The sequence below is a fragment of the Pantherophis guttatus genome, chromosome 4, assembly GCF_059756535.1.
Source record: "Pantherophis guttatus breed Tessera chromosome 4, ASM5975653v1, whole genome shotgun sequence".
Taxonomy (NCBI): domain Eukaryota; kingdom Metazoa; phylum Chordata; class Lepidosauria; order Squamata; family Colubridae; genus Pantherophis; species Pantherophis guttatus.
In genome coordinates this window covers 60,636,697-60,778,350 of record NC_142066.1, presented here as the reverse complement: position 1 = coordinate 60,778,350, position 141,654 = coordinate 60,636,697, and the positions used below count along the sequence as shown (strand labels likewise).

At 39.2% G+C, this 141,654-nt stretch overlaps 4 protein-coding genes and 2 long non-coding RNA genes across 9 annotated transcripts; 3 read left to right on the top strand and 3 right to left on the bottom strand.

Annotated features, from left to right (window-relative positions):
* The first annotated feature begins 21,070 nt into the window (after nt 1-21,070).
* On the top strand, nt 21,071-32,502 carry CCR10 (C-C motif chemokine receptor 10). 2 transcript variants are annotated; one of them, XR_009622589.2, is made up of 2 exons: nt 21,071-21,190; nt 30,953-32,502. XR_009622589.2 is itself a non-coding variant. In XM_034416573.3 (2 exons), exons 1-2 carry the CDS (start codon nt 21,146-21,148, stop codon nt 24,143-24,145), a joined length of 1,110 nt encoding a protein of 369 aa, XP_034272464.1. In that variant the 5' UTR covers nt 21,071-21,145; the 3' UTR covers nt 24,146-24,280. The 2 variants fall into 2 exon arrangements, 1 of the variants encoding a protein (XP_034272464.1); XM_034416573.3 differs by lacking the exon at nt 30,953-32,502 and adding an exon at nt 23,081-24,280.
* LOC117664834 (uncharacterized) lies at nt 31,708-48,352 on the bottom strand. 2 transcript variants are annotated; one of them, XR_009622590.2, is made up of 4 exons: nt 48,291-48,352; nt 38,970-39,050; nt 36,674-36,875; nt 31,708-31,872 (listed from the first exon to the last, which is right to left on the bottom strand). It is a non-coding gene; the product is annotated as an uncharacterized LOC117664834 (long non-coding RNA). The 2 variants fall into 2 exon arrangements; XR_004591183.2 differs by lacking the exon at nt 48,291-48,352 and adding an exon at nt 42,363-42,645.
* Nucleotides 48,353-65,817: 17,465 nt separating this feature from the next.
* PLEKHH3 (pleckstrin homology, MyTH4 and FERM domain containing H3) lies at nt 65,818-84,628 on the top strand. Its single transcript, XM_034416187.3, has 11 exons — nt 65,818-66,589; nt 73,547-73,605; nt 75,214-75,299; nt 75,406-75,600; nt 75,918-76,075; nt 77,686-77,794; nt 78,179-78,476; nt 80,921-81,128; nt 81,374-81,589; nt 82,922-83,148; nt 84,351-84,628. The coding sequence occupies exons 1-9, from the start codon at nt 66,443-66,445 to the stop codon at nt 81,380-81,382; spliced, it is 1,269 nt and encodes a 422-aa protein (XP_034272078.1). The 5' UTR covers nt 65,818-66,442; the 3' UTR covers nt 81,383-81,589; nt 82,922-83,148; nt 84,351-84,628.
* Nucleotides 84,629-88,126: 3,498 nt separating this feature from the next.
* TUBG1 (tubulin gamma 1) lies at nt 88,127-123,908 on the bottom strand. The gene is made up of 11 exons (XM_034416186.3): nt 123,738-123,908; nt 123,148-123,260; nt 114,622-114,789; nt 113,478-113,546; nt 102,772-102,851; nt 96,743-96,869; nt 95,830-95,916; nt 94,921-95,070; nt 93,228-93,380; nt 92,738-92,899; nt 88,127-88,394 (listed from the first exon to the last, which is right to left on the bottom strand). The coding sequence occupies exons 1-11, from the start codon at nt 123,784-123,786 to the stop codon at nt 88,197-88,199; spliced, it is 1,356 nt and encodes a 451-aa protein (XP_034272077.1). The 5' UTR covers nt 123,787-123,908; the 3' UTR covers nt 88,127-88,196.
* Nucleotides 123,909-123,919: 11 nt separating this feature from the next.
* Nucleotides 123,920-138,026, top strand: RETREG3 (reticulophagy regulator family member 3). 2 transcript variants are annotated; one of them, XM_034416185.3, is made up of 9 exons: nt 123,920-124,411; nt 127,345-127,451; nt 128,921-128,948; nt 130,144-130,270; nt 134,338-134,422; nt 134,659-134,796; nt 135,101-135,183; nt 136,114-136,246; nt 136,563-138,026. In XM_034416185.3, the coding sequence occupies exons 1-9, from the start codon at nt 124,137-124,139 to the stop codon at nt 137,012-137,014; spliced, it is 1,428 nt and encodes a 475-aa protein (XP_034272076.1). In that variant the 5' UTR covers nt 123,920-124,136; the 3' UTR covers nt 137,015-138,026. The 2 variants fall into 2 exon arrangements, with proteins under 2 accessions (XP_034272076.1, XP_034272075.1); XM_034416184.3 differs by having other exon boundaries at nt 123,925-124,411; nt 128,918-128,948.
* On the bottom strand, nt 137,636-139,483 carry LOC148114125 (uncharacterized). The gene is made up of 2 exons (XR_015733871.1): nt 138,381-139,483; nt 137,636-138,344 (listed from the first exon to the last, which is right to left on the bottom strand). It is a non-coding gene; the product is annotated as an uncharacterized LOC148114125 (long non-coding RNA).
* Nucleotides 139,484-141,654: the final 2,171 nt, after the last annotated feature.

Genomic DNA, 141,654 nt, shown 5'->3' with positions numbered 1-141,654 from the left:
CAAACTTTCCCAGCTTCTTTGTAAGGTGCTGAGCTTAATGCCCTCCCAGTAAATTGCATTTCAACTGTCCAATCAATACAGTATTATATTTGGAAGCAGAGTATTATGTGGAAAACTGGAAACCTATATATTTTTGTCCCTGCCTTTCATAGAATTGCTCAAGATGGTATAGAGAGTTAGTCTGGTCTAGTGGTTAAAGCATCAGGCTAGAAAGCAGGAGTCTACCAGTTGAAATCCCACCTTAGACGTCAAAAGTCAGCTGGGTGACTCTGGAAAAATCACTCTCTTAGCCCAACCTACCTCACAGGATTGTTGTGGGAACAATATGAAGAGGCAGGTGTGTGGGGAAAGTTCACCACCTTTTGAGTTTATTTGTAAAAATAATAAAGGTGGGGTACAAATTAAATAAAATAAGTTGTGTGTCTGCCTCTCATTTGTCTCACAATCCCTGCAGGAGAGAATGAGAGTGATCCAAAATCACTTGGTGAACTCCTATGGATGCATTAGGACGTGATGCCAGTCCAAAAGCTCAACTATTATCTGGTGTACCTTCACCTGTCAACTTAACTCATTATTAATTCATTAAAAATGATAATATAAACATGGAACATCCCTCCTGACATGAATAGTTTAAGCCAAATAAAGGATCCAATCATATCCTAGTTTCATCAAGTTTTTTTTAAAACCTTCTTTTCTCTCTGGAAAGAGAACATATCTTGGGAGGGTATTTCAAAGACTAACAAAGCGTGTCCATTCCACCTGGGCATTTTGAAAACATACTGATATCCCTTCATTATTTCACATGTAATTATTCATATTAGAGACTATCTAAAAAGGAAGGTGGGGAAAATCATACATAAATCAAACTTTTAGGTATTAAATTAACGGATTCCTCTATCTATTCCATTGATGTTATTCTTTTCCATCATATTCCAGGTCTTATCCTTTATAATTTTTTTATTTTGGCTGTTCACTGCCCTGAGTCCGAAAGGAGAAGAGCAGTATAGAAATTCGAAAAATAAATAATAAATAAATAATGAAATAAGGTCCAAATTGTAATGCAAGTGTGTCACATTAATACTTTTAAGAGGCCAACATTAATGGGGAAATATATTCTTCATAAATCCAGAGGTGCTTTCTCATAGATTTCCTACAATGATCAAAACTTGTAGTCCTGGCCAACTCATTTGAATTTTTAGCATCTTTAATGTCTCTTACTTACTTATTCATCCATGACAAATACTCTTTCCAGGTAGAAAGAACTATGTCCCAAAGGTGCTTTTCCAAAAGGCAACCAGACTTTCTTGGTTTTTTCTTTGAAAACATTTCACTTTTTATCCAAGAAGCTTCTTCATTTCATTTCAAGAAAAAAGTCCTGTTGCCTTTTTGAAAGCACCTTTGGGAAAACCATGACCTGGATGATTGAAAATCTCCACAGTCAGACAAAGTCTACAAAGATGTTCTATCTGGCTGTGTACACTTGAGTCACCATGGTTTGTTGAGTTAATCCAGTTTTCTAGGTTTATACAACACAAAGGATCATTATCTAAATATAAAAGTTCATGTAGCAGGCTAGATTAAAATATGTTCACTAGTGTTGAATACGTCATGGAAGTCCAGTCATATTGATAGACATCAATATACAATATACAGTCATATTGATATATATTTCAAACATGATCCAGAAATGTTCTCAGAAGTAAATGGCATTTACTTCTGAGAACATTTTTGGATCATGTTTGAAAGTTACTAGTATATCAAGTAAATGCCACTGAAATGGATTGGATTTATGACAATTGAAGGGATTGCAGCCTTCAGTTGGTTTTACACACTGTGCTAAACCATGTTTTGTTTGCATGCATGATCCAAATTGAAAGTTTATTCAATATAGGCAGTCCTCAGCTTACAATTGCCCCCAAAATTTCCATTCTTAATCAAGGCAGTTGTTAAGTGAGTTTTGCTCATTTTGCAACCTTTTTGACATAGCTGTTCAGCAAATCATTGCCATTGTTAAGTGAATCATATGGTCATTAAAAATTAAATCTGGCTTCCCCCATTGGTTTTGCTTGTTGGAAGCTGTCTGGAAAGATTAAAATGGTGATCACATGACTCCAGGACAGTACAACTATCATAAATGCATGCCAGATGCCAACACCCAAATTTTGATCACATGACCATGGGGATGTCACAATGGTTGTAAGTGTGAAAATCAGTCACTTTTTTCAGTGCCGTTGTAACTTTGAACAGTCACTAAATGAATGGTTATAAATTGAGAACTACCTGCAAACCACATTTATGGTGAATCACAGTGGACATTTATATCATGATAAGCTAAAACTCAAAGTCTATTTATGTGCAACATGTGAACCCAATATTAGACTCTGACATACTCACATTTTCCCTTCATCTTTTCATCAGTCTTTTCTGTCTGCAAATTGAAGGATTAGGGCATAAACATGTATTATAGTTGGATCGGTTTTTTCTTCTTTTTGACTGAGATAAAATTATACCAGCTAGCTTGAGAAGGTAGATGATGCATAAGGGACTCAAGATTGGAGAGATAAGTGATTCTTGACACAAAGATAGTGAAAGGAAGGAAAAGATGTCCTGCAATTATAATTGGCTTTCACTATTGTCTGCCTTTGTAAATTAGTTTTAAGCAGAGAACATCCTCCAGTTTTCTACGCAATATTGTACCCTGCAACATAGAGTTAGATATTCAAAAGTTACTTATCAAATTAGGATATCTACAGTATGTTATTAGGAATTATGTCTGAGTTGCTAACCCTAGAGTTTACACTATTCCTCCAACCTGCAGAAGAATATTGGTTCCCAAAGGCTCAAGGGTTTATGGAAGTTAGAGCCTTGGTGGCGCAGCAGACTAAAGTGCTGTTAAGTAGCACCAGCTGCCTGCAATTACTGCAAGTTCAAATCTCACCAGGCTCAAGGTTGACTCAGCCTTCCATCCTTTCGAGGTAGGTAAAATGATGACTAGGATTGTGGGGGCAATAAACTGACTTTGTATAAAAAAAGAACACCGCTTAGAGGGGCCCAAAAGCCCTACCAAGCAGGTATATACAAAAGTATGAAGGCTATTGCTTAACGCATTGTAAGCCGCCCTTAATCTCCGGAGAAGGGCAGCATATAAATCGAACCAATAAATAAATAAATAAATAAATAAATAAATAAATAAATAAATAAATAAATAAAGTTAAGTTGTTAAGTAAGCAGGGTGGCTAAAATCAAACCTGGACTTTATGATAAAGGAAGCATGTACTGTAGTAAATGTGCCGAAAATCCATTATAAAAGCTTCAGACACAGAACAAGTTAAAGAAAAGGGATGACATATTCATCTAAGCAACAGGCAATAAAAAGGGTAAATCAAATGCTAAGGATTGCAAGGGTGGAGTTCCAATCAAGCACGAGGGCCAAGCCCTCTTCACCCTTCATCTTTTGTTGGCTGGAAGTTTAGCCAAGTCAGATTGAAGCACCAGCCAGCAGCATCAGGAATTCATTAGTGCAACAGCACATTAGGGTCAGTGAAGCTAGTTGCAGTATAGATTATTTTAATTTAATGTGTTATTGTTTTTTAATAGTTTTATTGTTATATCATAATTGCAGTATAGATTTTGCTTTATTTTTATGGAGTGAGAGCTTGGTCATGTAAGTTTATTCTGGGATGAGTGCTTCTTATATAAGATCCTGGGCTGGAGGGAACAGACAATGGAGATCAACTCCTCCAGAAAAGTGTTTTTCAACCCTTCTTCCTTTTTTGCCTCTTCAACTTTCTTCTATGTTTTTGACTTTGCTACCTAAGATAAAGGCCTAACGCAGTGGTGAAATCTGAAACAGTTTGCTACCTGTGCATGCGCGCACACGGAACAGCAAGGGGGGGATCAGCTGTGCCGCGCGATTTAGCTTCACTAGAAAGCAGGATTTCTAGTGAAATCCCGACAGCTTTTATCACTACCGGTTCATCTGAACCAGAGTGAACCGGTAGCATCTCACCCCCGGCCTAACACTTTTCACGAAGCAGCACAAAAGCAAAACAGCCTTTCCCAAAGATCTACCTCTTAGCATATGTCCTCCTGCCAGATTTAGCTATCCAGAACAGAGGAATTGCTCCTTCCTTTCCTAGTAAACCAATTTCATAGAGAGGATTTCTCTGGAATAAGGTAGCTAGGTAGACCCAGACCTAGTCTGCTTTTCCCAGGAGGTGTGGACAGAGTACAACAATGTCATGGGGAAAAGCTGGTATGGTGTTTCCTGCCTAAGTTGGAGGTTCAACTAGAAGACCTCCAACATCCCTTCCAACTCTGTTATTCTGAATCACTGGTGCCCAAGGTACTATATCATATGCAAACTTACATCATGCCCCATTTCATGGCAGCAGGGACAGGGTGGATTAGAACAGCCCCATGTTATGGGGAACAGCAGCTGGTACTTACTCAAGCTAACTCAAGATTTTTTTTAATCCATTAATTTATTTGAAGTTAGAAAGTTTGGCGGAATCCATCCTATTCTCAAACTTAAGTGAAAAAGAAAAACACAAAGAATCATAATCAGGTTTATGGCTTTTTCTTTCCTAAAATCTGGTGAATGATGAATATTTATAACAGAGTTAGAGAAGTAATCATCTACATTATATATTTTCAAGGAGGGATAAAAGTACATAGAATGCCAGCCCTAAAAATGTGAGGACATGAAGATTAGAATGTTTGACCCAAGGGAAAATTTCAACAAAATCCAACTGCAGTTGCCTGAGAATTTGGAGAGTGACAGGTAATGGAGGGTGGAGAAAGAGCTGCAGAAGCTTGAATTTAAACAAAAATGTGCAGCTTGACCAGTAGAGAGAAATTGCATTACTGCAAGGGAAGACTTCACCATGGATCTTATGGAAGGAAAGATGTCCAAGGAAACGGAAATGATGTGGATAGAAAAAAGATTGGCTCTATTTCAGTTTCTTCCTTTAATACAACACAAAGATAAGAAGGCCTGCCTAGTCAACTCTGAATAAACATGTTGGGGACATAACATTTCCCAAGCGCAATATGCGAATTGCACCTGAAATTGGCATCAGCCATGGAAATTAGGGCCTTTAGCCAGCCTAAGATGACAATATCAACTGAGCCATAGAAAGTAAGAACAACTTTTAAAATGTCAGAATACTAGATAGTAAGAAAATCTTCAAAGAAGAAGCCATTTGAAACAAGAAATAAATATCTACCATAATAAACATTTCAAAATGTTTTTAACAATAGCTATACAAATTAAATTAACTTCAGTATTTCCATATCAACAAGAAGGTTATTATTTGATGGTACCTTGCAAATCTTACATACTGCTGCCCCAAACTTGGCCAACAGTTAAAAGGAGTTGCCATCAGCCAATAGCATTGAGTTGAGCAATCTGACATCCTGACATCAGAGACATCCTGACATCCTGACATCAGAGATAGAAAATAAGAAAATATAAAAATGACAATATAGAAAAAACATGTTAAATTGACTCAGTTTATCCATTATTACAGGGAGTACTAAAATATCTTTATTGTGTCTTTCTTCCAATATAGCTGAGGGAAGAGTACCACCCTGAGCTAAAGCAAAGGCTCTTCTCTAGGCCAGGACTGTTAGTTTTATAAGATATGTACTGCTTCAAAAGTGATCATCATGTTAAGAGATTTGTTTATTCATGTCAGAAGCATCACAATTCAAATAAGGTATGCTATATGACATAAAATTTAAAATATAAAACACATGATTAAAATAATGTACAAGTTAAACAGATCCTGTCCAGAAACTAGCAACACTAAGTGTGTTCTGTCATGCTGCCATGACAGGTCCTCAAATGTACACAGATCAGGACACAAAAGGACAGGTATACAGATGTGGTATGGTCTGCACTAAATCAAGCCAGAATAAATCACCTCCCAGGAGCTTTTTCTGATCTCAGATGAGAAATCAGACCCATAATTTTAGAGGTTTTTACTGTTGGCCATTGAGGGAGAGCCTTCGTATTTTAATTGATTAGATGTATCGTTGTTAAAAAGACCATCCTGGTTCCCTAAATGGAGAACTACCTGAATAAACCATTAGATTTCAAGAAATTTGGACACTGAGAGAGTTAAAACAAAGTGGTGACCTGGTAATCCAAGTAATGGATGAAAAAAAATAGAAGCTCAACAAAATCAGATCCTGAGGAGTCATTCAGGAGAGTAAGTTTACCCTGCCAGATGGACTTTTAAAAGGAGTTAGGCCTTGTTCTTTCTGGCATTTGTTTATCTTCTCCACGATTGTCTGGAAATCACATACTGTAAAAGTAAAACCCCCAATAATGCTGAGGGTTCAGTAACTCAGTTGATTTATGGGGGGGGGGGTGTCCATCTATGTCCCTCCCATTGATCTTTCTTTCCTTCCAAGCTATAAAAAGATAGGGACATCTTTGAATCAAACTTTATTTCTTATCACTGCATCCATGAAATAATCTTTGATAAGGTTATGGCAGTTTGCCATTATTTTCCTTTTTTTCCTCCTAATTAACAGTTCTGAAAACCATAGAGAAGTTCATGTGGGTACAACAGGGACATACATAGCTTCTAAGATCAGCCCATTTCAGCTAGTCCTACCATCTACAAATATTACTTTCAGATTTAACCTGATGAAATTAATTTGATGCAAATTCAAGTCCTAGGTCAGTTTTCAAGAATAAAATCCATAATGGAAGGACACTTCGATTCCTACTATGGACGAATGGTTACAGAACTTGATGGAGTTGGCTGAAATGGCAAAATTGACTACTTTGATTAAACATAAGTACTTTTGTTTCCACTTGGATATTTCTTCAGAACTTCGTGCTTGAACTGGAAAAGAATGAAACTTTGATTTTGGGTTTTACCAAGTAAATTGGTAGATCTTTACAGAAATGGTTGGTTCATATTATTATGAAAAGGCAAAAAGTTGTGATTTGATGTTAATGCCTTATTTTACTGCAACAGAGAGTCAGAAGTCAATGTTTCTTTTTCTTTTCTTTTTCTTATCCTTCCTCACTTCTCTTCCCCATCTCCTTCCCCATTATTTTTCTATTTACTTTTGTATTTTGTATTTTACAATATCCTATAACTCAATAAAAATGTTAAACCTAAAAAAAAAATAATAAAATCCATAAGAATGATTCTGGGAAGGCATCTTTCAGAGTGACAAAGAATTTGCTCTGCAAAACGGAATCCTGAAACAAAATACTAAATCACACAAGGTGTTAAGCCATAGCTTGTTTAATCATATTTTTTAATAAACTGTAATTGGCTACATTTTGAAAATATGTTATGTCAAAAATAGACAAACTACATTTTTATGTAAATTGAAAAATTTGCTAGTCTTCTCTATCAGACTCTATATGATTAAACTTTTTTTCTATCTTTGGTAACATTTGGTGGAGCAGATTCATTATCAAGACCGTAGTGAAATATGAAATAACATTTATCCCAAATATTTGAGATCCTTTCAAACGCATTAAAACACATATGCTTTAGAACATTCTTTTCATTCCAGTACAAAATGAAAGGTCGTCTCTAAGGAGTCGTTTGGAATGGAGCACTTTTCCCGAATGTTCCCCAGGAAATCAGTAGACCAAAGAAATGACTTGCCCATATATTTTACTTCTAGATGTACTAAACTCCATGCATAGGTAGCCAATGCTATAAAATGCCTAAAAAGTTATATGAAAATGATTTATTCTGAAGAATGTGGGGGGGACGAAAATGGGAACAGTTTGTCTTTGAAACACCACCTGTTCCCATTCCCAACTCTTAACTTTCTTATATAAAAAACACACCCAAAAAATGGATCTTCCGGTTGGCGCCACAGCGACACAGAGGGGGAAATGGTGAGCTCCGCGGAGCCCTGCCAAATCCCCTCTGCTAAGCTGCCGCCAATAGGCCTGCGGACCTCCCCTGTCTTGAAGGGACAGGGGGACAAGAAGGATCACCTTGGGTGGCCGAGAGGAATGGGCAGGTTTCTCCTTCACGTCGGCAGCAGCGGAACGGCAGCCATGGCGGCTGCCCTGATACTGTGGCAACCAGGAACAAGGATTGTGCTGGAGGAAGAAGATGAAGAAAGAGCAAAAATCAAGAAGCCGAGTGAGTGACCCAACCCAGGCAAAATAATGTACCTATTTGGAATTATTGAAAAATAAGACCCCAAAATTAAAAGCGGCTGCTTGACTGCGGGGCTTAAAGATTGAAAAGAAAAAAAAATGGGTAAAAGACCCGAATTGAATTTTGTTGCAGTAAACTTAAATTGGATGATTTGGCACTAATAAATTTCCGAAATTTGACTGTGCCTTTAACTGGAGTGGAGAGGAGAAATGGATATTCCTGAGAATTAATGCCTCTAAAAGAAAATGAAGCTAATGAAGATAGACAGATGAATGGCTACAAAATAGCCATGGAGTCTGCAGTGATTAAGCAGGGAAGTGGATTGAAGAGATTTCCCTTTCTGGATGGAAAAGAAACATGTTAATTGGCTTTTTACCTTGGATTATCTGAAATTAATATTGGATATAGAGATTTTGAAGATTCCTACTCTGTCCCAGATGATTTTAAGAAAGAAGAAAGAAAGAACATTTTGGATTTTAACAATGGAGACTGACAAAACTAGGTGTGGCGTAGTTAACAAAGACAGGAAGCTGATGCACTACGCCTGGAACAGACATTGTAAAAGTTTTAAAGGGACATACAGAAATTCTTTACTTTGAACTGATGAACCTTGAAATAGAGCACTTTGGACAGAGAGGAAAAGGAAGAAAAGGAAGAATTAAAGTGGATAAATTTAAATGTGACTAACTGAAATGTAAAGTTTAAAAGCCTATGTATATATGATAAAGTTTAAAAGCCTAGGTATATATGATTTTTGGATAAAAACAGGAAGGGTTGTGAAATAATAAAAATAGAAAATAAGAAGTGGCTAGTAAAATAGTGGATGATATCAAGGGGATAAAAATAATAAAGAAGAATATATTTTGAGGCAGGAAAACCTTAAGAAAATGTATTGTTTGATGTAATACGTTTTAACTTTAATTTGCAAACAAATGTTAAACTGATGAATAAGGATTGATTGAACAAAATACAAGATACACAGATGCTAGTGATTAGTCTTGAATTAAGGTAATATAAGTTGGAAATGATGACTATTATGAAATATACTGAGATTTAAATTGAAAGAGCAGGATGGAAAAATGATATAAAACAGATAATTACATTACAGTTAAAATGTGTGGGATGGATACCAACTAGATAAGAGTTTGACAGTTGGGATGTATATTGGGATATATCTTTGCTAGTCTGGCCGGGGCTAGGTACCATCTATGCAACATTTTGTAATGGTTTTCCTTATATGCCACCGCTCTAGTGAGTTTAAGATTTCTGTTCCATGCCTCCTCCCATTCCCCAAAATTTATATCGCGCCCTATATTTTTCTCCCATGCAATTATTTGGTTCTTTGTGACATCTTCGAACTTATCGTCGCCTAATAAATAATTGTATAGTTTTGCCAGAATCTTTTTATTTGTTTCCATCAGGACTTTATCCAATCCATTTAGTCCAAGTTCTAAACCGTATTGTTCTTTGTCTCTCTGATATCTGGATTTTACTTGTGAGTAGGTCCACCAATCTAAAATTATTCCTTGCTCTCGTAAGGTGTCATTTGGTTTAAGCCTCCCTCCTTCATCTAAAATATCTTTGTATCTGCCCATTTTCTCCCTCTCCCACCTATTTGGGTGGGTCAGGGCCTCCATCGTTGAGAGCCAATTTGGAATTTTTTTGTAATATTTCTGCCTAATCTGAGTCCATGTTTGTATCAAGGAGTCTCTAATTTTATGTCTATGGAAATGTGTCTTCCTTTTCTTCTCCGTGTCCCAAATGCGGGCGTGCCAGCCTTTTTGCAAGTCATGGCCTTCTAAAGTGAGAATCCTCTCATTTTCCAGGGTGATCCAGTCTCTTAACCAAACTAGCTTAGCTGCCCTGTAGTATGTTTCCCAATCTAAATCCGCCTATATCTCTTTTGCCCCTTAAAATTTTAATGGAAAATCTCGGTTTTTTCCCCTCCCATATAAATTCTCTGATGATTTTGTCTAATTCTAAAAAAAAAATTTTATCTAAATTTATCAGTATATTTTGGAATAAGAATAATATTCTGGGGAGGATGTTCATCTTAATTGTGGCTATCTTGCCCAAAAGTGATAGTCTTATTTTTTTCCAGCTATCTAGGTCTTGTTTCATTTTTCTAATTAGGGGAATATAATTATAGTCTTTCAGGGTCGAACATCTTGATGTAATCCAAATTCCTAGGTATTTAATTTTTTTGGCAACCTGTAATCCTAATACTTCTTCTATCTCGTTCTTCTGGCTCTCAGTTGTGTTCTTGATCAATACTTTGGTTTTAGTTTTGTTCAGTATAAAGCCTGCCACCTCTCCATATCTACTTAATTCCTCTAATAATTTAGGTCCCGATTCTATGGGGTCTTCAAGGATTAGAGCTACGTCGTCCGCAAATGCTTGTGTCTTGTAGGTCTCCTTCCTGATCTTCAATCCTTTTATTTCCTCGTTAGTTCTAATTTTCCGGAGAAGAACTTCTAGGGCCAAAATAAACAATAAGGGGGATAGGGGACAACCTTGCCTTACTCCCTTACTAATTTGGAATGTTTTGGTCCTATCCCCATTCACCAGGATGCTCGCCTTTTGGTTATTATAAATAGATTTAATCATCATTTCAAAATTTGTTCCGAATTTCATAATCTCGATTTGTTTAATCATAAATTTCCAATTTAGGTTGTCAAATGCTTTTTGAGCATCGACAAAGATCAGAGCCATCTGTTTTCCGGGGTGTTCTTCATAATACTCTAGTGTGTCTAGCACGATTCTCAAATAATCCCTAATTTGTCTCCCCGGTAAAAATCCGTTCTGGTCTTTGTATATCCAATTATTTAAAATCTTTTTCATTCTTTCTGCCATTATACCCATGAATAATTTGTAGTCAGTATTTAGGAGCGAAATTGGTCTGTAATTTTGGATTTGTTTTAGGTCGGCACCTTCTTTCGGCACAAGTGTAACATGCGCCTCTTTCCATGACTCTGGAATTTTATGGTCTAACAATGCATCATTAAAAATTTCTACTAATTTCGGTTGGAGTGTTTCTTCTAATTTTTTATATATTTCCCCTGGGAATCCGTCAGGTCCTGGTGCTTTATTGTTTTTCAATTTGGAGAGGGCTGTTTTTAATTCTTCAATTGTAATCTTTCTGTTGAGCATTTCTTTCTCATCATCAGTTATTTGTGGGAGCTCTGCTTTTATCAAATATTGTTCTATTTTGTCATCCGGTATCTCCTCTTCTTTGTATAGGGATCCCAACTGTTGGAAATGTGGCTATGGTCAAGGCACCTTCTTTCACATGTGGTGGACATGCCCGGAAGCGAAAGAATACTGGAATAAAATTAGGAGGTGGTTACAAGAAATAATTGAAGAAGATATTGAACTAACACCAGAGATTTTCCTCCTGGGAATAATAAAGAAGCCATATAGAAAGGAAATGACACATTTAATGATCCACATAATTACAGCCGCTAGATTGGCATACGCACAGTACTAGAAAGAGAAAACTCAACCACCAGAAGAGCTTACAATTAAGAAAATACTCGAGTGCGCAGAGATGACTAAATTAACTTATGAATTAAATGATGAGAAGTCAGTTTACTATATGGTGTGGGAAAGGTGGTACAAGTGGTTGCATGATAAAATGAAAGAAAGATCTAAAGGTGTGTTAAATATTGGTTAAAAGTGAGTTGAAATGTCACCAAGTACTATTTATGTAAATAGTTAAAACACTGCACATCCGATACTAATTGAAAATGTTATTATACTTATGTGTTTTATGAAAAAAAAAAAAAGAGTTTGCCACTCGGTGGAAATACGTTGGAAATTATTTCAAAATGCTGGAAACAGCCAAACAAAGAGGAGGAGAGTTGGAGGAGACTATGCTGAAAATCAGCCAAACAAAGGAGGGAGTTAAGGAGGAGACTATGCTGGAAATCAGCCCATAAAATGCTGGAAACAGCCAAACAAATAGGAGGAGAGTTGGAGGGGACTATGCTGGAAATCAGCCAAACAATGGAGGGAGTTAAGGAGGAGATTATGCTGGAAATCAGCTCATAAAATGCTGGAAACAGTCAAACAAATAGGAGGAGAGTTGGAGGAGATTGAGGAACTATTCTGAAATCAACTAAATAGTTGGTGTTTTGAAGGGGATCAAGCTGAGAATTAATCAAATAGAATAAGCTGGAAGATAGTTAAATATTAGAGGGAAAATATATTAGAAATTGGAGTAAATAAAATATGCCTTTGTGAGAAATCTGTGTAATATGTAAACTGGGAGAAAAAAAACCTTAGGTAAACTGATTTGAGGATAAGGGTCAAAGGATTAAAATTAGACAAAATATTGTTTTATAAAATATAATAAAAATGGAGTGGTATTGAATTGAAACTAAGAATAAATGGTGATAAAATTGTAAGGTAAACACTTAACAAGAGGTTAGAATATTGTAAAAATTATTTTGATATGATTTGTATAAGATATAAGGTAAAGAAGAATAAAGATATGTTTAGAATTGTTATGAAGATGTAAAAATGAGTGAAAGTGAATTTGAAACTAATTTTGGATAGATATAATGGATTTATATAGATGAAAATGTTAAAATTGAGGTAAAATTGGTTTTTTCTTAAGTTTTGAATTTCTTTTTTATCTTCTTTTTTTGTTTGTTTGTTTATTTATAAAAGATGTAATGGAAATTGTGAATTGAGCTTGTGAAAGGAATGTAAGCGTGGTAACCATCTATGACCGGATCGAGATTTTTGCTCTTGAAAGTTATGTTTTTATGTTTAAATTTGAAAAAAAAAAATATTTACAAAAAAAAAAAAAACACCCAAAAAATGGACTCATTTGGTCCAGTTAGTGCCACCAAGTTGCCAGATGAATTCTTGTGACTCCCTGATATGGTCCCAACCCCTTGGATCCTTCCCACCCCTGCTGTAGGTAAAGGAAATCTTATCTACTTACTGATAAGTAGGTTGTAACCATTTCCTGACATTTTATCTTAGAACAGGCAAAATTATAGTCATGACATTAATGTACCCGTCATGTGCTTCAAGAAAGTAGTGACTGATCAGCTCTAGCATTAGTTATTCAACAGAATCCTAGTTTCAGCTTATCCTCATTTTGTAATGTATGTTACTTGTCCCAGAAATAGTGTCTTCTGTGAAGGTTTTGAGAGGAAATTCTACTGAGATTAGAAAGTCTTGATTGATATTGATTGATTGGATTATATGCCATCAATTGTTAAAACTAATTTAACTGGGTTTTGTTTTTTTTTAATCTGAATTTGAGGAGAACAATTCCCACAGTTAAAAATACTGTTCAGTTAGTCCTCTCTTAGTTTTTTAAATATATTTCTTAGTTTAGATTTAGGGAATAGTGTTTTAATTGCCAAAGTTCCTTACATTAGTGTCTAGTTTTGTTGAATCTGGGGCTGAAGAGTGATGAGGATGCATGCTGAGACAAGGGATCAGTCCCTCAATACCCTGGTATTGTATGCATTTCTGCCTTCTATAATGATAGAACAAACCTTTTACTTAAAAACATGAGAAACTAGTTAGGGCTACAGTATCTGTACCACAAAAATCCACATGATTCTAGATGGCAGCAAAGCAAAACAGAAAAAACTTCATTTAGAGTTCATCTGATTCTTATAGCCCAGAAGTGGCGGACTTAAACTAGTTAGTTAACTATTTCATCTAGCACAGAGAGATTAAAAATAGTTCAGTATTATTCTTGCAACTGAAACAGAATATAGGAGTTGGAAGGGGCCTTGGAGGTCTTCTAGCCCAACCATCTGTTCAGACAGGAGACCTTACACCAGTGATGACAAACCTTTTCGGGGCCTAAAAGGAAGCACACACATGCGCTAGTCTAGGTCGCAACCCAGAAGAGGAACTGCTCAAAATCAACTTCTGGTTTCCGGCACGCACATGCGCGCCGACCAGCTAGTCTTCTGGGTTTCCAGCGCACATGCGCATACAACGATCAGCTGGCCAGCATGCATGATCACGCAGAAAAACGGAAGACCAGCTCTTCCAGTTTCCAGCACTGCCACACGCACAAAGGCCAGCTGATGGTCACACGCGCATGCGTGCCAGAAACCCAGAAGAGGAACAAACCAAGCTGTGCGTACCAGGCAACATGGCTCCATGTGCCACTTTGGGCACACGTGCCATAGGTTCACCATCACGGCCTTATACCATTTCAGACAAATGGCTGTTTAATCTCTTCTTAAAACATCTTTTTTGTATCATGGTTACCAGAATTGATGCACTATTCCACGTGCGGTCCTACCAAAGCAGTATATACTTATGATCTTAATACTATTTCTCTGTTGATGCAACTGCATTGGCTTTTTTGGCAGCTACAGAACACTGCTGGCTCCTACATAAGTGATTATCCACTGTGACTCCTAGATCCCTCTCACAGTTACTACTGTTGAGCCAGTCCTGTTCTATACCTATGCATTTGGTTTTTCTTGCTTTTCTTGTCACAAATTTCTTGTCAGAATTGCATTTTGTTGGATAGGACCTGGAGTTCAAGTCTGCCGAGATCTTTCTGGATCTTGAGCCTGTCTTCTAAAGTATTGGCTTTTCTTCCTAGTTTGATGTCATCTGCAAATTTGATCAGTTCCCCTTCTATCCCCTCATTTAAATCATGAGAAAGAACCCTGGGGTTCTTTCCACTGCATATTTCCCTCTATGTAGATGTAATTCTATTGAGGACTGTATCTTGAGTGTGTTTCATCAGGAAAGTCAGCCAGAAACATATCAGTTACTTTTATTTCTTGCTCTTAGGTGTAGCTGACTCGAATTTTATATTGATATATGTCAGGAAATACAACCCTCCAACATATTAATCATTATCAACAAATAGGTTTTCTTGAAGATGTCCTCACTTTATTTGTTCACTTGCCAAGTGACTCTGAGGATCCTGTGCATTGATGTGTGGGTTAACTGATAGACTTTGAGGATGAAAGTGAGAATAAAAAGTTCCAGGTGTTGTTAAATGAAACCAAAAGTTGTTAGTAAAATAATAACTTTTATTAAAAGACCGTTACTGAACTTCCTACTACTTAAGAGTAGTGCTTCAGTTGTTGAATGTTAACCAGCTTTGAAATTGCTAAAGATATAAGAACCATATCAGGAAATATTTAATTTTACACTGGCAATCAGTGTGAATTAACATAGTAAATTAATCGATAATCATTGACTATTGAAGATTCTAGAATAGGTGAGTTTATATACTAAGCCCGTGATGGCGAACCTATGGCACGCGTGCCACAGGTGGCACGCGGAGTCATATCAGTGGGCACGGCAGCTCAGCTCTGGGGTGCATGCGCACACTGGCCAGTGACATTTTTTCCTGTCCCCAGCCTCCAGAGACTCCTAGAGAGGCTCCTACAGACTCCTAGAGAGGCTCCTACAGACTCCTAGAGAGGTTCTGGAGGCTGGGGACAGCAAAAAATGTCACTTCCTGTCCCACCGGGAGTTGGGAAATGGGCCCTTTCAGCCTCCGTAGGGCCTCCAAGGGAGTGGGAAAGGCTGTTTTCGCCGTTCCCAGATACACAGAAAGGATCTGGAGCCAGGTAAGAAAGAAAAACGGGCCTACCAGGCCATCCTGTGCCAGGAGCGGGGGGGGGAGGGGGAGGGGGTTGCGCACATATGCGCGTGGGCACGTGCGTGCGCAACCCTCCCCCGCCCCCCCTCTCCTGGCACGCGATGGCAAAAAGGTTAGCCATCACTGTACTAGGCTAAACTACAATTTTGATTTACAGACCATAGTTGGCTGCATTCCATTGATAGTACTTTTAATGTACTGTTGTCCTTCAGCCTTAATGATGATACAAATTAAGTCAGCATATGATTATAATTGCCAATCTGCAGTTCTCAACAATGAAGCCAGTGAGTGAGTAGCATGAATACTGTGATTTATTACTGTTATGGGACAAAAAATGGTAGGGTTATATGTGGATTTCTCTGACAATGGCAAGAACATCTACAAGCTGCTCTTGTTACATGGGCCAACAGCAATGCAAATTTAGATAATGACTAAAGCAGTGGATTTAGATATCTTCAAAACCTAATTGGGGGTGGAGAGTCCTAGTACAATAAAAGCCAAAGAGGATCTCCTCACCTGTTTTACCAGGAGGCCCTTATTTACCCCTAGATCCTCTATAGTGCCTGATCCATGTTGGTGGGTGATATAGAGCAGTGGTGGAATTCAATTTTTTTTACTATCTGTTCTGTGGGCATGGTTGGTGGGCATGGTAGGGGAAGGATACTGCAAAATCTCCATTCCCATCCCATTCTGGGGCCAGCCAGAGGTGACATTTGCCGGTTCTCTGAACTACTCAAAATTTCTGCTACTAGTTCTCCAGAACCTGTCAGAACCTGCTGAATTTCACACCTGATATAGTCTAGACCAGTGATGGTTAACCTTTTTGCCATCGCATGCCAAAAGCTGGGGGGGAGCAGGGGGTGTCACGCACGTGCATGCCCACACCCATAATTCTATGTGCCATGCTCCCCGTGCATGAGCGCGCAACCCCCCCCTCACGCGACCCCCGCTTTTGGCACGCGATGGCACAGTGGGCCAAGTAGGCCCGTTTTTCGCCCTCCCCAGATCCTAGAGGGTTTCTAGGAGCCTGGGGAGGGCAAAAATGGCCTTCTCCACCCTTCCCGGAGGCCCTCCGGAGGCTGGAAATGGCCTGTTTGCCAACTTCTGGTGGGACTGGAAGGCCCGAAAATCAGCTGGCAGGCACATGCATGTGTGCCGGAGCTGAGCTCATGTACCCACCAATATGGCTCCATGTACCACCTGTGGCATGTGTGCCATAGGTTCGCCATCACAGGTCTAGACCCTCTGTCCTCCCACATTGTTGAATCAGGACCTGAGAGTGGGTCCTAATAAAGCAGAAGCTTCATCTTGTCTCAAAATCATCTAGTTTCCATAACAGTTGTATATTGTCCCTCATATTCAAAACAAAGAAATTTTAAACACAGTAGGGTTTTTATTGTTGTTACGTAATGTAGAAAACAGGTACAGAACATTACCCACCTTCTTTTTCTTCTCCAAAAAATAAGGGACAAAAGATTTAATTTGTAAAGCTAAATGAGGAATATTTGTGGAGCCAGAAAAAGGGGAAGATATTCCAGGATTATATATGCTGAAATCCAAAAACGTATTAAGACTAAAGCCAAATTGTTTTTTTAGCTGAGATGAAGAATGTTTTCGTCCCCACCCTCTTTTATAGTAATTTGTTAATGAGGAAATGACTCTAATTTTACTAAAAAATAAAATAAAAAATAAAGCTTGGTTCATGCAGACTAGAAGAGATTGGAAATGAAATCTTAAGAGGCAGGCCTTACGTTCCCCCTCACTCTAAAAGCTGGGAAAATATGTGATGCTTCTTCACTGCCGTCACCTCTTTCATGCTGCATATTCGTATATTCTGGAGTCAAGATTTAGCCTACAGATAAGCTGCTTTCTGTATTTAGGTCAAATTAAGAAAGAGGGCAAGTAAACATCTGCCACCAACATTAAGAAATATTGCATATCCCAATAGCTTAATGCAGAAGAGTTGTACTGCTGCTTGGAGTTTAGAGAATACCTTTTTAAATTTTCACTTATTCTAGGCTATATATTTAATCCCCTGAGTTCCCATATTAATGAGAATAAATATAATGACCAATAAACCCTGGCAGGATATTCCCTTTCTTAAGACTAGCACTCCAGCCAGCCACTGGCAAAAGGGTCTGTTTAGGTCTCTTCAGATCTAAACACATAAAAATGTTCCCCCCCCCCCTTTATGTATCCAAATGCTTCCAACTGTGCACTAGAGTTGAGGATTTGTGGATGTCCAGATGTTGTTGAGCTACAATCCCCAGCATTCTTTTTTATTATTTAAAAAAAGAACAAAAGTAAAACACAACAGAGTTATAATGTAAATACATACAAAAACTATACGTAAAAAGGGCTTTAAATTGAAAGCATACAACAACAAAAAGAAAATAAAAAATATAATTTATTATTACAGCAACTGCAGTCCTATATATAATTATCTAAATGTATATACCGTATTATTCAAGTACATATATTGATATACATAGTAATATACATAGTATATTAATTTATAATACTCATTATTTAACCTACTGTATTTTTTTATAAATGAATTCCATGTTTCATTATACTTGTGTATACAAAATCTATAGGTAATTCACTCATAGAAGGCAAGCATAATCAGATCGTTAATCCTTTGTGTGAATGGATTATATATTTATCTTTCCATTGTTGCAAGATCAATTTTTAAACCATAGTAACAACATGGGGAATCCATTTACATTGTCCAGCTGTTATATAGTTCAAGAGAATTTTATCTTCTGAAAAAATTACAGTAGCTTTTGCTGCAGTCATGTTTATAGTCCACTATTTTCTCTCCAAACCTTTTCAGTATAGGACATTGTAAAAACATGAGTTTTAAAGAAGCATTGTCTTTGTTACAACTACAGTAAAATGCTTTCTTACAAATGTAATGGTGAAAAAGCCTTCGGCAGAATATATATATATATAAACAATAAACATTGGCTGTATTAAATAGGTTCAGATTTCCTTTGGAATTCATAAAATGGATCAAGATATTACATGAGTCGCCTCTGTCTAAAGTAAGGGTTAATGGCATTTTTTTTTCTTGTATTTCCACTATTTAGATAAACTAGACAAGAATGTCCACTTTTGTAATGAAACGTCTTCACCTTGTCTTTTTAATATCTGCGCGGAACCCTTGGCCTGTGCTATTAGACAATGTAGAGAGATCTCTAGAGTACAGACAGTCCTTGAGTTATGATCACAATTGAGGCTAACATTTCTGTTGTTAAGTGAGTTTTGCATCATTTTTTGACTTTTCTTGCCAGTTGTTAAGTGAATCACTGCAGTTGATAAGTTAGTAACCCAGTTGTTAAGTGAATCTGGTTCCTCATTGACTTTGCTTGTCAGAAGGTCACAAAAGGGGATCACATGACCCTGGGACACTGCAACCATCATAAATACATGCCAGTTGCCAAGTATTTGAGTTTTGATCATGTGAGCATGCAAAAGTCATAACTCAAAAATGGTCATCATTGTAACTTTGAATGGTCACTAAATGAGCTGTTGTAAGTTGAGGACTACCTGTTGTACATAACCCAACTGAACATAAACTGCTTCTTTTTTTTTTTTGCAGGCAACATGTTTTGTTTATTTATAAACCTCACACTACTATTCCAGGGTTGATGCGAATGATAAATGCATTTAGAAAAATAGCAAGATACTCTACTCAATTGGAATTGATGCCAATCAATGAAAATTTGGTTACCCATACATTTAAATATCAATTCCATATTTATACTGCATCTATTAAATATTTAGGCATGTATATACTAAAATATATCTCAATTAGTGACATATAATACAAATAAAATATAGAGAGAGGGTTGTTTTTTTTCAGATACTAACTCCCAGGATTAGCTATGCTGACTGTGATTTCAGCTCAGTAAATGGCCACAAATTCACCTTCTCCCTAGAGGATAATAGCATTTGGCAGTTAATTTAGAATAGAATCGGTATAGGAATTGGGAGTGGAAATGGCAAACTGTATTCTCTATCGGGATGGTATATGCACTGCAGTCTGCCTCCCCTTAAGCTTTCAGATCAGAGAGATTTTGCTGCTGTACTACGTTGTGCTTCCATATTCAAGGTTTTATATAACTTGAAATGAAGGATATCTCTTTCTACCTCCCTCCCTCCCTTCCTCCCTCCCTCTCTCTCTCAGTGCATATTCTGTACTAAGGTTATTACCTAGTCTGTAATGAAACATCTGCAAGCAAACAACCAAGTTCAGTGAGCACCAAGGAATCCATGATATATATATTCTGTTTTCAGTTTTCACCAGAAAGCACCATGTTACAGTAGCAATTTTATCCTTACTAGGAATCTTGAGACATACAGGACCTGGGTAGTTAAGCTAATGTCCTTTATATAGTCATCTAAAGTGCAAAAGTCCATGACTTCAATTCCTGGCAAAGAATTTGAACTCCATAGAATAACAAAACCTGGCTACCAGCATCTGAAGTAATACAATGCATTCTAGTGGTCACTTAACTGATATTCCATGCTGGCTTTGGGTGGTGCCCAAAGACAGAAGAATATTCCTCATTCTGTTAAGGAAGGTTATGTAAGAATAGTTGCACTTGCCTGAATTCCAGCTATATTTACAAAAATATTTTATTTCTCCAGTGATGGGCTTCTCTTCTGGTTTTAGATAGATAATAGGTTTTTTTTAAAAAAATTTCACTCTACTACACTGGACATGGTCCTTCTTAACCATTAGCTCCCACATTTTCTTTTCTTACACCTACTTTTAATTCCCCACTAATCCCCTCCTCAGTTCCTCCAATTGTCACAAGTGAAAGAGCAAACCTTGTCTGTGCTACTATCTCTTGTGCATGAGCAGTGCTGTTTTGAGAAAACATGAAAGGACTGTAGAAAAATGGTGGTGATTGCTGTCCAAAATACTTGCTTTAGAGCAGTAGCTTCTGTAAATCTGACATTTACAGCTAGAGGTGGAAATAAGGGCCTTCTAGGTCTTGCTTGATGTCAGCTCCCGTCAAAATCAACTAGCATAGTCAGGGATCAGAAGGGTTGGAGTTATATATTGAACTTGAAGTATCTTCAAGTTCAAAAATCACATCAAAGATTCCATCTCCTTGTGTTTAGAATTACCTTATGTATAAGATTGCACTCAATTTTTATACATTGTGCTATCCATCAAATTTTATAAAACTATGTAACACCTATGGTTCATAATCTCAATGCAATAGCTACAAATAATTTGTCTAAGAATAACACAGCCCAGCTCTTTCACTATCAAACAGGGGAACTGTCCTCTCAGTATCAGCCACATCAGTCAACAGAATTGCCAACTTATAACAAGCCTTAAATAATATTTGTAGACAGCAACCTGATGAGGGACAATAATTTGACGATGGATGAGCAGCTCCAATTTCAAGTAAGTAGGAATATACTTGTTATTAAGAACGGCCAAGAAAACTCAATTCTTTGGATTCCCAGGTCTTGCCTTCAGTACGATGCAAAAGAAGATCAGAATAACCATTTTTTTATACCTTTGGGAATCTCAGGCATCAAGTTCAACACCTTGAACTGTTTTTGCATTGAGTTGTTGGCAGCATACAGGTTTAATTAAATGTGAACTCCCCAATCTCTTCTGATTTAAGTGAATTTGGAATACCTGCCATTCAGTTTGTATTTGACTTTTGTATTTGTTATTATTTACTGTAAGAAATGGGCATTAAGATTCAACCAGTTTTATAAATAGATCTCTATGTGTGGTTGGTAGTAGATAAGGATTTAAACAAAATATTCAAAACTTGAAGTTTAACAATATGCTTTATTTTACTTTATTCTGATTAAGTGAAAAATTAGAATAATAAGGGTTTTTGTATGAAAGAACTATAAACTGTATTTCATTTTAATTCTGTTTGCACCAAATTTACAAGTTCGTAGAACTATAACAGTTGAATGAAAAGCAATGTTTCCATTTTCATAAGTTTATTTTAAATAAAGATATGTTCATTAATGAAATGGGAAAATAACCCTCAAAATGAGTTCTATTGTTAACTATATTTAGCTTTCTACACAAACTATCGTTCACTATGTACCTCTGTCAATAATGGGCAAGCTTCCTAAAACCATCACAAAGGAAGTCAACATTTTATCTCTTCAACCAGGTCCAGATTTCACCCCTTCAAGGCAAACAGAAGCCCATGATGGTGTTGGTTCACTTTTAAGAAAAGGTGTAAATTATATGCAATGTAGCATTTTGAATTGATAATAATGCCAAATTTTAAAATAATCCCTGGGTGTAACACTATCTGCATCACAGAAATTGGCAATTTGGTATTTTCTTGCCAAAGCCTGACTTTTGAATTTGAATGATTGTCCTTAATCAGATCATTAGCCCTTTCTATGTAAAACCTGATCGTTGCTTTCACAGATCTTCATTTTTGATCATACAAATCAGCTGTTCCTAGTTCATTATTTTTTTTACATTTTACATATGCCAGCAATGCATAGTGTATCAACTTAGTCTTCACCATAGATAATCTGCATTGAGCAAACAAACCTCATTTAGCAATAGAGCACTGATGAGTAAACACTGCAGGCTTTTGTTTCATGAACAGGACAAACTTTTCTTGCAGCAATTTCCAGCAATGGAATGTTCACAGCAATGAAAGAACAACAAATGCTAGAGAACAGATCAGAGTTGTTTAGCACTTCAGTACATCAGTACTGCCAGCTATTGGCCACTTAAAACGTTGGCTGCATTGCTTCTCATTCCACCATTGTAATTAATGCCATTAAAATGCATGTGTGTGTGTGTGTGTGTGTGTGTGTGTGTGTGTGTGTGTAATGAAAAATAATCAAAAGCAATGTTAAAATAATATCAAAAATAATTTGTAGGCTTTTGATGCACAAGAATTGATTACAAGACAAGAGGAAAAACAAGCAACAATGACTAAGTGACAAGAGCCAGGCATTCTGTATAAGCCAGAATTAAAATCTGGTCTGAAAATTACACTTTACAATCTGCACCCTGATAGTTTTTTGCTCAAATTGAGCCTTGCTCATTTTTTAAAGGTAAGAGAACTATTGTTCAAGGATGGGAAGTATACATTTCTCTTAGAGAACTCCTGTTGGGAACTCCTTCACAGGGGTAATATTTGCAGGGAAAAAAGCTTTGTAATAGTGGCAACAAACTGAAAGACATACCAATGCCTGGGCCTCACATCACTGAGGAGTCTATGTCACTACCTGTATTTTGTTTTAACATGTATTGAAGAGCAGCACAGAGATGCTTATTTCCTCCCCTGATTTGCAGGAACAAGCTCCTTGGACCGGTGAGCCTCCAGTCAGCACAGAATGGTATCAATGGGACTTTGAGACATTCCCATCAGACCTGCCAGAGTTATGTGAAAAGGCGGCTATCCGCATGGTGGCACGTATCTATCTTCCAGTCATGGTCATCCTGTTCTGTGTTCTGGGCTTCCTTGGCAATGGGATTTTGCTGTTAGTTCGTGCCCGTTACCATCGAGTCCAGTTCCTTGGCGACATCCTCCTCTTACATCTGGCTATCTCGGACTTACTACTGCTCTTGACTCTACCAGTGGGTGTGGCTGGGATGATGGGCACTTGGTACCTGGGCATGACTGCGTGCCAGGTTCTGCAAGGGTTTCATGCCCTGACCTTTTACAGTGGCTTTCTTTTCCTCATGAGTCTTACCTTGGACCGCTACATAGCCATAGTGTGGGTTCCTATTGCCCGCCGCATGCGCCCCACTGCCAGTTTCTGGGGAAAGCTTTGCTCGGGGCTGATGTGGCTATTCTCAGCAGCTCTAGCAGTGCCCAATGTCATGTATGCTCATGTGGAAGACTACAAAGGCTTTCAGCTTTGCAGGGTGACTGTTGTCAGAACTACTGTTTGCTTAGTGCAGGTGGGCTTTGGTTTTGTGCTACCATTCGCTATCATGGTAATCTGCTATGCAGCCATCATACGTACTATTTGGTCCTCTCCTTATGCCCAGTCACACAAGGCCTTGTGGCTCATTTTGGCCCTGGTTTTGCTGTTTTTGGTTTTGCAACTCCCTTATGCCCTGCTCACCTTATTAGATGCAGCAGATTTAATAGGCCAGCAGGCATCAAGCTGCACGGTAAGCCTTCAGCGTGATCTTGCCCTCCTCATTACCAGTGGCTTGGTTTTTGCTCGCTGCTGCCTAAATCCTGTGCTTCATACTTTTCTGGGGGTGCGGTTCCGTAAGGACTTGCAAAGATTAAGTAGAGAGATTGGCTGCCTGGGGTATTGGGCATGCTGTAATGATAGACCCAGGAGTGGCAGCCATCGTGCTTCATTTACTACCCATCTGGAAGGACTATCAAGAACCCCATGAAAACATAGGCACTGCCCACCTCAGAAGAGTCTTCGAATTCTGGAATCCTGGCTTTTGCATTCAGGGAAGTGTGCAACTTTAACATGGTCTCTGCAACTTTTGACAATAAAGCTTCAACTTTGGATAATGCTAAAACATGTGTTTTGTTTGTTTTTACATTTACCACTACTTCTGTACTGGGCAGGTTATTTTGTCTGTGTGTCTGGCTGTGTGGAATGGGAATAATCCACAATTGAAACAATTAATGGTTCTGCCCAAATCTAGACCCAGATTGGAGAGTATCTTCGGTAGCTCAAGTCCATGTAGTTAGTACCAATGGATCTGGGAAGGAGGAAGAAGATTATGTTCTATTGAACATGTAAAGGCTCAAAAGTGGGCTTCTGAGAGATTTATAGAACTACAGTATGTATTAGACAATGAAATTAGTTCTTGGACCCAGGTTCAATTCTGCCTTCAGCAATGGAGATTCACAGGATTAAGTTTGGGCCAGCTACTCTCTCTCGGTAAAACCTACTTCATGGGATTTTTGTGGGGAGAAATAGAATGGGGGGTGGGTGGGTTGTATGAAATAAACAAATAAATACATCCTAATCTTCCTCCATTGACCATATTCCATTATTTCCCTCTTAAAGAGAACTCAAATGACTTTGATTTTTTTATTCAATGGCAAATCAGTATAGCAATTAAATAATACATATTCTATTTAAATTTTAAACTCATTCTAGCTCTTGTTAAAGAGCAAATTTAATATGATAAACATCTCTACTAGGTTAATGGTTTTGTATCAGTGGTGGGTTTCAAAACTTTTTACTACTGGTTCTGTGGGCGTGGCTTGGTGGGTGTGGCATGGCTTGGTGGCAGGGGAAGGATATTATAAAATCTCCATTCCCATACCACTCCAGGGGAAGGATACTGAAAAATCTCCATCCCCTCCCCACTACAGGGGAAGGTTACTGCAAAATTCCCATTTCCTCCCTATCAGCTGGGATTTGGGAGGCAGAGAATAGATGGGGGCGGGGCCAGTAAGAATTTTTACTACCGGTTCTCTGAACTACTCAAAATTTCCGCTACCGGTTCTCCAGAACTGGTCAGAACCTGCTGAAACCCACCTCTGTTTTGTATGTACCATCATCTGATTCTGACCCTTTGTACTGCTCAGCCCTTTCTATTTGTTCTTGTGCTATAAATGTCTTAAAAATGGCTCACTTGCTTTTGTTGATTTAAGAAAGAAAGTTTACAATATTTATAGTTTCTTAAATCAGGAAAGTAATGGACAAGGAGCTATGTATATTCTGCAAAAAATTAGTAGAGGACATGAATGATAGGAATTTCCGGTTGGAGAATGTGCTGTTATAATTAATTTAGGCAGTTTTCCAAGGACACAGTACAATTCATGGAAAATAGGACTATGAGATTAATGATCTCTGGTATTACCATGAGCTTATTTTCCAATTAGCTACAAGTAACAGAGCAAGAGGCTGCTCCTGCACTTACGTCCAGATTTTGGACTTTGCTTGGGCATCTGATGACTACTGAGGGGATAATGTTACATTTTGTTAGACAGAGCACAGCTCTTCTTAGGTTTTGCTTGTTTTCTTTAATTCTTTAACAGATAAAATGTTTTTTTATTAAAAATCTATAAAGTAATCAATAAAGGGTTTAATTTCTCTATATTTCTTTTCAGTTGGCAGTGGTAGATTTTCCACACTTCAGTTTTTGTTTATTTTGGCAAAATATGGGATATGATCTTGGTCAGAAATGTGCTTAGGTTTGCTTGGCATGTATGCTTTCAGGCCCATATCAGAGCACAAATGCTACCTAAGTCTTTAAAATATTCCTTTTTGAAACCATGGATTATTCTTGTCTCATCATAGTTTAGGATGTCTTCCACACACAGATTATTAGTTTATGGTTAGCTAGATGTTTTCTGGAAAAATAAGGCAAGATGTAAGAGCATCTGCACAGCAGATGCGATTCCTTCTGAAAAAAAGAAAAGGAGCTGAGAAGTTTAAGCTCGAGCCTACCCAGAAATGCTGTGAGCCCCACAGAACCAGTATGCATCTGGGGTTTTGATATCTCTTTTTGCAGTGTACTTATAAACAGTCAGTCACAAGTCCCCACAAAGTCAGTAGAATTCAGCCTGGCAGCAAAAGAAGCCATAAACTGAAGAAGCCACAGCACCTTCAACTCATAGTTCAAGTAAACATGTTCACTTGAGGTAAAAAGACAGAAAAGGTCTCCTCTCAGAAGCAGAGTGTCAACTTCAAACTGAACCTGGCCTGTTTCATTGCCCACTGTGTAACAGCCTATAATACATAGGCCCTATGTAATGAAAAGTGATAGATGTGTACCAAAATAGCACAGTTCTGCTGCCTGCATCACAGTATTTAGTCATTTTTGCTCTGCTCTTGGATATTAACAATGGGTCTTATTATGTGGTGAAAGTTTTCCTGTTATGACTTATTCTGTGCACCAAAAAGCATGCTAACGCATAGAAATGACTGGTTAGTTTCAGTCTCAGCTCTGCTTATCTTTATTTTTCTCTTCTTTTGCCCTACCTACATGAGCCAAATGACTCTCTTAATTACATCAACTTCAGAAAAACTAAGATATAATTTACTTTCTGTTCAAATAATATTCATCAAGAGCTAGGGCAAAAGACCTTATTCTAACCATACCATGAAGGGGGGGGGGGAATCAGTAACAGGGGGAACAAACAGGGAAAGGTTAAAAGACTCATCCAGAACCTCAACCATCACAGTGTATAACTTATGTGAACACCGTACTGTTGCAATTAACCCTTCTGCGTGCAAGGGATTGTTTAGTCCAACAAAAACCACTGATGGGATTTGCCAGATGAGCTGTTGAGGAGGGAACACAACTGAGCCAATATGCACAGGTAATGGATCCAGGCACTATCGTAATTCGTTTTCTCTCTGGAGTCTGCAGAGTATTCTCTTGGGACCCTCTCCATTCCTTTGGTATTATGTGATCATTACTGTGTAGCGTTGTTGTGTAAATGGTATTAGTCAGGTCTGGGAAGCTACGAAATGAGAGTCGTATGCAGATTTAATTAATTTTCTGGGCCTACTTGATGTGGACTGAGCTTCTTGCAATTACTGCAGAAGCATCATCACTGTCATCCACAATAGAAAGTTTTCTTTCTCTAGATAGAATAAGGAAATTTGGTTTAGGGGTATGCAAAGACTTCCGAGGAAAATATTCAATGTTCTGGAATTTAATGCCAAACTTAAAACAAAATATTTTGTGTTTGTCCAGATCTTACGACTAAATGGTACATTTCATTTCATATTGTTTTGATTATTCTAACTTCCTATGATTCCTTTCTTTTTAATTCTTCCCTGGAGATTCATTAAGCAAAAGAAGAACAGGCAGGATTCCAAACTCACGGACGTTGGCTTGAACTAATGAAGGGGAGAAGTCAATGACAACCAAACTACATTTTAAATACTAAAAAGCATTATACCGTAAACAGTTTGACAACTGTTTGTAGACAGAAGGTTGTTGCTTGCTGCTTAAGTGAATGTATTTATTTTACTATGTGAAAGTTACAAGTTTAAGCGTTAAAGTGTATGCATTGCATTACAAGTATGAAATGACTTGCATTATAGGCATTACACTGTTGAACTTTCAGATTGCAAATGGTGAAGTTACGTTGCTTTGTTGAGCTTTGCAGATAATTTGTCAAATGGAAATTGTGCTTTTTAATGCATATGCATTAAAGATATTGCTGTGCAGTTGAACTTCACATTGATAAAGAAATAAATTTGCTTCTTTGTTGGTTCTTGTAGGCTGAGATACTAGTTTTGCTGTTGTAGTAATTGTTCATGGTGTTGACACAATCAACATGGATTGTATTTTTTTATATAATTTATTACTAATTCAAGTTAAAAAAAAACAATGGACATGTTTAACGTCTCTGGTCTGCACCATTATCGTCAAATTTAAGCTAATACATAACATACTTCTTTATCTTTGTACAAATTTACATTACTTCTTGCATGTCAAGTATATAAATTAATTCCTCCTAAACAGCTACATCTATACTCAATATAATCATATCTTACATACAGATTTAACATACATTGACATGCCCATTTCTAGACATTCACCACACCTTCATCTTGGCATTCCTCCTCCTGTCCAACCATTCATAAAATTTAGTTCAGATTTCGTAGTATGCTGATTCAATTTTATCCTTGCCTCCAAGGTAAGTCTGTCAATTTCTGCACAATTGAGAATTTTGATTAGCACTTCTTCTTCCACGGGGATTTCTTTACTCTTCCATTTTTGGGCAAAGACTATTCTTGCTGCTGTTAATATATGTAATATTAGGTAGGTTGTGTTCTTGTTATATTTACCCTCTATAATACCTAATAGGAAGAATTCCAATTTAACCTCTATTTTTAATATTAGAATCTCTTCTAGCCAACACCTTATCTGATGCCAAAATTGTTTGGCCTTTGAGCATTCCCACCACATGTGGTAGAAGGTACCTGGGATCACCTCACATTTCCCACATATTGGAGAGTATTTTTTACTTATTCTTGCTAGTCTTGTAGGTGGGAGAGTCTACCTTTAAAACATCTTATATAAATTTTCTGATGTTGCTAAAGTTTTTTTCACACAGGTTCTGCCAATTATCCAAATCAATACTATAGCCAAAATATTTGCTCCAAATTATCATGGTCTCCTTTACTTGCTCTTCTAACATATCTTGTTCTAATAAATAGTGATATAGCTTCCTTATGGCCTTTCCCCCAGTATTTAGTAAAATTTTATCCAGTTCTGTTGATTCTGGTTTTATACCCCATTCCTTCTTGTTCTTCATATATTTAGATTGTATTTGTAGATAAGCCCACCTGTTCAACATTTATGTGAAGCCACTGGGTGAGATCATCCGTGGTTTTGGGGTGAAGTGCCATCTGTACGCTGATGATACTCAGCTGTACATCTCCACCCCAGACCACCCCAACGATGCCCTTGATGTGATGTCTCGCTGCCTGGAGGCCGTGCGGGTCTGGATGGGGAGGAACAGGCTCAGACTCAACCCCTCCAAGACTGAGTGGCTGTGGCTTCCGGCGCCCCGATATAGTCAGCAGGTGCCATCGCTGACTATTGGGGGTGAATCTTTGCCCCCCACGGAGAGAGCTTGCAATCTGGGTGTCCTCCTGGATGCGCGGCTGTCTTTAGAAGAGCATATGACGGCCGTGGCCAGGGGGGCCTTTTATCAGGTTCGCCTGATTCGCCAGTTACAGCCCTTTCTGGATCGGAACGCCCTGCGCACGGTCACTCATGCCCTTGTTACTTCCCGGTTGGACTATTGTAATGCTCTCTACATGGGACTCCCCTTGAAGAGCACTCGGAGGCTCCAACTGATCCAGAATGCGGCCGTGCAGGTGGTTATGGGCGCAACCCGTTGTGCCCACGTGACACCCCTCCTGCGCGAGCTGCACTGGCTCCCAGTGGTCTTCCGGGTGCGATTCAAGGTGTTGGTTACCACCTTTAAAATGCTCCATGGCATAGGACCCGGGTACCTCCGAGACCGTCTTCTGCCACCAATAGCCTCCCACCGACCAGTTCGCTCCCACAGAGAGGGTCTCCTCCGGGTGCCATCGGCCAAGTTATGTCGGCTGGCGACACCCAGGGGGAGGGCCTTCTCTGTGGGAGCCCCAGCCCTGTGGAATGAACTGCCCCCGGAAATTCGTAAGATCTCCGACCTCCGGGTGTTTCGCTGCGCACTGAAGACCCTGTTGTTCCGCCAGGCCGGACTATCAACATAATAGTTTTAAATTGGGGTATTTAAATTTTTTGGGGTTTTAAATCTGAGCCAATTTATTTAATTATTTTAAATTTTACATTGCTGTTTTGTCTGTGTTTTTAAATAGGCTGTACACCGCCCTGAGTCCTTCGGGAGAAGGGCGGTATAGAAATAAAATTATTATTATTATTATTATTATTATTATTATTATTATTATTATTATTATTATTATTATAGTTCAATTCCTTCTTCTTTTAAGTTATTCCTAGACTTCAAATCTCTTATCATTTAACACATCTTTATATGTGACAATCTCTCCTAATTTAATACAATTTGGATGTGTAAGCATCTCTAATGTTGATATCCAGTTAGGAACTTCCATATAATTACCTTTTAGCCTTAATCCAAGTGTCCAAGAGTGCCTGTCTGATGTACTGCCTCTGGAAGTACTGGTGAACTTTACACTTCTCCTCCCAGAGAATAGCGTGCCATCCTATTTGTAAATCGTGGCCTTCCAGGGTCAGCAGTCTTCTATTTTTGAGATGTATGCAATCACTTACCCACACCAAGGTTGCTGCTTGGTAATATTTTTCCCAATTTGGAAGGCTGAATCCCCCTCATTCTTTGGCATCCTGTAATAATTTTATTTTAATTCTAGGTTTTTTTGCCCTGCCAAATAAATTTTGATATCATTCTGTTCAAATTTATAAAGAATTCCTTTTTTAGCCAAATTGGTATACATTGGAATAGTATAATACTTTAGGTAAAACATTTATCTTAATAGTGGCAATCCTCTCCATGAAGGAGAGCTGTAACTTTTCCCACCTTTCTAAATCGATTTTAATTTGTTCAATTAATTTATCATAATTGTCTCCTTTAAGTGTAAAGCATCTTGAGGTCAATTGAATTCCTAGGTATCTACTTTTTTTTTTTATCTGAATGTTTATTTTCTCTTCCAATTCTTTTTTTTGCACTTTGGTCATATTTTTAACTAACATTTTCATTTTGTCTTTATTTATCTTTAGGCCTGCTACTTCCCCATATTCTTCCAGTACTTCCATCAGCCTTACACCAGATTGCATGGGCTCTTCAATAATAAAGACAAGGTCATCCGTGAAAGCCTGTACCTTGAAAGTTTCTTTCCTAATTTTTAAGCCTCTAATTTGTTTGTCCTCTCGTATTATTCTGGTCAAGATCTCTAATAATAATATAAACAATAGCGGCGATAGTGGACAACCTTGTCTTGTACCTTTTTGGATTTGAAAATTCTTTAATTACAACTTTAGCCTCGTTTGGCATAAATTGCTCTGCACCTATAAATTTTTCCCCAAATTCCATATAACTTAATTGGTTTAATATAAATTTCCATTTGATGTTATCAAAGGCTTTCTGCGCATCAGCAAATATTAATACCATCTGCTTTTCATTATGTATCACATAATATTCTATAATGTCAAGTATAGTCCTAATATTATTCCTTATATACCTTCTGGGCAAGAAGCCATTTTGATCAGTATGGATAAAGTTCTCCAGGAATTTCTTTCAGCCATAATTGTCATAAATATTTTATAGTCTGAATTCAATAGTGATATTGGCCTATAATTTTTAATAAAAGCCAAATCAGCATTTTCCTTGGGAACCAATGTAGTTGTTGCTTCCATCCACGAGGCTGGGATCTTTGCTTCATTCAAAACTTCGTTATATATCTCTAACAATATGGGACTTAATATCTCTTGGTGGTTTTTGAAAATTTCTGACGGCAATCCATCAGGGCCTGGTGTTTTATTATTTTTTTGTTTTTTGGTTGCCTCCAATAATTCTAATGGTGTTATATCATTGTTCAGCATATCTTTACATTCCACCGAGACTTTTGGCAATCCTGCTTTCTGAATCAACTGCTGCAGAAGCATCATCACTGACATCCACAATAGAAGGTTTTCTTTCTCTAGATAGAATAAGGAAATTTGGTTTAGGGGTATGCAAAGACTTCTGAGGAAAACATTCAATGTTCTGGAATTTAATGCCAAACTTAAAACAAAGTATTTTGTGTTTGTCCAGATCTTACGACCAAATGGTACATTTCATTTCATATTGTTTTGATTATTCTAACTTCCTATGATTCCTTTCTTTTCAATTTTTCCTTGGAGATTCATTAAGCAAAAGAAGAACAGGCAGGATTCCAATCTCACGGACATTGACTTGAACTAATGAAGGGAAGAAGTCAACGACAACCAAACTACATTTTAAATACTAAAAAGCATTATACTGTAAACAGTTGTAGACAAAAGGTTGTTGCTTGCCGCTTAAGTGAATGTATTTGTTTTACTATGTGAAAGTTACAAGTTTAAGTGTTAAAGTGTATGCACTGCACTACGAGAATGAAATGACTTGCATTATAGGTATTACACTGTTGAACTTTCAGATTGCAAATGGTGAAGTTACGTTGCTTTGTTGAGCTTTGCAGCTAATTTGTCAAGTGGAAATTGTGCTTTTTAATGCATATGTATTAATGACATTGCTGTGCAGTTGAACTTCACATTGATAAAGAAATAAATTTGCTTCTTTGTTGGTTCTTCTTCTTAGTTGGAGATACTAGTTTTGCTGTTGTAGTAATTGTTCATGGTGTCGACACAATCAACATGGATTGTGTTGACATGGAACAATCCATTGGTGTTATTTATTTGTTAGATTTTTATCCTGCCATTATTACTTTATGCCTCTATTACTTTATACAGATAATCCTCAATTTAGAACCATTCATTTAGCAACCAACCAGAATTACAGAGCATTGAAAAAAGTGACTTACAACTAGTCTCACACTTACAACTGTTTTAGCATCCCTATGGTCACATGATCAAAATTCAGATGTTGGCCACTGGCATGTATTTACAAAAGCTGCAATGTCTTGGGGTCTGGTGATCACAATTTACAAAGTTCCAAGTCTGCTTCCCACAAGCAAAGTCAATGGGGGAGGCTGAATTGGCTTAACAACCCCATGATTACTCAACAACTGCAATGATTTGGTTAACAACCATGGCAAAAGTTTTAAAATCGGGTGCAACTCATTTAACAACTGCCTTGTTTAGCACCAGAAATTGTGGTTCCAACTATAGTCGTAAGTTGAGGACTACCTATAAGTAACTCAAGGTGGCAAACCCTACATAATAAACCCTTCTCCTTCTATATTCCGCATAACAGCAGCCCTGTGAATAGATTGGAAGGCAAGAGAGTGACTAGCCCAAATTCATGCAGCTAGCTTTCATGACTAAGGTGGGACTAGAACTCACAGCCTTCTTATTGCTAGACCAGCATCTTAACTATTACACCAATTTAGCTCTCAGGGTTGCTTGTTCTTTGCTGGGCTCACTTCTATGACTGCTTATACAGGCAAATTAAACCATAAAAGATGCTCTTAGATCTTGTTTTAATTGTTTGGTATGGGAATTTTTTTAATAAAAAATTACCCATGTCGCAAATTTTTAGGCTGAGTGATAGATGGCATTCATCAAGGATTGCTACCTTAGCTAACTTTATGGCCATAATGTAAAAAACAAACTGTTTTTTGTTTGTTTTTTTAATTTTCACTGCTTTCTAAGAGGAAAATAGTCAAGCTTGTTGTAGTTTTGTTCTATTGGAACACAGGACATATTACAACATCTAAAGCAATTTTCTAAAGAGGGGCATTTTTTTCAAGGTTTCACACATTTGTTCTATTTCATACATATGTCTGATTCAATTCAATTCCATGCATGCAGGGAATTGTGCATTCTTCCTGTGCATACTTCAAATGGTAAATCTGAAAGTATTGTAATTTGTATTGTAAGATGGATGTGCATAAAATACATGCTCTATATTACACTACCCATTGATCTTTTCCATCAAACACATCTTAGGCAGAATATGATTGAAGATCAACATGCCAGATTGTAAACTGGAAATGATCCAACTGTATTTTGTATAATTACAAAAACAATTTAGAATCTTCAAGTATTTTCTGTCTTCTATTGATACATCAAATATATAAGCAGTGGGGTGGATTCATTTCTTTGATCCTTATGTTTTGAAATAGAGGCAATTCATTTGTTTAATTAGTAGTTTTAAACTAATTTTCTTTTTAAAATTGATTTTTAATTATCCTCCTTCCTGAATCCTTAAAACTGTTGTAGTAGAGTAAAATGTCAAATACATGCAAGTTATGTCTGGAATGTAGAAGAATTGTTGTTTTCTAAAATCACCTGCAGGAGGCAGCAAATTATAAATCATGCCAATTATTTCTGCTTTCCTATCTGAAACCAAAAGGCTACATGTAATTTGTATACAGTATTTTTCAGACTATAAAACACACCAAGATTTCGAAGAGGAAAACAAGAAAAAAAAAAGTTCGTGGCCTCTGCGCGTCTGGTTTTTGCCCTCCCTGGCCCTCAGGAGCATTCTTCACGTCTCCCAAACCCTCTGCGTGTTTTGCAAAAAACGCGAAGCGTAGCGGGTTTGGGAGGCCAAAAATGGCTGTATTCAGTGTATAAGATGCACCTCTTTTTGGGGCGGGGGAGTGCGTCTTATACTCTGAAAAGTAGGGTAATTATTCTTTTAATATTTTACATAGTGATTCTTTTAATGTTTTTCAAGACATGAAACTCGAACACTGTTTTTTGTGTTTTGTTAGGAATTTTGACAATTTGCTTTATCCCTCTGCAATACTGTTGTGCTACATTAATGCATAATAAATATATATACAGTATAGCAGTCCGCTTGTCTGAATTATAGCTCATTTCATCAGGCCTATAAAATATCCTATTATATACATGCAATTTCACATAGTTTGCAGGGAAGAGAAGAATAAAATATACATTCCAAATAAGTGATAAATGCCTATATAAATGGGACATTCACAAGAAAGATGTTACATGTAACAAATATTCTTGTACTAAATATAGTGTCTCTGTGTGCTTTTAATAAGATATACTATTCGCTATTTAATCTATGAAAAACAGTGCTACATTTTCTTATGAAATCCAATTCAGCTGTTTCATGATTAAAGTGATACCTGCTTTCCTGTCTCAAATCTCTATCGCCCTGATATTTTTGTTTACAAACTTTGTGATTATCTGAAATACAGTATGTGCAAGATCTTGATTGCTTATTTCCTGGGCCCATTCATCAGTCAATGGGGTTACCCATTATCCTGTTTGAACAAGCAAGATAGATTGGTCTTCATGACTCCCCTTTTTCCTTTGCTGCTCCAATCACTCAGTTGTGCTCTTAATTAAAATTATTACTAAAGTAAGGTATTTCCTCTGTATGCCACAGGAATAAAGTACTATTAATTGCTAGACTAAATAATCCAGCAAATTAATATTTAATGAGCAAATGTAATTTTAAGTTTTTTTTTAAAAAAAACCTTGTGATCTATTATTCTAAGATATTGCTTTGAGTAGGATATTAATGTCTATTACTTTCCTGCACTAGTTAGAATACAAATCGTTGCTGTATTTTTCAAATATTTCCTGCCAAGATTTCTATGGTCATTAACAGCTGCAATTCAAGTGACACATCATTCCCTGATCGTTTAGATTTTTTAAGTTATATGCAGTTTAAAACACATAAGGCTGGTCGCTCTGGGAAAGCGAAAAGAGCTGCACTCCTGTTTGCCAGGCCCTGCCAGAAGATAAAAATGCCATTGAGTTGCTCACAACCATTGTGCTGCTGTGCCTCTGTCCCTTCTTTGGCTGAATGAGCACTCCAGGCCAAAAAGCAGAGATAGCAAACCACAGAGCCAGTTTGGCTGCTCCTGCCACCAGAAGCCAGAGCAGGCCTGGATTCGTCCTACACCAGGCCCAGACTGCAAGGGTTTCTCTTTCTTTCCACAAAGTCACAAAAATCCAACGGGGAGGGGCAGTGGTGAAATCTAAAATTTGTTACTACCGGTTCTGTGGGCTTGGCTTGGTGGGGGAGTAATGTGACTGGGTGGGCGTGGCCAATGTTTTGTTTTTTTTTTACTTTTAAAACCATTTTTTCGGCCGAAGAGGTTGTAGAAAAAATGCTTGTAAAAGTAAAAAAAAAAAAAAAGCCTCTGATGATTGTGCAGCTCAGCTGGGTAGGGGGGGGGAGCAGGGATTTTTGCTACCGGTTCTCCGAACCACCTGCCCCCCCATTGCTACCGGATCAGGTGATCCAGTCCGAACCGGGAGCATTTCACCCCTGGGGAGGGGGATCTTCACCCAGGCTTTAAAAGAGTACAATTGAAAGGGAACATGTCTTGAAGAGGAAAGGCTAAGACCAAAAGTGGTGTTGAACCTCCCTAGTGCTGTAGAAAAAGAAGGCCAGAGCAGGCACCTCCTCACTCAGCACCACATTGATGGGGCTGAAACTTCTACAGATACAAGGGTCACAGCTCTGCCTACTGGAAGTTCTTCTTAGCTCTTTTATGTCAGCTGACAATAGTTATTCACTAGAAGAGAATATATGTAACTCCGAATTGAACTGAGAAGTCCTTGAAGGCTTATGAACTTGATTGGGGTACAGTGATATGTTATCTTTTGGGATGATGGAACGTCTGCAAGCAAAAGCCAAGCTCAGAGAGCACCAGGGACTCCAATAGTTATTCAGTGGTGAGGGAAAGCCCTCCTCCACACTGCCAAAACTATTCTTTGATCTACATATACATTGTACCATAATTGGAAAAGGGAAATCCTGAGGTAGAAGAAGGCAAAGTAACATCTCCAGGAGTTCTCTTCTGGCTCTCTCACCTGAAAGTTTCTTGGAACGTTGCCATTCCCCATAGCTGGCACTTAAGCGGCAATATTTGCATGATGCTGAATGCCTTGGTTTATGTTCTCCCAAAATACAAGAGAACACTTGTAGGCAGGCAGACACACAGCCAGCCTGGACCACCTTGTTCGTGGGACACTTTGCAGCATTTTTCTTTCAGGCCATAAATCATGCCAGGTTCTGAAGCAAAGTAACAGCAAGTTGTTAGATTGTGTGCTAGATCGTCTCCTATGTTCCCATTATAAATTCAAATATAGTGAAGGATCTAATCTTCTCCCAAGTAAATTCAACTTCCTGAGCAGTTGATCTCTAATTGTAGCCACAGAGTGGAGATGGATATGATCATATCCTTCATGTAGAGTAAGCAAAATATTTTCAATCAGTTCTGGCATTTAAGACAAGTCTTAGAAGAGGGCAAAGTTTTCAGAAAATTCCTATCAAGTCAATTGTAGAAAAACTCTCTAGAAGGAACTTTTTTTAAAATAATTGTGTGGCAGACCATCTCAAGCCTTCTTACGGCCATTTTCCCACTTCATTGCAGTGACAAATCCAATCAATCAGAATAGAGATGGAAAGGAACTTGGAGGTCTCCTACTTCAACCCCTTGATCAAGCAGGAGACTTTATACCAGGGGTGTCAAACTCAAGGCCCCTGGGGTGCTTAGATCTGGCCCACAGGGCTGCCTTGGAAACAGTGAAGGACCAGCCCACAGTGCCTCTGCCAGTGAAAATGGAGCTCGGGAGGGCTACGCACAGCCCTCCTGAGCTCTGTTTTTGGCTGCAATGGCCTCCTGCAACCCTCGTTTTGCCAGCGAAAACAGAGCTCAGGATGACCGAAAGCACTCAGGCCACCACAAGGGCCCCTGACACAGTGGTGGGATTCAAACTTTTTAACAACCAGTTCTGTGGGCGTGGCTTGGTAGGTGAGGCTTGGTGGGCATGGCTTGGTGATCCTGTGACTGGGTGGGCGTGGCCAGGTGGTCATGTGACTGGGTGGGCGTGGCCAACTCGACATCACTCATGTCAAGGAGTGCTTTGCCCAGCCCCTCCCCTTTCAGTCACTCCTTGTCACCCCCAGCCTCAACGTATCTATAGTTCTGTAAAATGTTCACTTTTTTCGACTTTATTATCTGCATCTACATACTATAGATGTACTTTCATGGACCACTGAAAGGAGCAAATGGCTCACATGCTTTGTCCAAGAGTGTGATAGGCAACAGGCTTTTAAGGGGCTGCCAGAAAGAAGGGAGGCAATGTATTTCCCAAATACATTTTAGCAGAAGCCAAAACAGGAAGCAATGGATAGAAACTGAACAAAGAGAGAAGCAACCTAAAACTAAGGAGAAATTTCCTGACACTGAGAACAATTAACCAATGGAACTGCTTGTTTTCAGAAGTTCTGGGCGCTCCAACGCTGGAGGTTTTCAAGAAGAGACTGGACAGCCATTTCTCTGAAATGGTATAGGGTCCCCTCCAAGGTCCCTTCTAAGTATTATTCTGACACTTTTCCCAGGTCCTCCACTCAGATTTGGAATCCTCAGTTTTCCTGCATGAACAGGGGGTTTGGACTAGAACAGAGGTCTTCAAACTTGGCAGCTTTAAGACTTGTAGACTTCGACTCCCAGAATTCTCCAGCCAGCTATGCTGGCTAAAAAATTGGAAGTTGGATTGGATATCTCTCCCCCCACCCTCCTTCCCTCTCTGCTTTAGGCTTAGAAAATTCCCCACTGCCTTCCCCAAACACCTCCCCCCATTGCAAATGTGGCGTGCCATTCAGGTGGGAAATCCTGGAACGCAATAAAGCCCACCAATTCACCTCCTGCTGGCAGGCTGGCTAATGGGGTGAGAGAAGAGGCGGAGGAGCCGATCGGAGTTCTCCGAAAGAAGGGGGCTGAGGGAAAGTGCATGTGCTACAGCATGCTGCGGATGCCCTCGCTCGCCCTTTGCCTGGCTTCCCTCCTCCCACAGTCTCCTCAGTGCTCGCTTGTGTTCCCCCTCCCCACTCTAGCTTGATTGCCTTTTGCAAGCCTGCTGTCGGAGAAGCTGGCTTTTTACCTAACTTTGTCCAGCTGTCGGGGGGGCATGGCTTCTGTAATGTATTGAGTCTGCTCCTAGAGCAAACCCCCTAGGGGCCATTAATGAAACGTTCTGTTCACGGATTGGTTAGCAGTTTGACAGCTGCATATATAAAAGCTGTCAAACAGAGTTCAGTCCTTTTTTTCCTTACCTCAGTTATGCGTGTTGTCAGTTATGATTTGAGCTATTAAACAGTTACCTGAGAAGAATACTCGCCAGTTGCCATTCTTCAGATGACCATACAGTATTTATTAGTGGCGACGAAGGTGGGATCGCCGATCTGAGGAGATACGATATAATAATAAGGACTTAAGAGCGGTTGCCAGCAGAAGCAGGCACGTTTGAGGCGGCTGGAGATGGCATCCCCAGAGTTTCCCCCCGTTTAACCCCGCGACCAAAACGTGGGACACTTATATGGCCCGATTTGACTGTTTCCTTATTGCTCATGATTATACAAACTTGTCTAGTGAGCGCAAAAGGGCATATATTTTAAGCTTCTGTGGTACCGAAATGTTTGACACGGCCATGACGTTGATGGCACCAGAATTGATCCACTCCGGGACTTGGGAGGAGTTCATTAAAAAGCTTAAGAAGCATTACGCCCCAGCCCCCTTGAGAATTGCCCGCCGCCAGCACTTTTATCATCGAGACCAGGGCCCTGGCGAGACTATAAATCAGTATGTTGCAGCCCTGAGACGAGTGGCGCGGCACTGCAAATTCGTAAATCTCGAGGATTACCTTCTTGACAAGCTCATGGCTGGTGTTAGGGACCAAGAGCTTAAGAAACGTCTGATAGCCAACCACGAGCTGACATTCCAAGCGGCACTGGATGAGGCATGTGCCACTGAATTGGCTGCGCTCTCTATAGCCGAATTGCCCCAGGGGCGCAACCCACCTAAGGCGGGGGAGTCTGCCGCCGTGAATGAGATCGAGTTTCCTGATTCAGAGGCTGAGGATGAAGCCAGTGTATGTCGCCTAAGCGAAGCCAGTAGTAAATCATCGAGACTGCAGAAGGCGGCGAGTTACCGAACTGAATGTTTAAGCTGTGGGGGAAAACATCAAAGGGCCTCTTGTAAATTTAGAGATGCAGTTTGCCATCGTTGCAGGCATCAGGGCCACATTGAGAGAGTGTGCCGGTTGGCACAACCACAACCGGCATCATATTCTCAGCATAGCAGTGGGGGAAGGCAGCCGCCAACGCAACAGAAGAATCGGTTCCAAGATTACCGAGGGTCGGATGTCCATATGGTGGGACACACCAGCAAATTAATGAGGCAAAAAATTCACCTCAATATCCATCTTGAAGGCAAATTATGTCAAATGGAGGTGGATACTAGATCAGCGTCATCCCTAGTATCCTGGAGCACCATTAAGCAACTAGTGCCCAGGCTGTCAAAAAAGGGGCTTGATCCTTGTAACCTCCTCTTAAAGGATTACCAGGGTACTCCAATTCCCATTGTTGGTACTGGGAATTTCAGGGTCAGTTTCAAGAATTTCAGTGGCCAGTTGCCTTTAGTAATCGTGGACGGTCCTTTGCCCAGTCTCTTGGGCCTTAATTGGTTTGATGCCCTTGGGTTAACAATTCATGGGGTCAATGCAATACGATCATCAGACTTAGAGATGCTGTGTAACGAATTTCCTTCAGTTTTTGATGGCAAATTGGGCAAATATAGGGGCACTCCAGTGTCTTTTAGCCTGGACCCCCAGGTGCAACTTAAAAGACTTAAGCCCGCAGAGTGCCCTTTGCATTGTGGCCCCGGGTTGATGCTGAACTCGACAAGCTAATAGAGCAGGGCATTTTGGAACCAGTAGACCACGCCCGATGGGAGACGCCTATCGTAACAGCTATGAAGGCGGACGGGTCTATCCGTATCTGCGCGGATTACCGGGCCACCATTAATCAGGAGTTAACAACCCATGCATACCCTGATCCGGGGATGCAGCACCTGCTGCACTCACTAGGAAATGGATCTGTCTTTGCCAAACTAGATTTAGCCCAGGCTTATCAACAGTTGCCTGTGGATACCCAAACAGCAGAGGCTCAGATGATTGTCACCCATCGTGGGGCATTTAGATGTCACCGCCTGCAATTCGGTGTCAGTGTGGCCCCGGGAATTTTCCAGAGTTTGATGGAACGATTGCTCCATGGAATTCCCGGGGTCGTTCCGTATTTTGACGATGTGCTGGTCTCAGCAACCAGCATATCCGAACTGATGGACAGGCTACGAATAGTACTCTGCCAATTCCAGACTGTTGGACTCAAAGTCAAAAAATCCAAATGTTACATCGCTGATCCCAAAGTTGAATTTCTGGGATTTTTAATAGATAAAAATGGCATCCACCCCATGGCAGCGAAAACCAAGGCGATACTAGAAGCACCCACTCCTACAAGCAAGGCAGAACTCCACGCTTTCCTGGGCCTCCTCAATTTCTATGCCGTCTTCCTTCCCCACAAAGCGTCCTTCGCTGAGCCTCTGCACAGGCTCCTGGACCGCGGGGCGCCTTGGGTATGGACTGCCATGGCAGCTGCTGCATTCTCCACTGTTAAACGCCTTTTGACATCAAATTCCGTGCTCGCACAATATTGTGATAACATGCCTCTGGTCTTAGCATGCGACGCCTCACCATTTGGGGTGGGCGCTGTTTTGAGCCATAAGTTTCCGAATGGGTCCGAGGCCCCAGTGGCATTCTTCTCCCAGACCTTGGCACCAGCTGAGAGAAACTACTCTCAATTGGACAAGGAGGCCTTAGCCCTAGTAGCAGGTGTGAAAAAAATTCATGATTATCTCTACGGCCGCCATTTTTTCCTCATAACAGATCACAAGCCATTGCTTGGACTTTTGGTGGGGGACCAGCAAACTCTGCAAATTATGTCACCCAGGATGACTAGATGGTCCGTGTTCCTATCCGCCTATACCTACACATTGCTCCATGTTCCAGGAAAGAATTTGGCTCATGCGGATGCTCTCAGCCGTTGCCCCCTACCTACACTGCTGTGCAACCTGGCTCCGGTCTCATCTGTATGCTTAATTGACAGTTCACCATTTCCGTTGATTGCCATAGACATTGCTCGGGCCTCTGCAAGAGACCCTGACATTTCACAGATCATTGACTGGGTGACTAGGGGTTGTGTACGGCCTGCGTTGCAACCTTATGTTTGAGGAAACTGGAGTTGTCGACCTAAGGTGGTTGCTTATTGTGGGGCACCGGGTAGTAATTTCCTCATCATTGAGAAACTCAGTCCTCGAAACCCTGCATGCAATCCATTCCGGGATAATGGGTATGAAGACCCTGGGGAGGAGTTATCTGTGGTGGCCTAGCCAGGATAGTTGCATCACGGAGTGGGTGGCCACCTGTAGTGTGTGTCAGGAACCACGGCCTATGCCCCCTAGAGAAAAGGCCCAAATTTGGGAAGACCCACAGGGACCATGGTCCTGCCTTCATATTGATTTTGCAGGACCATTCCATGGTCAGATATTCCTCATATTAGCAGATGCCTACTCGAAGTGGGTGGAGGTTGTACTGATGCACTCCACCACTTCGGACGCATTGATCAGGGCACTCCGCAGGGTATTCACCACTCATGGCCTACCTGATCTGCTGGTATTGGATAATGGACCCCAAGTAACATCCTCCACATTCAAAGTGTTTTTAGCGAGCTTGGGTATCCGACATTGCCTGATCTCCCCGTTCCATCCTTCGAGTAATGGTTTTGCGGAACGAGCTGTAAGATCTGCCAAAGAGGTGTTAGGAAGGATGGGGTCCAGGGACTGGCATGAGCGAATTGCAGAGTATTTGCTGGTACAACACACCACCCCGTGCCAATCAACGAATCGAAGCCCGGCAGAACTCCTTATGGGCCGCCGTTTAAGGACCACCTTGGACAGGCTCCACCCCCAATATGCCCCTAGCACTCCACTAGACTCTACTAAAATGCATCAGGCGTTCAAGGTAGGGGACGCTGTAAACTATGGAGGTCAACCTTTATGGTTGCCAGGTACCATAGCAAATGTCACGGGACCCTGCTCATACAGGGTAGATTTGGGACACGGCCACGTGTGGCGCCGCCACAGCAACCAATTAAGGGCCAGGTGGTCTGTGCCAGTCCATGTTCCAGAGGGTGATGAGTTGGCGTTGGAAACGAGTTTACGAGAAAATATATGTCCAGGGGTGGGGGAAAATTGCTGGGTTAATGAAAAGGAACTGGTGAACTTACCTAACGAAGTCATCGTGGATCCAAGTTCAGGTGGGAAGTCCGCGCAGGAGCCAGCTGAGCAATGCCCGAAAGAAAACAACATTCCGGATCAGCTGGAGTCATTGCAGAGCAAGAGCCCCCGGCGGTTGGGCCGCATACGACAGCGACCAGGACTGCAGGACTACGCATGTGCAGTCCAAGAGGAAAGGGGTGTAATGTATTGAGTCTGCTCCTAGAGCAGGCCCCCTAGGGGCCGTTGATGAAACGTTCTGTTCATGGATTGGTTAGCCGTTTGACAGCTGCATATATAAGAGCTGTCAAACAGAGTTCGCGGCCTTTTTTTCCTTACCTCAGTTATGCACGTTGTCAGTTACGATGTGAGTTATTAAACAGTTACCTGAGAAGAATACTCACCAGTTGCCATTCTTCAGATGACCATACAGTATTTATTAGCTTCCTCCCCAGGCCCCTGTCCATTCCCCCCCCCCACAGTCAGACAAAGCTAAGCAAAAAGCCAGCCCTCACCAGCACCCAGCTTCACTGACAGCAGGCTTGGAAAGGGCAATGTGAGCTTCTACCTACGTCAACCTAGACTGGGGAGGGAGGGAGGGAGCACAAGCGAGCCAGAGGCCCTTCCCTCCAACATTTTCCCAAAGCCCCACGCCGCACCAGGAGGCTGAAGTTTGAATTTCTTCCCCCCTCCGACCCACACGTACCTTGGCAATGGGACTGTTTCTCTCCACCCCCTTTTCCAGCTGCTGAATCAAAGGGATGAACCTAGCTTTGCTGCCCATTGCAGTTAGGAATCTCAAAGCCCAGAATGAATGTTTGTGCTACAACCAGCCCCTAGATCAGCCTCCTGCAAACCCTGTCTCTCGAGGAGCCCGGCCGAACTTTTGTGCGCCACTCGCTGAGGCGGAGGAAGGTAGGTAGGTAGCCAAACTAAGTGCTCAAAGGACCCCATCCCGTTATAAGGAGTCCTGGTGCCTCAGCGAGTGAAACTTCGGCCAGGCGGCCTGCAAACCACAGAGTTTGCAGGCCGCCTGCCTAGCTAGTGCCCAGATTGGCTGCAACACAAGCATTCATTCTATTATTTGAGATTCCTAGCTGCGATGGATAGCAAGGCTAGGACTGACCCCGGCCAGCTTTTTCATTTAGGGAGCCTCTGCTGATTGGGAGGGCCGCGCAGCAAGAGAAAAGGCATTACATATCAGCCTCATCCGAGGCGAGTGGCTGGGAGGGGCAAGGGGTGTGGCCGGGTGTGGTTAGCTACCAGTTCTGGTGAACCGGTGTGAACCAGCTGAATCCCACCACTGCCCTGACACGAGTGACTTTGAGCTGGCCATGCCCAGCCTGGCCATGCCCCGCCGAGGTCAAACACAACCCTGATGTGGCCCTCAATGAAATTGAGTTTGACACCCCTGCTCTATACCATTTCAGACAGGTGGCTGTCCAGTCTTTTCATGAGAACCTCCAGTGATGAAGCACCTACAACTTCTGAAGGCAAGCTATTCCAATTGTTCTCACTGTTAGGAAGTTTCTCCTTAATTCCAAGTTGCTTTTCTCCTTGATTAGTTTCAATCCATTGTTTTTTAGCTTGCCTGCTGGTGGTTTGGAAAATAAATTGCCCCCCCCTTCTTTGTGGCAGCCCCTCAAATACTGGAATACTGCTATCATGCCATCCCCTAATCCTTATTTTTTCTAGCCTAGCCAAACCCAATTCTTGCAACCGTTCTTCAGATGTTTTTGTCTCCAGGCCTTTAATCGTCTTAGTTCTTTGCATTTTTTCCAAAGTCTCAATATCTTTTTTGTAATTCAAAGTTGGATGCAGTACTCCAGATGTGGTCTTACTCAGGATTTATAAAGCGGTACTAATATTTCCCGTGATTTAGATTCTATGTCTCTGTTTATACAACCAAGGATTGTATTAACATTTTTTGGCTGCTGCCGCATATGGATGGCTCCTGTTTAAGTGATCATCCATTAGGACTCCATGTTATCTCTCACAGTTACTGTTTTTGAGCTAGGTTTCGCCTAATCTGTACTTGTACTTTTGGTTTTTCCTATGTTGGTGTAAAACCTTACTTTTCTCCACATTAAATTTCACGTTGTTGGATAGGGATTATTGATCCATTTGGATCCTGAGCTTGATTTCTGGGGTGCTGGCTATTCCTGCCAGTTTACTGTCATCTGCAAATTTGATGAGTTCTCCTATTCCCACATCTAAGTCATTTATGAAGATAAGTTTATGCAGGTTCGAAGAAAAGTTTCCAATTCCATCTCCTTGAGTACGGGTTCCCCACAGGGGTGTGTTTTGAGTCTGTTACTGTTCACCTCGATGACCCATGACTGCTGTGCCAAGTCTGCTAGGAATCATATTGTGAAGTATGCGGATGACATAGCAGTGATAGATCTTATCCAGGATGACAATGAAGATTCTTATAGGGAGGAGGTGAAAGCTTCGGTGGACTGGTGCAATAAAAATAACCTAGTTTTGAATGTTAATAAAACAAAGATCATTGTTGATTTTAGAAAGAGCTGACATAGTCATACTCCACTTAGTATCAAGGCTGCAGCTGTAGAGGTGGTCAATATATTAAGTATCTGAGGGTGTAGTTAACTAACAATCTGACTTGGCCTCTTCATACGTTATCTTTAGTAAAGCGTGCAAACCAGCGTTTGCATTTCCTGCGTCAGATAAGGAGAGCACATCTTTCTACTTCTGTCCTGGCCATTTTCTACAGAGGCACGATTGAGAGTGTTTTAATAAACTGCATCACTGTTTGGTTTGCTGGCAGCAGTGCCTCAGATAGAAGGTGCATACAGAGAGTGGTAAGGACAGCTGAGAAGATTATAGGAAACTCGCTTCCTGTCACTTAGGATACTGCTTATAAGCACTATGTGCTTAGAGGACAAAGCATTGATAGAGACCCCACCCACCCACCGCGGTCTGGTTCTGTTGCTGCCCTCTGGGCATATAAAACATTAGCAATACTGAAGTATCAGTTGGAAAATCAAGGTATAAAGTGTTTATGATATAAATGGAATATGAAATATGAAAAATCATAATGCCCTTTTGCCTCAATAGAGGAGTTAAAAGAGAGTTAAAAGAGACTCAAAGAACAAGAAGAAAATGGTAAAAACTATATATTTGATGAGGAACAAAAAAGAAACTAGCTGGTAAAAGACATCGGAACTTATTTTCCCTGATGCAACTTTCCAACCATTTGTCAGAAATAGTATAGGGCCGTGATGGCGAACCTATGGTATGCGTGCCAGAGGTGGCATGCAGCACCCTCTCTGTGGACACACAAGCTGTCACCCCAGTTCAGCTCCGCCACGCATGCACGCACGTCTCCTGACGGTCAGCTGGTCTCTGGGTCTCTGCTGTGCATGTGTGCAGGGGGCGTGCACATGTGGGGGGCATGCGCACATGCACAGTGGTGCATGCAGGGGGCACGCGTATTGCATTTTGGTTTGGGCGCACACTTTGACAACTCGGTCCAGAAAAGGTTAGCTATCACTGGTATTGGGTCTCCTATTTGAGCAGAATGTTGGACTAGAAGACCCTCAGGGTCCCTTCCAATTTTGTTATTCTGTTAAGTATAGAATAGAGAGAAAGCAATCCCCCTGAATTAATTAATTAAATGTATTTATAGCAATCATTTCTATGCTACCGTTTCTAGACATTATTAATGTCTTTTTTTGTGTGTGTTTGTGTCCACTCCACAATCTCTTTAGGATGTGCATCAGTGGTGGGTTCCACTTACCTTCGCTACTGGTTCGCAACTGTGACCGTGCATTCATGTGCACGCTTTGCATGTACATAGCGCTTCTGCACATGCGCAGAACCTTCTGCCTATGCAGAGACCGTCCGTGATGACGTCCAGGCAGGTGGGCGGAGCCTGCCACAACCGCTACTGGTTCACGGGAACAGGGTGAACCGATAGAAACCCACCACTGATGTGCATCCACAGCATTGTCCCCTAGGAAAGTTATGTAAGACTGTGAATTCTCTCTGGAGAAGGCCATCTCAAAATAACAAGAATCCAGATTATATAGGACTTTATAGTCTTCAACACTTTGAAGTGGCTCCAAAGCCTAGTGGCAACCAACCAGAGGAATTCTCATAAAATAGACGTTATTCTGCTGAACTAAGGGTAGCTTCTCAACAAACACATAGCTGAATTCTGTGCAGCAGCTTTCAGCCTGTCCTAAAGGGCAAGTTCACATAGAAAAAATTGCCGCAATCTTAGAAATGACAAAAGATATGAACCATTGTCTTGAGCCTTTTAGCCCAGGGACTGATTCACTTGGCAGACTCACTAAGATCGGCCACAGTCTCTCAAAGCCAGGTTATCTAACACATTGCTATAGGAAGGCCAGAATTCCCAAGCCGAGAATTCCCAAACTGCTTCCCAGCTTTTTCTGGGGAAGTGCAACCAAAAGCAGAACAGTAGATAGAACTTCCATGGAACTAGAGGGCTTCTGTTCAAACTATACTCTTGTCTTCCTAGGATTTAATTGTAATCTGTTTCACTACACCCAGACCTTTCTGGCACTAGATCAAGATTTCTACCACATATTCTGTTTGACCTAATATCAAGAGTTAAAGCTAAACTGTATTAAGGGTACTAGGCCCTAAACGTATAGACACCTCCCCCAGAGATTGCATATAGATGTTTAATAAGATGGGGAGAAGGCCAAGATCAGAGGCCCTCTGTACTCAAATGCCCAAAGTTTAACCATTCCTCCCTTAGCAATCACTGGAAATGTCTACATAGGCGAGAGCAGAAACATTGTAAAACAGTACACTAATCCCTTTCAGTTGATGCAAAAGATTACCATGGTCATATACCATTAAGAGATCCAACAGGAAGGTGAAAGGTACACCACCTCCCCTCAATTCCTGACTCTTATCTTTCATGACATACTTGAGCCTTGACTGAAAGAGATCCAAACAATTTGTCTCATACAATGTCCTCTATAGTCCAACCATCTTTTCAACCATCTTTTTAAGAATTAGGAGGTTGGAAAGTGGTCAGTAATTATTTAAGACTATTGGATCCAGGAACAGCATTTTGAGGAAGTGATACATGATTATCTCCCTCTGGGAGAGAAGTATTACCTCATCCCCTAAAGATGCTGAGGCTCTAGAAATAATTCAGAGAAGAGCAACAAAAATGATAAAGCTGGAGGCTAAATTGTACAACACATGCCTAATGGGAACTAAGTATGTTTAGCCTAATACAGAGAAGCTTCTGGATGTTGAGACTGTTTCTGAAGCTGGACCCATGGAATTAGTGGGAAATGTTGCTACTGTACCAGCTTCCCTGGTGGATAGCAACCTCTCTGCCTGAGCTGCTGGAGGCCATCTTGGGACTGGCTATAGAGTTCCTCAGACTTATAGTTCTGGGGGACTTCACCTCCCAGCCCTCAGTGTAGCCTTGGAGGCAGCCCAGGAATTCATGGCTACCATGGTGACTAAGGGCCTATCCCAGATCATCTCAAGCCTGACTTCGGACAGTGGTCACAACCAGATAGCAATGGCAGTGTGATATGGTGGTATAGCTAACATTTTCCCCAATATGATCATATCATGCCCTAGTGTCCTTAAGATTCTCTTTTGCCACCCTCCTCTGCAAGGAGGCCAACCTATTTGAATGGTCCACTCCTGGCTTTGGATGGACCCAACTGGATCCCAGAGGGAACTGGGGGACATTCCAGAGGTTTTGCTGTAAGGTCTTGCCAAAGCCTTGGTAACGTCTTGGAATCAAAGGGTGTCCAGGGCTCTGGCAAAATTATGCCTACGCAGCCTCTTTTGACCCATCGCTCCCGACTCTCCCCAGGGTTCACAGAGTAATTGTGGGTTCTGAAAATGGTTGAGACCAGTGGTGGGTTGCTACCAGTTCAACCCTGATCAGGTGAAATGGTAGCGGCGGTGATGGAAGGCTCTGCCCACCTGCCTGGACTCTTTTGCACATGCACAGAAGCATCGCACGCGCACACACGAGCGAACCAGTAGTAAACAAAATTGAAACCCACTACTGGTTGAGACCCCCTAGAGAGCTGCTGGAGGAAAACAAAGGATGACTCCAACTGGACATAATGTAGAGCCGCTATTAAGATCTATCTCATGGGAGTAACAGTGGCAAAATAGCATTATTTCTCTGGCCTTACTGCGTCTGCAGAGTTGCCCTGTAGCTCTGTTCTGGGTTATCTGTTCTCTTTTGGGACAGGGGAGCTCACTTGATCATCTTCAGGGCTGGGCAAAGGAATTTGTTCAAACCTGCTCAGATTCATTCCCACTTGGAACCCATGTGTGGTGCAGGTCCATTTGAGATGCCCAGGGAAAGGTCTTGCCCATTGTCTAGGAGCAGTTTGATTCTGTTGGACCTGAGAAAGAGGACAGGGTCCTTCATGCTGTCAGTGCAACCAATGACAATTGGTGAAAGCCTCCAGGGTGGTGACTGGCAGGTGGGTTCAAGCAGTAATACATTTCTCACTAAAGGAGGCGACTTCCTAAGGCCTTTTAAGGAGGCCCTGGTTTACCCCCTCCTTTTAAAAAAACATCTCTTGATCCCACCTGCCTGAGTAACTTTTGTCCAGTTTTCCATCTTCCTTCCCAGAGAAGGTGGTAGAAAAGATGCTTGGTTGGCACTTCAGAGGGTCCTGGATGAAATGCATTATCTGGACCCCTTCCAGTCAGGATTCAAGTCTGGTTATGGGACAGAAATGGCTTTGTTTGCCCCAGTCAATGACCACTGGAGAGAGACGGTTGGGAATAGTGCAACTATCCTTGCTCTCCTTGATCTTTCATCATTTCCTTGATACCATAGATCAGGATATTCTTTTGGGATGGCTATGGGATTTGGGGCTGGGCAGCACAGTTTTGCATTGGTTTGGCTCCTTTCTCCAAGGCTGGCACCAATAGCTGTTCATAGAGAGTGAGTGAGAGGTCCAACCAATGTCTGCTCCTTTGTGCAGTGCCACAGGGCTCAATATTATCTCCACTCCGGACTTCCGGTGGCTCCGGGAAACGCCGACGGAGCTCCTTTTAGGAGCTCCAGCCTCGTGACTCCGTACAGCCGCTAGAACAGCGAAATTCAGCTGCCTAGCGGCTCAAAAACTCTCCCCCAAGGAAAAGGGGAGAGAAGAGCAGAAGGGTCTGGGTAGAGCTCCCCTAGATCCCCAGGCTTTTTTTTTTTAAGCCTGGGGTTTGCAGGGTGAGAGCTCCCTGAAAGCCCTTCAGAGCTCCGGAACCGGGACGAGTCTGCTTAAAAAATAAGCAGACTGAAGCGTCGTGACCACACCAGCAAAGCAACTAGAAAGATTATAAAGAATTTGGATTTTGGATGCTGGCAGAGTTAATCCAGGAGACTAAAAATGCAAGTATTGTATGTTAACTCCGTTTAAAAAGGAAAAGATAGCGCCTTAGGGCGTGAAAATGAAACTTATAAGTGAAAGTCCTTGTTAACATCAGTAACATTGTTAAAGCTATTGGGTTATTCAAGAAAAAGATTTAAAGTGGAAGTGGAATGGAAAAGACTGTGGTATTGATTTTAACTAACTTACATCCTTAATTTGTGTGGAAATAATTGGAGTTAATGACCTGATAGTAGAATTTATACAAACATAAAGAGACAATTGAAAAATGGCTGAAATTAAAGATGGATTATATGAGTCAGCAAACTTACAAGTAGTGACTGCGAAGGACCTAAAAGACTTTTTAAAATCTTTTACTGCTGAGATAATTAAAAGAACTATTCAAGATTTTAAATTGGGGAATAATAATGACTTGCTGGCTGGAAAAGAGGAAGAAATTAATCAGGACAATGTGCCTTTAGAGGATAAAAGAGACATTGTTGGGGCTAAAATGGAGGTTATTATACCGAAAACACAGGTTCTGGAAGAGGCTTCCATTCAATTAACTGAGAAACAGCAAAAAGACTCTTTACTGCAGGTTGATAAATATTTTGACAAATTTTGGCTCTACAGACAGAATCAATATATAAGGAACGAACTGATGGACTACAAATGCAGGAAGAGTCGAAATGGAGGCTTCAAATTAAAGGAAACAACCCCAAGAAGACACACCAACTACAATTTCAAAACCAAAAATTTTTGAAAATAAAAGCAGGGGGAGGAGCAATGCTGAAGAAGAAAGTATTATTGAAGAAGACTGGAAAAAATATAGAAAGAAAGAAAGACTGGTCATATTTTGGAGATTGTCTCATGATGTTAAAAGATTTAATTAAAGTTGGATAACTTTCTGAATTTTATTGTAGTTTTAAAGTATTGAAGTTTAAAGGTGGATAACTTAGAATTTAATGGATAATTTTTTGAAAGTTTGAAACATATTTTGGAGAACGTTCTGCTAATGTATTAAGAGATTTTAAAATGTTTAAAATAAAATTATGGTTTTTTTTCTCTCTTTTTTTTTATAAATGTGAAATGTGATAAGAGAATTTATAAAAGGAAGGCTGAAGTATAATTTTTAAAAGGGGAGTTAACAAGTGTGAGAGAGTTTTGAATTCTGTAATAGTTAGCATATTTTAGCTTATGTTTGTTAAATGCTATATCCTGTTTTTATCTGGGAAGTCGGGGGGAGGGAATGGGGGAGGGGGGGTTGGGTGGGGATAAAATGAAGTATAATTGATTGTGTAGTGTTTGGTTGTTTGAATATAAAAAAATAAAAACTTTTGTTTTTTAATATTATCTCCACTCCAAGATCTAAAGAATGGCATTACTTTAGACAGACCAAGTCTGCAACTTGGATTCACAATTCCTGCTCAAAGAGCAGACAGCAGTTGCAGCTTTAAAGAGTCTTTGCACATCTTCACGTTGTGTGCCAGTCGCAACCTCCCCTGGATCAGGAATCCTGGGACTCAGTCATTCAAATCCTGGTCATGTAATGTCTGAACTACTGCAACGCGCTCTACATGGGGCTACCTTTGAATAACATTCAGACACTTCAACTAGTGCAGAATGGAGCAGTATGGGCAGTTCTTGGGACCCCTAGGGTGGACCATATTGCACTACTGCTCTGCAAGCTGCACTAGCTGCTGGTTTGCTGCAGGGTGCAATTCAAGGTGTTGCTATTACCTTTAAAGTTCTGCAGGGCATGGCTGCTTGAGGAACTGCTTCAGACCCTGGGACTGGACTGTCCCATCCATGCCAGCAGAGGAAGCAAACTGTGGGTCCCAGTTCCTGCTCCTTCCCTCCCCATTTTTTAATTACAATTTTATTTTTGATTGTAATTTCTGTTTTGTTTAAGAAATATTTACTTTATTATTTAAATGCTTTTAATGCTGTAAGCTTCCCAGAGTTGCTTTGAAAGGGGGTGGATGGGTGGATGAAGATAGATGGATGGATGGATGGACAGATGGATGGATATACAGACAGACTCCTCCACCCTAAAATCACAAACTAGATGCTTCCGAGATGAATTCCAAACCAGGCTGTAGCTGCCTCTGAGTTGTGACTGTGACAATTTAAAACACAGACCATGAGTGGTCATAAATTCCCAAGCCGGTAACCTGTGATCATGCAACCAAGGTATGTAGGTTGAAATTCCTTAGCACAAAGAGCCTGGGGAAGTAAATTGCCAGCATAGTAATTAAGCGGAGTGTCCTGGAAAAGAGCTATTTAGGCAGCAAGTGAGGCAACAGTCTAGCAAAACTTCCAGATTCTAATGGAACTGTGTGAATGACCTTGGGAAACAAGGGGAAGGGATGTTGCCTAGGAAACAATCAGACACAAAAGGCAGAGATCCCAGTGGCTTAGTTGTCAGAGAAAGAAACTTAGAAAGGATCCGTCTTAATGGATCAAGCAGTTAGAAGTGGCAACAGGAAGTCTGTACTTCAAACTTCTAAGATTCTGTTAATATACCCTTACAATAAGGTAAAATTGGTTCATCTAGTCATGTTTCCTGTCTGGTTTAGCTAGGAGAACTGACACAGATTGTTCCCAGCACCCAGCACACATAGGATCTTAATCTTGCAATCTGTGAAACAAACACCAGGTCACCCACCACATTTTCATGGAATATTAACATCAGCCATCCTCTCCTGCTCTGGAGTTGAGTTTGGTGCAGTGGTAGGTTGCTACCAGTTCACACCGGATCGGGTGAACTGGTAGCGGCAGCGGGAGGCTCTGCCCACCCGCCCGGATGCTTCTGCACATGCGCAGTGTGTGTGCACGAGTGAACCGGTAGCAACAGGATTTGGAACCTACCCCTGGTTTGGTGTACCACTTAAAACTTAATTAGGCATATTTCGGACAGAGGAACCCTCTACCCATATCTAACCAAGCCTTAATAAGATATTGCAGAGCTTTCTGCACCTTCAGCACTTATTATAGAGGACCATTCATGCCAGTAGAATGAATTCTGCTCCTTCAGACTTAACACTCATTGGCCCCAGTCAAGCCCAAGGCCACTGCAATCTCTTTATTGCAACAGATTGATCCCTAGCTTCTATTCTATTTTTCTGTGTGTGGAAAATAGGAGGGACTAGGAGGAACTACAATCTGCCCCATTGTTTTTTCACACCCTCAATTTGCCTAGCTCCTTGACCACTCTCCAACTGCAACAATCTTATAATAGTGATCCCTAACCCATTACTATCTAACCAATAGAGAAGGCTGAGCTAACCTACCTCAACCAGATTGCCAAGGCCTTGTCTTGTCTGGTCCTTTTCCCCTCACCTTCTTGGGAGATGGTTCAGTCACACCCTTCAACTCTTGCAGTTCCTATCCATATGTCTCCTCATCTCTCCAGTTACAGCTCCACCACTCTACCTCTCATATGGCAGGGTGAGATATATGGAAAAAAATACCTCTCATATGGTAGGAATATATGAAACTACCTTTCATATGGTAGAAACACACCTAATTTCACTGAGATGCTGCTTGACCCAACTTGTGAGCCAGGGCAAGCTCAAGCATGTTTGGCATCTGCTAAACTTTAATGTTGGAAAGTGCTAGATTCAGAGGTTTGAATAATGCCGGGCTTCTAGTATGAATAGGGCAATGTTATTTCTCAATTTATTGTGCTCTGATAGCCTTTCATGTTTTTATTTAAAGATTCAAAATAAATTGTTCACTTCCTCCTCATCTTCTGTTCCTTTCCTCCCCATCTTTGAGTCATAACCTGTATTTTTTATTGTACTTTTATGGTGATATTTTATGTTTATATAGATTTAGATATAAATGATTTTATTTTGATATTGTAAACCACCCAGAGTCACCTTGCAGCAATATGGAAGACAAATTTAATAAAAAAAATAGTGAAATATGAATATTGATGTTTTATCTCAAATTTGTGCACAGTATTATTTCTGTGGAAATTATTATATTCCATGTAGAAGTATTGGCAAGAAAGTCACAATTTTACAAATTCTAAAAACACAAGGAGTGTTAAACAAAGAAGAAAAGACAGAACACAATTTCTCAGTATAAATTGTCCATTTAAAGATAGAAGAGGCTATGCAATGCTAAATGTAATGGTAAAAATGAATATTTCAATTATGGGAATTTTTTAGTATCTCATCTCTAGTCCAGAATAATGATATTAGTTTTTAAAAAACCAACTTCAGTAGATGATTTACAGGGAGACAGATGGTAATTGCAAGGCTAAATACCGATCATGCTAAAGAATTTTTCTGAAGTGTAACTACTTCTACAGAACCTTTAGAATCAAGTGTTTTAGATTAATTTTCTTAACCTACAGACCCAATTTTAGGAATCCACTTGGCCATGACAATTTAATCTGGATTGTTATCTGTTCCCATAATTTAACAACTTTCCAGATATGCATCAAAAAAGTGTGTGTGTGTGTGTGTGTGTATGTGTGTGTGTGTGTGAGACAGAGAGAGAGAGAGAGAGAGAGAGAGAGGGATTCAATTAAGCAATTAAGAAAGCAGTTGGACATACCAGTTGGTGTCGTGGTGAGAACAAATGCAAATAGCGGGGTTCTGGCAAGCTCTGTGAAAAACAGCCAGTATCTGTTGACCAGGAGACCCTACGGAGTCAAAGCTGCCTTGGAGGGGTGGTGAAGAAAGGAGAGTTGCTTCATTGGCCATGAGGAATTTGTAATTTCTTCATTAGATCTGAAGAAAGCTCTCCTGAATGGCAGCAGGAACGACGGACAATTTTGGCAAGTCACAAGCTGTGACAACTGGGACAATAAGAGTTGTGCTGGAGCGGTTTGTGGACAGATTATTGAAATTTTGAAAGATAACTCCAACTTTTATTCTAAAGACTTAACCCAAATATAAGTATTTCAAAAATAATCTCCAAGAGTTAAGAAAGTGGCAATTAGATACATGGAAAAAGACTAAAGCTGGTGTCAGCAACCTGCGGTTCTGGAGCTGCATTGGGCTCTTTGGGCCCTCTGCTGTGGCTCCCTGTCGGGTGATCCCACCACTGGCTGGCCCCGCCCCTCACCCTTCCCTCCTGGTCACTCTCGCCTGGAGAAGGTAAGGGCGACGGCGGTGAATGGAGAAGCGGCCAGGGCAGAGGCAAAGACAGAGAAATACAGAGGGAGGGGGAAGAGAGGGAAGGGGGGAGGGAGGGAGAGAGAGATGTCAAAAGGGTTTTATAGTTCCCGGTGTTTTTTAATAACCGGTTCTCTGCCCTAATGACTGGCTGGGTAGTCATGGCTAGGGGGGTGGGTCATGTGACTGGTGGAAGTGAATGACATGGAGTTGGCCAAGCCCACCCAGGTTTTGTGGCTCCCAGTGTTTTCTTTTCTGTGGGAAACAGGTCCAAATGGCTCTTTGAGTGTTTAAGGTTGCAGACCCATGGACTAAAGGCTAAAGATTAAGAGGTGAAAGAAATGCCCAATGGAAGCTTTAAAATATAAAAAGTCTAGAAAAGAGCTAAAAATAATTGGAAAGGTATTTATTGAGAGCAATCAGCTGTTTTGAGAACACTGTTTAAGGTGGGAATTTGGAGCAGGGGAACTATCTACTGCAAGAAGAAGAGCATTACAGCATGGGAAAGTAGTGAAAGTGAGAATGGTTTAATACACATAAAGGAAGGAGAGAAACTAAACAACACCTGGAAGGCAGCTTGATCTTGACTCCATTCCAGAAGGCGTTTTGGATGTTTGGAAATAGTGAGTTTTTTTAAGATCCTTAAGACAAATTAAATTGCAAAGAACTAAAATTCTACTGAAACTGTTTAATGGATAGTGGATTTGAAAGATCTGAGGAAATTTGGACTTCCGGCGGTGACGTCAGCGTGTAAGGAACGAGGGGAAAGAGGCTCCATCCCCGAAGTTCCAATATTCTTGATTGGAAGCCATTTTTGGCACTATCGACCACGGAGAGGTCGATAGAAAAAGGAGGATTCTCTAGGACCTCGGAGTGACAGCAATCACTCCGAAGGTTCAGAGAAAGCCCCCTAAATCCAGCCGGGAAAAAACCAGCCATCTTGGCTGGCCGGAGCGCTGTCAACCGACAAGTGTGGAAGCGAAGATTACAAAAGAGAAACATCGGTAAGGACTAAGTTAACTGAATAACGAAGGTATAACTATAAGGATTTAAAGAAATTGGCGAGAATAGGACTCCAAAAAGCGGCGGCAAGATTGTCAGGCAAGTGGCGAGAGAAAGAGATCGGAGCGAAGCTTAATATTCACAGTGACTACGCAGATTTGACAGGCGAAAGGAATGAGCGACAGCAAAAAAAGGATTACAAGTAAGCGGTGGAGTACAATTTTACAACAATACATCTTGATTTGGTAGAGAAAAAAAAGACTAATTAAGAGAGTAATTGTAGAAAGTGAAACTCAAAGAATTGAAACTATTTAAGAACGTTGTGGGCGGAATGAAATTAGCTGAACAGTAGCGAATGGCGGACTGAGGATCCGGAGAAGAAAACTTTCACTTTGTATCCAGTGACAGTAACAAGTCAAAATCACAGACACGAGACTTGTAACGAGACATTAGAAAGATACATTGACTCTGTTGGTAAAGGAGATATAACTTGCCACATAGGAAAACTGGAACAAATTGATTTACGGATTTACTAGAGAGTATTGCATCAGAACTGTGAAAGCTGGATGAAAAGAAGGCGGACTGAAGAACGAAGAAAGAAGGAGAAGGAAGTAATCCTAATTGGTCTGGAAGTGATATAGTGGAGAACTTTAAAACATTATATCATCAAAAATATAGTCATTTCATTTACTTTATAAAACCAAACTTAAAACTTACTTAACTCTGTTTAAGAAAATTAAAACTTGAAGTTATTATAATATATAATAAAGAACTGACTTAATAATATTTTTCCTTGTACTGTTTCCCACCCCATTGAAATAAGTATATAGATTTTACAGAAATATATCGATTAAGGGGAATTATATTGTGTATTGATTAGAAGGTTAGATATTAACATAGATATTGCATAGAGACTGTTGTAGATATTATTAAGGAATAATAATTGTGATAGTAAATACAAGTAGTAAACACAGGTAATTGTGACATAACTTAATAGAACATTTTAGACTGTTTATAGAGAATCTTAAATCCCATTGATTAAATTTTACATACTTATTACATAGAGGTTATATAGATATTGCTTAGTGTTAAAGTGAATTTAAGTACTGTGAAATAAGCCAGTTGAAGATTTTAGACTGTTTATGTAAAATCTTAATAATCTTGAGAATAACTAAGTAATAGTAAGAATACAAAACATGATTTATCATTAGTACAACCTGGTATATAAATATTATATTGTATAGGAAAAAGAACAGAGAAATGAATTGTTAAAATACTGCATTTTCCTCCTAACCCCTCTCAATTAATTAATCCGATCCTTATATAACGATATTTCAAGTGGAATCATTAAAATTAAGATTATACAAATCAATTACTAAATATCAATATATTAATTTACCCTCAACCAAATCAGTACATGAAAATCTGGGAAAAAGTAATACAAAAAACAAAGATGACAACACCTTCAATAACAATAACCAAAACAGGGAAAAAATTAACAGCAAATCAAACACCTACACAATCTTCGCCAGCACAACAAAAAACCATAGACACGATGTTAACCACAGACAAAGAAAAAGCTTCCACCGCACTCAATATACAGAATATACAGTCAATACTAGCCATGTTTCAGGAGGGGATGAATAAGACCCAAGAAACAATAGCGAATAATCACGAAGAAACAAAAAAGAACCACGAGGAATTGAAATCAGAAGTAGGACAAATAAACGATAATATTAAAAAAATGGACGATAAGATTGAGAGAATACAACAAAACATAGTTAAAAATGAAGAACGGATTCAAAACATGGAAGCAAAAATGGTTTTAACTGAGAAAAAGATGGATAATATCGAACAAAATCAAATGGAACTAAATAGAGAACTGGAAGAGTCGATTACCCACTTAGAATTAGAAAAGGCATCATTCTTTTTACGGTTTCAAAATATCGCAGAAACTAAAGGAGAAGATTTAAGGGACCTGATGACGGATATATTAGCAGAGATTACCCAGAAGGAAAAAAACGAGATTAGTAGGGAAATTGACGAAATATATAGGGTTCATACGAACTACGCTCGTAGGAACAAATTACCTAAAGAAATACACGTTAGATTCGCATGCAAAACCGTAAAAGAAGAGATCTACACATTAATGAGAGAGGGAAAAACTTGCTATAAAGGAAAGGGAATAATAATCCTAAAACAAGTCCCAAGAAGAATAAGAGAACACAGAAAAAAACTATAATTTTTTGACAACCCTACTGAACCAACATAAAATAATGTTCCGCTGGCTGGTGCCAGAGGGAATTCTAATATCCTGGGACGATAAAAAATATAAAATCGACACGATAGAGAAGGCACAAGAATTTTTTGATACTCACTTTATAATAGAAGAAGAGCAGGACATTAGACGTGACTCGGAAAACACAAACCAGGAACACTCCACGGAGGAAGCAAAAAAAGAAAAGGAAGAGAAGGAGTCTAGGGAAAGGGAGAAGATGGAGAGAGAAGGGGCCAGGGGAAAAACACAAATGGTAACAAGAAACACAAGTAGACTTAGACTAACAAAAAGAAAGTAAGGAAAATGGGACGAGAACTGAAATTAATCTCAATCAATATAAACGGGTTTAATCTACCAACTAAAAGAACACATACTTTCAAAAAACTACAAAAATTAGACATAGACATTATCAATTTACAAGAAGTACATATCAAAAAACAACATCAAAAGTTATTAGAAAACAGAAGACTAGGAACACTATTCACCTCATTATCAGATCAAAAAAAAAAAAGGCATTGCAGTATACATTAAAAGTCATATTCAGGCAAAACAAATCTACACAGACGGAGAAGGCAGGATATTAATGATAGACATTAAGATGGAAGCCCAAAACATATTACTGATATCAATATATGCTCCGAAAGGGAACCAGAAAGAATACTTTAAAAAAATACACAACAAAATTAAAGAATTAGATTACGAACATATATGTATAGTAGGGGACTATAATGTGATCGTTGATATGGATTATGATTACCAAAGTAATAAAAAAAATAAATCCAGGAAAAAGACACTACCCGACACCTTTAAGGATATGATTCAAGAGTTACAATTGAAAGATGCCTGGAGAGAATTGAATAAAACCAAAAAACAGTATATGTATTACTCAAACCCCCACCAGTCCTGGTCCAGACTAGACATGGCCTAGATGACTGCAGAATTAAGAGAAAACATAAAAGAAATCGAAATTACACCGAATGTATGGGCAGATCACAGTCCTATAACAATAGTCTGGAAAGGCCAGCAAAAAAGAGGAAGATGGATGATGGACAGAGAGATCATCAAAGATAAAGAATACATAGAGATGATAAAGAAAGAGATGGAGATATTTTTTCAAATAAACAAGAGGGAACAAACATCGCTGCAAGTTCTATGGGATACCACAAAAGCATATATAAGAGGACTAACAATTTCATTCAAGGCGAAGAAAAATAGAGAGAAACAGCAAAGAAGAAATAATTTATTGATTGATCTTAGAAAACAGGAAGCAGAATTACAGAACAGACCCGACAGGAAAGAGATCAAGGAAAAAATAAATCTTATTAAACATGAAATAAATCTAATAACAACAACAGAAATAGCTAGGAAAATCAAAATGGCAAAACAAAATTAATTTGAATACGCAAATAAAACAGGACGTTGGTTGGCCTATAAGTTAAAGAAAGAAAAGGAAAAAAGACTAATACAAGGAATGAGGAAAAAAAGCGAATTGTAAAGAATTTCTATCAGGAACTATATGCACTATCAGGAAGAAATCCAATTGGAAAAAGTAAAAGAGTATATAAATAAAACCAACATTCAAGAAATAAAGGAAACTCAAAGAGAACTTTTGAACAGACCAATATCGATGTTAGAATTAATTGAAGCAAAGAAGAAGCAGAACAACAATAAAACACCAGGTCCAGATGGCATCCCGGCGGAATTCTACAAAATTGAACATCAGTCAATAGATGATATTTTACTACAAGTCCTGAATGAAGCAAATTTAGAAGCCAAAATCCCCAAATCACAGAGACAATTATCACATTGATACCTAAAGAAGACTCAGATCTCACCCAAACTAAAAACTACAGACCCATATCGCTGTTTAAATGTGTATGTCTGTATATGTATGTTTGTTTATTATTAATAAAAAAAAAAAAGAAAGATCTGAGGAAATTTGGTGGACCAATTTGGACTTGGATTATTAAGGTTATTTGACAGAACATTATATGAGGCAAAAGAAGAAAGTTGATAGAAGAAAAAAGAAGAAAAGCTAAATAAGATTTTAAAATTTGGACAATTGGGAAGGTGAACAACTGGAAAACTATAAAGACTATAAATTACTAAAGATGGTAATGGACTATGGTAATGGTAATGAAATTTATACTCCATGGACTATAAATTTAAGAGATTTGGAGGTACAACCATAGGACTGGTTAAATTTTATTAATAATTGACTTTGTTAAGAGTTTTTAGATATTGGGACATTATAACATCAGAGTATTTTTATTAAATCAAACAATTATAAAATGACTCAACAGGGGATAATAGAGGCACATGAAGAAATGTTATTGATGCTTAAAAGTATACATGAAACAATAAAGAACAATAAGGAGATAAGGGGACTGTTCAAAAATAAAAAATTGAGTGTAGAAGATCTTCAACCAACAAGGGAAAAGAAAAAGATGAACATAATATTCAGTAAATATATGAGAAACCAGAAGAATTGGGGGAGGAGACAAAGCAAAATAAGATACAAGAAGATAAAAGATAATAGGACTTCCTGTTGACGTCGTGGCAATTTTCAGACACAGGGAACATTCCCTTTGCGGAGTTCTTCCTATTAGTGGGCTCTGAGAGGAGCCAAAGTCACCCTGAAGGGGAGGTGGAGCAAAGAGGGGCGCCCTGTGAGGTCGAGGAGAGTTGCAGTTCTCCTGTCTGACCCGGGTTTTTTTCCCTCTCTGCCATGGCAAGAAGAAGAGGCAGCCTAAAGATGGCTGCCACAAAGCTGGGACAACTGAAGAATAACAACTAAGACAGGTGCTGAAGCGAAGTAGGTGAACAGTGCTGGAACTGGGGGAGAGGATTTCTTTTTGCCTTAACTTAACCCCAAGGAATAATTTGCAACTATTTGCTCAGAACTATTTGTTTAAGCAGCATCTAAGCATTCTGAGAAATACCAGACCAGAAGGCACAAGAGAGAAAAATAATAAATTTTGAAGTGTATAGAAAATTGGACTCTTAAATTGGGAAGGCATTTTAAAATGCTGGAATTATTTACCTATAAAACTTATTCTTTTATAATTGATTTATAACTAAAATGATAATTACCGAGTGGTAATACTGAAATTTAAGTTGAGAGCGCCACCTGTTGACAAAAGGAAAACTACAAGCCTGGAAATACTTATGAGAAAGACTGTGAAAATATCTATTGGATTATTGGATTATTCCCAACTATTCCAGGATTACTGGAGATTTAAATATGAAAATAAGTAAACTACTTAATTAAAGGGACCCCTGAAATACTTCTGATAACCCCTGGGACTATGCAGGAATTTACTGTTTACCTTTGGGATATAAAGAACTGTGATTAGCTCACATCATGAAGGGCAACCTAAGGACTGAATAAATAGCTTTTGGACTGTTGAACAAAAGTGGAATTCTTTTTTAAAAAACAAAATAATATGCTTTATAAATAAGAAACAAGTGAAACATCGAAGGAGATGGCGTTATTTTTTCAAAACACAAAGGACATTATGGAGAAAGGATTAAGGAGATTATGGAAAAAATGGAAAAGGCTGTACAAGGGATGATGAGCAAAAATCCTCCAGGAAAGGGAGGAGCTAACAGTAGAAATGGAGGAAAAGACTGAGATGAAGAATCAGAGTAAAAGAAGAAAACAAAGAGGAGACAACAAAGAAAATAACAGTGATTGATGAATTAAATCAGGGGGAAAATATATTAAGAGAGTCGAAAAGAGAATTGGAGATACAGGAAGGTATCTTTGAAAGGGAGATAGGGACATGGGCAGAAATTTTGGAGGCCAGGCAGTGGAGGAGGGTAGAGGTGGGAAAAATACTCAGATTGAACAACCAAGAAGCAGATGTAGAAAGAGATAAAGATCTTAGAGAAAAATATGGGAGACAGATAAAAAAAGCATAGCAACTAAAGTATTGAAGCGGGCAAGAGATGATGGATAGATGATTTTTTGTTTTTGGTGTTGTTTGTTTTGCTTTTCCTCTCTCTTTCCTTTCTTCTTTTTATAGGTAGGTGACATGATTAGAAGTTAGGTAGGATAGAAAGAAAATGTTTTTTAACAAATGATGGCATGATTAAAAGTTAGAATAAGAGATAGAATTAAGAGAAAAGGGGAATATTAGTGTATACACCTTTATATAATAAAATGAGTAATAATAAGAGAAAATATGGAATAATTGAATGATTGCAATTTTATATAAATATGTATTACTATTAAAAATATATACGTTGGATTGACAGTAATAATTATTACTAAAGTATTATTAGTTTTATTTGTATTAGAATGTATGACACACAAGTGCCATATTGTTCATGCATTGATGTGTTTGTAAAAAATAAAAAAAATAAAAAAAAATAAAAAACTTGGGGGGTAGATAAAGATAATGAAGACAATGAAGAAAAAGGAATAATAAATATGAATCAAATAAATAATCCCTTAGAGTTTACAATAGAACAGAGAGAAAAAAGAAAAATCTCCTCCAAAAAAAGGAAAGGACTATGGGTGGCTCAAAGGATGCAGCAGGAGACAAGGGGTAAGCTGAAGGGAATATTTAGTGGGTATAAAAATGTTAGAAAGAGATATAAGATTCCAAGAGAAAGAAATAAAATAGTGACCAAAAAGTCAATAAATGATGAAACTTCAAAGAGGGTAAGAGATGATGGATAGAGATAAAAGATAAAAAGTAGAAACTAGTGGAAAATAGTAGTATACTATTGGTGTGGAAAATAGTAGTATACATGTCAATAGATAATAGAATTTATTATAATCATAAGAAAATTAAGGTTAGAAGTCTAGGATTAGGCAACCTAATTGTATTATTGTTATTAACAGTGTGTAAAAACTATATTGGAAACTATAATTAGGGACTAGAAATTTTGGGGATTTTGAAATATAATCCCAGGACTGATTAAATTTGGTTAATAATTGACCTTATTAGTGTTTCTAGATATTTGGGATATTGGAATTATGATGGAATTGAGTAATTTTTAAAATATTAAAGATTCAGGAGGGGACAACAAACATTGTATGAAGAAATGTTATTGATGTTTAAATGAAACAAGTGAAAAGAATCATAGAGAGAATGGTACTGCTGAAGTTGGAAGATTAGGATTAGATATATTTAATGGTATTATTACTGTAAGCATTCTGTAAAAAGGATATTGACCCAGTCAGTCCACAAAATATGTATGGTGTTAAAGGAAAATTACAAATAAAACATATACCAAAAAAAAGGAAAGCCAGTAATTTGTTTTTTGCTCTTACCTCCCTTAAAAGCAGCCATGTGGGGTGGGGTATTGGGTTTTGAGTTTGGTGATGCAAGAGAATGGTAAGTTTTATTCTTCTTCCATGAGACTTTCTGGGGTGAAGTCATACTTTCTCTAAAGCTAACTTGTCTGCTTTAAGTTTCTGAAGCAGCTCCTTAATTGGGAAAATCATGGAATTAATCGCCCTCTGGCAACTCCACAGTTTGAGTAAATCCCTTACAGCTGCTGAAGACTAGCTTCTATCTTCAAATATTCTAAGATATTTCAGATCAATCTAAAGAGTAAAACTACATTTGCTTTAGTTAAATCTAGATGGTAAACCTCAGGGGTGAAATTCAGCAGATTCTGGAGAACTGGTAGCGGAAATTTTGAGTAGTTTGGAGAACCGAGAAATAGCACCTCTGGCTGGCCCCCAAGTGGGGTGGGAATGGAGATTTTGCAATATCCTTCCCGCAGGAGTGGGGTGGAAATGGAGATTTTGCAGTATCCTTCCCCTGCCACGCCCACCAAGCCACACCACGCCCAAGCCTCCGTAATAAAAAATTTTGAATTTCACCACTGGTAAACCTATATTGTTTTAAAACTGCACTGTTTCACTTTTAAAAAGGACACAGTATTTGTGATACTAATGGAAAGAAACAAGTTGAAAAGTTTGAATGTTTTTCAGTTTAAAAATACTTGCTTATTATCTGGCAGAGAAAAAAAAAGATTTGCATAAGAGAGCTCTATAGAGCTATCCATAATCAAATACAAAATCAATAATGAGATAAACTGGACAGAATGCCACTTTCAGTAACTGCAAATCTCACTATTCAAAAATAGCTAAGGAGAAACAAGAGTTAACAGCATAACAAAAAGCTGAAAAAGCCCCAAAACCCATCCAGTCCACATCCTGTTTCCCACAATGACTAACCAGAAGGGAAGCTCCAAGTCAGGTCATGAAGCATGCAAACCCAGGCATGCACGGATGTTACTTAATAATACACTGAGTCTGAATCTGCAGGCTCAGTGCATGTGATACTCAACTATAGTCTTTGATTATTGAGAGCTAACCTACATATGTTGTAAGTTACTAATTTCCAAAATGATTATTTCAGATCATGGTGGCGAATTGCAAACATTAATAAAACTGTATATAATCTAAGGAAGGTGATAACATGAGGTGAATGCATATTTGTAACTGAAAGCATTGTATGAATACTGCCAGAGCAATATTCCTGGAGTTGAAGTCCACGGACCCTAAAGTTACCAAAGTTGTAGTAGAAACTCCAGGAAGCCTTATTGGTAAAGGAATTGGTACATCTGCCCTTCAATCCAAAATGAGTTTTAGCTTCATTGACATCATTGTAAAAAACCTGGCAACTGAAAGTGCGGGCCTTCAGCTCTGCAATGAAAGAATACCTGGATTTAAGCAGTGTTGTTTTTAAATTTAAATTAACCTATCTACCTGCTATCTGCTACTGACCTAGCAATCCAGAATCTGTAAGTGCTAGTTGTAATCATTCAGAGAGAATAAAAACCTTTTGTTTCTTCAAAAATAATTATTTTTCACATACATTGGGTGCCGCACACTTTTGATTTTGCTTCAAAGTCACCTGGAAGCCAAGGCGTTCTTTTCAGTAGTGATTCCTATCAGGAAGTACTTCAATTTATTAGCAGCGTTCTTATGATATCTTAACTTAGATCACTTAACCCCATTTCTTGGAATTGCAGGACAAGCCATCATTACTGTACTTGACTTGCAGTGATTCCCACAAACGCTAGTCAAAAATATAGTTGGCCAGTCAGTAGATGGTGCAGACAACCCCAATGACTAAAGAATGGTGCTTTTTATTGTCCCGTGTTTCCTGCTGCCCTGCAAAGTTTCAGATCTCTTGCTATCCGTTCCCATTCCAGCCCTCCGCTTTCCATTCTCCGGGAAATAAATGCTACACCATCCTGTTCCAGTGACGCTTTTACTACATACTTTATGCTTTTCATGAAGCATTTCAATGTTGGCAGCCAACTGCAGCTCCGTTTCAAGCCAAGGGTGCGAGGAAAGAGAACGCTCCAGAACTGACCGGCCGTCCCGGCCAACCCAACCCACGTGATGAAATATGCCGCCGCCGCCCCCCCACCCCCGCCCGGAAAGGGTGGCACTTTCTTGGGCAACCGGCAGGGCCTTGCCGTGTCCCTCCCCCGCTCCTGGACTGGGGCGGAGAGATTGGTGGCGGGGCAAGAGCCCGGTTAAGCAAGCTGAACAGACGGCTAGGTCAAGGCGCCAAAAGGTTTCTCTAAGCTTTCTCTAAGCGCGCCCTAGGCGCCTCAACCTACCCAGCCCAATCCTTCCTTCCTTCCTTTCCTTCCTTCCTTTTCTTTCCTTCCTTCCTTCGTTCCTTCTTGCCTTGCTTTTACTGCGCAGATCCAAGCTACGAATGCCATTCCCCGGCGGCTTATGGTGGCTGCTGTGCTGCAGGCAAGGTTTCACCTTGCTGCGACGTGACTACTGTGAGGCAAGCAAGGGGGTAGCCAGTGAAGAAGAAGTTGAAGAATCATTTGAATTGCGCAGGCAAGGCGATGAGGTGAGCTGTGCGCTGGCGGGAGCAACCTAAGAACTTCGTTCCATTCTTTTGGGAGTTCTTTCGAGAGCTAGAAGGAAAAACTATCATTTTTGTTCTCTGGGAAGAAAATGCGTGCCTCGATGCGTTTCACACTCCTCTACTGGGGACTCAAAAGATCTTATATAAATACTAAGGATGCAATAATAAAAAGAGAGTAAAGTGGTCCTTGGAAATTTTTATGGTTTGGAAGGTCTTCTGATACTACTAAGTATCAACTTAGAACGTGCTCACTGACTGGGTCGAGTCAGATTAAATGTGGGCCAACATTCTTCTTCGATTGCTTTATTTTAAAGAGTTGCAAAGGAACATGCCTTGTTTCTAGCCTCATGTCCTTCAAATGTACTGGCATTACAGTATAGCTGTCATTAATAAAATAAGTTCATATGTTCAGATTCATTGTTGGAAGAAATGTTATTCTGGTGGAGGAGTTCTATCTGTCGTTGTTAGTTTAATTCTCATCCTACTTTTTTTCCCTTCTAATTTGATTGATTTTCTCAGTGTTAATCCACAAGGATTTTATTATATCTCGGTAGCTAACTGCCTTCCTTCTAATCTATGTAACAGATAAATTGAGAATTTTAAGTGCTGAAATCAGATTTTGATTATCCATGAATGGATTTATCCCCAAGTATGTGCAGTACATTCTCCATTTTCAAACTTCTTTAGATAAATCAAATTAACCTCTAAATGGGGAACCTGTGAGCTTCTAAAGTGTTGCTGTATGGTAACTCCCATCACCCATTAAAATGGACTATGCTGACTGAAGCTGTTACAACAGCAAAATCTGGAAGGTAGATGTTCTTCACCTTTCAATTAATTCAATTGCAGGAGTGATATGCTGACCTAGGTGAGCAGAAAAATTAGTATTTCCTCATATTTATGCAATGCCTGTGCCATGAGTTATATAGGACAAGCTGTTGTCTTGGATGCTTGGAATTTCTTCCTTGTTTCCTTTTAATTATGACAGAGGGTCAAAGAGCTCAGACTCAAAGTGATGGAGAACAAGGCTGAGTGTTGATTGGCATGGACATCTAGTATATAGAGTCCATCAAAATGTTATCAAAGTGTTCACAGTAAGGCCTTCAGATCTCTCACCCCATATTTTGTTCTGCTGTTCTTTCCCCTTAAGAAGCAGAAAGAATCCGCCATTTGAATCTGGTCATTCCCTTCAGAAAAAGTAGCCAAGTTAGCAAGATGAACTGTTTCTTCCATTCTTATTTACCAACTGTCTGCACAGGTATTCAAGCAAGGACTTATTGCGCTCTTTAAAGCAGTCACATCTTTTTCTAGAGTTCTTTTCTAGAGTTACAAACAGCTACTATATTTGCACTCTGCTCCAAACTGGATTTAGGGAATCAAATACGAAGCACATAACAGCTCTGTGTATTTCCAGAAATTACGTTCAGGTTTTCTTGGCTACTGCAAGAGACAATTAGATTTTCATAGATACTTTCTATCTACTTAACATTGGCTTTACCCCATATCTAAAATCTTTTTCATTCCAATCAAGTTCAGATTGCTGAGTTCTGGTTCAAATGAAACTATGTTTTAAAAGCATGATGATGCCTATACTAGGGCAGAAAAATTTCAGCCCCCAAGGAAATCTTTCCTTTGTCTGGATAATCTTTTTCATGGCGTCACTTCTTGGCACAGTAAAAAGGCCAAGCTGTCCTCTCTGACAAAACTAAATTGAGGTGTGGGTGGCTGGCTGGAGGGATGGCTAGTTTTAAATCCCCAAGGGATCTTTAAAAAGTTCAGTTTAATTCACAGCTCAGATGTGCTGGATACATTTTCTTTTCCGGGAGTTTATCTTTCAAGCTTGCTTTCTTAGGTAAAAAATGCATCGTCAAGATGAACGAGATATAACATGTTGAGGCAGTTCAGTATAGCTGCTAGAAGAAACTGGCCTAGAGTTCTTTTGTTTTCTACAAATCTGCTATTAGAACTCCAAAGGTGGAAGGAAAAAACCCACCTGGTTTTCAGAGAATCATCTGTCTGGTGATCGGCCAGCCTATCCCCTTACATTTAGCTGTATAACAGATTTGTGCCCTTTTACTTTCCCCCTTATTCCCCAATCACCAATTAAGGAGAAATTATGAAACTATATTTCGATGGTAAATTAGGGATGGGGAGACAAAGATGCCCTGTGCTAAAAGTATGCTACGGGAAGCGCCAAGTGAGAGATGGGATATTTAGGTGCATGTTATTTTTGCAGCATTTCCTCAACCCCACATTGTCTTGCAGTAGCCGAGCATTAAGTAGCATTTGCTGCTTAATCCTTCTGAGCAAGAACATGGGAAGCACATGGGATCAATTAAAAGAAAAAGATAACAAATGTTCTAAATCTAGTCTATACCCACCACAACAATAGGATTATTCTGAGAATTGAGAATCTTGACAGGGCCCATATCAGGGTTGAAATGAGAAATGATTCTGGATAAATTCCCAATCCATACTCCTATTTCCAAATGATCAAATAAAACGTTCTGGGAATCAACAGCCCTCCTTCGTTTTTCTTTGATATGAAAGGAGAAGATTACCTTTCAAACTATCATTTTGATTTCACTCTAGGACCCTCTGATAAGACTTTTCCCTCCATTAAATTGCTCTGTTTTAAAATCAATGACTGACTGAGGATTACAGGAATAGTATTCTAGAGAGTATGGTAAATGCCAAGTTAAAGAAAACTGATTTTAAACCCATGGCTACTGCATCTTCTGGTGCATCTATGCTGAATTGAATATGCAATAACTTAAAAATCTTTTTTTGCTACTTCTGAATCTTTTGCCAGTTTAATAAAAAGATTCTGAATATTTCTCCCTCCATATCATGCTTATTATATATCTTTTTTGACTCCTAAATTATATGCTCATACTGTGCTATCTGCGGATGACTTTTGCATGAAGCTACTAGGATCTTCTGGTAAACGGGAACTTATCATTTGTCAGGTTGGAGAGATCAGAAACTGAAGTCAGTTGTGCAGTGGTTGTCAACTAGGCGTGCTGAAGTATCGCCTATTCAGAGGGCATCTGCCATGCTTGAGATAGGATAGATCATTGGCTCAACCCCCACATTTGGGGGGGGGGGCGCGCAGGAAGCAAAACTGAAAGATGGAGCAAATGGAAACATAGATTCTTAATTTTAATCAGAAAACAGAAACTTGAAAATACATTGACGTGTATATGCTATTTCAACCAATACTAATTGCTTAAAAGGGCAGCTTTTATTTTTTTGTACTTTGGAGGCTATTGTACCCTTGAAAAATTTCTTCCTGCCATTGTTTCCATTGTAGAAAGGCAATACTCTATAAATCTTTAACATTTGAAGTTTTGGTCAAGCATTCCCTTTCAATAGTTTTTACTTACGTTTTATGTTCTAGCTATGTGATATAATCAGAGGAATTTTTTCCCATGATAAATAGAAGTTCTTGGATTTTACAGCCCATAGAATTCTACCTGACAGTTCTACCAAACAAAATTAGTGCCATGGTATTGCATACAATTATGTAAATGTAGCCTTTATCTAGACTCAGGAGCAACTTTCCCACTTGAACTCCTTGTTCTATATTTATTGATAGTTTTCCTCACTATTGTTTTTTTTAAAAAGTACGTTCATCTCAGTATTCTGCATATAGTCTTTATTTAAATTTAAATGCATTATTTTCATTCTACTTTTCCTGTGTAAAATTCCAAATAATGGGAATATTGATTTGAGGCTGAATGATGTCTATTTTAATTTCCTGCTTATTTTTTAAAAAATCCTAAGAATGACAGGTTTTTCAACAGAAATTCTGGTTCTAGAGAAGTTATGGTACTTTAAAAATAAACATTTTTACACCATAAGGCTTTATTACCAATAAACACTTTTCTATCCTGGATCACCCTCTGCCATGGGTATTTGGATAAGGTTTTCTGAATTTTATAAATCAGAATTCATAACTGTAATAGAATGGCTAAGCCTGTGAGGAGGCTTTACTATTCTTCCCCTTAAGCCCTTTTGTCTCCACCTCCTATTTTGGGGTAGCAGCTTGTCAGTTCCTGCTGTCACCACTTCTTTTTCTCTGGAACTTCACCTGTCATGTTACCCCCTAACTTTGTTGTAGGAGAGAAGTAGGGCTCTCACAATCTGTGCTGCCTTCCTGGCAACTGAATGATAAAAATGCAAGAAAGCAGCATGATTCCATAGCACGACCTCCTGGCCATGTAACCTAGAGGTTTGTGTGCAAATAAGATTCGCCCCTTCTTCTTCTTTGAGACCAATCCCATTAAATACAAACAAAATCAAATTTAACTTTTTAAAAAAAATGAAAAATACAACATGCACACTTTTTAAAAATTTAAATATAAAAATGCAAGTATTCATTGCTGTTAACAATAAATAACAGCTGTATCAATGCTATGGTCACCAATTTAAAAGTTACAAAGAAAATAAAGTGATCCCAGTAGACCATCAGATGGTACTGGGTTGTTACAACTTGCACATTCTCTCCTTTTGGTGCCATACTAAGTCAATCCTGATGTTCCCAGTACAAATAAGGAAGCTGAATGTGTAACATCAGCCGTTTGTCCATGTCAGGCTGGACATGATAATATTTATTTTATTTATAATCTGTATGCAACCAAGAGTCATGCCTTGAAAGGTGGATTGTATGTCAGAGCCTGAGAAAATGTATATTGTATATCTGAGCTGGCAGCTTGTGCAGGCGACAGTCCCAAACAATAAATATACTTTTGTCAGGCAGGTATCTTCATTTAGGTAAGAACTGGGCAACGGCTGTTTTACCAGTGGGCATGAGCATTATCTGCTTATTTTCAGTGTTGTTGAGGGAACTGCACATAGAGAAAGAGTTGAAAGCAAATAATGGTAGTGGCAAGGGTGAGGAAACTGCTCTACAAGTGGTCAGATTTTTCCTTATCCACTCTTTTCCTGCCACACGTTGTGTCATTGTTAGTTCTGAGTGTCTCAGAGGTATGATCCATATCATTCATTGTTTTAATTAAAATCTGTAGAGCATCCTAAAGATTTAAAGTTTCATATTTCTCTTTTTAATTGATGGGAATTGAATTCCAGATAAGTTACTGTACATTTCTGACAGAAGCTTTTTTTAGGGATATCTGCCTCCTAAAATAAAATGGCTGCCAACTGGCTGCAGCAGGAAGGTAGCGGGGTAATTGAAGGAAGCATATATTTCAACCCTCGTATTCTACAAGTTGTAAGAACAATGTTGAGGAGTCAGAACATGACCAAATTTTAGTAGGATATAATGCTATACTCTTGACTTAGATTCACTCTGTAATAAAATTGAAGAATTGTAAAGTTGTACATATTCAGCATTACTGAAATGTCGGATTTGTTTTGGTCCACTTTCAAATTACAAATTCAGTAATTAATTCAAAGCTAGCCTGTTGCAAAGTTAATCTTATGAATGTTTGGATATGCTTTGCTTTTTTTAGTGTTTTTTTCACTCATGATAATAATGACATTTACAGTACATCATGCCTGTTTTCAGAAGTGCATCTAAGTCGTTTTTTTCCTACTTTCCCTCCCTACATGTGCATGTCACTGTCAATAGTTATGCATGCCATTCTTCCTCATCTAGAATGAAAATATTGAAAATCAGTTAGCTGGAGTTAACAGTTACAAGCTCCATGGTGTCTCGGTGTTCTGGGGTACTGGAACATGACAATTGTGGCTGAGAAATGTGAAAAGCACTATATAACTGCAAAAGCTAGGTTTCAAGCAAGAATATCATGTGAGAGTATAAAATGTTTTATAGTCCTTGCTAAGTGCCTCAGACATAATTTAAACCATATTTTAGAGTTTATAATACAGCCATATCTGCAGTCCAGAATGCAATTTTTAGAAGTGAATTATGAGGGGAAAATTAATTTTTGCAATTGTTTCCTAGATATTTTTATTTTTTTCAGTTGTGATGTTGCTTAATCTTTCCATGGTCTGTTGATGGTTGCTAGTCTCCCTGTCTTACAGGATCATGATGATCTATGCCAACTTGGGCCAAGTTACAACAGGTGTTAAAATGCCACAGGACAGTTGGTGTCCTGTCCATTATTCAATACCTGTTGCAGTAGCCCCCTACTTTTTGCCATTCAGTTTGACTTTATATATAGTCTCGTTCTCTCTCTCTTCTCCCCTCCCTTCCCTCCCTCCCTTACATCTTACAACAAATCCAGCATCATTTTTGGGGGCACCTTTTGGGGACTGTGTCTAGACTGTACAAAATTTTAGATTCTACAGTTCCACCAAACTCTCACAACTGCATCTCAAACTTGCTTACAATTTTTGCCAGCATTTAGGGAATTTGCATGAATTAAGTGCCTGAGACTATAGCTTCCTGTCTTCTGTTAGGACTTGTCTGCTCCTTCCCCCTCTTTCCTTGCAGGAGAAGGGAGCTTTGGCTACAATAGGATTTTTTTTTTTTTATTGCTGTATCTTGCCCAACAGAGTGCTTGTGCAATTCTGAAGAGACTGCAGCCCAACACCGAGGTCGGCTGAGGATACAGGAACTTGTTCAGCTGCTGCAATTTGCAGGATGTGAGAAGGTTGATTAGCCAGACTCTGGCTTGGGAGGGGCAATAGTGCAGACTAGGCAGCCTGGGAAAGCTGCAAATTAACAATTTACTTCCTTGTAGGGTTGGGAGGCATCCTGCCTATATGAATGTAATTTATGCATTCCCATTTTCTGTTTAAATAGCCTCTTACTTTTGAATACATAAATGATGAAATTACAAGATAACATATTATCTATCTTGGAATTCCAATTTCTAAGTCTTCCAGAGTGTCTTCTGCCCTCATTTTCCTTAAATCTAACTCTAATGCCTTTTACATTCAATTCTGAATGAATCCTGATGACCTTCTTCTTCTTTCTCTTTCTCTCTCTATTTACCCCATTTTCCCCAGGACTCTACCTTGCAAGTGAACCTCACTCAACCCAGTCGTGCTAGCAGTTATTCTGAAAGGTGAGCATAATATGAGGCAGTGGGGAGTAGAGGGCAACTGGCATTGCAGTGAGGAAGATACTGTGTTTTCGTGGGAGAATTCTGTATGTTAGCCAGTCATATTTCTGGCTATTGTTCTCATAAAAGAAAGGGAGATTCTTAACATTCTAAATTGTTAAAACTTCCCCTCTAAAACTTCCTCTGTTTCAGACCAGAGACTTCATATCCCTCCTTTCCCTATGGTTTTCCTCTGAGAAAGGTTTCGTCTTCAGGCTTCAGTTTGTTAAACTGAGTTAGTTAAACTGAGAAGCAAAAAGAGGAGAAAGAAATGGAAAACATAATGTTCATGATTACTTCGCACTTTAGGGTTCAAGCCTAGCATTGAGTATAATTCCCAAGTCTCCCCTAAGACCAAATTAATACCTTCCAAGTGTATCTGCTCTGTTCGATCCTGATGTTTTCCGTTTGTTCTCGGCTGGAAAGCCAAAAAAATCCATGGAAAGAATTCTGCCTGGTGACCCACACATCTCCAACTCTGCTTCAGAGCTAATAGTTCCCAGCTGGAATCAGGCATAGCCAGGCAGGAAGTAACTATTTGGGCGAGTGATTCTTGCTTCTTATCTGTTGCCAAGGTAGGCCTGGGAAAAAGGAGAGGAAAGTAGAAGTTTCTTTTGTGAGGCTGAGGCAGTGGTGGGTTGCTCCCGGTTCTGTCAGGTTCTTGAGAACTAGTAGTAAAAACGGGGGGGAGGTCACATTGGTGATCTGAGTATACACAGAAGTGCACATGCTCCAGTTGCAAACCAGCAGTAAAGATAAGTAGAACCCATCCCTGGACTGAGGCCACTAGAATTCTGCTCCAGGAGTTGCTGGGAGAAAGGGATAGGGGGAATGAGACAGAAAAAGGAAGATGTGAGAGGGGAGGACATAAGAAGAACCTGGAAATGTACTTAATTCTTACTTGAGCCCCAAAGCCTAATTGTGGTATTAGGACATTTAGGTAATTGTGGTAATAGAAATAGAAAAATAGTCGATAATGCCATGAACGCCTGCAGAGACAAATTTGCTTACCTGCAGTAATTTGTGGGGTTGGACTATCTGCAATGTGCTATAAAGAAACATGAATAGGGAGGAGGAGGAGGAATTATCTTCCCTTTATTTCCAAACCCCCCCCCCCACTTTCTCTGATGCACAAATGCCAAGACCTCGCTCTTTCTGTATCTCTTCCCTGCTCATCTCAGGCAATCTAGCCAGCATCCTCTCCTCAGCTGAGCTCCTTCGTTTCCCAAATTCTTGGCAGCCCTTCTATATAAACAGCTTATTTTTAGTCTGAGGTTAACAGTGCAAAATCTCAGACCAGTTTCCCAGAACTATGGAAGAAAAGAGATTGGGGGGGGGGAATATTTTCCCTCTTTCCTTATAAAAAAGGGGGGAGACTTGGGAATTATACCCCAATATAAGAATAGAAGTGTACAGAAGTGAGAATCCATTGAGAAAGCACCTGAAGGGGATTGGGGGAGGGTGGAACTGAGATGGGTCTACTCTTAAGGAAAGATCAATCAGTCTCCTTTCATTTGTATTAATATAGGTCTAAATGATGCCTGTTGTTTCTTCTCTGTTTGCTGTCTTCAGATCTTTGCCAGTGACTGAAGAGACACACAGTCTTATCACAGAGAACTGTGGAAGGATGCAACATGAACCTGATGCTATTGTGAAAGGTGGGAACTTAGATTTGTTTCTCTCCTCCCCTTCCCTTTTAAATTAAAAAAATCTAATCTAACGATCTTAAATCTGAAGGTACTCATCTTTTTTTTCATCTTTTAGGCTGGCTGCAGAGAGAGGTTCGGGGAGGTATTAAAACTCCCTGGCTGCGTCCTCGCAAATACTGGTTTGTGTTGACAGAGGATTCTCTAGATTACTACAGTGGGTGTGAAGTGAGCGCCCAACGCCTTGGATCCCTTGTTCTCACCAGCCTCTGCTCCGTGCTGTGGCCTGACAAGCAAACCTATAAGGAAACAGGTAAAGATTGTCTGCTCTTGCATGGTTGAAGAATTTTGTGCTCAGCTTTAATAGCATTGTAGTTTCTTTGTGGCAACAGGAATGAATGATTTCAGCAAAGGCTTGATTTTTGAGTTTTCTTACCAGGCTGTGGTCAGCCACTAAGATATCCATAGTCCATAGAGTTATTTAAGAAGCATTTTTAATTTTTATCCCCTTTTTGCATTGTAAAAATATAACCCACGCATTTTAAGAAAGTAGGTCAAATTTCCTTTTACTTATCTATGATTATCTTCATGTTAATTATATATGAGTACTTCTCTCTCCCATTCCTGCAGGCTACTGGGCAGTGACAGTTTTTGGCAGAAAGCACTGCTACCGACTCTATACAGAACACTTAAATGAAGCTGTACACTGGGTTTGTGCTTTGCAGAAGGTTATCATCAGCAAAGCTCCTTTGCAGACCCCCACACAGCTCCTCATGAGTGACATTGAGGTGAGGAACCAAATGAGCACAAGGACATGCCATTGGGAGTAGGAATGGGAGCATGGTTAATTAGCAATAGGGATCTGGGAGAGAATTTTGGCAGAAACAGGCAAGGGAAACATGCAATGATTTTTCTCTGAAGTGGGGACAGAAAAAGATAATCACATGCAATGTTTTGAGTGGGCCAAGAACTCAGTCCTTTATGGTTAAATTGATAGCTTTGATTTCAGTGTCATTTTAAGTGCATCAAAATATTTTGATGTTTACTTTTTAAAACCATATGGTAGTGAGCAGTTCTTGTTCAGAAAGGTGCTATGAATATTCATTAAATTAAATTTCAATAAGTTATTTGTAAGTATAAAGATACAGATAGTCCTCAACATATGACCACAATTGAGCCCAACATTTCTGTTGCTAAGCGAGACATTGCTAAGTGAGTTTTGCCCCATTTTACAACATTTCTTGCCACCATTGTTAAGTGAATCACCGCAGCTGTTAAGCTAGTAACACGGTTGTTAAGTCAATCTGGTTTCCGCATTAATTTTGCTTGTCAAAAGGTCACAAAGGATATCACATGACCTTGGGACACTGCAAATGTCATAAATATGAACCGGTTGCCAAGTGTTTGAATTTTGATCACATGACCATGGGGATGCTGCAATGATCATAAATGTGAAAAATGATCATAAGTCACTTTTTCAGTTCTGTTGTAACTTTGAATAGTCACTAAATGAATAAATCAAGGACTACTTGTATTTCTGTTATTTAATTGCAATTAATCTCCATAGCTGTACTATTATATACATACATACATATATACGCAAAAAATTAAAATCTCGGGTGTTTTCCCGCGTCGTGTTAAATAAGCTAGTTAAAATGTTTAAAATTCTGGTTAAAATCCTAGCTTAAAATCTTCTAAATATACATATATACATACATACATACACACATACATAAATACATACATACATACATACATACATACATACATACATACATTGCTGATAAAGAAATAAAGGGACACTAGTATAGATCTATTTCAAGCTATTTAGCTCTCAGCTAGCCATACCCTTACTTGAATTTGAACTTGGGCTGCCTGCATTTAGGCAGTTGTATTAACCTCTGAGCCACAAGTTTATTTCCTTTATTTCTTTATCAGCGAAATATAAATTTGATATAAAATGGCTTGTCGTGAATGCGACTGCTTGAGGGCTCCTGGATTGGAACTGAAAAGTGAAAGGAATGCAGTATGCTCCCTCCCACATGCTGGGGTAGACCAGGTGTCTCAATAGAAACACACACACACACACACACATTATCCATGCCACCTAAGATTTCTATTAGAAAATACAGATGGAAATTGGAAGGTTCTTGAAGCCTCTGCTGGGTCAATCACACATAATGGCAATTACTGGAGTGTCATGCCCATTACAAAGACAACAGCCATTTTAGCACATTCTGCTTAGGAAGGTGCTATGTTGGAATGAGATTGGACCTTAGTTCTATGAATGAAGAAGGTTCAAGAAGAACCTAATGTTAATTTCAGTAATCTTAATGAGTAGAAATATAGATTAGAGCTCTCTTCCCTCCCCTCCCCCATTTTCCTCTCTCTATTGCAGGAGAACCACAACAGCCCAGAAATCTTGGATCAAATTTATCGCAATAATCCCATCCTATGTTATACAGCTGGCCCAATTTATGCACCTCTTCTGCCCTTCCCTTATGCAGGTGGGTAGTGTTTCTTGGCTAGTAATCAGAATCCTTAACTTATTGACTTCATTACTTGTTATATGCTAAAGTTGTGTTGCTTGTGGTTTTTCAGGAGCATGGCCTCCAAAACTCACTACCCCACTAAAATTTAAGATGCCAGAAAAGAAACATAGTTAAATACTTAAAAAATATTATATAAACTGTATTGAATTTAAATTAAAATAATACCACTCAATATTTAAAGTACTTGACCTAAATACAAACTGTGTGTATGAAATATTCCAGTTCTCTGCCTACAGAGGAGAAAATGAGAGCAAGAGCTTAAACAGAACTTAAATGTATAGTACCTAATTGTTGTTTTCTTATCTTCTTCTCCTCACCCCACCTTGCCCAATTTTGCAGCTCAGGGTGGCCAAGGTTATGCAGGGCTTCGTGATGAAGCTGTCAAACTCTTCCATTCACTACAACAGCTGGAAGAATTGCGAGATCCAATCCTTCTCATGCAGGGGGTGCTGCAAACTTGCCATGACCTTCCAGCCCTGGTGGATGAAATATTCTGCCAACTGGTGAAACAGACAACAGAGCCACCTATTCCAGGGGCACCCACAGATTTGCGCTATTGGCAGCTGCTTGTGTGCATGAGTTACACGTTTATACCTTCTGTGCCTATACTCTGCTATTTGCATCTGCATCTGCAGCGGTGAGCCAGGGAAATGGGAAACATTGCAAAACATGTCTAATGCAGAAGTGGAAACTTGGGATATTCCACCTGTTGAGGAATTACAACTCCTAGCATCCTTCGCCATTAGCACTTTGCTAGTTGGTGCTGCTGGTAGCTGTAGTTCAGCCACAGTTGGATGGCCATGAGTTCCCATTCTTAATGAAATACTTTGGCCACAAACTTTGGTCACAAATTGAATGCAGAGCAACTGGCAAAAACTATTTCACCCAATCTGAGGGAAGTGAAAGGGGGGGGGAGTGTTTGTGGTCAACATCCTTCCTTGTTCTATATGCAGGAGCTCTTATTCACAAGGATGTGAATAAAGGTCCCTCCCTTTTTAATGTGTTCAGAGACAACATAGTTCCAGTTGCCAATAAATTTCCATTAAGTCTGCTTATGGTCTAGTAGGCAGGAAGTGGATTAGAAAGGTAATTCATTTGACATATTTGAGTAATGTGCAAGGCAGACCTTTAGAAGGAATTTTTTTGTAGGTGTACTATTCTTTATGTATCTCTTTATTCTTCAGTTTGATTCAGAATATTTCATGAACAATATTTGAAAAACAGCTTCAGTCCAGCAGGAGCCTCTAAAACCCTGAAATATGCCCTCCACCCAAAACCTTCCAAATAATTTCATGTGTTAGTAATTTTTTAATTTTTTTAAACAATTTTCAAAAAGTTAAAATACAAATTCAAAAAAAAAACAAGCAACAAAAAACCCCAAAATGGACAGAACATTAAACATGTACATTAAAAAGGACAAAAAACAAACACATGTACAATTATTATCCCCTCGGTTTGATTACTGACAAATATATTGCAACAATCCTAGTTTCTCCCACTTGTGAAACAGGCCCACAGTCTATAAATTTCTACATCTATTTACTATAGGTAGAAACAAAATTAACAGGTAAATCAACAGCAAAGTTAAACTTCAAAGCCCTTTGTTAACGATGTCATTGTATTTAACTCATGGAAAGTCTACCATGGCTTTTTATCTCCCACAAATCACCACAATCATTATCTCTGATCCATTCAGGATCAAATATCTTCATTTGGTCCTTAATAATAAAACTTTCCCTTAAGATTTTTAGTGGAAGTTTTCCCAACAATATCTTTGGAACAACTGGAACAATATTTTCCAATGCTGTAAATATCTCACCGCATCCATTGTTGAAGCAGTCTCACTGTGAACCAAGGTATAAAGTCTCTTGTTAGTTTTTGTCTGGTTAGGTATAATAAATCCATTTTCAAAAATCAATCCATCTTCCCAGGATAATCTCATCCAAATCCATTTTCAAAAATCAATCCATCTTCCTAGGATAATCTCATCCAAATTATTTAACATTATGGTATGATAACTCCATCTTCTTAACAGAATCCAGTTGATCAGTCATCAGATTTGCCAATTATAAATCTGAAAAATCCAGATCTTCAAATTTCTACAACAGGCCTCCTGCTTTCCAGCCAAACTGCACCTTCTTCAAATCTGCTAGCATAAATTTAGATTCCGGTCCATCCATCTATTAGTCTGGCTTGGAAGGGTATTTTCTTTAGGTTGATTTGAATTGCAGGTAATTTTATAAAACTAAAGGTTTTGAAGTTGTAGATTAAAAAACAGTTTTTTTCTGTGAAGATACCCCACCAGTCTTTATCTTTAACTTGGTGCATTATTTGCATTTTTAATATAAGGCAGACTCTCTTGTATTTGAATTTATACAACCAAAGAAAATAAATTCTTTCAAAAACAAAAAGGCCACATAGAACATTGAAGAAAAAAAGGAAAAGGAAACGTTCCATCAAAAATTTAAAAAGAAAAAATCCAGATCAGAGCTTTTTAAAAGTTAAATTCTGTAGCGAAATCCCATAAGGTGCGAATCCAGTCTGGTCAGTTTACTCAGAAAGTTGCCAGTTAGCTTCATAATAAAAGCCAAAGTAGCTCAGAATGGAAAACAAAAACAAAAACAGTAAAGCGAGGAAGGAAATTTAACATTAAAATCCAGTAGGTGATTAGAGTAAATCAGCCTTCAATCAGTCAATTAACTTTTAAAAATAAGAATTAAAACAATAAAACTTTGAAATGTGCAGTTAGAAGGTGTGCTTAAAAAGCAAATAGCTGAAAGGAAAGATGGAAACCAGAACTCTCCAACTGCCCCTACTAGGAATTGCAACCTCCGGGATTCCCCTTCACAGGAGAGTCTACAGTCGTCCAAGAATCATCTTTGGTCATTCCTAGCTGCTCCCATATGAACCAGCAGCCAAGGCACCTGCTTTGGCAGCAAAATCAGTTATTTGTTGGCAGGAGAAGCAAATCCCCACCACCACCACCAATCAGCATGCCATCTTGGAGGGAAGTCAGTGCAGTATTCTTATTAATGAAACTTAAATGGAATCACTCACCTAATATCTTCCCTGATCTAATAGGATGGAGAAAATGTTCCCAAGATCATCAGTGACCCACTATGGACATTTAATCACACAAGCCCTGCAAAAAAGCAAAGGGCGGGAGTGTGTGCCCTCCTTGGATGAGATTGCAACACTAATAGGAAGCCAGGAAATCCCACAGTCCACGCATTGTCCTGGTACTACTACCTGTTATGTAGCCATCACATCTAATGCTACAGCCCAGAAGGTGAGCAGATTGCTTAATTGGTGGGATGCAAAAAGGGTCTAACTGATACTAATAATACAATTTTTATCTCCTCTTGGAAATAGCAAGTTCTACAACTCTAGTTTCTTACCAACAGCCAAGAGTTAGTCTTATATAGTATCATTTAACTATGTAGTCTGGTAGAACAATTATATTTGGCTTTTTATTCTCCATATAAATTGCTAAATCTTTTTCTTCCTCCCCTTATCCCATTTATCTTTCTTCAGCATGTTTGACACTATGACGTTTGCAGCACGGAGTACTTTCCTACTGGACATTACTAGGCCTTTTGTCATTCCCCCTTTTGTCACCTTATCCCAGGTGACTCAAGAACTGATGTTGCATTTGGGTATGACTTGTATCCCCAACTTACTTATTTTCCACATGGAGAACTGGCAGCATAAGCAATCCTGTTCAAAGAATGTATTAAATAGTTTTATCAGGTATGAAAAAATATCCCCATAAAAATATATGTCTCAGTTATAGCTAAATTGAAAAAAGGATCAAGAGTTGACAGTATGTTTAGAATCTTGATTGTAAAAAAAAAAAAAAAGGCAAGGTCTGGAGCCTGTCTGGCTGCAGCAACCATTATGGCATCAGACTGGCTTATATGAGGGACCACCTATTCCCAATTACATCTACCAAACCCATTAGATTCTTCAGAAGAGGTGTGATCTGGCTCCCATCCGTAAGGGATCCAGGTGTAGGTTTTTATTTATCATTTTTATATTGTATTTTGCTTTTAAGCATTATTGGGCAACAATGTATTTGAGAGGTGGTTGTATAAAATAGATGAATGAAGGAATACGTAAGTAAGAGTAGCAATAGCACTTAGAATTATATACTGCTTCACAGTGCTTTACAGACCTCTCTAAGCGGTTTACAGAGTTAGCATATTGCCCCCAACAATCTGCAACTAACCATTTTACCCATCTCAAGGTTGATTCAATGCTGAATCAACCTTGAGCTTGGTGAGATTCGAACTGCCAAATTGCAGTCAGCCGACAGTGAGCAGAAGTAGTCTGCAGTACTGCATTCTAACCACTGTGCCACTATGGCTCTTGTAGCATACTTTTGCAACGGAGGAGCCTCCCTTTGTCAAGTTGGGACAGAACTAAGCAAAATAAAATTTCAAATTTGCAAGACTTTAAAGCTACAATTTGGAAACACTGCATTTTGTAAGCCAGAAATTATTAACTTTGAAATAGTAGGAAATATAAGGAGATGTCTGTCCCTACCCCAATTTCATACCTAAAGCTGTAGGTATGGTGGGCAGGCATTATATTGGAAACTTATGAAACTATTGTTCAGTTACAAGGATGTCTCAATGCGAGTTAAATCCTTTGCAACAGCCAGCAGTGTGCACTGCTTTTTAGTGCTGGAGATAAGGTCATCCTGTGTGAGAGGTCAAGCCCAAAGTGGAGAATTTTATTCCAAAATGCATCTTCTGCCAGTTTGTTGTTTCAGCCATATAAACTGTCCACCAGTAATAGTATTCTATATTTAAGAGACATTCAGAATTTGAAGGGCAACTTTGCTATGTCTCTGCTTCAACCAGCTGTTTTGTACCATGTTTCCCCGAAAATAAGACCCTGTCTTATATTTTTTTGAAACCTAAAATAAGCGCTTAGCCTTATTGTCATGTGCTCAAAAGCCCAATTGGGCTTATTCTCAGGGGATGTCTTATTTTGGGAGAAACAGGGTATTACCCTGCTTTATTCTTATGTTCTGCTACCTTTAGCATCATATAACTACATACTATTACCTATCTCCAGGATCTTTTTTGTTAGAGCACTGTCTGTTGGACTTTGGATCTTCTTTGGCCAAGCAATAAATAGAGAAGCAAGAACATCTACACAGTGGTACCCTGAAAGCTATTTTTCTGATATGAGCCTTCATGAACAATCAGAAGAAATGAAGTATGGGACAACTGAAGGTCATGGAAGCCTCTCTGAACAAGTCTGGAAAGTGATTAACTCTGCCCTTTCCAGTGTATTTTCAGGTGAGTTACTCCATTTGGAGAATATGAAAATAGATCGGTACCAAATTGGACAAAGCTACTTACGTGAAAAGGCACATGGAAATATTTTAGGAGTTTGGTTAGGGTCTTAATTAGGACTAGGAATTATTCTTCTTTCTATTAAGAATAGTTGATGCATATGAGAATTGTCCAGAGGCAACTTAAGATAGTGTGATTTCATTTTAATATCTTGATGGGTGAGTTTTGCTTTAATTAATGTATTGCTGCAAATGGTCACTGTTTTTCTACCTTTATACATAGTTAGACAAGTATCTTGTCCCAAGCCCTGAATCAACTTGTTCCAAACCCAGGGGAATGCTAACTTTTAGGACTTTCAGATGAGCTGCATAATATTCCTAAATACAATAGGCCCATATTGCTTAAGTGATGAAATTCCTGTCATCCACACTATGTATAGTAACCCAGCAGGGAAAGTCGAAAAAGGTTATTTGACTTTGAAATAATGCCAATCTATAACTGAAGTGCTGCTCTTGGTAAGTAGTTACAATCATGTCCTTACTATATATTGAGACTATTACAGAAATTCGATACAGATGAATAAATGTAGGTGGTACACATTATTTGTCCTAGTCTAACTTTTTTAAAAAAAATATGCTAGTTCTTTCTGTTATCAATCTGTACATCTGTACAAGAAGATGAAAGTCTGTTCAATATGAGAAAAGGGATCAGTAACAAATGCAGAGGTGTTGAAGACAGAAAACTCTGCACTCCTGTACCATTTTGATTCCAGCTGTACTACAGTGTGACATTTGATTAATGCATATGTTAAATATTTAACATAAAAGTGTAAGAATGTGGGTTGCTTGAACTCAGTTATATATCTATAAACCCCATATGTGGTTTGTTTAATATGGCAAGTTGGTTTTACCCAACTTTGGCAAATTTGAACAAAAAACATATTTTTACTAGTTGCTAATTAGCTATGCATTCAGGTTGTTTGAAGCAAACTAAGTTCCACAGACAGTTCTGGTATTCAGAACATTTCTATACGTTCTGTGTCCTTAACATTTCTCCAGCTTTTTTGACTGGAAGGATGTGTACCAAACCCTTCTTTAATTTTCTCTTTGTTTTCGGGTTATCCAAAGACAGAAGGTATTTGGAAGGCAGCTGGGAGGACCTTAGTGTTTATCTGCCACCGAAGACCTGTTATTTTCTTTTTTCAGATGAAGACAGTTCTGCAGCATCAACAGACAAGCATGTTCAACATCAAGAACTCCCAATAATCACATGAACAGGGAAATATTCCCCAAAATGCCAGTGGTAGAATTTTGAGTTGACTCCTAGGTATCCTGGCAGGTGTCTTGGATTAGCATATATTCTGGTCATTTGAAAAGAATAATAGTGATACTGTTTGCTCCTAAGGAGCTGAAAAACTATGTCTTCTATTCAGAGGAATTCTTTGTTTTCCACATCTGTTCTAATTAAATACGTTTTATACAAATTGTCTCCTTGTCTCCTGTGTAAAAAAACAAAAACAGAAAAACCTTTGTTGCAAAGAAAGCTGAAGAGTTTTACTCTTCATGTCCCTTTTCTTCTGGATGATACCTGGCACACTCTTCCTGCTGACAAAGTCTATCAAAGAGAGGATATAGAAACTAGCCGGAGCCATTATTTTCTTTCCTGTCATTGTCTCTTAAGAATTAAGGGATATATAATAATTATTTAGAGGTAGTCCTCGATTTAAAGATCATTCAGCAACTGTTTGAATAATGAGAGTGCCAAACAAAGGGACTTACAACCCTTGCCAAAAGTTACAGGCACTGCAGCTGTCCTGTGTTATATGAACAAAATTTGGATGTTGGCAATCCTCCTGCCCTTATGAATTGCATTCTGGACATTATATTTGGGAAGGAAAGCTGGCTTGTCTGCCTCTCAGCTTCCCTGCATATTAGGATATTGTGGCCTCATTATAGGAAGTACATAGTAAGTGTGACAAACTATGAGGAGAGTGCGGACCCAGCTGGATGGAAAGCAGAGCATGGGCTTCTTTGGAGTAGGGGAGTACTCAGGGCAGGACATATGGGAGATGGAGAAGTGCTGCAATGCAGGCTTGGCCTGCAGTAGGTATCCCAGCACCTCCCCCACCATTGAAGCACCTCTTGGTTCATTTGATGACCAATGGGGAGAGCAGGGATTGGGTTTGTTAAGGCAATCATGGGGCGCCTTAATGACTGTCACAACATGTGATTAGTAATGGGTTCCATTATCGTAAGTTGAGGGCTACCAGTAGCCTTATTGTGGGGTGTTGCTGATCCAAGATATATTAAAAGGGTGGCTGCAAACCCTACACATTAAAGCCAAAGAATACCAATATGTTTTTCCAAGCACTTGTACCTACTCTGTTAGATAGATGGTGAACATCATAACCTACTTTATATTCTTTCCACAGGAATCCAGAAATTATGAACATATCTTAAAGGCAAAAAGAAAAAAATGCTTCTAAATGCTTGCAACCAAGGGTAAAATCCAGCAGATTCAGACAAATTTTGACTAGTTCAGAGAACCGGCTGGCTGGTCCCAGAATGGGGTGGGAATGGAGATTTTGCAATATCCTTCCCCTAAGAGTAGGGAGGGAATGGAGATTTTGCAGTATCCTTCCCTGTCACGCCCACCAAGCCATGCCCACAGAACCGGTAGTAAAATAATTTGGATTTCACCACTGCTTCCAACTATTTTCCACAAAGAGAATGGCTTATACAGTAGATAAAATATTGTTTAAAAAAACCTAGTAACTTTCTTAAGATTAAGCCCTGTTCTGCTTTCCTGATCAACACACATTAAACCAGAAGATACAAACCTTCCCAAAGAGCAAGGTGCTGACTTTTCACAAAACCCTGATATACACAATGCTGTAATAAAGCATTACCTTTTTATTTTACTTTTCCCAAAAATTAGGCTAATGGCTTCTAAAATTCTTTCTAAGCCTGTTCCATTTTAAATCACATGACTAGAAGAGAAAGGAGGGGCTTAAAAATAGCAAGGTCAGCAATATTTAGAGACACTGCCCAATAGCCTCTCCCATAGATATGTATTGGGTGAAGTTCCTCCAGATTGTTTTTCTCGACAGTGCTTAGATTGCTTTCTAATCTTTCTTTAGTCAGATTCTCCCCTCATAGCAAAACTGGTCCCATTCTGTTTTTGGAAAACTATCCCGTTGATTGGCAAGCAGGCAGGCAGAGTCCCAAGCTTCTTCACATACTTTTCTTTATGGCATTCCATTAGGCAGGAAAGCATAAAAAGGATATTTCTCCACCAACCCAGTCTATCTAGGTTTTTCTGTCAGTTAGCTGTTGGTATTCTGGCTCTTTTAAGCAAGACTATAATCAGTTCTGGGAGAAACTAAGAGCCCTGGTGGCGCAGCAGACTAAAGTACTGTTAAGTGCTGTTAAGTAGCACCAGCTGTCTGCAATTATTGCAAGTTCAAATCTCACCAGGCTCAAGGTTGACTCAGCCTTCCATCCTTTCGAGGTAGGTAAAATGAGGACCCGGATTGTGGGGGCAATAAGCTGACTTTGTATAAAAAAGAACACTGCTTAGAGGGGGCTGAAAGCCCTACTAAGCAGGTATATACAAAAGTATGAAGGCTATTGCTTAACGCATTGTAAGCCGCCCTGAGTCTCCGGAAAAGGGCAGCATATAAATCGAACCAATAAATAAATAAACCAATAAATAAATAAATATGCAATTGGTATAAAACACTCCCTTTTCAAGACAGGATTTACTAGCCACTTTCAGAGATGAGAAAAGATGGGGGGAAATTAAGCAGAACTCTAAAAAGGGAATAAAACAAGTATTAAAAATGGTCCCAACTCCCGGATGGTCACCTGAAAGTTACAAGGGCAATAGGATTAATGACACAGGAGCAGGCAGATTAACTATTGAAAATCACTGTGGCAGGTAAGCAACAGAATAAAGTAAGCTGGCTCAAATTATATGAAATCTTGGTTATTATGGCAATTATAATTTTCTACATGTATGTCTTATAACACCTGTAATATATGAGCATCATTGAGGAATAGATTGAAAAATTGAAATATAAAGAAGTCCCTCTATCAGTCACAAAAGGGAGCAGTATTTGCCGAAGTAGGTTGACTATCAGTAACTTATGTTTCTTCATTACTGGCATAGATCACTACACAGATACCCAGGCCTCCACTGCCTAGCTTACCCTTCCTGTTTTAATCTTTCTTCATCCATTATATGCTAATGGATATGCAGATTAAATGCTGAGTAATACAAAATTGCCAGAAATATATGCAGGAAATACAGGTTTGTATTATTTTAAAATGCCTGTAGATATTTCTCTTCATTATCCAATCTGAGGCTTCCTCAGCAGAAACATGTTTAAATAAGCGGAAGTGCAAATGAACATAGTTTTAGATAGAAAAAGCATTTTAAGAATGTTAAAAATAAACAAAAGAAAATGGTATATTGCTTGATGTTAATCTAGCCAGATTCCTTTAGAAAGGAGGAAGCTGGCCTTAATGATAGTTCACCAAGTATAGGTATCCCTTAACTTATAATCAGAACTGAGTCCAAAATTTCCATTGCTAAGCAAAGCAGTTTTTAATGGAGCTTTGCCCCATTTTATGACCTTTTGCCACAGTTGTTAAGTGAATCATTGCAGTCATTATATTAGTAACTTGGTTGTTAAGTGAATCTGGCTTCCTGATTGACTTTGCTAGAAGGTCACAAAAGGTGATCACATGACCACGGGATACTGCAACTGTCATAGATACATGCCAATTGACAAGTATCTGTGTTTTCTCAGATGCCCCACGCGACCATGGGGATGCTGCAACATCCTAAGAGTGAAAAAAAGTCACTTTTTCAATGCTGTTATAATTTTGAATGGTCAAAGTTAAATGAATAGTTGTTCTCTTCTCTTGGAGAGAGATCTGCAACTACTTCCAGATATAAGTAACAGAAAGAGGAAGACTGACAGATTTCAAAGAATTTATTGTTACAAGAAGAGACTACAGACAGAAAAAAGCATATTTAAATTTAATTTATTGTTCCTGAGTGCCCCAAGAGATATAGTCAGGCCGAGTGGCAGCATGATATTCATCAATCAGCTCCTGGACAAACTTTCGGGAGTCATCAAGTTCATCAAAATTCTCTTTGAACATGTCTTCTTTTCGGAACTGTTCCAGGAAGGCTTCACGCTTGCGCAGTTTATCATATTGATGGCAGGTACGCTCAAAGAGCTAGATGAAAAGAACAACTGGTTCAAAAAAGGCATAGGGAAGAATTTTACAGAGAGGGAGTCGAGTAATCATATAAGCCTCTAACAATGCCAAATATCCTTCACTGGAGCAATAAAATAAAGCACTGGATTGCTCTTTTCAGTTCTAAGTATTATATAGTAAGAGCAAGAGGATTTCTTACTTTGGTTGCTGCTATTTTGCTTAAAAGGGAGAAGGAAGGTGGAGTTAGTAAAATGGTGCCATCCAGCAGAAATTACTAACCTCTGCAGGTTGAGGGACCCAGACCCAGATATATGGTGGGAGATCAACTGGAGTTTTATTTTGAGAAATTAGGGTTTATTTTTATTTTGCTGTATTTTGTTATAAATGCTAGAGTGGCATTTCCAGGGCTAATACATTAGGCAGTAAAACACTAATTAGTAAATTAAAAAACATTTAAAAATAACATACTGAAAGAAAAACTCAGCTACTTGGTGCTCTCTGAGCTTGTTTTCTTGCAGACATGGCATTACCTAAATTAGGTATCATCAATGTTAGTAAAGAGTGCTGTTTGCTGTCAGTTTATATTCTAGTGGCTTGCCTATCAGTATTGGTGGGGAGTGGTCTTATAGGTTCTTTGGTTGGGCTGTTTGCTTGTTTGGCAGTTTCTTGATTGGGGTATTGTTTACTTGATTGTTGGTCTGATGTTAACCTTGAGCTCAGATGGTAAAAACAAAACTAATTTTGACTAATCAGTTTCCAAATGCATTAAGGGAGTCCCACCAAAGCTTTGGAATAATGTAGTTTGTGATATGGATAAGTATGGTCAGGTTTATGTTTTTGGAAAGTGACTTTCAATTGGCAAATTGAAAGTTAAAATTGCTGCAAGAGTCTCAAAAAAAGAAATATAAACCATCAAGAATGAGTTGTACAACCTCTCCCAAACTGCTATAAATTCTGACTATCAGTTTCTTTAACTTATCAAGATGGTATTTCATTTGTTTACCTCTCCCTATGATGTAGAACTATGGTAACTGAATAATTGAAAATTGGAAGTACAGCCCACTGTCATCTCCATGTTAATGACACTTCAATTCAAGGCTTAAAATAGAACCATCCAGCAGTCTCAGGAGGCTTAAATGCATAGATGGAACCTGTAATATAATGCAGTTGAAAAGTCCCAAGCTACAGAAGCTGTTTTCTCTGACTGTTTTCCAAGGAAATGATGCAACCATCAAGGTACAATGCTCTTTAATCTCAAAAGAAGAAATTATGATAGATTCTCCAACCATATTAATATTCTCAGTTCCTCAGATGACTATGCAAATTACTTCCTCAATTCCGAAGATTGAGAAAAATGTGTGCTTCTCTATTCCAGAGTTGAGCCAAGATACAAATAAGATTACCAATTAAAGCATAAAAATGGCTATTAGAAATCTTCACTTTCCAGAACAGTATCATCCCAACAATTGCTTTCCCCTGTGTAGAAAAATCATTGCTGATATTTATTTACCGTATGGTTGGTCACACACAGTATTAAAACACTTCATTTTTACAGGTTAAAAACAATTAAAACAATAAAAAAACAGTAAGAAAACCTAAAAGGAAAACAGAAATAACATTTCAAAGTTTAATGTCGAGTTTGGAGATCCAGTCAGTAGCTGCCGTTGTTATGCAGAAGAAGTCCCTAGAATCTCCTGGATACCTTCTGTTAGGGCATTCCCTCACTATATGCTGGATAGTCTGTCGAGGGGCCCCGCAATCACATTGTGCTGAAGGTGTCTTTCCCCATTTATACAGGGAGTCAGCACACACCCCATGAGTTGTTCTAATTCTATTATATGTCACCCATATGTGTCGGGGTAGGCTAAATCCTGGAGGTATACTACTAGGACTGATATGCTCGGAGACATCTTGGGGGGAACAGCTATTCCACGCCTCCATCCACTTTTGTGTGGTGTTCTGATGATCGGCCATCAACTTACGCGCTGTCAAGATTGGTGGATTTCTTGACTTTAATCAGCATCTTAAGAGATCAGGAATGTATCCATGTATGGGTAGAAAGGAATTTAATAGGATCTTACTATACTCCCGAATGAGAGCTTCTTGTCATCGTAAGTGCGGGGGGAGTATGTGACTAAGAACTGGTAACCAGTAACTAGGTGTAGGTTTTATGCACCCAGTATTGCTGATAATCTGATCCTAACTACATAAAATTTTTAAGCTTCTCAGCTATAGTAACTTTTTCTCCTAGATATCACCAGATTTTTGCCCTATAGATCAGATATATGCCCCACAAAATATATCTGAGACATAGTTGTTGTCATTGTTAAGCCTCCTAAACTGCATCAAGTTAAGATTGTCTCAGCATGTTCCCCCAAACAGAACATTGTAACTATTTCAAACAAGCAGCTGAGATCCATCTCCCAAGCAGGGAAAGTTAAATATAAACATAATCCTGGTATCAGATTCACATATTGTGATGACTCCCTTATGCGTTCCCAGATGTCAGTTTGGGGGAGGATGAACCAGTCCCAAGCATGTCAGGACAGGAGTTGATCAATGGCTGTGAGCAGCCATCTGAGAGTGATTTGGCTGAAGCACAGCTGTAGCAGGACAGCCCTTAGGCTTCAAGTGGGGAAAGCATGTAGCTGCAGCTGGTTAGGGATGAGGAGGAACTGCCTCCTGCACCTAATCCAAGAATATGTAGGGCAGAGAAAAGGCAGTAGCAGCAAAGGTCAGCCTGATTACATATGAGGAGGCAACACTGCCCCTATTGATGGGCTGTACCAGACAGATGGAGATGATGCTGGGAACAATATATTCATTTCCTAGCTGCGTGTTTCCTGGTCATTGTGATTCCTGCCTTGACTTTGGATCATGCCTTGTGAATCCTCTTGTATTGTGGATTTAATTTAGCCTGGAGGATTTGTCTTCTTTGGGAAACTGTCAAGTGGACTCATTGGCCATTGCTCTATGGACTAGTCTGCTTTTGGCTGTACTTAATTGGGACAGTTCTGGGGTTTTGGTGAAGGGAATTGCTGAGGAATATTAATAAACCTAAACCACTGCTAAGTGTACATGCAAATGAGCAGGACAACAAACATATTCAGTCTGGATGGATCAATGAACAGAGCATTTGGAAAGGAGATCTGATTACAAAGGACAAGGCATTTTCCAACCAAAAGCCACTGCTGCATTCTGAAGTCTGATTAGCCCTATTTGCTCAATCACATTTCTGCAGAAATATTAGATCAGCAAACACATCCAGGATCAAATCCCTGATGGTTGGTATTTACCATATTTTTTGCACTATAAGATGCTCCAGACTATAGCACCTAGGTTTTGGGGAAGAAAACAAGAGAAAAAAAATCTGCCTCTGCCTCCCAGCAATTTGCCTCAGCTGCCACCACCAATCACCACCACAACCAATTGCCGCCTCCGTGCATCCTATTTTCAGCCTCTGTGCGCTCCATTTTTTGCCTCCGCATGCTCCGTTTTCAGCCTCCACACATCCCATTTTTGGCCAGTTCCAGGCGGCAGCGATAGACGGCGGCGGCAATCTCTGCCGCCTGGAACTGTCCAAAAATGGGGCGTGCTGAGGCGATAGGTGGTAGCAGTGATGGGCGCCAATGGCACCAATGGGTGGCAGTGATCCCCGCAGCCTGGAAAACTGATCGGAGGTATTCCAGGAGGCAGATCCAACCGTCAATCAGCTGCTTGTGCTAAATCAGGCTGTGCTGAAGCTGACCAGGCTGTTTGCTGTTTGTTGCAAGGAGGCAAACTGCTGGGAGGCAGAGGCCAGTGGGTGGGTAGGGCTTTGGCAACATTAGCTCTATAAGACACACAGACATTTCCACCCACTTTTTTTTTGGAGGAGGGGAGTGTGCCTTAAAGTCTGAAAAATACGGTAGCTTTATTCTCTTGGTGTTAAAGAACAATTCCTGTAGATCAAATGGGCTTATTTATAGGGAAGAAATCCAAAGAAGGAAAAGACTGAGTAAATTCAGTCATCAGAAATCCCATGCTACCTTACCAAATAGCCCCTCTCAATACAAGAAATGAAAGTGTGCTATATTTTCCCCCATAATCATTCACCAGAAATTTGAGATAAAATATTCTTTCAAGTACTGTCACATTTCTTGAACCTGTATTTCTTCCTCCTCAAGGAATCAATGTAAACTATTTCTGAAACGACATGGTTGTTTTACAAGAGTATCCTATATTTCCACTCCTGTGATTCCAAAGCACCTTTGGGATATAAAATCTGAACTGCTGCACATCTCCATGCTATTATCTCAGATACAAGAACACTAAGATCCTAAATAAATAATTACAACATGAATGATCCAAATCAAACTTACCGAGGAAATGTTGGTATGATTAGCCATCATGAGACCACTGACCCTGTGGGCTGATGGTAAGTATGGAGACTTCCTTGAAAGTGCCACTTGGATGCTGGCAGGGCCCCAAGGAATGAAGTTGGCCAGTTTCCTCTCTCGGATCCGCTGTAAGCTTTTATGGACCTGATGAGGGGTAAATGGCTTGTAAGTGTGAGTATGTATATAAATACAATTATTCAACTGTAGTGAGGAATAACAATAGTAGAAAAGCTTCTTGAAAAAATGTTCAGTCAATGTACCATTAATTTGAGAGTCTGACCGAGAATAATGCATAGGATTTCTAATTCATCAACACAGAAGATCACAGATTATCCCTGCCACAAATCAGCACTTGTACATTATACAGATTTGACATAAAAGAGTATATTTATTTGATCATTGCTATTATCAGAAGTGATAGGCCTTAATAATACAACTAAAACAATTGCCCAATGTTTTTCAAGCTATTGACCTGGGTTGGATCCACTTCCCCTTGGATGATGTTAAGGATGGCAATGTAGCAATGGTTTGTCTGCCTATCACGGCCCATGGATACCATTACATTTTTAGGCTGCAATAACCGACGCATGACATCAAGAACAGTAGTTTTCCTCACACTGGCCACCTATGGACAAAATAAGACAGAAGTATTATCTGAATATTGGAGAACTGAAGATTGTCTTGCACACAAAAGAAAAAAAGATTACAAATAGAGCTTCGGAGGATTCTTCATTTAAAGGCAATTTATACAAAGGCCCATAGCCTGGTTTCATGCATTGAAGCTATGAAACCACATTCGTTCCAATCCAAAACTTAGACCAAATGACAGAATCACACACCACTTATACAAGATGACTTTTCCTGAATCTGGAAAATTAGGATTCCTTCTATGAACTATTTGTTTCTTTAAATAATAAGCAACAGAAAGAAAAGAGAAATATAGCTATTTTGACAGAGTATATACTCACATTTAGAGAAGCAGATAAATAATGTAAGAGCACCCCATCTCCAAAAGGAAGATGGTGAGAAGAGAAAAAATGCACAGCAAAAATTTTGTGCATTCCCCCACCCCAAAACATCATGCAACTGATACCCTTTGAATCATTAGTCTTTGCGATCTGCCCCTCGGCATCTTGTCCCGTTGCTTGTTGAAAAGAATGAAAAATGAAGACAGCTTTTAGCATTCTGGGAACATGGCTGCAGGAGAGCTCATGCTTGCTAGTACTATATCTTCAATAATTTCATCACAATTGCATGTAGGGCAGTATGACCAATTCAAACAATATCGAAGTACTATAGCCTTGCTTCAAAACCTTAACTTGTGTAAAACCAATCACTGTATTTTTCAAATCAAGTTATTTTTCTTTGTGCCCACCCTGAAACTTGCAATGGAGAAAAATAATCCCATTGGGACATCACTGAGTAACAAACATTTGATTTGAAGGACATTCAGGAAGCTATAGATATGTCAATCTTTACAAGACTGTACAATATTTAAGGCACCCACTCTTTTTCTTAAGCCCATCAAAATATTAAAAGAACAGAAAAAAACTATCCCTAATGTATTAGCCCTGCTTGTTTAGATTGCAAGGATATATGTAACTGGGTTTATAATCCCTAATTCATGACAACTATTGTGTTTCATTCAATAACCACTGTTAAGCAAAGCATGGTTAGTCTGACAGGTGAATTTAATCTCTGGCCATCCTTTTAACATGACAATTGTCCAGACATCATTTCTATCCAATCTCATATCATCTGAATATATCACAGAAAATACAATGTGAAAATCTGTAATGGAGTATGAGGACTCCCAGATCTTGATTTAAAGTGAAGAGCCTTGGTAGTACAGTGGTCTAAGGCACCCTGTTATTAAACTGGTTATTAAGACCAGCTGCCTGCAATTACTGCAGGTTCGAATCTCGCCAAGGCTCAAGGTTGACTCAGCCTTCCATCCTTTCTAAGGTAGGTAAATTGAGGATCCAGTTGTGGGGGCAATAAGCTGACTTTGTATAAATATACAAAAGAATGAAGGCTATTGCTTAGCGCATTGTAAGCCGCCCTGAGTCTCCGGAGAAGGGCGCCATATAAATCAAATTAAAAAAATAAAAATAAAATAAAAATAAAAATAAAAAAATAATTAAAAAAAAAGTCAAATCACTTACAGCCTGGTCAGTGGTTAGAGGTGTATATCCTGTGATAAGGAAGTGCAACCTAGGTGTGGGAATAAGGGAGGCGATCAGCCCAATCAAATCATTGTTCATGTAACCAGGGTAACGCAATGTGGTGGTACTGGCAGACATTATAGTAGAGACCTACAAAGAAAAGACAGAAGTTTCAGGACTTCTTCCCAAAAAATCAAGGAGACAACTGTAGTCTCTAACATCCTGAAAAATGTAGCCTATAATCTCCAGAGTTGTCAAATGTATGTTCAGGAGTTGTACTTCTTATATTTCAAATGATGAGAATTTTCAAAATGGGAAATAGGTACAACCACTATATTAGTATTTGCTAGCTCTTCCTACAAATTATTATGGCTAATAAGCTGGGATTGTACATAGGAGAATCAATTCATTATCTGATCACATATAGTATTTTTTAGATACAGAGGCTTCTTGTATGGACAGCAATACTAAAACAACCTGGAAACTGTCATGAACAGTGTTATCTATAAATGGCCTAAAATTTATCCTCAAAACTGAAATATAAAAAGAAATTGGGAAAACCAAGAGCCAGCATTTTAGAATAGCTTATTGTTGACAAAAAGTGAGCTACCCATAATTTTAAGACAAGAACATAGAAAATGATTGTCACCTATTCTACATTTCAAAGCTCACCTTCTTTGTTTTAAATGTATGTAATCTTCTTCAGTGGTATTAATACTTCAGTTTTAAAATATAGAAAATCAAGGCATTGATGCCTAGAAAATTAAATAATGTTCACTTCAGAATTTCTTCCTATCATCTTCCTATCTCTGTTCAGTTCTGACTACCTTATAGAAATAGTCTTGTGCATGACTCATCTCATAATCTTTCTTTTTCAAGAAGCCTGAGGAAGCCTCTCTAAGTGCTTACCAGCTGGTTGATTTGGGAAAAGGTGGGATTTGGGATGTGCAACCTGTCAGTAGCAATACGATTCAGAGCTGTATTATCTAGAACCACCTGTTAAAAAAGAAAATTGTTTTAAGTATTATTAGACCAAAAAGACAAGAGAGGGCACACTTTTCCTGCTAAGTAGAATTGTGAGGTTTACTGAACAAATAAAATGAATAAATAACATTTAAAAGAAAATTAAATTACAGATAAAAGGAAGAAAGAGAAAATGGATATAAATAAATATTATTTTAAAGAGGAGCAAAGATTTAAATATCTATGTTAAGTTTCTCTATCCCGAATAATATTTCTTCAGAAAAAATAACATAAAAGGGAAAACCTAAATACAGCTATCAAATTAATTTCTAAATTAAGAATTTATCAGCTTTGCTCTTGATTTTTCAGCTGAAGAAAATTCTCATACTATCATTGATCAAAGGAAAAATTAAATTTCATGAAAAGCATCAATTTATGCAATTTCTTTTGTAGCTACATTGTTTCTGTATGCTTAAATAATAATCTAATTAAATACTTAACCAGAATGTGATTTCAAACCACTTCCATATGTTGTTGCCAAGAAAACTATATGGACATTCCATCAGGAGTCAAAATTTATTCACAGAAAAAAATATTTTATCAAACAGAATCAATAGGAAATAGAACAGGAACTAGCAGCAAGATCTTGGATGGTAAGCACCTCATGTCATGCCAACATTAGCCACAAAAGTAAAGAAAGCCTACATAAACAATACTTGCTTAGCAATAAAATCATCCTACTATAATGTACCTATGTTTAGGTATATGATGATATGCTCCAAGTGCTATGACTAGATGAAGGGAATTTCCTTTCTTTGTCAGAGGGAAGTACTGGCATTTCCCTATCAATATTTCTTACCACACAATCAGCATTCTCTGTCAGCCGTTTGAGTGTTAAGAGAGAGTTATACGGCTGCACCACTACATCACTCATCTCATCCTGGTTAGGGAAGACAGAATATGTCTGCACCAACTTCTTGGGATACCTGTAAAAAAAAATGGTTACCTATCAGTATTATAATAAAAGAGAATACATGTAATATATTTCTTTGCTGAACTTAGACACTTACTATATCATGGTATTACATATATATATAAAAAGGGGCTGCCCTTGTTGCCTGGTTACCACTTTGGAAGATGCAAACAGATGCAGAAAATCAGATGTTGGTGTATGAGTACTGTAAGAAACTTGCTCTTTGGCAGGACCGCTAGTATTGCCTCTAGAAGCCAACTCCAAGTTTTTAATTAATATAAGAGGACTAACCATCAAGAAACTACCAATGTTCCATTTTCATTTAACCAGAAAAGAGCTTTCAGTAATGAAATGTGCAACTGTAGTAACCCAACCAACCAAGCTTAGCCTTACTAAAGCCCAACTTAATGAACAGTGTCTCAGATCCAGAAACCTCTCGTGCAGTGCCCCTGGAGACAAAAGGGACCCTAGGATGACACCTGCCACAGTGCAATTCCTGCTCCAGAGTCTTGACTGATTCAAAACCACCTGGGCTCAATTCCAAAAGAGCAAACCCCTCACCCTTCTGAGCCCAGCTAGATCTTGGAAAAGCCTGCCTGGATGGCCCTCTCACCATTGATTAAATTATGAATAAGGGAGGCCTTATTGCAGGTTGACCTGACATTCAGTAGCAGCAACACATAAAGGCCGAAGGCTGCCTCCCCAACCGTTGTTACCCACTGCAAGATAGTTCCCCACCTGCAATAACTACCAGTTCCTCCCCTAGCTCTTGCCTAGGAGGCAACCATTCATTCACACTTAAAACCAAGGCATTTTTTTTTAAAGGAGAAGAGTAAAGGCATGCTACTTCTTTATTCCTGCCCAGGGGCAAGCAAGGTAAACCCTCACAAGGGGAGTGTCCACAGTAGCCTGCCACTCTATTGTTGCCCCCCCCAAAAGATCCAGCATCCCACAAAACATCAGTAATGAAGAAAAAAACCAGACAATGGCAAGTTATCAAGCAGCAGAAATGCTATAAAACAGAAGCCTCAACAACCAGAGCGTCTGGCAGTAGCCTCCCAGTTCCCTTAAAAGCTCATCTTAAGCCCAGGAGTTAGACTCTCCTAAAAGATTAGGGACAGGGAGTCAGATGATAGATTTAGTAAATTGGATCACAGTGCAGCAGATAGACTATGACTTGTGCCAACAAAGGAGGCATGCTGCAGGTCTCTTCAGCCCAATTATTACAGCTGGTGGGGTTCAGGAGGAGGACGTTCTCTGCTTCTGCCCTCTGGAACATCTTGCCCCCAAATATGAGCTTGGCCCCAACCCTTCTATCTTTTTATAAGAGTCTAAAGATGTGATTGTGACAGTCGGCTTGGGGTCCCAGTGCAGGAAGGGTGCAAATGAAGATGGTTGAGTTCCCACCTACACACACACACCCCGCAACTCCACCCTCCCCCTCCCCCATGTGTCTTTGGTTTTAATATTTATTTTAACTTTTTATGTTTTAACTTAGATGTAACTGTAAACTGCCCATAGTTACCCTATGGTAAGATGGGCAGCCAATATATTTTATGAATGAATGAATGAATGAATGAATAGGCCAGAGCTCAGATGGATGAACTCTAAGGCAACTCATAGTCTCCATTCACTGTTTTGGTAAATTTATAACTTTTATAAAATGGTTTCAGCCCTTTTATCAATGTTATACATTTTTGAGGGCATTCTGATGCTATCCTAGGGGACGGATGTGTTTGTGGCTTTGCTCAGTTTTTCATCCATGCTTCATTGTCAGTTTGCTATGGTTGTCATTTCATTGAGGTTCCCAGCATTTCTCTGCATTTTATGATATACTGTGACATCTTACTGGCTATGCCAGCTAAGCTATCACTGCTGATTGACTGCATTGGGCCATCTTATTGCCGGCTGGACAGCAGTCTTTTCACCAAGAGGGATGGCTTTGGACTGGTTTTTCAGAAGAAGGCTGCTGCTATTGTTGAGGATTAGGACTGGTGTTAGATGCTACTGAATGGAGAGGCAAAGTTATTCAGCTGCAGTATTATTGTAAGGAGAGAGGAGTAGGGAAGTTCATGTACAGGTTTACGTGATAAGGTATTGTTGGTGAACTGAAAAAAATAGGTGATATAAAATTGAAACCAGAACAAAAATGTGTGTCCACCTAATTTGTCAAGGTATGAAACTCTATTCCACAGAATTTCTAAATTAATCTGTGCTTGTTCTGAATGGACTAACCTTCTAGGAAGGGCCTCCATTGCTAAAATGCTGTCTTCATTGCAAGAACTCTGACCAAAAAAGTCATAGTTTCGTTCAGGTGGTAAAAGCAACCTGGAATAAACTGAAAATGGCAGAAGATTCATCCCCTTCTTTTTCCCCCATTCTGTGCTTGGAAGACAATGGTGTGAAATACAATGTTTGATGCATCTGTTTAGACCACAAATTGGCAAGAGGACTTCGGATCTTGAATAGCAGTTGTAAAAAGGATGCTTGGTTTCTGAAATATTGCTTACTCAAGTAAACACTCATCTTTTCTTTAAAATTCAAATAGCAGTATTATCTAGTTGCAAAATTAAAGATAGATCTTCTATGAAAAATTAGCAGTGCATGGAAAATGTTATGCATGTTATATTTTTAGATTTTTACATTAAATTATAAATTGCACTTTTGCAGGGGCATTTGAATTCCTTCTGTAAAGACCTAGTAAGCTAAAGAGACTATTGGGGTACATCAAATATAATTTTTTTCCCAATTTAGTAAAAGGTTTGTGTTTACAGAATGTATTTAAGCTCTCGAAAAGATCAGTATGTCATCCAATTATACTTGTCCAAATTACTCATGAATCTGGAAAAAACTACCCTGCAATTCACCATGCCAAAGTTATTTATTCAAACTTGCCATATCTTGCATCAAATGCAATTAATTATTCACATCCTTCTTTCATTTTGATCAATTGATAGATGACTTTAACTTTGTGAAAATGCATGCCACCTGAGCATAATCTAGAAAATCTGAAATAAGAGACAATGGGTAGTGACCCTAATGGTCTTATGGTTTGAAGTCTATAGTCATGCACAATTCTAGCACAGCCGTCTCCCTCAGGGATGAACAATGTGAATGCAGATGCTGGAGATTCAAAACAATTTCTTCAAATTGTCATCCAGAAATTCTTTTAAAGTAGATACAAATGTTGCTCTTTAGCCAGAATTTGGGCTTCTGACTTCAAATTGATGGCACAGTCACAAGTCCAGTAAGAAGACAACACAGTTGTTTCTTTGTCCTCAAACACAACTACAAATCCAAGTATTTTTTTGGCAATGAAATGGAGTTTGTGAGCTGAGCAGGCAAGTATGAAGCATAAAAGCAGAAAGATTGCAAATCGTACTATTTGTACTTTGGAAAGAAAAAAGAAACCGTTCTCTTCTCCCTGTGTATATCTGGGTTATTTGCAGCTAATCAGTTCCACCACAGGAACAAACAAAGAAGCAATAACAATAGAGTGGTAAGAATTCTACAGTATGTGATTCTTTATTATCAATTATAAAGGTGTATGCATGATAATACACAAGCAGGTTTAGTTTTTGCCTATCAATAATTTCTTAGCTTGTCAGCAAGTCATTCTCAAATTTGGCTCAATCAGAGTCAAATAATTCTACCCACATCTCTGGCCAATAATTGAAAATCTGATATGTACGGACAAACTCTTCAGTGATCTTTTCTAGACTGTGGATCTCTCTGTTTATACTTGCAAAATCATCAGATGCATCTCTAACTCTGTGTATGAAATGCTGGTAATTGTCCTGCACTAGATCACTGTGTTCTATGATGAATACAAATATTTGCCCCTATTTTCAGCAAGTTCAGAACAATCATCTCAGTGTGATCGGTAGGAAATTCTGCCAGTCATCTGACCATAAACAATTGAGATTGAACAGTATAAATCAGAATTAATTCTGAGGTCTTCCAAACTTCTCTGGCAAGCTCCCATGAGTATAGTAATATCAATTATTCTGTCAGCTGCAGTGCTGTGTTAATTGCATCATAGCATCTTGTTGGTTAGTTATTTATAAAATTTAATTAGACTTGGGGCGGGGGGGGATCCTTCCATCCAATCATGTCCAATTCTTGAAGACTATTGGGACAAATCTTACAGTTTTCTTGGCAACCTTTTTCAGAAATGGTTTGTCATTGTCTCCTTCCTTAGGCTGAGAAAAAGTGACTGGCCCAAGATTACCCAGCTGTCTTTGTGCCTAAGACAGGACTAGAACTCAGTCTCCCACTTTCTAGCCTGATGCCTTATCTACTACGCCAACCTAAATTGGTCAAGTGCAAATGAAAATTTGATTTTACCTGTGTTTCCCCGAAAATAAGACCCTGTCTTATATTTTTTTGAACCCCAAAATAAGCGCTTGGCCTTATTTTCAGGGAGATCTTATTATTTTGAGGCTCGTGGAGGAAGATGGGGCTCCTCTTGCTGTCTTACCTGAATTCCAGCTCTACATTTAAATATTTTTGGGGAGGGCTTATTTTCGGGGGGAGGCTCATTTTAGCGCATGCGCTCAAAAGCCCGATTGGGCTTATTATCAGCGGATATCTTATTTTCAGGGAAACAGGGTATGTCTAGAATGTAGGCCTGGTAGGTCTGTGATAGCTGGATAGCATTTCAACAGTATGGATAATATTTTTAATAAAGAACTTAGTTGAGAAATATAATGCAAAGTAAGCTTTACTTTTAAAATGTTCTGCTTTATTGTTAGTTTTTGGATGAAAAGTATATTAACTAAAATTTTTGCTAAAATATCACATGGTATAGTTTTGAGAGTTTTGTATAGGTAATAACTAGCAATTTACATCACAGGAACAACTGAAAACCTTAAAATGATCCATTCAGGAATATCTCATAATAACACTAAGGAGATAATTTCTCCATTGAGAATTATAACTTCTGCACGTTCTTCTCTCTTTGATAAGAAAGATAATTTATCCATCTCTGCATGCCTACCTACTATTTGTCAGTCACTCATATTTATAACCAACAAAAAAAATGTTTTTTTAAAAAAATTCAGTCCAACGTAAGACTGCTTCCACATGATCCAGCACTCTTAGAGGATGGAAGGAAGTAAATAGTACAAATAGTAACTATAAGCAGTGATTAGGGATAAGATTCAAAACATTATGTGGATCTCTGAGAAGAACAAAAATATTGCTCCTCTGAAATCATCTCATAATGAAAACTGGCTACATTTTTTTAAAAAAATTGATTTATATGCCGCCCTTCTCCGGAGACTCAGGGCGGCTTACAGTGCGTTAAGCAATAGCCTTCATACTTTTGTATATTTATACAAAGTCAGCTTATTGCCCCCACAAACTGGGTCCTCAATTTACCTATCTTAGAAAGGATGGAAGGCTGAGTCAACCTTGAGCCTGGCGAGATTCGATCTTACTTTAATTGCAGACAGCTGGTGTTAAATTACAGAGCTCTGTCTGTTGAGCTATCCAGGCTCCTAATATTTAAAGGATATTTGGCATGTTATTAATCAGCATAACTTCATTTTCATCAAGTGCCTGTTTATCGTTCCTTACAATTTCTGAAAGCTCTGTAGAGTTATAATTCTTAAAACACTATGTTATCCAACAAAAATAAATGTGATTTTCTTTAGCCAACACTGAAGAACACTTCTTGCCTGAAGGATCAAAACTGATTATTTTAATCTTTTTCTTGTTTCAAGTTACAACTGTACAAACTACAAGACTTGTCCAAGTTGGTGATTGGGTGGGGCAGACCTTATTGAGTCAGCTATGTATCTTCCAAGTCTGCCAGTTAGTAGATTTCTCCAAAGTAACCCGACTGCTTTATAATTTTCCTACCCAAACAGAGTATAGACATGAGCACAAACACATTTGTGGCCATCACTCACCTGTCATTTAACCTCTCCAGAAGGTAAGAGCCCAAGCCAGAGCCAGTCCCACCAGCAATGGAATGACACAGCACAAAACCCTGAAAGAAATAATATAGGAAATCCATATATATAAAAGCGAAAACCACTCACGCCATAATCTCCAGAACCGTAAAGCCTATAAACTTGAAATCTGCCACGTATGTTCCTCTTGGCTTCTAGGTGCTCACTAAGAAAGGATTTTTCAAAACGATCACCAGAGCATTAGTATTTCCTATATTATGATTAACACGCTCTGATGCTAAGGAGTTCTACTCCCCCTCCCCACCTGAAAAGAAATCTGTTCCAAATGCAAAACACAAGCAGAGGAGTTTCACTTTCAGTTTTACTTTCACAGCAGGAAGCAGCTTTAATACAGAACACTTGAGGTAAGCCATGGCCACCTTCTTTCCTGTCTCCTTCTTGCTCACACTGCAAATACTGTTTCACTTTCCAAACAGCCCTCTGATGCTAAGAACTTCTACTCCCCACCTGAAAAGAAATCTGTTCCAAATGCAAAACACATGCAGAGGAGGAGTTTCATTTTCATTTTACTTTCACAGCAGCAACCAGGGGATAGGATAGGGGAGCTTCTGTGGAGCAAGCTTGAGGGAGAGAAGGGAATAGGATAGGAGAGGCCGGATGGTCTCCCAGGGCAAGTCTATAAAAAAATTGAGTGAAATTATAGAACCAGTGTTATTAGAACTTTGTAATGATGCATTATATGAAGGGAAAATACCAAAATCGTGGATGGAGGCATACAGTGGGGCAAAAAAGTATTTAGTCAGCCACCAATTGTGCAAGTTCTCCCACTTAAAAAGATGAGAGAGGCCTGTAATTGACATCATAGGTAGACCTCAACTATGAGAGACAAAATGAGAAAACAAATCCAGACAATCACATTGTCTGATTTGGAAAGAATTTATTTGCAAATTATGGTGGAAAATAAGTATTTGGTCACCCACAAACAAGCAAGATTTCTGGCTCTCACAGACCTGTAACTTCTTCTTTAAGAGGCTCCTCTGTCCTCCACTCATTACCTGTATTAATGGCACCTGTTTGAACTTGTTATCAGTAGAAAAGACACCTGTCCACAACCTCAAACAGTCACACTCCAAACTCTTTGGTGAAGACCAAAGAGCTGTCGAAGGACACCAGAAACAAAATTGTAGACCTGCACCAGGCTGGGAAGACTGAATCTGCAATAGGCAAGCAGCTTGGTGTGAAGAAGTCAACTGTGGGAGCAATAATTAGAAAATGGAAGACATACAAGACCACTGATAATCTCCCTCGATCTGGGGCTCCACGCAAGATCTCACCCCATGGGGTCAAAATGATCACAAGAACGGTGAGCAAAAATCCCAGAACCACACGGGGGGACCTAGTGAATGACCTGCAGAGAGCTGGGATCAACGTAACAAAGGCTACCATCAATAACACACTACGCCGCCAGGGACTCAGATCCTGCAATGCCAGACGTGTCCCCCTGCTTAAGCCAGTACGTATCCGGGCCCGTCTGAAGTTTGCTAGAGAGCGTTTTGATGATCCAGAAGAGGATTGGGAGAATGTCATATGGTCAGATGAAACCAAAGTAGAACTGTTTGGTAGAAACACAACTCGTCGTGTTTGGAGGAGAGAGAATGCTGAGTTGCATCCAAAGAACACCATACCTACTGGGAGGCATGGGAGGGGCAACATCATGCTTGGGGGCTGTTTCTCTGCAAAGGGACCAGGACGACTGATCCGTGTACAGGAAAGAATGAATGGGGCCATGTATCGTGAGATTTTGAGTGCAAACCTCCTTCCATCAGCAAGGGCATTGAAGATGAAATGTGGCTGGGTCTTTCAGCATGACAATGATCCCAAACACACCGCCTGGGCAACGAAGGAGTGGCTTCGTAAGAAGCATTTCAAGGTCCTGGAGTGGCCTAGCCAGTCTCCAGATCTCAACCCCATAGAAAACCTTTGGAGGGAGTTGAAAATCCGTGTTGCCCAGCGACAGCCCCAAAACATCACTGCTCTAGAGGAGATCTGCATGGAGGAATGGGCCAACATACCAGCAACAGTGTGTGCCAACCTTGTGAAAACTTACAGAAAACGTTTGACCTCTATCTTTGCCAAAAAAGGATATATAACAAAGTATTGAGATGAACTTTTGATATTGACCAAGTACTTATTTTCCACCATAATTTGCAAATAAATTCTTTCCAAATCAGATTGGATCAGACAATCCAAATGTGATTGTCTGGATTTGTTTTCTCATTTTGTCTCTCATATTTGAGGTCTACCTATGATGTCAATTACAGGCCTCTCTCATCTTTTTAAGTGGGAGAACTTGCACAATTGGTGGCTGACTAAATACTTTTTTGCCCCACTGTATATCACCTTAATCTTGAAAGAAGGTACAGATGAGAGTCAAATTAGAAATTATAGACCAATATCCCTTCTGAACGCAGATTATAAAATATTTATGAACATAATAGCAGAAAGGCTAAAAAAAATATTGAATGAGATTATACATCCTGACCAAAATGGTTTTCTTCCCAGTAGACAAATAAAAGACAATACGAGAATAATTGTAGACACCTTGGAATACTACGAAGCTCATCCAGAGAAACAAATGGCATTAGTTTTTTTGGATGCCCAAAAAGCTTTTGACAACTTAAATTGGCAATTTATGATTAGGCAAATTAGACAAATGAAACTGGGAACCAAATTTGAGAATATGATAGAGGCAATTTACAAATTACAAAAGGCAAGGGTAATAGTAAATGGGGATATTACTAATATATTTCAGATAACTAAAGGGGTACGACAAGGATGCCCATTGTCACCATTGCTTTTCATTTTAACATTAGAAATATTATTAAATAGAATTAGAGCAAATCGAGAGATAAAGGGAATGAAAATTAAAAGAGAAGAGTACAAGGCACAGGCCTTAGCCGACGATATGGTATTTATTATTGAGGAACCTCTGGAATCTGGCTCTGCCCTAATATGGGAAATAGAAACATATGGGGAAGTATCAGGACTTAAAATTAATAAAGGGAAAACCAAAATGATAGTTAAAAACCTAACAACAACTCAGAAAAAAGAATTAGAAAAAGAAACGGACTTAACAAATTGTTAAGAAAATTAAATACCTAGGGATATGGTTAACAGCAAGATGTTCCTCGCTAAAGGAGGATAACTATATGGTGCTGGTCCAACAAATTAAGAAAGATTTGGAAAAGTGGAAAATGTTATAAATATCGCTTTTAGGTAGGATAGCGACTATTAAGATGAATATCCTACCTAAACTATTATACTTATTTCATACAATCCCCATCCCATTAGATAGAAAATTTTTCATGGAACTTAATAAAATTATTACCAAATTTGTCTGATCCAGAAAAAAGGCAAGGATAAAATTACGCTTTCTCCAAGACAGTAGAAGTAGGGGTGGTTTTGGTCTCCCGGCATGGGAACAATATCAGAAAGCAGCTACTTTAGTTTGGATAAGGGATTGGGTCAATTTAAGGAATAGAAGAATCTTAATTCTGGAAGGACACGATTTACAAAAGGGGTGGCATGCTTTTATGTTGGACAAAGGGAACAGGATACATTCATACTTTTACAGACATAAAATCAGAGACGTATTGATACGAATTTGGGAAGATATAAAGAAGAAACATTATATGAAAATTCCCGGTTGGCTATCAACCATGGAAGCTATGATCCACCCCAACACATTAGACATTAGTAAAATGCCTAGATACACAGAAATCTTAAATAAACAGGGAAAGCTTAAAAGTAACCAGGTATTAAAAGAACAAGGAATATCCACTGACTGGTGGCCATATTTACAACTATAATCCAGATACAAAAAAGATAGAGAAGAATATGGAATAGATTTGGAACCAAGACAATTAGATAAATTGTTGATTGGCCCCCTAAATTATACAATTATATATTAGAATTTGATAGAGCAGAGAAGGTAGTAAAAGAACCGATGATTGCATGGGTGAAAAATGTAGGGCATAACATAAATCTAGATGATTGGGAAACTATTTGGAATAAAAACTATACATTAACAAAATCGGTGGCCTATAAGGAAAATCAGTATAAAATGCTATATCGTTGGCACCTAGCTCCAGCAAGGCTGGCCAAAATGTACCCAAATCTAAGCCCCAAGTGCTAGAAATGCAACCAACACCAAGGTACTTTCTTTAATGCTTGGTGGTTATGCCCCGAAATGAAAAAGTATTGGACCAAAATACGAGACTGGCTACAAGATTTAACAAATTGCCAAATTGAATTAAATCCGGAAACATTTCTCCTGGGAATATTAAAAACCAAATTTGATAAAAAAAATAAGATATCTGATCCTGCATATACTAACAGCAGCAAATTGTGTTTGCGCAATATTTGAAAGAACATAACATATCACCAGAGGGATTGATTATTCAAAAAATATTTGAATGTGCTGAAATGAATAAACAACTTTAGAATTAAAAGAAAAAGAGGATTCGGAATATTATGCGGTTTGGGAAAAATGGAATAGGTGGATAGACAACAGAAATAAAAATAGGTAATATTTATAAGGAAGCTGAGGATGTATATATGTATATAATATAGATTTTATGTGAATTGTTAATCCAAAGTATATAAAAATGACATTGTCTGTTTGAATACGTATTAGAGTTTTGGAAAACAAAAACTACAATAAAAATTATTTACAAAAAAAAAAAAAAAAAAGGATAGGAGAGGCTTCTGTGGGCCAAGCCAGAGGGAGAGAAGGGGATAGGATAGGAGACATTTCTGTGGGGCAAGGTTGAGGGAGAGAAGGGGGATAGGCCCGATCACGTAGTTTCGTAGCGAAGCACGGGTATCCAGCTAGTAGATACATACTATCCTCTTATGGGAGAAATATCAGTGCACATAAATATATCAAGAGGAGAGACAAATGAATACTAAAGCTATATAACCACAATGTACATAAGGCAACTTTCTTTTTGAGGACTAATGTCCTAAAAGTTAGCTATTCTTCTTTTCTGCAGCCAAATAATATCCATGCTCCATAACACTGGGCTGGGACAATTAACTATGGGCATATGGCTGCCTCTACTTCACTCTGCTGCCCCTCCCATCACGGTCATGTATCATCAGTTGGTTCTCTTCCAGCACTTCTCTCTTGCCAATGCACCCTCCTTTTGGGCAATTTGCCAAAGGATACTTGTCCCCAGCCAATCAGCAGTGAAGGACAAATAACCATGCATCCTCACTCTGCCTTCGGATTGGAGGCAGTCCCTTTTCAGCTCAAATTCCTGAAGTGGAAACTAGAACGGTTGGAGGGGGGGGGGAGAGAAACGTGTGGTTTCCCTGGCAAGAAGCAGAATAAAACTATGAATTCTCATATGACTATGTAGCTGCTTATCCTAAAAGTATTAGGACTCTGAACGCATTGCTGCCCTGATGTGATTGTGGAGGGCACGCAGGAGAGAAAGGTTAAGCCTGATATTGATATCCATGCCTGATTTTGAAATTCTGGTGGATTTCAATATCAGGCGTATCCTTGCTCTCCTCCCCAGTGATCACATCAGGGCAGTGATGTGTTTAGAGTCTAATAACTTAGGGTTTGCAATCACTGCTCTGATCAAATCCAATCTCATTAATTCCAATGAGGAGAAAGAGAGCAAATTGAGAAGAATCTATGGTCTGGACATTTGAAAAGAAGTAAATTATAATTCTGTTTAAAGCTGTGGCAAATCCCTTAAACAGCTTTTATTATAGAGAAAAGCAGTTTTATAATATAGTTAGAGTTTAATCTTATATGGGGAACTGCTAGTCCTCGTATTTTTAAAAAAGAGATTACCTTGTTTGGGGAGGAGGAAAATATGGTGGGGGGGGGGGGAGAGAGAGAAAGGAGAAGACGAAAGAGGAGGAAATGCCTGTTACTGAAATCGACCAGAAACATTGTCCTAAAAAGATCAAGGAAAACGTAGCAATTAGGAAAATAATTGTCAGGATTAGTGGTTTATGCTTCTATTACAAGAAAACAACTTTCTTTTAAGGAGGCTAATGGAGTGCCTTTTTGGGATTGCAACATTTGTTGCAAACATCTTTCTGGACATTTTCATATGCATAATGTCATTTTATCCAATTCAATCTGTGCGGGGGAGGGTTGAGGTTTTTTCTCCCCCTCTTTCTTTCTCTTTCTCTCTGAGAGAATGTTCTCATTTTATTTTCCCTGACTACAATTACAGAGAATGCGTTCCGTGGGAGAAGCTTTTGGGGATCCGTTGATAGTTCTCTTTCCGAGAGGGTCCTTCACATATATCATGCCTCTTCCTTGGGGTCTTTGTTATGCAAACTTTTTTGACATATTCTTCAGAATGCAGGAAGCCTGATCCTGAAACTTAAAAGAAATTCCTGACTTCTGGACAGTGTTAGTCAATCTCTCCCTTTCAGAAGCACCACGAATCTCCGCTGGCAGCCCACTGCCTTGCCATGAATCTGCAGAGCGGGGACATACAGTTATTTGTCCTGTTCTGTGGACTGGCTGGGGACAAGTATCCTTTGGCAAATCGCCCAGAAAGAGAGTGTGTTGGAGGAACACTGGCAGACCATTGGTGGGAGAGAAGCGTTGGCAGAAACCCAGAGACCTTATAGATAAATGCCTGTAATGGGTCAGTTGCAGTGGGGGCGGGGGGGAGAGCTGTGGTAAAGTGGATACAGTCATGTGCCCATGGTTGATTGTCCTACACCAGACACTGCCAGACATGTAAAAGATTACATAAATTTGTGCTGTAAGTCCACCAGAAAACAGAATACATTCAAAAATCTATTTTAGTAACAGAACATAAAAGTGAAAATCGTCCAAAATAAAAAGCATAAACGACATCTTGCAATCTACTAGTTAAATACAAGTAAATAACTAGTTAATACAGATAGTTAACAGAAGGATTTGAAGTTTAGTGTAATATCTGGACTAACCCATTGCCTGGTTTTTTTTTTACATTTTATTTATATGTATTATGATTAGATGTTAGGTAGAGTCAATTATCAGATAAAAATCTCCTAATCTGAACTATTTGTTTATATATATTTCTCATTAAATAAGGATGAAAAGTTTTATAATTATTTACAGACATGTTATGTAAGGGGAGAAGAATTTATTGCGGGTTTTTTTTTTTTTTAAATTCTTTTCAGCATCCAACCAGGGTGGATTTTTCTGTGCATTAAATCTTAGACTTATCTAATGTTTGGGGTTTTTTTTCTCTTTTTTATACACTTTTTTTTGTTAGATATATGTTTTGCGATTTAATCTTGTTGATAAAACAAGGTTATGTATTCTGTTTTTTCTGGTGGACTTATATATATATATATATATATATATATATATATATATGAAATTAAATATTTTCTGGTAGACTTATATATGTGAGAAATTAAATATTTACCTGTAATACTTGTAAGTTTTTTAACACTAGTAAACAGGCATTATATACACCATGACATACAGGTAGTCCTCAACTTATTATCAGCCCCAAATTGAGACATTTGTTAAGTGAGTTTTATCCCATTTTACAACCTTTCTTATCACAGTTGTTAAGTAACCATTATAGTTGTTAAGTTAGTAACACAGTTGTTAAATGAATCTGGCTTCCCCATTGACTTTACTTATCAGAAGGTGGCAAAAGGTGATCACACAATTCCAAGATACTGCAACTCTCATAAATATGAATCAGTTGCCAAGCATCTGAATTTTGATAATGTGACCATAGGGATGCCGCAAAGGTCGTTAAGTGTGAAAAACGGTCATAAGATTTTTCTCAGTGCTGTTGTAACTTCGAATGGTCACTGAATGAACTGTTGTAAATTGGGGGCTACCTGTAGTAGAAATTTTGGCTTTTTTTTGTTTTTTTACAAAAAGTATTTATGTTTGTCTTAAAATAGAAACATCCTCTACTTGGAACCTCTAGTAATTTCATATTGAGTATTCACAGATTTATTCATAAATACTGTATTTTTAAATATATATATATATATATATATATATATATATATATATATATATATATATATATATATATATATAAAACTTTAAAAAATCTTTTTTAAAAAAGGATTTTAATATGACAAAAATTGTCTAACCTTAATGTCTAAGAAATTAATTCCACTTGAGCTAATTAAAAACAGTGTAGACCAATAAAATACTCTGGCAGTGTTTTTTTATAAATCAATACAGTTGTATTTTTAAAATTAGGGGTTTGCAATCATTATCAGCTACCTTTTAAAAAGGACAGACTGTTGATTCTGCTAAGCCTGTGATGGAGAATCTATGGCACGCATGCCACACATAGCATGCGTAGGCCTCTCTGCTGGCACGCGAGCCTTTGCCCCAGATGAGCTCTGCGCGCATGCCTCCCACCAGCCACCTGATTTTCAGGTCTCTGCAGCTGTTGTTTAATCAAAATGCAGTTAAAACACTATACAAGCCACTGAGAATATAACTATATACATCCAACAGGAACAGGAAGTGCCTCACAGGAGCAGATAGAGGTAAATCCTAGAGAGGCAGGAAATGCATCACTGAACAATGGAGATGAATGCTACAGAGGAATAAAGCTGCATACAAGGCAGACATAACACCCGTAACAGTGTAGGCATGCATGGGGGGGGCACCCCCGCACCCCATTTTTGGTCTCAGGAGGCTTCAGGGAGGCCTGCTAGGCCCAAAACAGGGCACAGGGGTGCAGCACCTCCCCCCGAGCCCCTTTTTTTGGTCCCAGGAGGCTTCAGGGAGGCTTGCCCAAAATGGGGGGCGAGCAGCCATGCATGGGTGGGGAGGAGCGCACGCGGGAGGTGATGTGCACATGGGCAGGGGGGCTGTTGTGTACACATTGTATTATGGGTGTGGGCACGCACGTGTGTGCTATCATGCGTGCGTGCGTGCTTTCAGCATGTAAGGACAAAAAAATTAGCCATCACTGTGCTAAGCCATTATAGGCTAAGCAGGATCATTAGCAGAATTTTCACTAGGCATATATAATGGAAAGTGTAGGACTGAAATGTGGGGGAGCGGCAGGCAGCTTTTAAGAGGAGACATTCTTTTATAAATTAATGTTTGATTCTATAACACTTAATAAAGGAGTATTGTTTAATCAGATCATTTTATAAGTCCTTCATTGATTTTATTTATTTACTTGTGACATCTTTATCCCATGTTTTCTTCAGAAGCTCAATGATGTACATAACACTCCATCACTCATTTCTCCCTAACAACTCTTTGATGTATGTTCATTCTGAGAAAGAATGTGTTTCTGTAGCCAAAAGGACAGGTGCTATGGAGTATGGGCAGGCAGGCAAAAAAAGAATGGGAGCAACGTGTGACCCCTTGCCTGCTTCCCCACTGACTTTGCTTGTGGGAATCCAGTGGAAAGGTCACAAATGATGAATATGTGACTGTGGGACACCGCAACTGTCATAACTGCAAGCCAATCGCCAAGCAACCAAGTCATGATCAGGATACTGTGACAGTCACAACAGGTCCCGTTCAGTGCCACTGAATGATTAGCTGTATGAGTGGTGGTAACCTGAAGGCTACCTGTAACCCTGTAACCATATTATCTTATGCCGATATGGTTAAAATAGTTTTTCATGCTATGCTTATCCTTCTATCATTTGCCTCATATGAAACACTTCCTATCTGTAACCCACTATAAAATTGCCATTTTATGTGCTTTTATAACCTTTCAGTCTATAAATTGCAGCTTATTGGAAACTGTTTTTTAAAATAGGAAAACCTAACCCAGAACTAGGAGAGTAATATAGATTAAAATTTTCCATTTCAAAGCCAGGATTCCAGTTCAATCATTCCAATATTCAAAATGGGAGGCCTTGGCTTTTAGATAAGGAGGCTAGAATTCAAAGCCCTAAGTAACAAGTTTAGTAACCCTAGAATAGTCACTGCTGCTAGACCTACCTAACCTATGACACAGGAGAATGTGTTTTTGTGTATGTGGGGGGGGGGGAAGGGGGGAGGAGAGGAAGAGAGAGAGAGAGAGAATCTCTATCATAAGGGAAGACAAATATTTAAGTTTTTTAAAAAAAATAAGTCATTATTCTGTCACATAGTTTAAATATACTGCATCAACATTTATCTTCATTGCTTCAATCTTCCTGAAGAATGAAAGATATTTATTATTAGATTCTAGTAATTAGAATCTAATAATAGATTATTACTAGATTATCAGATTGTCTACTTTCTACAGGTTTATTTTACAATGAATAATCAGAAGACAGCCTCCACATTACAGGTAGTCCTCAACTGACAACTGCTTGTTTAACAACCATTCATGATCACAACAGCCTGGGAACAGGTACTTTACAGCCCATAAAGCATTTCTGGCCATCGTGATACTCTCCGTCACATGACCATATTTCAGGTATTGGCAACCTCTTCGCATTTATAACCAAATGCTCTGTAATTATGTGATCTGCATTTGCAATCTTCTTTGCCAGCTTTCCCAGAAAGTCAATGAGGAAGCTGGCAGGGAACGTTAGATTTGGGGACTGTTTCTCCTGCATCCCTTTCCTCCTTAATTCTGAAGCTAAACAGATGGCTATTGCAGTCTAGTACTAGCATTCTTCAGGTCCAGAAATCTATAAGTAATCTAAGGGTTAGCACCACAAGTCTGTCTTACCTCTAGACTGTCACTGCCATCAGCTTCTCTGTCTATAATGTCAAAAATATCTTCATGGATCTTTTCTCCCTGTAAACCATGAGACAAGACTAAATATTTATTCTAAATTCAGTTGTAAATCAAAGTTCTTTTTTTATAAAATTAAATTTATAAATCAATCAATTTTATTAAGGTCACGGACCAGCAAATAAAAGCATTAAAACAATGATAATAGTAAAAATAAAAATAAAAGACAGAATAAAGTATTACGATTGGTGATGGATTAACAGTGTACAGTTAAAGTTTGTCTAATTTTACATACAGCATAGCAGAATTTGGCCACATTCAAAGAAACTACTTCATACTGAGCCAATTACAGTAATTGCACATAAAAAGATCAGTATTTCTCAGATTATTTTATTAGGTAAGATATTATAAATTGAGTCTGTGAGTCTTTTCTCTGGGAACTAGATTAAATGCAGACCTGAAATCAATAAATGTAGTATATAATGATGAAACTGGTTTGGATGTGTATTTTTCAGCCAGGTGTTGAAGAATAAGGGCATGCCCATAAATAGAGTGCCCAGATCTGAACCCCCCTTGCTCTGCCAGTACATGCTCTAAGTCAATCCAATCGACTAATTTATTGTATAAATGTCTAGCAGAGACTTACTTATTATACTTAAGAAGCTGATAGGCTGATAGTAGGAAAGTCTACTACACAATAATAATTATGTCCCAATGCTCTAGAATTTGTACAGTCTGATCAATATAATAAAAGGGGGGGGGGAGGGAAGGCCACTATTCCAGATTGTTTCATAGTATTTCAGGCATGATAAAATCATTGCATGGAGCTTTACCAGACTTTAGCTGATTAATGAGCATCTTTATTTTAGCACTTGTAACTGGAACTCAGTTTGGGAACAGACTGGCACTGAGACATAAATTGAAGTCAGGAAATTCTTCTTATAAATATAATGTTTTAAAATGGTCCTCCCATACAGAGGCAGGTATAAGATAAGGGAGTGAAAAGGGCTTATCAAATGGATGGGAGGCTATCAGGTTCCAAAACAAAATAGAGTTCTTGGGATGCTACTAAGTTTATAAAATTATGCCTGAGAGAGGAATCAAAGGGTGTTTGTTCTCCACTTCTTGGCTACTTTACCTGTGAAAAGCCACTAGCCCAATTATTTCCAGCTCCACCACCATCCTCAGATAGGTATATGTTCTCAGGGTTGTAAAGGTTGGCATATGGAGAATTCAGAATGGAATGGATCACTCGTGGCTCCAAGTCCAAAAGAACAGCTCGTGGGATATAATGTTCATCATCTGCCTATAAATAGGGAAGAAAATACTATAAGCAATCTGCAGAATTACCCTTCAAATTTGTTGAAATTCAGTTCCCATAACCCTTCAGCCATGGGCACTGGTTATAGGTAACAATTGGCAAGATGGATTTGCACAGAAGAAACAGCGGCCGCTAGAGGGCACAGTTATTATTTATTCTATGGTTCCCATCTTCATCCTTTTTGACTCTGAACACATATCTAAACTACTGAAGGCAGCTAGTCCCTGATATATATATATATTTTATTTGATTTATATATTCGCCAGAGACTCAGGGCGGCTTACAATGTGTTAAGCAATAGCCTTCATACTTTTATGTATTTTTACAAAGTCAGCTTATTGCCCCCACAAACTGGGTCCTCAATTTACCTACCTTAGAAAGGATGGAAGGCTGAGTCAACCTTGAGCCTGGCAAGATTCGAACTTACTTAATTGCAGACAGCTGGAGTTAAATTACAATGCATTAGTCTGCTAAGCTATCCAGGCTCCCTGGATATATTCAATAATGGTGATGAAACCAATATTAATACCGGAGTGGCTGGTAATTCAATAATTGCAGGATTCAGGTTCTCTCTTTTATCATGTACAAAAAATTATAGAAGTTCAAGTGCCTAAAAATAATAGATGTAGGAGGTGTGGAGGAAAGAAAGGTTTTGCCTTTCTTTCTTCCTACTGAATACGTATTTGCATAGGGGTGGCTAAAAATGGTGAAAGAGACAATGCTTAGAGGTTTTTAATTGAAAAAAGTGTGTGTGTGTGTGTGTGTATGGAGAGAGAGAGAGAGAGAGAGAGAGAGAGAGAGAGAGAGAGAGAGAGAGAGAGAGGAGGAGGAGGAGGAGGAGGAGAAGTACTAATAGTAGCAGTAGTGAAGGATTGCAGTGATTGTTTCATAGCAGTGAAGAAGTCGGATTGCATATTTTAGGTTGTGTAAAATTTTTAAGCTTAGTAAAGTACTATTGTGATACATTTTCTTCTATATAATATTTAAGACACAATAGCACCAAACTTTGTGTTTATATATGCTTTCTACTGTATACCAGAGATTGAAGATCTAGTGAATGTATACAAAAGAAACAATATTAAGTAATATGTGATATTTCTTACAAAATGATTTCTGGAAACCTGAAATTGGGATCTACATATGTAGTGAATAAGCTTTTGGATGCTAGCTTTACTAACTGAAGTGCTGGGATGCTGCCAAAATTGGATACCTTACTTTTTGTTTTAATTTTAATATTATTCAGGAAAAAAAGGCATTTCTGTATTTAGAAGAGTTCTCCATTATACTAGAAATCGGATTCTACCTGCAAAGTATTTAAAATGGTTTCCTAATATTTAGCAGAAATCTGTTTTGCTCTAGTTTAAGATGATCATTCTGTACTATAGCTGTGGAAAATAAGATTTCGTTTTCTCCCTGACATGTTATCTTATCGCCTTCCAGTCTTCTCAAAGTACCCTTGATCCCTCTGGATAACATCGGAGAATACAGAACTGAGAACAAAGTCTTGGTAACCTTTTTTCACCTGAAAAAACCGATCAGAACTCCAGACCTTTTAATTAAAACCCCTAAAACTGAATTTAAACACAAAGTCCTCAAACTTTAGAAAGAGACCAGTTTATGGAATGAAACAAATATAAGCTTCCAAGCCATGTTCCTCAGGAGTTAATAGCCTCCACAAAAATCAGTGATTCCTCCCCAAAAAATTAGTTGTCCATTACTAATAGCCATCAGATACGCTTCTGGATTCCATCCACGTCTGATAAAAAAGCTTCTCAGAAGTCAGTAAAACACTGGGAACGTATCATCCCAAATCAGTTATCATATTACAAGCAATAGGAAATAATAACTCATAATTTCATAATCCTCCTCAAGTCAATTAAGTCCAGGGGTTAATAATACAAAGTCCATAATACTCCTAAAGTCAATTAAGCCCACAAAATCCCCAAAACAAAAATCAAAATTTCACAAAATATTTTAGCCTTCTCCCAATAAGATAATGTAGGATTTTGAGTAGATAAAACAAAATCTCAGTTTTTTAAAAATACTAGGTGTGTTTTGGTATATTCAATGTATTGATGTATCCATAATAAAAAAAAGATTGCTGATCACTTCTAATCCACTTCATCTGCTAGTCATTATGATCCACACTTAAATCTAGTTCTTGTACCTTCCTTCCTGTGTTATCCACTGCACTTGATATTCTTCTTCTAAAAATATAGAACTACTGGACTCCCTTTACATATGACGATGCTAACTTGTAATTCAAATACAGAATTACTCTGCCTTTATTCCCTTAATTTTAAAATACCACTAAGTTATTGTGAAGTATTTCTAATGCCAACTCTAGTACTGCCATTATCTTAGACTTAGAGAATAACAAAATTACAGAGTTAGAAGGGACTTTGGAGGTCTTCTAGTCCAACCTCTTGCCCAAGCAGGAGACCCAATACCATTTAAGAGAAATGACTGTCCAATCTCTTCTTAAAAACCTCTAGCAATGGAGCATCAAAACTTCTGAAAGCAAGCTGTTCCACTGATTAACTGTTCTCACTGACATTAAATTTCTCCTTAAGTCCAGGTTGGATCTCTCTTTGATAAGAGAGTGTTAATCCCTTACTTCTTGTCCTGCCTTCAAGTGCTTTGAAGATTACATTTGATTTCCTCTTCTTTGCCCCTTAGATATGGGAAGATTGCTATAATGTTACGTCACCCTTTCACTTTGCTAGATTAGATATTCTCAGTTCCCACAACCATTCTTCATATGTGTTTTAGCTTCCAGTCCCTTAATCTCTTTGTTGCTTCTCTGTTCTTTGTTTTTCTCTGAACCTTCAGGAGTCTCAACATCTTTTTGATAACATAATGACTGAAACTGGACACGGTATTCCAAGTGGGGATTTACCAATGCATCATAAAGTGGTACTAACACTTCACATGATCTTGATTCTATTCTTCTATTGATGCAGTTTAGAACTGATTGGCTTTTTAGGCAGCTGCAGTACACTGCTGACTCATATTTAAGTGGCTCTCCATAGCTCCTAGATCCCTCTCACAATTACTGCTATTGAGCCAGATGCCATCTATTTTATACATATGTGTTGCATCTTTCTTGCCTTAAGTGGATAACCTTACTTTTCTTATCACTTAATTGCATTTTGTTAGATAGGGCCAAGTGTTCAAGTTTGTCAAGATCCTTCTGGATTTTGAGCAAACTTCTAAAGTTCTGGCTATTCCTCATAGTTTGTTGTCATCTGCAAATTTGATGAGTTCCCCTTCTATCCCTTCATCTAAATTGCGTATGAAGATGTTGAAGGCTGGGACTAAGATAGAACCTTGGGATATCGCACTGAATGTTTTTGTCCATATAGATGTAGCTCCATTAAGGACTACACATTGAGTGCAGTTGATCAGCTAGTTATGAATCCATCCGATGGTGATATTGTCTAATTTGCATCTTTCAGTCTTATCAAATAGTAGGTTATGGTCTACTTTGTCAATGCCTTACAGAAATCCACAGCATTTTTGCTGGTCCACTAATGTAGTTACTTTCTCAACGAATGCAACAAGCTTTGTCTGACATGGTCTGCTTTTGACAAACCCATGTTGGATTCTAGTTATATCTTTGTTTGCTTCTAGATGTTCACTACTAATCTTTTCCAGGATCTTCCCAGGTATTGATGCCAACTGATTGATCTAGTTTCCTAGATTCATTTTCCCCTTTTTTAAACATGGGAACATCAATTCTTTTCCAATTCTCTGGTAGTTCTCCTCTGCTCCAGATCTTTGAAAAATATGGTTCCATTGTTTTGAGATCACATCTCCCAACTCCTTCAGAACTCTGGGATGTAATCCATCTGATCCTGGTGATTTGAACTGGTCTAGAGTGGAATTTGTCACTCTAGACTCTAGAGTGGAATTTACCATTTTTTTGTCTGTTTTGACTTATATTCCTAATCTGTTTTTTATGGTACTGTTTTTGATAGGTCGGACTGTTTTTTCCTTTTGTGTAAAAACAGATAGAAAATACCAATTAAGCAGTTCCACTTTCTCCCTGCTGCTTGTCACCTTTTTGCTATCTTCTCCCATTAGTGAACCAATCACTTCCTTGACTTTTTCTTGTTTACATATATAGAAAGAAACTTTATTATTATTATTGACATTTGTTCCAAGCCTAAATTCATTCTGAGCCTTAGCTTTCCTGCTTTATCTTTGCAAGTTTGGGCTATATCTGGCATTCTGCCTTAATTATGTGTCCTTCTTTCCACTTTTTATACTTGTCCTTTTTATCTTTCAATTTGCAAGAGTTCTTTATGCAGTCATGCTGGCTTTTTCTGGGAGCTTTTATTTTTCTTTTCAGAAAGAAGTATGTTCAAAAATATATTGTGCTTGACTGGGCTTTTATAACTTCATTTTTCCCAAGCTTCTTGAATTATTTTTCGCTTAATAATTTCCATCCATGAAGTCCTTCACAAGCTCTCTTAAAAGTCTAAAACATTTGTTAGGCTTTGTCTATTACTTGTGCTTTCATTGTATTGTATTGCACGTTTCTGTAATTTCAACCCCTTTTATTATTTCAACTGTTAGTGAGAATTAAGTCTAGTATACCTGATCCTCTAGTTCTCTTCTCTTATCATTTGAGGAATACTAGGAACCTTCCACTAGGTGTAGTTTGTCTCCCAGTTGATGTCAGGGTAGTTCAAATCCCCCATTACTATTGTGGTCTGCTTCATAAATACCTTAACTGATAGCAAAACAGTTCATCAATTTCCTGTTTGGTTAAGTTGGTGTAGTATACACCTTTGGCAAAGTTATTCTTTTTTTCTTTTATATTAACCCAAATCCATTTGAGAAGGTTTTCATCATTGTTTTGTTGCATTTCTATAATCTTGTAGTTATTTCTCATAGATTAACTCCACCTCCTCTTTTATTAGGTCTGTTTCTTTTGAACAATGTAAATCCCTCAAGCTTTCTATTCCAGTCACTAGTTTCAACCCACCACGTTCCAGCAATGGCAACAACACCATATCTGTCCCCATGTAGAAGATTTCAGGTTCACCCTGTTTGAGCATTAGTGTACAGGCATACTTTGGGGGTTAGCGTATAGGCGTCTGAGTCCTTTTTAACAGACCCTCTGGTTTCTACATCTCCTGATTTGTGAGTCTGCCTTCTTTCTTACCTTCTTTCTTTCTTGATTGGCCCAAAATTTGTGCTTGGAATTACTTTCTAAAAATTCTCCCTCCTTGTACAGTTTAGTTTAAAGCCCTATGGAGAAGGCAGGCTAACAGGTTTCCAAAGACATTCTTCTCAATTCCTTTGAGGTGTAACCCATTCCCTACCAAAAGCCCTCCATACAGGTATTGGAGACCGTGGTCTAAGAATCAAGAGTTCTCTCAATGGAATTATCTCCTAAGCCAGTGGTTTACTTTAAAATTGAATACAGGTAGGCCTCAACTTACAATTGATTTAGTGACTATTCAAAGTTACAAGAGAACTGAAAAAAGTTATTTGTGTCCGTTTTCATACTTATGATTGCTGCAGCATTCCTATGGTCATGGGATCAAAATTCGGATTCTTGGCAACTGGCTTATATTTATGACAGTTGCAGTGTCCTGGGGTCATATGAACACCTTTTGTGACCTTCTGATAAGCAAAGTCAAGGGGAAGCCAGATCCATTTAATAACCGTATTACTAACTTAACAACTATAGTGATTCATTTAACTACTGTGGCAAGAAAAATCATAGAATGGGGTAAAACTTGCTTAATAACTGTCTTGCTTAACAGAAATTCTGGGCTCATTTGTGGTTGCAAGTTGAAGACTATCTGTACCCAAATAAAAACGGTTACATGTGAATAGCAAAAAAACACAATGATGTTCTTGTCTTTGGTACCAGAGCTAAAATATATATGCATATATATTAAATGACTAAAACTTCATAAGGCCATCACAATCTATGATCAGGTGTTGATATATCAATGCTTTATCATGGCTGATGTTGGTATTCTTGTCCCAAATTCTTGACAGATTTTCAGGAAGAAACGCCACAATAGTATGACACTTGATTGCCTCCTGAAAATAAGCTTTTTTGTTTTAAAAAATCATTAATTTAAGAGGAATGGTTTACATCTACTCTAGTTTATATAGGTACAGTGGCTTGTGTGATCAACCTCAAATATATATAAAAGGTAAACATTTTTTACCTGTTGCAGAAACAAGTTTCCAAAGTTTCTGGTGCATAAATGAATTTATCAATTGTAACCTGTCTTTTTAAATCTTAAATCGTTTTCATCCAAAAGTTTATTTACCCCCACAATTGGATAACTTTCCTAAAACTACTAAAAGTAATGCAAACATGAATGAATTGACCCTGTTCAGGGTGTCCCGCTCCCTCTTGAATCAGAGGGTGAGGGAAGACCTTCTGCGAGGGCGAGCCGAGGAGTTTAGCCAGCACCTGTTGGACAAGATTGCTCAGATTCGGGACGGCTTGGATTCTGACTGGACAGAGTCAGACAGTGAGGAGGCAGCGGTTCCTGTGCTTTAGGAAGAGTTCGATCCTGTTACCCCAGAGAAAGTGGACAGGATCATGGGGAAGCTGAGTGTGGCCACTTGTGTGCTGGACTCGGGCCTCTCCTGGCTGGTTTACTCAGCCCGGGAAGTGACACGTGGCTGGATCCAGGCGGTGATAACGGCTTCCTTGGGGGAGGGAAGCTTTCCGGCCGCCTTGAAGGAGGCAGTGGTAAGGCCCCTCCTCAAGAAGCCGGCCTTGGATCCAGCTGTCTTGAGTCATTTTCGTCCAGTCTCCAACCTCTGCTTTCTAGCGAAGATTGTCGAGAGTGTGGTGGCACGTCAGCTCCCGCTGGCCCTGGATGAAGCAGATTACCTCGATCCGTACCAATCGGGTTTCAGGCCCGGGTACAGCACGGAGACGGCATTGGTTGCGCTGGTGGATGATCTCTGGAGGGCTTGGGACAGAGGTTATTCCTCTGTTCTGGTCCTATTAGATCTTTCGGCAGCTTTCGATACCGTCGACCACGGTATCTTGCTGCGGCGCCTCGAGGGGCTGGGAGTGGGAGGCACCGTTTTACGGTGGTTCTCCTCCTGCCTCTCGGGTCAAACGCAAGCCATGTTGGCAGGGGGGCAGAGATCAACCTTGAGGCCCCTCACTTGTGGGGTGCCCCAGGGGTCGGTTCTCTCGCCCCTTCTGTTCAACATCTATATGAAACTGCTGGGGGAGATCATCCGTGGTTTTGGGGTGAGGTACCACCAGTACACTGACGATACTCAGCTCTTTATATCCACACTGAACCAACCCAGTGATGCCCTCAATGTGATGGCCCGATGCCTGGAAGCGGTACAGGTCTGGATGGGAAGGAACAGGCTTCGGCTCAATCCTGCCAAGACCGAGTGGCTGTGGGTACTGGCATCTCGGTCCGAAGGAGGTTCCATCATTGGCTATAGTGGGTGAAGTTTTACCCCCTGTAGACAGGGCACGCAACTTGGGTGTCCTCCTGGATTCACGGTTGAGTTTAGAAGACCATATAATGACCGTGACCAGGGGGGCATACGGCCAGATCCGTCTGGTGTACCAGTTGCGCCCTTACTTGGACCGAGATGCCCTACGCACAGTTACTCATGCGCTAGTCACCTCCCATATTGACTACTGTAACACTCTCTACATGGGGCTGCCCACTCGGAGGCTTCAGTTGGTACAAAATGCAGCCGCGCGGGTTGTGATGGGAGAATCCCGATACTCCCATGTAACACCTCTCCTGCGCGATTTGCATTGGTTGCCGGTTGCCCTCCGGGTGAGATTCAAGGTGCTGGTGATGACCTATAAAGCCTCACATGGCTTAGGCCCAGGATATTTGGCGGACCACCTGCAGCTAGCAACAACTTCTCATCGCCTGGTTCGCGCCCATAGGGAGGGCCTGCTAAGGGTGCCACTGGCTACACAATGTTGGCTGGCGGCCCCCAGGGGTAAATCCTTCTCTGTGGGCGCGCCCACCCTCTGGGATCAACTCTCCTTGGGGCTCCGGCTGGCCCCTGACTTTCGCACTTTCCGCCGCGAATTAAAAACTTGGTTATTCAAATCCGCCGGCTTGGACTGATGGGGTTTTATATGGGTTTTTAACTTTTATCTGGTTTAATTAGATATTTTAACTTTGTACTGTGGTTATTGTGGATTTTATTGTTGTGAGCCGCCCTGAGTCTGTTGGAGATAGGGCGGCATATAAGTTAAATAAAATAAATAAATAAATAAATATTTTAATAATCAGTGCTCTTTCAAACCCTTGCACACAACCCACAGACCCTATGACAGGAATGGAAGAAAGAAAAATATTTTACCTGATAGAAAAAGACATCTTTGCGATCAGTGCCTTCAGTAGCAAACTCCTCTACAATACCTTCAGGGCTAATACCATGTTCAGCGCATAGTTGTTTCCAAAATTCAAATCCAACTGCAAAAACATAAAAGTACAAAAATAAGCACTTTTCTTGTAGCCTACCCCAATCAGAGTGAAATGGTTTCAAGAGGCAATGGAGAGTTATGGGTTTTATTAAGAATTTCACACCACAGTATTCTGATTTGACAGTATTATCTTTGACATGGTTCTTATACCATTTCCTATATTTTATAAATCTGGAATTACCTCAATTACCGTTTTGCCCCCATTAACAGCCGGGGCACAACAGAATTTAATGTTCTCGTTTTTTTTAAAAAAAAATATTGGACGGCAGTTTCTTCTCCTAAGAGTGACAACCTCACTTCTTTTCAAATACTTCTACCCACAAATCAAGTTCTGATTCCACTGCTACACACACACACACACACACACACACACACACACACACACACCCCCCGACCGACCGACCGACCGACAGACACACACACACACACACGAACGGGTCCCATAGGCCTTTTCTCTTGGCCTTACTTTGGTTGCCACACTGCCCCAGCTGCAGAGTAATAATCTCCCGCGGCATAGTGAGTGTGGATTAAAATCGGAATCCTCTTCTTCCGTAGTTAAAACCGATCTTTCCCTGAGTTGTTCCCTCGCACTGCCGCTTCCTCACCTATCTGCTAGCTTTATTTTGGCAACACGCATGCGCCGAAGCCATTGAAAAAAAAGCACGGGGGGCGCGTTTATGCACTTTCCGTACAACAAGATGGCGCCTCAAAAACGGTCACTTCCTGTGCTTTAGGCCGGCACGTGAGCGGCCATGGGAGGGTGCGTGGATTAGTAGCGGCCGCGTTCGAGCTATTGCGGTAGCGACAGCAACGGTTGGTGACGAAGAATGGTAATCCTACCCTTTCTTTCACCGGTCCCTCGGTGATGCTGGGCGAAGGAAGAATGGCAGCGGCGGAAGTGGCAGGACGGGGTGCCGGCAGTAGTAGCGGCACTAACCACAGCAGCGGCGGCGGAGGCCTCGTTACCGATGCCCAGGCCCCGTCCTCGGAGCGGGAGCAGCGAGTGCGCGCCTTGAGCGCCTTCTTGGGGACTCACCTCGCGCCTTACGAACCGGTCCTGACAGCTCTACAGGCCACCCTCACCTGGGAGAAGCCAGCAAGGAGCGCTCTTGGCTGGGTTGGCGCTCATGCAGCATTCGGGTGAGCAGCCTTACGAGGGAGGAGGATACGGGGATGTGGAAATGAAGGGATTTCTGGGCATGGAGGAAGGGGAGCGAGCAACCGTTTCGGGGCCGAGGGTGAAAGTCTCTGGTTAGGGGCTTGCCAGGATGGTACATACATACATACATACATACATACATACATACATACATACATACTTGTTAGGGGCTTGCCAAAATGGTATATACATACATACATACATACATACATACATACATACATACATACTTTTTAGGGGCTTGCCAAGATGGTATATACATACATACATTCATACATACATACATACATACATACATACATACATACATACATAAGGGGTCCTTGGTGCTCTCTGAATTGTTGTTTTCTTGCAATCCTGAGCTACAAATATTCTCCTTTACAAATATTCTCCTTTACCCACCCACACACAGAGAGAGAGAGAGAGAGAGAGAGAGAGAGAGATGGGCTTTGTACCAATGGAAGAAATTGGAAATCAGGGGGAAAAGGTACAATAAGGTGATTCTTCTCCCCTAGCAAAGCAGGCCAATGTTGATGTTGTATAAAGGATGTAAGATTTCATTCATAGGGTTCTGCTCACAACAGCTCTGATTCAAAAGCCCCCTATAATTAGGAGTGCAAAAGATTAATCCTATTTCCATTATTATATCTAATTGAAAGGGAATGGGAAAATAAACCAAAGAAAAACGTGTCCTGGACCTAAAAGGCTTTTGTTTTCTTGTTTATTGCTGTTATTTGGAAGAGGTGTGTGTGCTTATATGAAGTGAAAGTATTTATGTAAAGGTCACTGTTTTAGTGCATACTTACCAAGAGAAGCCTGTAAAAACCATTGCCTACTTAAATGGCCTGCTAGACAAATTAAACCATATTGAGTTCATGAAGTTTTGCTTTTGGCTGAAAATGTATATAAATTAAAGGGGTTGTTGGCTAAATCTAAATTGGAATTCTTTATAAACTTAATGGAGTTGTTAGAATGCTGTTTTAGAAAGAGGATATCATAAGTTCATAGTGCAGCAAGGTCAGTAATTAGAGTAATACAGAGGTTTTCCATTCTTTTTAGTAGTATCCTTTGAACTTTAGGTATTTTTATAGATTTCCTTTACGTTTCTTACGCTGATTCTCATCACCACCAATATGAAAACTATGTTCTTGCCCAGGCAGATCTGATTCCATGCTGTAACTGACTGTGTTTCCAGATGAGTTGTTCTAGAGCAGGGGTGTCAAACTCATGGCGTCACGTCATGTGACATATTACGACTTTTCCCCCCTTCGCTAAACCGGGGTGGGTGTGGCCAGCATGTGATGCATCCGGCCCACGGGCCACGAGATTGACACTCCTGTTCTAGAGGAATCGGCTTGCTGGGTTGTTTCCCACTTCCAAAAAATCGTATGTTTTACTCCAACCCAAAGGGAGCTGCAGCTTTTACTTCTTGAACAACTGAATTATGAAACAAACAGATAATAATGGAACAGAGGATTAAGTCAGGGAAATAGTGGAATATTTATCACACAGTTATGGTTGAGAACTTTAAGAAGTTTTTGAAGTTTGGTCTTGTCACTGTGCAGCAGAAAGTTTGTTTTTCTGAAAATGTGCCATTGGATTGTATTTTATTTATGATATTGTTACTTTTTGTATTTATTGAGAAAGAAAACATACCAAGGCATATTCATTCTACAAGGAAGACAAAAAACAAATTGTCATTGTTATAGATAGGAATTTGAATGCTTTGAATGAATTTTTCTGTTTTGATTAAATCATTGTAAGATGAATGCAGTTAATGTCTTGGTAGTTCAAATTGTTGCAATAAATGGATGCAGTTCCATCACAATAATGCTAGTTATATTTGGCAAAGAATTGAAGATATAGCTCTTATTCACTAAGGAACAAGCATGTTTTCTTTTTTCTTTTTTTTCATAAAATGTGCTGATGTGTCATTTGATGGCCATTGTTGAGTGATACTGTCTCTCATGGACTTAACACTAATGCTCAGTTTAGATTTGGCTTTAAAATAATTATGCTTTAAAAAGTATTGTCAGTAATTCTGATTCCAACAATGAGAATGTACTTCAGTTAATTTTTTGTTTTTATTGTGTAATCATCCTTAATACAACATTATACATTGATACAATGTTCTTTCCTAATCAATTATGAAATATCAAATTGATAATTCTAAGTTATATTTTTAAAAATTTTATTAAAAGATTTTACAATTTTTAAAAAAACTACAGAAACATAGAAGATATTTTTAAGCAAAAAGTAAATGTATCCATGTTGATCCAAAAGAGAAAAAAACTTATTATACACCGTATGAAAGTCATTAAAAGACTAATGTGCTTTCAGGTACATCTAAATCAGGGGTGTCAAACTGGTTCACCGCAGGTCGGATGCGTCAAGTGCAGGCCATGCCCACCCCAGCTCTGCAAAGGGGAAAAATGTGATACATCATGTGACGGCAACGTGATGCCACGAGTTTGACACCTGTGATCTAAATCATTATCAGTCTTTTTGTTAAGCCAAAAACACTGAATGAAAAATTTATTAAGTAAAAAAAAAACTAATTGAAAAAAATAATGCAAACCACCCAATTTAGCAAAGGTGTCTTGTGTAATTTATTCTTAAAGAGCTATTTTAGCTGGAGTTTCATGTCATATCATTCAAAACTGGATTAAACCTTAACTAGGAATTTTGATTTATACAAAACTATGGAAAGTGAAAGAGAAATTTTAAAAGTTCTTTGGGTTATTTCTCTTCAATACCTTCTGCTCTTTGGCAATCTAGAGTTAGTAACAATGCAGGATTATTTATCCTGACTTCTGTTTGGTGGCCCAGGTAAGTTTTCCTGTTCTTTTTATATAATAATCCCCCCTCAAAAAAAACAAACAGTGTTGTACTAACTGGATTTATTTTCCTTTAGGTTTTTTGCCCTGACCTCTCTTCATCTGATATTCTTAGTTGCATTCACCCTAATACTAATAGTATGTTTAGATCAGTGGAAGAATAGAATCTGGCCAGAAATAAAAGGTATGCTCATTTTCCTTTTGATAACTACATCTCATTTATAATTTCTCATCTACTATAATTATATGATTACCAGGCTCAAAATCTGTGACTGAAGGTAAAAGAGAATTTTGGAAACCGTCAAGGTTCTCTGATACTAGAAAATATATTTGTGTGCCTCTATCAGGTTGTACAAGAAAGGATTGCTTACACTGCTAGTCTGTACACAACAATATCAAGTGAGAAAAATAATAGTATTTTACAGCTACAGTAAACAAACTTTTTTAAAAATTGTAATAGTTTTCAATCCAAAAATATATTAATATTGGATACAAAAAATAGCACTATTCATTTTTAAATGCTTGAATACGTAAAAGGTAATTTGCCATGTGGAGTTCACAGTTAAAGAAAATATGTACAGTAGTGTAGGCCAGCCTGGGAGAAATGTTTTTTTCCTTATGTTATGGAACTGTAAAATTTTTAAAAAATATTCAAGTGACATAATGTAGAAAAAGCTTTTACACATTCACTTCCCCCCAAATGTGGATCAAAACCTGTTATAAAATTGTACTTCTTATATAACAAAAAGGAAAAGAATGTTGTAATCGTTACTGGAGAATTATCAGATTTACATTTAGATTTAATTAAAATAAACATTGTTAAATTAAATAGCAACATGTCATTCAAAAGCCATGTACAATCTTCAGCCTAGAAAAAAATATGCAGCCCTGATAGAGCATACTAGTCATCTGGAGGGCACCAGTTGAAGAAACAGGCATATATTAGTGTGGACTTAGGAAATCAAGATTTAAATTTTTGATTCCATAGAACACAATAAGAGAATTTGTTGAGGTACCTGCCTATGGATGCATGTTTTTTTACTATTTATTGAATAAACCATAATTATTGATAAGCCATTGGCTACCAACTGCAATTCACATTTCACAGAATATACCAAGTGAAAGCCAAAATAAAGACAAACAGCCACTCTTAAGTTCTTTAGAAAGATTCAAGTCTAATAGCTGTTTAGATGGTTTCTTCCTAAAACAGTTATTGACATTTATTGTAGGCCAACAATATTTTTCAAAGGTGATGGACAAATATATAATGTATGACTATAAAAGATCTATTTAGTTTCTTCCCAGTATTGTTAACTGGTAAAGACCCAAATACCAGTCAACCTGGTACTTATTGATTGAAGGATGGTAAGTGGGTCTTCATCTTAACTGAAATATCTGTATTTCCATAATGCAGTATTATCAGTCTAATGTAATGATATTTAGTAAAGGGATTTGCATTATTTTCATAAATAACTGCAGAAAGAAGGAAAGGAGGGTATGTAATTGAGTTTCTTAAACAGTTTACAAACCACAATATCCATTCTGTTTTCTATTCATCACCATCAGTAATAAAATGCTATGTCAATTTATGTTTTAATTATTCAGCTTAGTATATTTCACAACTAATCCTGTTTGTATCTTTAATGTTAGCAGTAAGACCTGATCAACTAGACAATGGAAGGTATGAAAAATCAAGTTACCTTAATTATATATTTTTATTGTCTGTACAGGTAATCCTCAATTTATGACCACAATTGTGTCCAAAATTTATGTTGCTAAGTGAGAAATTTGTTAAGTGAATTTTGCCCAGTGACTTTTACGACTTTTCTTGCCACATTTATTAAGTGAATCAGTGCAATTGTTAAATTAGTAACATGGTTGTTAAGTGAATCTTGTTTCCCCATTGACTTTGCTTGTCAGAAGATTGCAAAAGGTGATCACATGACCAGGGACACTACAACTGTCGTAATGTGAGTCGGTTGCACATCACATGACTATGGGGATGGTGCAGTGGTCATAAGTTGAAAAACGATCACTCTTTTCAGTGCCATTGTAACTTTAAACAGTCACTAAGTAAACTGTTGTATGTTGAGGACTACCTGTATATGGCTTGCATAACTGTAAAGATTTGTTATAATTAGCAGCAAAAGACATGTAAATACTGGTTTAAGAACAGACATTTCTAAAAATAAGAATTCATTGCATCTTTTCTTTTGTATATCTAAATCAGAAAACTTGTATTTGTTTAGGAGTAAGCTTAATATTCCGCAGTAAAATATTAGTTGGATTAGATTGTATGCCATATTAAGTCTCATAAATCTATATGAATAAGCATGTAGCTTCCAGTTTTCTTGAAATGAAATACTGAAAGTTTAGGGGAGGGAACTCTTTTTTGCTGCTTTTTAATTGCTCTGAGTACATAGTCAAGATTGTTTACTGGAAATTAATTACCTCTTTCAAATGCAAACTAGAACTATCTCCAAAGATGAATTCTTTGGCTCATGTCCAATTTAAACTATTCACGAAATGTCTTATTAACTTCTATGAATTTGTTTACAAAAATGTGATTTGTTAAAATCTATTACTGCTGTAACAGATTCTTAACTCAGAAAATATTTTCTCTGCTTAAGTACCTATGAATTTTAATGAAAAGGCAGATGACATTTTGTCCATTAAGATTGGAGGTCAGTATACCACAGTAAAAGTTCTATCGTTGTTATGGATTTGAGCCAGGACAAATAGCACTTTAGGTTTTATCTCTAAGATGTACATTACAAATATTAATGATCTTTGTAAGTGAAATGCAGCTATTTGAAAACTGTGCTCAGTATATCTGTATTTTACAATAAAGTAAAATATAATCTGATTTTTTTCAGCTGGGGCTTTGTCCATCCTCGACTTTTGAGTGTTCCTGAACTATGCCACTTTTTGGCCAAAGGATGGATCACAGGAGACAGCTTCATGAGAAGCCTGCTGAGTTTCAAAAAACAAAATCCTGGCAAGGTGAAAAAAAATCCCAAGTAGTAGTAGCAACCATGTGTTAATTGTGGGATGGGGAAAAGCTACCCCAAAGCAAAAACCTGAGAAAAGGAGATGTTTGAATATTTCTGCATAAGAATATAATATACCTGTGTCTGTGTTATATAATTTATACACATAAGAAAAGGGAAATAGGAAAAATAAGAGGGTACAAGAATAGAGAATATACACTGAGCACATCCCATTTTTATTTGATGCAGCTTTCAACCAACATCCTAGAATTCCCCTGATTCTGTCCCCATTGCCCATACGTTGAAGGCAACTGAAATTGATGCTCCAACCTCAGCTACATATATAATATATACATATATATACATATATAATGATATGAAGATCTACTTTGACCCAGTATTATTGGACGATCTGGTGAAGCCCTGACCAGTTGACTCTCCATCTCTGTTTTGTGCGATGTTTACGGCTGCTGACCTGCTTGCGCTGCGAGACTCCCCCCTCTTGCAGGTTTGGCCCTCCTCACTATCGAGGGCCTACCTTGATGACGGATTTTGGAATCCCGAGAGGTGGCATGCGTCGAGGAGGGGGTTGTGGGGTTTTTTGGGGAAATTTTTAGATAAGGTTTTAAAGGTTTCTGGGAGGGGGGTGGGTTCGGTGGGTTTGGGGGAGAACCTGTTGGGGAGGAGGCCAGAGCCGGCTGAAGAGCATGGCACTAGAGATGCGGGAACCGGGGTCAAGGAGGGGGTTAGAGCTTGTGTTATGGATGGTCATTACATCAGTCCTGTGGGTGGGAGGGGCAGATATGGCGGGAGCAGGGGGCCACATCAGGTTGTGGGAGCGCGCGCTCGCTGGCTCCAAGCGGTGGCGCGCTCCGGCCTCCAATGCTCCCCTCGTTCCCCAGGTTGCACAGACCCTCAGGCCCTGGGCCTTTGGCTGATGCTGTGCAACGCCCGGTCCGTGGTAAATAAAGCCCCCCTCATTTGTGATCTTGTTCAGGAGGGGGGAGCGGACCTGGCGGGTATTACGGAGACCTGGTTGGGCCAGGAGGGGGGAGTCCCCCTCGTTGAGATGTGCCCACCCGGTTTCCGCGCATTCCATCAGCCGAGGACACGGGAGGGGCGGGGGGGTGGCGGTTGTCATTAGAGAAGGTCTTGGTCCGAGGGAGGTCACTGTTCCTCAGACGGCTGGTTGTGAGTCCCTCCTTGTGAAGTGGGGTCATGGGGTGCAGATGGGTGTGCTGGTTACGTACCTGGCTCCCTGCCACGTGACGGCAGCCGTACCCGAGCTGCTCAACGTTATAGCCGCGGTGGCGGTTGACACCCCCAGGCTTATGGTCATGGGGGATTTTAACCTGCCATCCGTCGGTGAGGCGTCTGAGGCGGCTCGGGAGTTCATGGCTTCCATGACGGCTATGGACCTGACCCAGTTAGTTCATGGCCCTACTCACACGGGGGGAAATACGCTAGACCTGGTTTTTGTCTCTGGTCAGTGGTTGAGTGATCTTGAGATAGGGGATATAGTGATCGAGCCCTTGTCATGGTCAGATCACTCCCTCCTTCGCTTTGACCTTCGAACCGCCGCACCCCGCCGCAGGGAGGCGGAACCATTGAGGTGGTACCGCCCCAGGTGCCTGATGGATCCTGATAGGTTCCAGACGGAGCTTGGGCCATTTCCTGAGGCTCTGGCACACGGCTCGACTGAGGAGCTGGTGGCCGCCTGGGATAGGGCGGCCGCTGGAGCTTTGGATCGGGTTGTGCCTTTGCGGCCTCTGACCCGGCATCGATCTCGCCTGGCTCCTTGGTTCACTGAGGAGCTGAGGGAGATGAAGCGCCGGAAAAGACGCCTGGAGAGTGGTTGGAGGGCCAGCCATTCTGAATCTGACCGAACACTGGTAAGGTCTCATATTAAGACCTACCTGGTGGCGATGAAAGTGGTGAAGTATAACTATTTTGCCACTCTTATTGCGTCATCAGATAATCGCCCGGCCGCCCTGTTTAGGGTGACCCGCTCCCTGCTCCACCAGGAAGCACGGGAGGACCCCTTGGAGGGTAGAGCCGAGGATTTTGTACAGTATCTGTATGACAAAATCGCTCAGATTCGGGAACATCTGGACTCTGACTGGGTAGATTCAGCGGGGAGGACAGAGGCAGGTCTTGTGAGTATTATCTGGGAAGAGTTTGATTCTGTGACGCCCGAAGACGTGGACAGGATACTGGGCAGACTGAGCGCAGCCACATGTTTACTGGACCCGTGTCCCTCCTGGTTGGTGCTGGCCTCTCGGGAGGTTACACGAGGCTGGCTCCAGGGCATTATAAATGCTTCCTTGAGTGAGGGTGTCTTCCCTGCCGCCTTGAAAGAGGCGGTGGTGAGGCCTCTCCTCAAGAAACCTTCCCTGGACCCGGCAGTGTTGGCAAATTATCGTCCAGTCTCCAACCTTCGCTTCGTTGCGAAGGTTGTTGAGAGTGTGGTAGCGCGACAGCTCCCCCAGTACCTGGATGAATCGTCGTATCTGGATCCGTTCCAGTCGGGCTTCAGGCCTGGGTACAGCACGGAAACGGCATTGGTCGCGTTGGTTGATGATCTCTGGAGGGCTCGGGACAGGGGTTGTTCCTCTGTCCTGGTCCTATTAGACCTCTCAGCGGCTTTTGATACCATCGACCATGGTATCATGCTGCACCGGCTAGAGGAGTTAGGGGTGGGGGGCACCGTCCTGCGGTGGTTCTCCTCCTTTCTCTCTGACCGGTCGCAGTCTGTGTTGACAGGGGGGCAGAGGTCGACCCCGAGGCCCCTTGTATGTGGGGTGCCACAAGGGTCGGTCCTCTCGCCCCTTCTGTTCAACATTTATGTGAAGCCGCTGGGTGAAATCATCCGTGGTTTCGGGGTGAAGTACCACCAGTACGCTGATGATACTCAGCTGTACATCTCCACCCCGGACCACCCCAATGATGCCCTTGAAGTGATGTCCCGGTGCCTGGAGGCCGTGCGGATCTGGATGGGGAGAAACAGACTCAGGCTCAACCCATCCAAGACCGAGTGGCTGTGTTTTCCGACATCCCGATATAGTCAGTTGGTGCCATCACTGACTATTGGGGGCGAGTCACTGGCCCCCACGGAGAGGGTTCGCAACTTGGGTGTCCTCCTGGACTCACGGCTGTCTTTAGAAGAGCACATGACGGCCGTGGCCAGGGGGACATTTTATCAGGTCCGCCTGATTCGCCAGTTGCATCCCTTTCTGGATCGGGACTCATTAAATACGGTCACTCATGCTCTCGTTACTTCCCGCTTGGACTACTGCAATGCTCTCTACATGGGGCTCCCCTTGAGGAGCACCCGGAGGCTTCAGCTGGTCCAGAATGCAGCCGCGCGTGTGGTTATGGGAGCGACGTGGCGCTCCCATGTGACCCCCCTCCTGCGCGAGCTGCACTGGCTCCCGGTGGTCTTCCGGGTGCACTTCAAGGTTTTGGTTACCACCTTTAGAGCGCTCCATGGCATCGGACCGGGGTATCTACGAGACCGCCTTCTGCTACCAATAGCCTCTCACCGACCAGTACGCTCCCATAGAGAGGGGCTCCTCAGGGTGCCGTCGGCCAAACAGTGTCGACTGGCGGCCCCCAGGGCGAGAGCCTTCTCTGTGGGGGCACCTACCATCTGGAACGAGCTCCCCCCAGAGATACGGAAGATCCCGGACCTGCGCACGTTTCGCCGTGCTCTCAAAACTTTTCTATTTCAGCAAGCTGGCCTGGCCTAACTCCCATCTTTTAAATTTTTAAATTTTTTAATTCGTGATTTTACAAATTGGCTGTTTTAATCTGTGTTTCGGCCGAAATATTTAATAATTTTAAGGGTTTTTTTTAATATTTGTATTATCTGTATTTTATCTTGGCTGTTCACCGCCCTGAGTCCTTCGGGAGTAGGGCAGTATAGAAATTTGATTAATAATAATAATAATAAATAATAATAATAATTTCAGTTTGATACCACTTCTCAAAAAGCAGTTTGTTGGCAGCCTACAATTGTCTTGAGTGATAACCAGTTTGCCTAATACAAACTGATTTCAAGGTTTTGTTTTGTTTTTGCAGTTCTGCCTTTTAGCTTGTGGTGTCCTTACATTTTTGGCTGTTTTAGGATACTACATCCCTGGTGTCTGTCTTGCCTATCTTATAAGTGAGTATCAAGAGAACGACTGGATACTAGAATACTTTCTTTATAAAGGGTGGAAATCATTTATAAACATTTTAAAATACAGGGTCAAAAAGTGGGTTAACCATATCCAATTTGAATTTGCTGTAGTGCATTGTAAAATGTTCATTACAGCAATCTCACTTTTTAACCACCTGTTCCAAAAAGTTTCTTGGAGGTGTTTATAGAATAGTAGTCTTCTAATCACTCTTTTTCTCCAGTGCTTTCTTTCTTATTGTGGCCACTTGCTGTATACCATAACCTGAGCCAACATCTGTACACCAAACTACAGCCAGCTCTGCAACGTTTAGACTTCAGTGTTCGTGGCTATATGATGTCCAAACATAAGGAGAGACAGTGTGAGTCTGACACTAACTTCCATTATTCTTTGGGTGCAAGAAGCTTTTTTTTTTTTTAACATTTTGTCTACTGTATCTTTTTATTGTTACACAAAAGATTTGGCATCTTTGTGCTTTGGATGGAATTATTAAATATGCTTATGGAATTTTGACAAACCTTTCCGTATCCTAAGCAAATTTTTTTGGGAAATGGCCATTTCTTGTAGACGTTCAAATTCTAGAATCTTATTCTGTAAATAGTCTTGTTTTGGTCCTTCTTTCTTCAATTTACTTCTGTGAAGATGGCTCTCTAATTTCATTTTAGCACGTCACCACATTTGGAGGGAGCATCCTGCTGGAGCCAATGAGAGTGACAGTGAAGAAGAGCTTGCTGCTTTTTGTCCTAAGGTAAAAGTAGCCCAGACTTTGAAAAAGAGTAGCATATTGTTGAGATTTGTGGAAAGAGTGCAATGGGAAGTGTTTTCATGACTTGAAGAATGAAGTATCTATAAATGATTATTTATTACAGAGGTTATTTTTTTAAAAATGATGCTATTGGATTTGTTTTGTAAAAATTGCATCTCAGGTACAGACTCTTCCTCCTTGTAGTAGTTAGATTTTTACCAATGCCAGCACTTTTGTTTTTATTTCCTATAGGCCAGGGATCCCCAATCTTTTTGGCTCCACGGACTGGCAATGGGGGGGGCAGTTTCATATGCGCAAATGAAACTTTGTGCGCTCACCTGCTGCTTGTGTGGCCCAGGGGGCCCCTGCTGTAGGCCACATTTCAACAGAATACAGAGAAGCAGACCAAATTTGTGACCATTCATGTTTATTAATAGTTATTCAATAAACATACAACAAATCTACAAAAAATAAAAGTGTGCAGTAGCCATTTTGGTGATTGCTTGCTTTCAAGATTTTTTTTTATACTCACACATAACTGGATTCTGTGATGATTTCCTTAATATAGCATCTAAATACTTCTTGAGCAAATTTTTATTTAGGATTAATGTATATAAATCAATTGTTAATACATAATATTTAAATTCCATTGTGAGTAGGGGATTTTTAAATATGCTTATTTTTGATGATCTGAACACTTCAAGTGAACTCTTGGAGAGAAATAGAATTATTTACAGTTCTGTAAAAAATTGGCATAGCTAAGTGAGGACAACTTACAGTATATATAATTTTATTTTGCCACCCAACTCCCAATAATTGGGTGGTTCACAACAATCAAAATGAAGCAATAAAATAAATAAGAAAAAGGATGACAGGAATAACTATGTACAATTGCTTTATCAAACGTATTCAAACCTGTTTTTTTCCCCCAAGTTGGATGATGCTGTGGTTGCCAAAGAACTGGCTTTCTCTGACTCTGAGCATTCCGATGCAGAAGTGTCTTATACTGAGAATGGGACCTTCAATTTATCCCGGGGCCAAACACCATTGACAGAAGGTTCTGAGGGTATGTAGATGAAAAACTTGTATGTATGAAAAACATGCAAGATGCATTTGACATTAAATACCACTTAAATCATTTTGGATGTCCATTGGGATAAAAAGGCAAAACAAAATAAAACAAAAACCAAACTATCCAATATGAAAAAATAATAGAGCTGCTCTAAAATGTTTGCACTTAAATTGGATATTGAGAGAGACACTGATATGGGAAGATAAATGCTAAGATCAACTGAATAATATGACTTTTATTTATTGAACAAGAACCTTTCAGAACTCAATATCTTTAATTTAATTTAATTACCCATTAAAATTCTCTTTAGACTTTGATGGCCACAGTGATCCAGAGGAATCTTTTGCTCGAGATCTTCCAGATTTCCCTTCTATCAACCCTGAGATGACAGGCATAGATGATGAGGATGACACCAGCATTGGCATTCCAAGCCTTTCCCCCCGTAACCAGGCCCAGGAACAGAACCAACAGTCTCATAAACAGGAAGCAGTGACTTCAGAATTCCTCCTAAATGAGCTTCCATTAATGCATAATCTGACAGATGACTTAGCTGGTTTTGTGACCAGGGGAATGATTCAGCTAGCCTTGTCAGGAACTTCCCAGTCAGTTGCTGTGCATAGCAACAGACAGCAGCGAAGTGCCAAGCCCTTCCTTCGGACCTCCAGCTCAGAGCTGGATACAGATGCTGAAGGAGATGATTTTGAACTATTGGATCAATCAGAGTTGAATCAGATGGATCCTTCAAATTCCCGTGGTCAATAACAATTATCTGGCATTTGTTTTCTGGTTCCTTTATCTAATGGACCAGAATTAGAAGAGCCAGGTGCAGGAATAAGATATTAACTTACCGTTTTCATATCTAATCTGGCTTGGCAAATTTGGGAAATTGTATAAATTTTAGAACAAAAGACTACTATAACAGAATCACAAGAATTTGGCTCTTGTGACCTACACCTTTGTACTTTGCCATATGTTGCACTCCTAATTAATAAAAAAGGAAAAAAAATCCTGCCTGATTTATTAAATGACCCAGTAGATAGGCTTCAGATCTTGAGAAACAAGTCAGAAATTGTCTTGTAGTTAACAAACTAAGTTCTTGAGCAATTCAGGTGAGTATTTTTCCCAGTTTCTGGTTTAGGATTTAAATTTTCAGTACTATTAGGAATATATATACACAGAGACACTGTATATGTGTTTGCATCTGTATATACATAAAGCTCCTAAGACCTTAGAGGTACTAGAAATTACTCCTATCTCTAGCAAATATTTGCATGCAATGATTCCAAATACATAATTTATTTAAGCCCTAGATGAGATATTCTCACACAAAATAATAGCAATAATACACAAAGAGATCTCTATAAACTTTTGAATGAAGATTTCTTACCTTCTCTCCACCACAGTTCATGAAAGAATTGCCCTGTTTCATTCTAGAAGTCATCAAATCTAATTATGTTGATTTCAAAATTGAAATATAATATCTAAATTATTTATAGATACCCAGCAAGCAGTCTATCATACTGATATATCCCACTATTGTTGACATGCCCTTATTTCATGTTATCTGTAGCTGTTTAGCTGTCAGATGGATTCCTACTTTTTGAAAAAAAATATATTGCTTATTAAGAAAGCTAATTGATTTCCACTGAAAGATGACAAAGATCAGAATCCTACGAATAACTGCTCCAAGCTTTGAATGTAGTTTTCAAAACATAAAAGTGGGCTACACTGCCTAATGATAATTCTTTTAGGGAAATTTCCTAGGAATACAAAATGGGAACAAAATTACATCAAGTGGAAAGGAGACGTGTAATTCTGAGATAGCAGGAATGCTCCATTTGAAGAACAATTTCATCAGACTTAATAGAATAGTTGGTATATCTTGGTTGTACTATTTGCATTGCTGTGAAGGTACATTCCATCTCAATAAAACATCTGCTAATATCTGGATGTTATAAATATCGTGTTTCCCCAAAAATAAGATCCTATCTTATATTTTTTGAACCCCAAAATAAGGCTTGGCCTTATTTTCAGGGATGTGTTATTATTTTGGAGCGCATGGAGCAAGACAGGGCTCCTCTTGCCGTCTTACCTGATTTGGTTAGGAAGACAACTCTGTCTTCCTAACCAAAGGAAATGGCGGGGACTGGCTGTGCATGTGTTTAAATATTTTCGGAGAGGGCTTATTTTGAGGAGGGCTTGTTTTAATGCTTGCACTCAAAAGCCTGATTGGGCTTATTATCAGGGGATATCTTATTTTAGGGGAAACGGTACTATGGCACCAGAATACTGCTTACATCTTTCTGTTTTGAGTAAAACCAGCAAAGGTTTTTTTTTTTTTTCTGTATTCATCTTAAAAGAGTTTTACAGACCTACAAAAAACAAGCTTTTTTTAAATAGTTCATACTGTGAGGAATGTATGAATTAATTATTCTGGTGCTCCGTAATTTCCTGTACAGAATTCCATACAGAAACTATTTCTATACTAAACTATTAGAAGATTGTACCTTAGAAGTAATTATCCTTGATGGAAAGCCATCCTGGTGATTCTCTGAACAAAAGAGACTTGAATAAGTGCTGTGCTTTTTATATTTTAAACATTTATTTAGATTTGAACTACTTATAACAACTTGTGCATTTGCATATCCAGTTAGAAGGTCTTGCTCCTATAGTAGCAATTCAATCTGTATCGTTTTTGCAGACTGAGTAGTTTTGAGGTTTACTATTTTTTCCCAATATACAGCATTAAAAGACCTTCATAAAATACTGCCTATTGTTTTATTGGCCAGTAGTACTGTGATGTTAATGCTATGACTAATAGCACATTCTTGCAGAGAATATTTGAGGAGGTAATACATTGTACATTTAAAACAGCTTGGTTTGATAGCATTTGTGTGGCAATATCATGGTATTTAATTGCCTTTTTGACTGTTTATAGTATTGTAGATTATAGTAAATTGTCTCATTGGAGAAGTTTTTTAAGTAAATAAATTTTTGATTTAAATGTATTGTTTATCATAGAAAACAAAATACAATACAGTAAAATAAAATGAAACAAAATGGAAATGGAAAACTGACTACTTCATTAGATTTTGTGATGTTGAATAGAAAAAGGTTTAGTGCAATAAGACTATCAAAAACTCCTCCATTGTATTAAATATATTTTAAACATTTTATTGAGTGTTTTTATCTGCTGTATCTGCTGCAAAATAAAGTATTTGAGAAAAAAAATCCTGTGTATTTCATTTTTCTAGCTCCAACAGTAAGAAATTTCTTTGAATACTTTTCCTGTCGACCCACAGTGTCATACAATTGTTAACTTAGCTCAGCTGCTATTTTTGCACTGTTTCTCATATAAACAAAACAATTTAGATCTGATAGTTACAATCACATATTGTGCTGTGCCATTTAAATACTAGTTATTGGAATGTGATGTATTTATGTACAATTAGATTTATATCCTGCGTTTCCTTTAAGAGTGTAGAACAAGTTGTACAGGGATCTTTCATTTTATTTCTCATGTTAACAGAGTTATGTTCACTTGAGATGAGAAAAAGTGATTGACCAAAGTCACTTAATGAGTGAGAGTGATGGAAGGTAGATTTGAACTTCACATTTCAATGGCTATTTGTATATGTACCTTTTTTGGAGAAGTTTGCTTCTTAAAAGGTTTTTTAAAATGTATATTCTCCCATTGTTTTACAATCCATTGTCTTTCAACATTATACAATTATTGTCTCTCAGTTTAATACAGCTATTATAAAAGTATGGAAGCCCAAGAGGAACTAAGTTCAGTGTATCTTTGCCTTCCAGCACAAGTGCTCATACAAATTCCATTCATATTTACTGCCATTCTTCAGGATACGGTGAGCTCATACAGGATTGGAGCACCAACAGAGAACTATTACTTTTGAGTTCCTGCTCTTTTCAACCTTTGAATTGAGGGAACCCAGACCATAACATTTTGAGCAGGACAGGCTCTCCAGAGTTAACTTTAAAGTTGCAGTCTCATGAGTATCCTAAGAGTTACCTGAAGAGTCTTGGATAGTGAGATGGGTGGCATATAAATAAGATTTTATTATATACTGATTTAGGGTGAAAACTAGCATCTGAAACCTGCAAAGTGTTATTTTGCTGAATCAACTTGTATCCATTATATACGCTGTTGCATTTGCATGCATTGCAAATTTCAGACTGCAGTCCCAAGTAGACTACTTTGCCATACAGGTAAATCCTCATTTAACAACTACTTCAGACAGCAAATGCCATTACAATGGTAATGAAAAAGTAACTTGGTGACCAATGCCCACATTTGTGACCACATTGTCTTTCCTTTAGTTACATATTCACCATTAACAAATCAGTAGACATTTTCCTGTGTCCTGGGTTATTGTTTTTTCTTTCTCCCTTTGAAGAGGGAGAATGCTTACATAAGTAATCTCTTCCTGAACTGCTTTTCTCTGTAGTACAGTGCTTCCCACAAGTTAGCAAGCTCAGCTCTTAATTAGTTGATTATAACTTTCGCCTTGCAGTTGCTATCTGAAATTAACAAGACCCTAATCAATTTCATTTCCTTTTTTTCCTAAGTGGAATGTCACAGCCCAGAGGCCACTAGGCAAGCAGCAGATGCCAATTATTTCTTTCAGAAATAAATGTGTGCATTTCTCATTGCATACCTACTCACACTCTTATAATCCATTTCTCTCCAACTCGAAGAAATGCATATATAAATTCCTTTCTTACTAGTTATTCCAGTGCCAGGAAGAGCATCCCAAATGCTGGGAAAGTGAAGAAAGGGGGCTATAAGATTTTACCCAGCTTTCTCATGAATTGAATTCTAGAAACATTTCTGCCATTTGGGGTCTTAATCCTTTTGAAGTTGTAAAGCAAAGGAAAGGTGAACTAAAATCACAGTCTTAGTATAACTCCCTCCAGAGACAATAGAGAAGCCAAGCCACCCATTTTTACAGAACAAACTCTTTTTGCCAGGATTCAATCTCAACTTCTTATACCATCCAGATTCTTACAGTATTTGCGTAACGAACTTATACAGCATCTTTTTTATTCTACATGAACCTATTTGGGGAGAGGGAGGGAATCATCAGCAAACTTGTGATACTTCAACCCAATTTGATGACTGATTTTCTCCAGATACTTCATAAGAACTAATCACAGATGTTGGACAGAGTGAGGAGACCTGAGTTCAAGTTTTCCCTTATGTATAAAAGCTAGCTGGATGATTGTGAGCTGGTTGCATGGGATCTATATGCAGTCACCAGAAGTCAAAGTCCATTTGAAATAATGCAAACAATAGAAGCTTTATATAGATTTTAAATATTGTGGTAAAGAAAAGGAGCAATGTCATGTTAAAACTACCACTAAATCCCAACCAGAATAATGGT

What these genes read in the sequence shown, in the direction of transcription:
- CCR10 (XM_034416573.3), top strand. Translation starts at nt 21,146, where the DNA reads ATGAGGGACAATAATTTGACGATGGATGAGCAGCTCCAATTTCAA. An exon ending in ATGAGCAGCTCCAATTTCAA is followed by an intron (nt 21,191 to 23,080) that starts GTAAGTAGGAAT and finishes CCTGATTTGCAG; the next exon opens with GAACAAGCTCCTTGGACCGG.
- PLEKHH3 (XM_034416187.3), top strand. Translation starts at nt 66,443, where the DNA reads ATGCCATTCCCCGGCGGCTTATGGTGGCTGCTGTGCTGCAGGCAAGGT. An exon ending in GCTAGCAGTTATTCTGAAAG is followed by an intron (nt 73,606 to 75,213) that starts GTGAGCATAATA and finishes TGCTGTCTTCAG; the next exon opens with ATCTTTGCCAGTGACTGAAG. An exon ending in ACCTGATGCTATTGTGAAAG is followed by an intron (nt 75,300 to 75,405) that starts GTGGGAACTTAG and finishes TTCATCTTTTAG; the next exon opens with GCTGGCTGCAGAGAGAGGTT.
- TUBG1 (XM_034416186.3), bottom strand. Translation starts at nt 123,786, where the DNA reads ATGCCGCGGGAGATTATTACTCTGCAGCTGGGGCAGTGTGGCAACCAA. An exon ending in CAGAGAATGCTGATTGTGTG is followed by an intron (nt 95,917 to 96,742) that starts GTAAGAAATATT and finishes CTTTTTTAACAG; the next exon opens with GTGGTTCTAGATAATACAGC. An exon ending in CTCTAACCACTGACCAGGCT is followed by an intron (nt 93,381 to 94,920) that starts GTAAGTGATTTG and finishes TTTTGTCCATAG; the next exon opens with GTGGCCAGTGTGAGGAAAAC.
- RETREG3 (XM_034416184.3), top strand. Translation starts at nt 124,137, where the DNA reads ATGCTGGGCGAAGGAAGAATGGCAGCGGCGGAAGTGGCAGGACGGGGT. An exon ending in AAAAACAAAATCCTGGCAAG is followed by an intron (nt 130,271 to 134,337) that starts GTGAAAAAAAAT and finishes TTGTTTTTGCAG; the next exon opens with TTCTGCCTTTTAGCTTGTGG. An exon ending in ATTGACAGAAGGTTCTGAGG is followed by an intron (nt 136,247 to 136,562) that starts GTATGTAGATGA and finishes AATTCTCTTTAG; the next exon opens with ACTTTGATGGCCACAGTGAT.